The sequence below is a fragment of the Neolamprologus multifasciatus genome, chromosome 13 (genome assembly GCF_963576455.1).
Source record: "Neolamprologus multifasciatus chromosome 13, fNeoMul1.2, whole genome shotgun sequence".
In the NCBI taxonomy this organism is placed as follows: domain Eukaryota; kingdom Metazoa; phylum Chordata; class Actinopteri; order Cichliformes; family Cichlidae; genus Neolamprologus; species Neolamprologus multifasciatus.
In genome coordinates, this window is record NC_140451.1 from 22,400,414 (window position 1) to 22,540,876 (window position 140,463).

Consider the following 140,463-nt stretch of genomic DNA (forward strand, 5'->3'; position numbering starts at 1 on the left):
AAGTGCAAATCAAATCAACAGTGCATAGGGAGAACTGCCTACCTGTGCACACGCTGGAAAAAGGGGGCAGTTATTGACCAATTGATTTGATGTGAAGGAGGGGCATTCTTTTTCCCCACAGTGGAAAAACCTTGACTGTAAGGCTAGCAATCACTCCACTACCTTACCTCCAACTACAAGCACCTCTAATACCCAACTGTGTCCTCAATCTCCCATCCAATGGGCCCAAGTATGCAACTTTTCCGTCAGCACGTTATGTATTTGGCTTTCTATTTCACTTTAATAGGGGAGAAATTGGCAACATATTCTTTTACAGCCCCCTGGCACCATTAGAAAGCCTGCTGTCATTTGGATTATTTATGAAAAACTATTTCATGCTTACTTACATTTGCCGCTTATTTTCCCCCAGTGTGACCTGCAGCAGATTTAGTTCCATTTTGAAAGCCTTAAAGCCAATTCTTTATGTCTGCAGGTCAGCCTTCTCGATTGAGTCGAGATTGAAATACCAGTGTGTAGTGGGAAAGGTATGGCAAGAGGAAACCAATAGTCTTTTATTGTGTAGGGGGCTATAGCAAAGAGAAAAGGAAGGGGGATACTGAAGGAGGTGAAACGATAGAGGGGTAAGAGCGGGGTGGGGGGTGGGGGTGGGGGATTTAGGCTGATATAGAATTGGAGACACCTGCAGAAATAAGAGGCAATGCAATGGCGAAAGCTGAGGAATGAATGCCACACAAACACCAAGCTGCTCTGCTCTGCTCTGGAGCAGCAAAGACAACAAAGACCGGACAAGAACTGAGTCAGCAAACTGAAGAAAGTAAAACCAGAAAAGACATAAAAAGAAAGTGGTCTTAAATCTCTGGGTTTTTATACTTCATCCAAAAACATGTCAAATACCATTCCAAGCACAGTGTTTTACAAGGTCTACAATGATAAACTTTACCGGGGCGTTTTGTTTGTGTTTTTCTCCCCCGTGTTTCTGTAATCTGTACTCATATTCTTGTCTATACAAGAAAATTGGTAATCTTTGTTTTTCAACATATCAAATGAATCAAAATAAACTTCCCCACTAAGGAGCTCGACAGGGCAGGACAAAGCAGTCACACTCTCCTTAGGAGCATGCATCTATACTCATAATCCCATACTGTATGAGATGGGGTCTTTCACTCCCCATTGAGCACAGGCGCGCGCACACACACACACACTTTTGATCTGGGCTTGGCCTGGGCTTTATACAGCGACCTTAATAAACTGCGGTGTGGCTGAGCAGGTTTGTCACTGTCACAGGTAAATTATGTAATTAATGAGGGTGTAGTGGATTGGATAGGAGCTGGGGTGTTAGATTTTAAACACCTCTCCAGCTGACTGCGTTTGGGGAGGCCCAGCTGGACACAGCCAGCAGATCGATACGGGGTCAGGGGTCAGTCAACCCTCCTATTATGGCCAAGGTAGCTCCCATCATCATCTGGCTAACGATGCCTGGAGGAGGTCCAGTGATGGAGTCACTGCAGAGAGCAGCTTTTGGAGCATCAAACTGAGAATGGTTTGGTTTCAACTTCCTGCCTACGAGATTTGTTAGCATTGTTAAAAAACTTCACCATGTTTGGCCAGCTTCATGTTATGTTACTAAGAAGTACTGGTCCAGGATGCTTCTTTCTGGTAGCAGGAATAATTATGTTTGCATAGTGAATGCAGTTTCCTTTATGTTAAATGTGTTATGTGAGAAAATATGAGGGATTTTTTTTATGTGCTTGACACAGAAAAACTACAATATTGGTAAAAAATAAAATAAAATAAAAGACCATACTGTTTGGCATCTATTAAATCATGGGATCCTTGTCTTTCTGAAAATAGTTTACTAATATTTTTTTATTTTATTTCATTTTATTTTATTTTAGATGAATGTTCGAGTTCCCCACTATTAAAGAATTTTGAGAGTTTTTCCATTTCCCATGCTTCACTGTGCCACCAAATTTATCTTTGTGGTTTTTGTGTAATCTTGCTGAAAAACCACACATGAAGCACTGAATATGTACCACCGCCGTGGGGCAAAAGACAGTCCCATCAGCCCATCAGATGGCCTCTGGCTAATGTCAAAAAAGAACAAAGTAAACAGCAGGGGATCATGGGAAACTGGTCAGACTGGTTTAATCAATAATTTTAAGCCTATTGACTGTGCTCATTACGTTACACTTTTTGTAATGATGAATATTGTCAAAGCTAGTGGCTGTAAATCAAAATTAAGTGAACCTCTTACCTCTTATCTTGACATCTTTACTGTTTTTCTAGTTTTAAATTCCATATATATTAAAATTACCCTCAAATTGGATTGATTTCTGAAACAAATAATATTTCCTTTATTTCAAAGTGTTCTGTTGAACTTTGATATTGTCTGTTTAATCTGTTTGGTTTTGTATAGGATGTCAGTTGTTACATAACACACACGAGTGCAACTCCTTCAGTCCTTTTTCTTTGCCTTTAACCCAATGAACAACTTCAAGAAGTAAAGTTTTGTACACTAATTATTTTCAAGTATGTATCAACTATGTATCTTTGTGAGATTTAAGAAATAAAAGCATATCACAGATCTGCCTTCAAACAGCTGAAGCCGATTTTATAATCTAGGATGTCCGCTCCTATTAGAGATGTCCATTTCAAAGCTCTACACAGCAGAGATAAGGAAGCAGCTCTAAGCCAGTCACACCAACATTAAAACTCAGTTGATATTTTAAGTGTCCCTCACCTTTCTGGGATCTTTGGGATTTTTGCCCGAAGGAGTACTGTGGCCAGTTTTGTTCGTGACGTTGATACATTATTAATATTACAGGGGAGCATGGGAAATCGTTTCTGGCCAGATTGCATTTGATCAATATCCTCAAAGGGCAGAAGCCTCATTAATCTAAAACTTCCTTCACATTAGCACAACTGTCCAATTCAGACAACTCTTTACTCAAACTCAATAGCCACTCAGATCCAGGAATACTGGGACCTGCTTTGTTAACAACTTGATATCGATAAATAACAGAGCATTATTCAGTTTTGGGTTTGTTTTTGGTTTTTTGGACAACAGAAATGGGTGGGGAAAAAAATTCTCCTAGATTTATGTATTTATACACTCAGAATTAAAAAGAGGACAATTTTTCTTGTTATGTCTTATTTTTCATTACACTGGGACTTTGTGTTCTACTTAAAAAGATGGAAGGGGGAATTTAATCATATTCTGTGCTACCTTACAATAATAAATTAGTAAGAAGTTGTTTCATAGCATTAAGACATGATAAATGAAACGGGTAAATGGCATGAATATAGTATTTTCAAAGAAAATGTAAAAAATAGCATCAACTTGTAAATTGAGAGGTAAAACTAACAAAAGTGAACATAAATACTAAAAGTCAAACGGAAATCATGTAACTGCCACTTGAAAGAAGAATAATCAAACTACTTTTTTATATCAGATAATCTTTTAAGTAGTTTCTAGAGCGACGTGCAGGATATGCTGCGTGACTTGTTCACTAACTGTCGTTGAGCCTTTGATGACTAATCAGGGCAAACAAGCAATATGAAAACCTTACTATGAGTTATAGGAAACATTAATGTTCAATTTTAAATACAGCAAAATTAATTCATATCCTAATTACTTTAGAAAACAATTAGCAGACTAATTGCTAAAGACATAGGTTAACTGAAGTCTCTTTTTAAGCAGTGTATCACGCATGCTGAGAGTTGACGCTCTGTGTTACCCATAGGTATTTAAGGATGTGCCAGTGGATGCACTATATTATCTTCCTATGGACAGGCTAATCCATTATCAGTCTTCTTGCAGCAAGAGTGAAACGCTCGTATTAGGGCAACTGTGCGTTCAGAGGCATCATTCAGGACAATGAGCTATAGCAAGAGAGTGACAAGTTAGAAAAATGTCCCCACTTTTCAGGCTGTACAAATGACGTTTGGCCACGATAACTCACAACTGGACACTTCATTTCAAGTTGGGAGCTAGCTGGCCAGTCAAAAGCTATTATACCATCTTCTTTATTTGTGGTCCACGGTTTTGGTAGTGGGACCATCAAATAAATACTGCTAAAATGCCACTTCAGTCAAAAATATTGGCCAATTCTTTCTCTTTCGTGACTGGGTCCGGATGACAACCTGTTTCTGATGGTATAAACCTTTAAGAGTGAGGTGGTGGGTATGATGGCATCCATCATACTCAGCAACACCATGAGTTACTGCTGGATACATATGCAAGTGAATGAGACTGACCAATGCTGCCAGTCCCTTGCAGCCTTTCTTTGAGCACAACAGTCAAATGAATTGATTACCAATTTATCATTGGGGGAATTGCTTGCTTAGAGGAATAATCACTCAGCGATAAAGAAGAAATGGCTATGAATACATTTCAAGGATGACAATCTTTGAGGAGTAATAGTATAATCTGTCACTTGTGACAGTCTATTTGATTGTTCTGGATATTTCAGCTCGGTGGAATATTGGACAGAATCACTCCAGTTTGTGAGATTCGGGCTAAGATGTGTGTGAATTTGTCGAGAGGTGCTTTAATGCGGTAATAAGGGAGTCAGAAGAACACGCTTAGACTTCCTAAGGTGGGAGCGGCTTTATCACGCATCGCCTCATAAAGTCCCATCATATCTGGTCGCCACTATTACCAAATGTGTGTTTAGTGTGCTTTTGTGTGCCTGTGTGTGGGTGTGTGAAAGAGAGAACACCAGAATGAGTGAACGGCCTCAATTGTGTCCGCGAGCTGTGGGTGATGACATTAAGACACAAAAGGATCGGCACAAAACGTGAGTTGATCCCAGCTCAAGGCAAAAATACTGTAGGATCACAAAGATTTTTGAGGTTTTGTAAGAAAAATAAGCCCATCCTCCCCACTGAACTGAAACATTTCTCTTTTTGTTCATATTCTCTCCTGCAGCCCAGGCAGCTATGGTCAAACTTGGGTCAATAAAGTGTCTGTCTGTCCATTGAGTTGCCACATCTATCAAAAGATGAAAGTTTGTCTTTAAAGGAGAGATAGAATTCAGTGAGGAGAAAGTGGGACCTTTCTGTGAGGCATGCAGGAAATTAATCAAGGAAATGGGGTTTTTGGTGTGCCTATATCAAATCTAATCTATCCTTTGTCCACATGTAGCTAGCTCCAAGCCTCACCAATCAAGAGCGACACGCTGGTTTTATGAAAAGCCACTTGTTCCCTGCATAATTGGGGGGTCTCACTGCTGAGTTAAATGGGCAGTGGAGGTGGAGGGAGAGGCAGTCTTGTTTGCCCATGTAAAGTGTGATCCAGATAATAGCATTCTCATCAAAGGCGGCAATTACATTCATTACAACAGCGCAAGGCGCGCCTGCAAGGAAATTAAGTGGTGAGAGGAAAGAAAAGCTTAATATATACCTCCTTTATCCTATCCCCCACCTCTTAGTTCTTTTTCAAATGCTCCACGTGGAGCGGGAGACCTCAAGAAAGAAACAGTCTCAGTGGAAGAAGAATAAATCTCGTCAAAGTCCCCCTTCACCTTTCTCCCTCCAAGAGGCTCCCGTCTACCGTTACTATGGCTGCACTTGTCTAGGATTAAAAAGCTTTTCCAGAAGGGTGATCTCTAATGCAGCTCTTACACAAGCCCAACAAATGACACCAAGTCTTAAAAAACTGGTCAAAGCCTTCTCTAAATTAAATTCCAATTTCTTTCAGGAGAGGAAGAGCAAATTAATTGTCCCGTGTGGCATTAAACCACAAACAGCCTGTAAATCAAGCGGTTAAGAGGAGAAGGGAACCTTTTCATCCAGGCCTTTTAAATGTGAATCAGAGCAAGTGGATAACACTGCAGCCTTCTCAAAGGCAGGTGTTATCCCGGCGCTCATTTTACATGTGGCAGACTGTGTATATTCAAACTCACTCATATAAATTAGATTAGTCATGTAAAGGCTTTGAGTTCAAGTCAGACCTTTAGAAAATGTTAAGTATATGAGTGACTGTGATTCAAATAGACCAAAATTTTGATGTAGAATCCATGTGTCTGTTTGTACTATGTTTGACAGTAAGCTTCAACACATCCTTTTACATAGGAAAGTCATATAAAATCACATACCACGTGTAAATGTAAGTCCAAATAAACTCTATTAGAGTAGTACCTGCTGTCAGTCTTATAATACATTGCTCACTGTTGAGCATTTCATTAATGCAAAATTAAGTTTGAACCTTAAGTATTTTTAGACTTAATAAATTACACCTTCAAAGTGAAAGGCCTCATTGGTTCTAACTTTAGGAAATGTTTAGCAGGAAGTACAACACAAGATTATTGCTTCACTAATTGATATGGCAGGAATTAAAAACAAAACTACTGAAACAAATGAGAGCACAGAGAAGTGCGCACTTTGTCTTTTGGTGGCGACAAATCATTGCGGCTGCGTGTAAATTATTCAACAGGATCAGGCCCCAGAGGAAACCTGAGCATAATTAAATTGCAATAAAATAACATTAGTGTGGACAGGCTGTTAGAAGGTGATGTAATTGGCTGCTCCGGTGGTCATGGTTCAACTGATTAGGTCGACTGTCATGTCTTCCGCTGGTCCTGTTCGTGCTGTCCCTGGGACTGGGAGCTGACGCACACTGTAGGGTACTGTACACTGAGCTTCCCTGCCTGTGCACAGCTTTTGAATAAAATGAACTTTGGACTTATGAAGATTACTGTGTTTGCTTTGTATGCTGCGTCACGTGGAGTACTTTTGTTTAAAAACGGCATGCGGTTAAATGAGAATGGAAAGAACTTATTTCACCACTGAGGCATGTGCACCACCTAGTGTCCAAATTGTTAAACTGTATTTACATGTTTCCAGGCAATAGCACATGCAACCAAATGCACATCAAAAACCATTATATTATCGTGTTTAAATACTCTTACTTCTACTTCTACTTAGTGACTCACAGACACACCATACTCCTTATAAAGAATACAGTACTGAGTAACTCATGTTACAAAGGGTTCACCAGCAACAGGTTTACATTACTGCTCCAGTACTAATGGTCTGACAGTAGTTTCAACATGGTAAAAGGATACAGTGGTCTCACTCTACTTTTGTCATTTATTATCTTCTCTTCAGGGGTTCTTCTACAACTTTGACACAAATGGGGGAATGTGATCTTCATTAGGCGCGTACTAGTAAATTATTGATTGTGATGAAACATGAATGAGTCGATAGCTTTTGACAGTATTGCAGTTGCTGTGCCTCATTTGCCTCTTGCACATAACTGCAAGATGTACATGTGAAAATATGCTTTGACATGGATTTGAATGGACAGGCTATCTTTTAACTTTTTTTAGCTTATGGCAAGAGATGGGTGTTTCATATCCATATAAACATGACAGTGTGCTTGAATAACAACTGTACTGGGAAATAACAACACAATTATAGGATTTTTTTTAAAATCCTAAGAATTTTTAAGTAGCTATCAGGATATCTAAAACAAGATTTTATAGTACTGTGCAAAAGCCTTCAGCTACCTCCAGTTTCTTTGTATTTGTCTTCCAAGTTTCCAGACTTGAATGAGTAATACATTTTTTTGTGTGTTTAAGCCACCTAACTGACCTATGAGTCATTCATAAAAATCCATTTACCTCAAGGGATAATACAGTATTGGGTCTTCACATAACAGACAACTTAGTAATGACCCAGTTTTAAATTTTATCTTTAGGTACTTACTACCAGCACAGTGTTAAAAACATATAATTTGTTTCTATTTCTTTAGTTGAATCAATCAAAATGCCAGAGATAACACAGTTTGAAAAGCATAAGGTCATTTCCTGGCATATCTTAACATGGTGTATGTCCTTCAAAACCAAGGGTCTCCAGCCATCTGTAAAGTATGCTAGAGGTTCTGTCATAGTTTGGGGCTGCATTTAAGCCAGTGGTTTGGAGCATCTTCTCAAAATTGATGGAATTATGAATACGGTGGCATCAAATTTTAATCTAGCTTTCAATGCAATTTAGAAAAAGTATGATTGGCAATGGATTAATTTCTTGGCATAACAATGATTCAAAACACGCTGATAGTGCAGTAAAAGCATACACTGAGAAGCAACATTTCCAGTTCACTTAGTTTTTCTAAGTTAAATGACTCAAATAAATTGAGTTGATCAGCTTTTTTGAATAAAAAGCACTGGTAACTTACTTAAATTTAGTACTAATAACAAACTGTTAAAAATTGAGTTCAGTCTACTTAATATTTTTAATTAAACTCAATATTAGATTTTACAGTGTATCTACATAGAAAACACACACACATGCACAAAAGAACACTTTCAGTCATGGTTTGGCCTTCCCAGAGCCTGAACCTCAATATTACTGAAGCAGTGTAGGATGATCTTGATAGAGAATGGAACAAAAGGCAACCAAGCTCCAAAGAAAGACTTTTAATGTCTTTTAAGAAGTCTGGAAAACTATTCCTGGAGACTACTTAAAGAAACTACAAAAGAGCTGGTCTAAGAAAGTTCAAGCTATGGTGAAGAAAGAAGTTAGTCATACCAAATATTGACTTTCAGGATCGTTGGAATTGTACAAACTCTGTTTTTGCCTTATATACTCAAATTCCGTCTATGTTTGCTCTTAATTCAGTAAATTGCTGAACATATTTCACATTTTCTTACAAATTTCTTTTTTTATTCTCAGAGAGCCAGAATCATACTGCCTGCACGTCAGGTCAAACCGTAAGCCGTTTTCTCCTAAAAAAAAAAAAAAAAAGTACAACTAGCTCGAGAAGAAGCTACGGTGGCCTTTTGTATCTGTAACTAACATATCACGCGTTCCTGGGTTTGTTAGAGCTTTATTCGTAGGAACTCTCGTTTTACACTGTAGCTGTGGTAGGAGGGTTTTTGCGGACGGACACAGAGTGAACTTTAACCCCGGTAAAATGGGCTATTGTTTTGATTTAGTAGGCTTCTTTTTCGTGTGAATAATTACTAGTTTGTCGACAGAGGGAAACATTTAATCGCTCCGGTATTATTGAGGATCTAGTTAAGCGTAAATAATGATCAGAAATCCGGGGTAGCTCTTTAACAGAGATGCTTTCTTCAAGATAAGCTAAAGTTAGCTTTTCGGCTAATGTAGCGTAGCGTAGCTTTGGTAACAACATCGCGAAGATGAGGAGCGCCGTGTAGGACGGACGGAGCGGACGTCGGAAAGCGGCGATTTCCTGCTTGTCAATCATATTATCCCAGGGTTATCCTGTTTGTGTGTCTGGATTACCACAAAACAGAATTTTAGATCAAACCCATCGAAACATTTAAGTCGCTGTTTTAGCTTTGAAGAGGTGGGTGTGCTTCTTTTAAAATCCGCTAGCTGATGATGGTCATGCTTTGACTTTTTCCAAATCTGGTTGTTTTCCTGTAATCTTTTACTTAAACAATTTAGAAAAATGTTCCTCCGACCTCGCGTGTCTTCGTCTTTGCTTGTCAGTAACACGTGTCTGAACGTCTTTTTAGTGTTGGACCTTTGCATCACTCGCACATTCTTTCGATGGGGGAGGAAAAACCGGACACGCTGGACTTTGTGAAGGATTTTCAGGAGTATCTGAGCCAGCAGACTCAACATGTCAACATGATATCAGGCTCTGTCAGCGGCGTCAAGGAGGCGGATGAGCTGCCAGCAGGTAACAAGAAGCTGTGTTTGTAACGCTCGATTAATTTTGTGTGCTTTGTGGTGCAGTTTGAATCAGGATGAGTCCATCTCAAATCCCCGTAGGCCGTCTGCTCGACCATCTCAGATATGCCTAGAAACCTTATGGTTCAAGGATTGGACATATACAATTATTGCTGTGAATGTTTAGCTTCATTTATTAAATAGTTTTGAAGATTTTTTTTTATGGCCGACTGACTTGAAATAGCCTGTAAATTTCTCTTACCATAAAAGTGAATCCTGATCTGTAATTTTGAACAGATACATCAAAAATGGTTAAGTATGGCCTTATTAAAATATGGGAAGAAAAGTTCCATACACTTTTTAACAAGAAAATCACAAAGATTAAAAAAATGTTCTTCTAATTCAATTTTTACTTCTAGTTTGCGCAAATATGACAGGTACCACAAAAGATTAAAAAAAAAAAAACAGTAGATGTTACTGTCCATGTAGAACAATTTCCAGATGGTGCAGATGGTGCTGTATAACTGACAAGGTAATTTTGTTGAATTATTTTGATATTATTTTTTTTCAAGACCTACTGCACAAGGAGGAGTCCTTCCATTCAGGTGAAGTTTAAATTATATAAACTCAGCAAGTACCAATGTAAAATCTGTAAAACAACTATGAGGGATTAGTCATTGATTTCAAGTAAGTAATCTTGCAAAACCAAGATGCTGTTGACACTAGAAGTCCAATACAAGACCCTAACCCCCTACCCCAACCCAAACCCTAAAACTACTACAACTGCTACAGGCAAGCAGGGGTCAGGAAGTTATTACTATTTTGTATGTATGTATTTATTTATTTATTTATTTTTGGTCTATGTAAAAAATCCTTTTAATTTTCCTATAAGCAGACTGCAGTCAGAATGGACTGGATCACCCCTCAGTGGACATGTCATTGGAGGACAACTCAGGGATACTGGTAGATGGCTTCGAGAGGACCTATGATGGCAAGCTCAAGTGCCGCTACTGCAACTATGCTACCAGAGGCACAGCACGGCTTATTGAACACATTCGAATTCACACAGGTAAGATTAAAACGGCTAATCTCCAGGAGGTAACACTGATGAGATTTCGGTGCTCAGCTTGTTTTCTTTTGAACAGGAGAGAAACCTCACCGCTGCCACCTCTGCCCATTTGCTTCGGCCTACGAGCGTCACCTGGAGGCCCACATGAGATCGCACACTGGCGAGAAGCCTTACAAGTGTGAGCTGTGCTCATTCCGCTGCAGCGATCGTAGCAACTTGTCACACCATCGCCGGAGACGTCACAAACTCCTGCCAATGAAAGGCGCCCGCTCACTGTCCCATAAGAAGATGCTGAGTGTTTTACAGAAAAAAGCCAGTTCATTGGGCTATGGCCGCAGGCTCCTTATCAATTTCAGCCCCCCTTCTATGGTGGTGCACAAGGCTGACAATGTGAACGACTTCTCCCATGAGTTGCCCCACTTACGTCAGGAAACCTATGATAATCAAAGTCGAGCAGGCGAGGACATTCTCTCCGCAAACCAAAATCACCATCACCATGATATGGTCGTGGATAACCCCCTGAATCAGTTGTCTACTCTGGCAGGCCAGTTGGCCAGTCTCCCCTCAGAGTCCCAGCCCCAGACTCAGCCTTCGATGTCTCCAGGAGCAGAGTCTATCATTGATGAGAAGCCATTCCTCATCCAGCAGCCACACCCTGCCACGGCTCCTGTTGCTGTGACAGCCAATATGGCCCATGCTTCTTCCTCATCCCCAATCCCCCCAGAACCCCGGGCTCCTCCCCACAGTAATTGCAGTCCTGGAGCGGGACCGTGCAGCGAGCACAGTGGGCGCACCAGCACCCCTAGTATCTCCAACAGCCAGCCCAGTACGCCAGCTCCCGGCCTGTCCGCCCCACTTCAGGACCCCCACATGCTGCATCACTGCCAGCACTGTGATATCTACTTCCCTGACAACATCCTCTACACCATTCACATGGGCTGTCATGGCTACGAGAACCCATTCCAGTGCAACATCTGCGGCCACAAGTGCAAGAGCAAGTACGACTTTGCCTGCCACTTTGCACGCGGGCAACACAAGTAATGGATGAATGAGGAAAACTTTAAAAGAACTTTTAATGGACTCCTATGTTTTATTATTTCTATAGTAATATTATTTATTTATCTTTCATTTGGCCTTTATGTAGCCTTGTCTTTGAAAGTTGTACTTAAACAGGAAAATAGCAACATTCAGATGAATTTTGTATAGTTAAAGGTGCCCATTCAAGTGTATTACAAAGGGATGGTCAGTGTTTTTAATAGGTTGAGAATTTATTTGTGACAGCAGTTGCAGTGACATTCACCTACTGTCATTGATCAGGAAAAAGCTTGACTATGTAGTGAAATGTAAGACACTTTATTCAAGGCTACTAAATTTACCATGTTGGTTTCAATCTTCTTTTTCCTTTGGTATAAAAAAGAAAAAGAACTTTGCTCAAAGTGGACCTTCCCCCACAGGCAAACAGATCAGATTTTTTCTACAAGTTAAAACCAGTGACTGCTGAATGAGTAACTTTCAGCTATTTGGCAGTTTCTTGTAGATGATCTTTTAATGTTGCATTTGGGAATGGAACAGGTGAAACACTGCAAGAATGAGGCAACATAGGATTTTGAAATTGATACCCTGGGTGTGTCCTGCAAAAAATCCCAGCTCCCATCCCAGTGACGTTGACCTTAAGGTCAAGGTCAGACGTCAAGTTTCAAAACTTGAAATTGATGCCATAGATGCATCTTATAGGATGAGGGGTAGCACTGACAGCGCCCAGTGTTGTATTCACTGAAATCTCTGTAAACAGTACTGCATAATTTTTGCTTGCTTGCCAAGAGAGTGAAAGAGGGAAGGTCTACTAGAATATCAAATTTGCATTAGCAACATGTCCCTTTCCCAAAATTAGAAAGTTGTAAAAACAGAAACTCCACACAAATAAATTCTCAATACTCCTGGAGCTTTAACCAAGTATTGCTCTAATATTACTAACTCAGGAGTGACACTGTTGGCCTTGAGGTATCTTTAAGCCGCCTTGTAGAAATTATTTCAGTGCTTGGTGCATTTTTACAATTTCTTTGCAGTGCCTGATATAGTCACTTTCTTGAGTAGATAGAAAGGACTGTTACTTTGAAGATGAATAGATTTATTGTTACACTAGCCTCTTCTTATTGTTACCAACAGACCCAGAACCTTAGGAAAAAAAGTTTGGCCATTGTAGTTTTCTATGGTAGCCATGATTTATTTTAGATTTTTTGCCAAAATTCTGCTACATGAATGCTGCTAACTAACGTAAGAATCAGTGCCAGCTGTACTATAAAGATGGCATTGAGAGTAAAATCTGGCCAAACTGTGTATCACTGGTTTTTGGTCAGCCAGCTAAGTTGTCAACCTAGACCATATTTGAAGTTGTGTTGTTTTGAAGTTCCTCCAGAGAGTGCCGTTTCCTGAAATCCATCCTAGTAGCTCCACTTACTTTGTCAGAAGGGTTTTGTGGACCCTTTTAACTGCATCATGTCACTTTCTGACCTTTCGATATTGTATGAAGTCACTTTAATATCCAGTATCTCCATGTTTAGGACAGAATTACAAAGTCTTGTGTTTCATGTGACCACATTCAGAATGGCCACGTAGCACTGGGTTGCCACGTTTTAGCCTCTGTGTTTACACACGCTGAGATTTCCAATTCATCATATTGATCCCAGTGATTTTTCTGAATATTTACTGAGTATTGTATTCTGAATGGTTGGATAGATGTTCAGTGTCGAGCAAAACCGTGCCGCAGTTAAGACTGCTCCTTTAGCGAGATTGTCCCGTGTCTTGGGTACTGTTGTCTGTTGCTTAGCAACATGTGTGAAGAACATAGTTATCTGTTTTTAGGACCACCTTGTTACCTTACTTACCAGTAATGGGGGCATCCAGTAATGACTGCCTTATGTTCTCTCATTGTGTCGTAGGTTTGTAGGTAATCGTGAATGTTTAAGCCTTCTGGCGGTGACATCCCTCTGGGATGGTGAATCATTGTGAGATGGATTAATCTAACTAATTTATAAGTAAAGTGTTTTCTAACTGAGTTGTGGTATGTCTTGTTTTTTTTTGTTTTTTTTGGTTTGTTTTGTTTTCAAGAACAAAAATCAACCACTGTCCTTTTATTACAGGACGATGACAGTTGACATAATGAACAAAAACACATATTGTCTTTTGATGATGCCTTTATTCATGTAATGCAAGAAAAGGAAAAAAAGAAAGGGTGGATAACATTCAGTGTTAGAGTGAAGGCGTGAAGAAGAGGGAGAGAAGTAGAGAAGATTTAAGTTTCTTTCTGCTCATCAGTCGCATCTTCCTTTTTCTCAGGGTCTAGAAATAAAAAAAAAAGTAAGTAATAAGTAATAGTAGGATACTTTGTTCACTTTTTGTTCTTCTAGCACAAGAATTCAAAACAAAGTACAAAGTCGCACTTACCTAAGAGGTGAATGGGACCCACAACCAGAGTTTCACTCTCATGTTCTGACCCCACGTCTCTGGCCACTCGCTTGGTGCATCCGCGGCGGCAGCGGGAGTTGTAGTCGGAGGCTGGACATATTAGGACCTTGCACTGGAGGTACACGTTTTCTGTGGCCCGCAAGAACTGGAAGGCCTTAAATGTGAAACGAGCAAACGGGCTGGTGCCAGTAGTGTAGGCATAGTAGGTGTTATCTATTGGACAACTGAGGATGATAAAGAAAGAGATGTTACTGGAAAATACACGCATTACTGGTTTGTTTTTTGTTTACAAAAAGAGACCATTATTTAGATAAATTGGTGGAACAATTAATTTATTATAAAATAATGTCCTTTTATGAGATCATTGTATCTTTTAAATTGTATCTGTGAAATCCTAATATTTAAAGTAACCATAGCTGGAGTATAAGCTACAGATATCTCAAAAGTATACTAAATTATAGTGCTTATTAAATATTGTACTTTTTTCAGTTATTTTCACTGGGAGTTTTAGCATTTACAACACAAATCCCTTTGTTCTTATTGTGGACAAAAAGCCAGTGTAGTTAGCAAATTAAACTGACCCGTGGAGGGCACTCATTATCTTACCCATTGCGAACCAAGTAGTAGGGTCTTGACTGGAAATCAAAGGCTGATGGTGATGCTACAATGGTGTCAATGAAGAGGACCAGACTGCTGTCACCTCTCCGCATATCAATTTCAATATACAAGTTCTGGTTTAGTGTTACCTCATATGGAAATTGAGTCACCTGAGCGTGAAAGAAAATTATCAGCGTCATATAACGATAGGAGTTTTCTCTCTAGTCAAACCTTTACTGCCCAAACACACCTGATAGTAGAAGCTGCTGGATTGGTAGAAAACCATGCTGGTATTGTATCTGCCTGTGCCCGTTATGGTGGTGTTCTCTAGTTCACGGACCTCGTATAAAATCTGAGATACCGAGTCTTGCTCCATTCGGCAGTTGACGTTTAGCTTAAAGTTAGACTGGCGTGTGATCTCGCCGTAGTTGGAGTTGTAGGCACGAAGACTGTTTGTGTACACAATTTTGCCATTCTCAAACTGTTCAGGGAAGAAGATCAGTTGTTTTGAAAATTATAAAATACTGTTGTTAATGGGGGTTTTTTTTTGTTTGTTTTTAGAAAGTTTTGGGGTTCCTACCTCTCTTGTGTTGCCACAAGTGTTGAGAGGAAAACTGAAGACCACATTGTAATAGGAAATCTGGGGTCTGCAGTGTGGGTCATTCAGGTACAGGCTGTGACCATCATAACCCAAAGAGTTCAAGTAAGACTTCTCAATCACGATGTTCATGTTGTCTGAGGAGCAGTCCACTCGACCTGACAGCATGTTGTTAACAAGATTGGTACAGCAGCTTGAATTTTTTTTTAGGGTTTGTCGGTCCCACATTTTGGTTCTTATTGAATTATTACTCAGCCACTTTTTACAGTATGAAAACTGGTACAGATATGCATGATGTTTTAAAAGAGAAACCCTAACCCTAACCTGTTAGGGTTAGGGTTAGGGTTGGGGGGGGGGGGGGGGGGGGGGTTAGGGTTAATCAAAGAAGCAGAGGCCAAAATAGCCCAACTTTTACTTCCTAATAAGCGTACCTGAGCTTGGTGTCAAAGAGCTCGTGAACTCGGCGTTGAAACCTCGACCAACCATAGAACCGTCAGTCCGGAAGACCACAGTCATATAGTTGGAAGTGGAGAAGAAAGTGCTCAGACTGTTGTTGCAGACTTTGCCCAAAAATGGTGAATAAACATATGGCCCATCATAGATTTCAATGTAGTCGCAGGAACAGCAGTTTTCCAGCCTGTGTTTTTTAAACACAATAAAAGCCATAAATTAGAAATTAGCTTAAAAGTTGAAACATAGATCTAGATTTTTTTTTTTTCAAAAAAAGAAGATCTGCATGTAACTTCTGTCTTCACATGATTGATCCATCTGTGCCTCACATAACAGTGCTGCTCATTTTTCTATTTACTTACTGTAGGAATGTAAATTGCAGGAAGATTCTTTGGTCATATGCAGCTCTTAGTTGCCACATGCAGTAGGCATCGTCATGATAGTAGCTGGGATAGTTAGGGCTAGAGAAGGTGCCAGAGCCAAACAGATTGCCTCCACATGACCCTGTTGAATATTAATAGAATAGCACAAGTGTCACTGCAATGACCAAAACTGCTCCAGACTAATTCTGCACATCGAGGACCCTACCTGTTGGCTCCCTAGTTGAGACTAAGCAGTAGGCTGTTTAAAGGGAGAAATGAAGGTTTTAGATACTTTCTTTTTAAGTAATATTGCAATCAATGTATGTTGAGATTGCTTGACGAGATACCCACAGTAGTAGTCATAACAACAGTTTCCATAGTATTCACATGAGCTTGAGCAGGAACAGCTTCCCATGTAACTGCCACAGTTGTATCGACATGAGGGTTGAGCTGAGGGACACAGAAATCATTACAGTAAGCTTTCTCGCCAGAGGCATTAACAGTTTCTGGTTTTACTCGAGGTCACTGAGGTTTTCGTACCTGTGGTAAAGTCAGGAGACTGGCAGTAATCTAGAAGAAGTGAAGAAAATAATTACAACATTAGATCAACTTACTTACTGTCTGAATTTACTTATTTTATGGGCATCATCGTAAGTTGATTTAAATAATACAGCGAATACAGTGAATTTTATAGCCATGCTGTTGAGCAGGAACTGTGATCAACATTTGCAGCCAGTGACATTCTCGTCTGAGCTTTACTTACAGTAGTAGTCATTGCAGCAATTTCCATAGTATTCACAAGAGCTTGAGCAGGAGCAGTTTCCGATGTTCCAACCACAGTTGTATTGACATGAAGGCTGTTCTGTGGGGAGTAAAAGTGTGGTGGAATAATTGGTATGTTTAATCTTTTTTGTCATTCAGTCTGCTGAGAGATTGTCATACCTGTAACAGGCATGGTAGTGGGCATGTCAGTAGACCATTGGCAGTATGCTACATGACAGAGGAAAGAAAATATTTAGACTTTTTGCCAGTTTAACCTTTTCTTACTTATTTATTGTGCTTGTTTAACAAACTGTTTATTCACATTATGTTAATATGAGCACTAATGAATTTGATGGGCTGAACACTTACAGTAGTAGTCATAACAGCAATTCCCATAGTATTCACAAGAGCTTGAGCAGGAGCAGCTTCCCATGCTCCAGCCACAGTTGTATCGACACGATGGCTGAGCTAGAAAACACATGGGGACATAAGACTACAGGCAAATCATTAAATACCAAACTATTGATTTTTTAAAAATTAAGTAAGGGTTTGCACCTGTAACGTCAGGCCACGTAGTGGTTGATGAGCAGTAATCTATTTGACAGAAAGAAGAAAAGGTTTTCTAAATAAAACATAGTATTTAAATAATTGGGGATTATTGTGGATGTTGGAATTATGTAATTCCCACACTCCCCCAAAAATATAACAAAAAATGTTGCTTTGCAGTCTGATTGGGGCAGCTTTAAAATTACAAACACTAATTTTCCCTCCAGCCTGGAGTGCCATTTATTTATCTGGATTGTTCAGTTTTGGAGACATCCACTGTGCAGATGTCTCCCTTCTCTTATACAGTATATAATGGAACTAAATGGTAATTGTGTTGTGGTGCGTAAAGCACTAAAATATTTTTGAAAACTCAGCAGAAATGTCTCTGTTCAGAAATCAGGACCAGGTTTGTCAAAGAAATATTGTAAAACCTTGTTTTGAGCAGTTTCATGCAGGGACTTTCTTTTCCCCAACATGTCAAAAGGAGCCTGTTGAGGTGATTCTGATCTGGTTTGGATCACTCCTAGTTGCCTATCTTCAGAGGTGTTCTGGGCACGCTGAACTTGGAGGAGACCCCAGGGAATGTGTTGCAAAGATTATATTTCTAATAAGGCCTGGATTCAGGATCCCCCAGGAGGAATTGGAAATTGAGGCTGGGGAGAAGGATGTCTGGAATATCTTGCATTAGCTTGTTGCAACTGCAACCCAAGTTCAGATGAGCAAAAACAAGTAAGCGGTTGGTTGTTGTTGTTGTTGGGGTTTTTTTTGTCTTCTACCAAATTGCAACTACCAAGTATATCATTCTGCAGAAGGAAAAGCAGATCTACCAGGATGCACACACAGACACAAGCAGGTATGGGTCGGTGGATAAAGCTGCTCATAACAAGGTTTGTGCATGCATTGCATAATGAGTCATAATTTCTGAAAAGAGACATTACAGCTGATCTTTTCCCTTTTTTTAAACTATGTTTATTACTTATTTATTTGGCTTTCTTAGCATGACAAGGGAGTTTCATCATATTCAAAACATGACAGACATATCTCCAAAACTGAGCAACCAAAACAATCTAGATGCATACAGTATATCCCACTGAAGGCCAAAGAAAATAGTCTCTTTAAACACAAAGTCCCAATATCATGTGTCATTTTCAGAAAACCATTACACTGGAATCTGACATACTGTTTGGTCCTGCAAGAGATGGCTGCAGATACTATTAACAACGTTGATCTGTAAGACTCGCCACTTACCATAGTAGTCATAGCAACAGTCACCATTGTATTGACAAGAGCTTATGCATGAACAGCTTCCCAGGTGCGTGCCACAGTTGTAACGACATGATGGCTGATCTTGAAAACAGAGAGAGATACAGTATTTAAAAAAAATCTATGAGATGGCTTTTACTGAGCTGCTGCTTTAAAAATGTTTCCCCAAACAGACTTTTATACCTGTGACTGGATCTCCTGTGTTTGGGCAGTAAGCTGAAACAAAGGAGCAAATCATACAGATTAAAACTAAACAGTTTTCCAAACATCTTTGCCCCCTTGTTTTTGAATAAGCGTGATTGTTTAATAGGCTGGGTAAGTGTGAGACTGTTGGAAGTGTGGCAGCACACCTGTAGTGCAAGGAAAAATTATTTTCATTGGAAAGTGTGATCATAGTGAGCAGGGCCTCCTTCTGCTGAGCTTTGAAGGACAGAATACTTACAGTAGTAGTCATGACAACAGTTGCCGTAGTATTCACAAGAGCTAGTACAGGAACAGCTTCCCAGGTGTGAGCCACAGTTGTAAAGACATGAGTACAGATCTGGAAGACAACAGTTAATTTATAGCTTTTAATCTAATTTTTTTTAATAGCATCTTTAATTAATTATTTTAATTTACCTGTTGTTCCTTCTGTTGGACCTGTTACTGATGTGGATGCACAGTGATCTGTGGGATAAAGAGATTCAATTTTAAGATCTAGTTTCTTTTATGTTTGTGTGTATCATAACAGGCATGTTGGGTCAAGAAGAAAGAGAAACATATTCTGATCATGCTGCTTTCAAATATTTGGGTACTGTATTTTCTTATTCGTGAATTATTTATTGTATTTAGTTTCTATACCTCTTTCCACTAATAGTTTTGTTTATTTTTTCTCATTATATCATATGTAAATCTGGGGGATTTTCCAAGAAGTATAACTATAATAAAATGGAAATCAAATAATACAATAATAATAAGGCCCTGAGAAAATGCGTTTTGGTACTTTTCAGCATTGCTTACCTTTGTAGTCGTGACAACAGTCCCCTCTATATACACAGCTTGAAGAGCAAGAGCAATTACCAACCTGGTAACCACAGTTGTAAATACAGGAACCTTCAGCTTCATAAAGGATAGACAAAAACTCCCATTAATAAGATCTTAAGGTTATGATTTTCACTTTTTTCCTTGTTTCTCTTTTCTTTACTGATATTAAAATCTATAAATAAACTGGAGAAATGTTACATGGATGTATAAAGTGATAACAACACAGGTGACTTACACACAATTCCGTAAAATGCACGAAATCCGTTCAAGTTTACACTGCCATCACTCCTGAAGCGCACAGTCAAATAATAACTGGTGGTAAAGAAATTGTCCTTGCTCTTTTCGCCACAAATCTGTCCCAGAAGCCGGCTTTCAGTACTGGGGCCATCATAGACGTAAATATAATCATATCCACACTCAGTGCTGTGATTAAAACAGAACAAGATCACAACTTTGAATTAAAAATCACCATAATACAACCAAAGTACCGAGTGATCATATACATTGTACATACATAAAACATTTGCTTACTTTACGTTTGACAGCTCCAGCCGAATAATCTGACTGCCTGGTCTGATGTACCATATACAGTCGGAATTGGCTGGGTACGGGTTTGGATAGTTGGGGCTGTAAAAACCGCCATTGCTGCCATACAGGTAACCACCACAGTCTGAAGTAACGCAGAATCATTAAAAAAAATAAAAAATCTATTAAATAAATGTTTAAAAGCTAATCAATTAACAATAAGTTTTGTGGACAGTGAGTTTAACATTTTATATGTGTTTGAGTGTATTAAAGTATGAGATTGTAATTGCTACAGCATAAACAGATATTCAGAACTATAATATTATTCATAAACTTTATATGCATGTGTCATATATACAAATTCAAAAGAAATGGGGCCAGAATCATGAGCTAACATATCCTTCTTTTTTTTTTTTTGTAGTAGTAGTATTTGTTTTAGTACATAGAATTTACTTGATGGATGTACTTCACCATCTGCATATGTTGTATCAGCAACGGGTCCATTAAAAAAATGTATGTAGGTCTTGTCTCATTACCTTTAGCAGTAAGTGGCTCTTAGCTGTTTAGCTAGTTGCACTGACACAGGGAAATCTAGCTGTTAGCTGTAGGGTTTCTAAAGCACTTCATAAATGAGACCAGTGTGGAGGAGAACCTGTTTGAGTCAGGTGACAGGTGGTTCACTGGGTCTACTAGCTGGAGTCAGAATCAGCCGATGCTATTAGTGGTTTTTATTCAATAAAATAATCTTTCTCTTCCCAAGTACATCCAACCAGTTTACAACAAAAGAGATTTTTAGCTGGTTCTGTTATTAGTTAGCTATATGAACTAATGTAAGTCAGTTGATTGCAACCAACCAACTCAGGTTCTGTACTGAAAAAGATGTTTTAAAAACTTTAACTTGTAGCACTTATTTCTTAATTCCAGCTACATTGTTACATTTATGTCAGTTTGTGTAAATTAACTGTTTCAGTGTGTAAATTAGCCTTTATACGTTTAGCTTTCATGTCCATTTTAAAAAATCTCTCTAATACTCTGTTTAGTTCATGACTGTTATTTGATGTAAACTGTTGACCACAGCGATTAAATGAACAATATTAAGACAGACAAAGGCAGACAAAGACAGTACCATATATCTTTCCTTTTACCTGAATAACCTGGTGTATTATCCCAATAATCTCCTGAAGTTTCCCAATAATCTGCTGTAGTCCACCAATAACGAGCAGCGTCGCCACGATCTGCACCTGATGGATAATGACATAAAGATAACATCAATTTCAGACTACAAATGCAGCACCGACAAGCCATAAACTTGCAACTGTTGTTGAAAATATCAACTGACAAAATAACAAATTTGCTTGAAAATCCAAAAAGAAAAAAAGCATGATAAGAAACGAATGGAAAGTACCTTGCACCTGATGTGTGATGAGCACACCACAAAGGAACAAGAGAGTCCACATGTTTGTATTCATTCACCTTCCAATTTGTCAGAGGTACTGAGCATTGCAGCTTATATACTCAGCAGCCGACTCAGACACTTTGTTTTAGCACCTACAAAATTACTGATATCACCAAATGTTTAGTGAGATTACCCATTAATCCTTTCCATGAGAACCACACACTTGTTTAATTATAATAAAAGGTGTGCAAATATTTTTCAGTCTAGTTTTAGGATATGTTTTAATGTATTTGCTTAAGATATACATGAGAGTTTCAGGAACTTGATAATAAAGCTGAGTTTTTTTCTAATATCAACTTCAATAACATCAGTGTTTGCTGAATAACTGTTATAAAGGTGCAACTATTTTCAAATTTGGATTCTAGGGAAGGAGCTGAGTAAATCTGGAGGGGTTTTTCACTGACAATTTTAAAATGAATTGAAAAATTAGAATTTTAAACAGGGTTTAATAGATTAAAGTTAAATTGCATTTTTTTTTTTTTTTGGTTCTTTTGCCATCAGAATTATTGTCTAAAGGCAAAGAAAGATGCCCAACAAATTTACTTTACCAAATGGACCATCCCGGCCGTGCCATATTGGTCTATTTGATTCACCTTTGTTGTTATTGTTGTTGTTTTATTTTATTTTCACTTACTACACATGGGACAGACATGACTGGGGGAAACAAAAGGGAGAAAGAAAGAGGTAGGGAAAAAAAACAGCGGGGAAGAGGGCAAAAAACAAAAACTAACAAAACAAACAGACAAAAAATACATATATCAATCACCTGGATCACCTGTTGAGAAAGAAAAAGAGAAAACAAGCAAAAAGAAAGAGAGCAATATAATAAACAACATCATCATGATAATGAATATAACAGTAAATACTAAATATTGAATATTATTGTGCAGCACGTAGGATCGACAGCGCACAGTGTGCTTTGCGGTAGGAGCCAAAAAGGGTACACTTGTATTTAAAAGGTTCCTTCATGTAATGATCTGCTAGAGGGTGTGGGGGGCCATAGCCCTGTCCTCCAGGGCATGAAGCAGGTATGGAGGAGATCCAGGCTCCAGACATCCAGAGAACAAGAGTCCAAGGAAGACCAACGGAGGGGCAACCGTGCCCCTCTCCCGGAAAGAGCTGAGGAGAGTCCCAGATGAGGGGTCACTCAGCAGCCGCGGAGCAGAAGCCATGTGGGGTTGCAGTGACGTGCCCGTGAGCTCCGCCGGCAGCCAGCTGTGCCAGAGTGACCGAGCCCCAGGCCCAGAGGCCGCAGGCACCCCACCCCCCGAAGGGCCCCGAGCGAGCCCCAGGCTCCAGGCCCCGACAAGCAGCCACCAGGATTGAGCCAGTGCGTACCTGGACGCCCATCCCCGGACACCAAGAACCACCAATGCACCAATGACTGAGGGTGTCTGCCACTGGCAGGGGGAGTGGTGGGGGGAGATAGGCCTCCATACAATGGAGGGCCTGAGATGACCCTAGAGAGGTGGCGTCTGATACCTTACATATAGACACAAACAAACAGGCACACACAGATACAAACATCCATTCCCACCCTGATGCTCTCATATGCAAATAGTCAGCACTCACCCAACGTGGACAGACATAAATAGACACTGTACATCACAATCACACTCCCCAAGCGTACTCTATACCCCAGGTCTGGGTACCCTCACCCCTAGAGGGGGAAACTGCACCCAGACCCAGGTGGTGTTACCCTCTTCCCTGGGGTGGAGAGAAGCAGACTGCCCCGACTCCACAGCAGCAGGGAGGCCCCACATTCCAGAGCCTAATCGGACGGCCAACTCCTCCAAAATTCTGCGGCAAGAGCACTGACAGGGACTAGAAAGAGAGCTCAAATTTCTAGCTCACTGGCTTCTTTTCATTGGCTCCATGTTAAATTCAGAATTTAATTTAATAACCTCCCTCTCATATACAAAGTCTTCAATAATCAAGACACATCATATCTTATAATCATATTATCCTCACAGAGCATTTTGCTCCCAGACTGCTGGCTTACTCGTGGATCTAGAGTTTCAGCTTTCAGGCCCCTCGGCTGTGGAACCAGCTTCCAGTTCAGATTCAGGAGGCAGACACCCTCTCTACCATAAGATTAGAGTCCAAACTTTCCTTTACAATAAAGCTTATTGTTAGACCATCCATAGTTATGTCGCAATAGGCCTAGGCTGCCATGATGCACTGAGCATTTCTTCTCTACTCCCTTTTCACTCTCCATGTGTCATTATTTAGCTCTGGCTTTGTCTCCCATAGCGTGTCCTGTCTCTCTTGAGTCTCTTCTCTTTCTCCTCACCCCCAACTGGTTGCAGCAGATGGCTGCACCTCCTAGAGTCTGTTTCTGCCTGTTAGAAAGACGTTTTTTGTTCCTACTGTTGCCAAGTGCTTACTCACAGAGGTTCATCTGATTATTGGGATTTTCTTTCTATTGTTGTAGCTTAAAGCATCTTGAGGCACTATTTAAAAAAATATCTGAATGGAACTGAAAGTTCTTAGATATTTTAAAGGACAATTGCAGAGACTGTGATATTAGAAAAGACATACTGTATTAGTCTGAGATTAGTGACAAATAAAAGAACAGTCCTTCGCACTGTTATAAGCATTACATGAAGTGAAAGGTCAAATAAAATTTCTAATCCCATTAACGCTGTAACAGTGTTTGTTAAAGATAAAAGCAGGAGTGTAAAACACTTGACCTGATGATGGTTCTCTCTGGTGAGAAAATCTAGTGTGCCCTGTCCTGTTGAATCAGGTGTGAGTGTGACGGATTTTCTGTACAGATAATAATTTTAAGATAAAACAATATGATACGCATTGTCTCATAAAGAGCTATTTGAACATTTGAAAAGTGTTTGCTCTTTTCCCAGAACAGGTGGGGTTATTTTATAGTTCTTGTTCCAATGATAACACCCTCAAGACTCATTAAAATCTTACAGAGATGTCCGCAGAGTCTCTCTGTTAACCTGGCTTAGTGAGTGTTATTTTAAAAGTACACTAAAAAGGAAATGTGCATTATATGGAATGAATAATGTGAGACATATGATCCATTATGGTAAAAAGAAAAAGCAAGAAAATCTTAAAAGGGTTAAATGAAACTTGTTTCCTCAATTCCTCTTTGACGTCTAGGTTGAGCAAAAACTCCAAAGAACATACGTAATCAATACAGAACACAATATCCCCCCCCCCCCCCCCCAATACAAATAAATACATGTGCAATATGGTGACTTATCAGTGAATCACCCTGGAAAGGTGGCAAACTGAAACAAGACTGTTTATCCCTCCTTTTCCCAATTCTTTATAGAAGCTGAGCTCTCCTTTTCACCCCATTCAGGATTTTCTTGCACCATTCTCCTCAAGTCATTATATAAAAGGGCACTGAGTGGTCTCCCAAACCTACTCTCAAACCTATTTATCTATATCTCAAGCGCTGTCTGTACAAAGCAGGATGTGAGTCATGACAGGAGAGCCCCTGACTGACTCAATGGTACTTTGGTTAATCAGTAACTAGAGTGGGAGCACACAGCTGGCCGGGTGGGTTAAAGTAAGAGTGCAGAGGAGTCAGGACCTCACTTAGCACCTCATTCACCAGCGACAACAGCAGACCCATCTGGTAAGAGAATTTTTTTTTCTTTATTTCAGTAATTGCTTTTTGATTGTGTGGTAGTTTGAACTGTTAAAGATGAGGAGGGATTTTTTTTTCCAGAGTGCTTTGCTGAATTAAAAACTAAATGTGTTGAAAAGCAAGAATGTTTGAAATTGAAATTAAATTGAAATTTGTTTCTGAGAATTTATATATACAGAAAGAGATTTTATGAAAAATAGATTTTCAAGAAAACTATTCACATATCTGAACCTCATAAGTCGTGAAGTAGCCCATTTTTCACCACCTCTGTAATAGGGTAAGCAGGTACACAACATCGAGTGCACTGGTTTTATTGATCAGGGACCAAGGCCATGTCCTGTGGTACATGTCCTAATAGATGAAAATCTAGTGTTTGCTTACCGCTTCTAAGAGTTCATCAGTCCACACTTATGCATGTTCAAGTCAAAGGATAAAGTCCTATTTTTGCATAAGAGAGCACTTACCAAAGTCACTCTGCTTCACAGCTTTGTAGACTAATCCTTGAAAGAATTAATGAAAATTGTTACTTGACTTTAGAAAACTGTCCAGTAAAATTGGCCCTGTAAATTAAATTATACATTTATGCAGCTGTGAAAGTTTGTTTTGTACTTCTATTGATTCTTTCATTCTATGTGTTTTGGGGTTTTTTTATATAGTTTTTTTTATATATAGAATTGTCATGTAAACACACAAATAAGTTAGTAACAAAATATAAATAAGTTGTTTTATTTATTTTAAGCACACTAAGTTTGTACCTGTCGTTGCAAGATAAAATTTTATAGGATACCAAGTTTCCCATCTTATTTGGGTCAGTGAACATATGCAAATACACACACACACACACGTCTTCATTATCTATGCGACCTCTGTTGCCGAGGGTAATGTCTGCTCTCACTCACTGACCAGCAGGAGAGAAAGCACACAAAGAATTCAATCAATCTCTGACATGCAGGATCTGCGGCCAGTGTTCCTGCCAGCCAATCATATACAAGTTGAAAACCAGATTGAGCCTGATTTGTGATGAAAGCTGTCGAAAAAGTCATGTAACATTCCCAGAAGACGTCAAACTCAGCGCTCTCCTAACCGGGCTGATACAGAAAATGGTCAGTTATACTTGAGGTGATTGAAGTTGAACTAACTAAATATGTCTCCCCCACCAACAGAGACAACCATTTTAGGGTAACGTCCAACCAAAGGTAAAATGCAGAGACTCTGGTCACCTCTTCTGGTCCTCCTACTATACTGCTGCCCCTCAGGAAGTCAAGCCAACCGAGTCTACGTTCACCCCTTCTATCTTTTTGCTGCCGAGAATGTCAGCTGTGAGACCCTGCAGGCCCCCACGGCTAAGCCTCTGGAGACACTTCCTGTGGCTCCCCTTGACAATGAAGTCTTGACACCGGACCACAGGGATCCATCGAAAGTCGATGTACAGAGGCAAAACATCACAGAGAGGAGCGCGGTTTTGGCAGAGCTATTAAATGCTCTGGGCTTGAGGATGTACCAGGCTCTCAGCAGCAAGCAGCACAGCACTAACACACTCTTATCTCCAGTCAACACCTTTGGATCCCTGGTCACCTTCTACCTGGGAGCCTCCAAGAAGACAGCAGGTTCATTCCAGGTATTTATTTACTTTTGTTGTCACGGTTGAAGTAGAACCTGCTGAGCCTAGGCTATCTGTCTGACCATCCATCTGATTATTTGATTATGTCTTGTACTTTCACGCTACAAAGAAGTAAACAGCCTCAATTCATTTCTTTCTATCCAGCTTCTATTAGGCCTGAGTAGGGATACTGATGGAGAGGACTGCGTGTCCTTAATGGATGGACACAAAGTTCTTAAGACCCTGCAGGGCATTAATTCTCTTGTGGACGATGGACCCAAAGATGAAATCACTACCCAGGTTTGGGCCTTCACTCGTCAGGATGCTCAGCTGTCCGAGGACTTTATTCAAGGCACACAGGACTTGTCAGACACGTCGTTTATCCGAGGTGTGGACTTCTCCAAACCTCAGGAAGCAGAGCAGCTGGTCAACAGCTTTGTGGAGATGACGTCAGATAGGAAGGTGAAGGACATCTTCAAAGATCTGAATGCCACCAGTAACCTTCTGTTCATCACCTCCTTCAACTTCCAAGGTCTGTCTCTGTTAAGTTGATTATACAAAGTATGTAGACTAGGATTCACAATTAAAAGTTCAAAAATTAGCTTTGTGCAGCCTTCACCAGCTTGTCAACCCCGGTACATTATGTATGCCACTAATCTATAAATATATAACTTTTTGCAGTTCTATTAATTGTGACTCTAATTATCAGTGACAGCTTTATGTGCATTGATCCAGATGCCAAACTTCACAAATAACAATGCTGATTGTACCATAGAGATATTGGTGGGCCCCAGTCTCAGCCTTTTCATCATGGAGCATTTTCTTTCCTCAGACTTTTGCTTAAATCTCTCACATTAAAAATATCTTTATCGTATATATAGAAAATTCGAATCTGCGTTTGGTTTCGTCTCTTTAGGAAACTGGAAGAAAGCTTTCCAACCAGAGGAAACAACCTTGAAGGAGTTTCATGTGGATCAAACAACTACAGTAATGGCTCCACTGATGACCCACACGGGTCAGTATCACTACTTCAACGATAAGGTAAATCTTTGTATTTAAGAAACAAAGATTAATAACAAGTTGGTGGATTTAGCTTGTTAAAGTCATAGCGATCTGACTCTAATATTTTTGTTCTTTTATTTTGAAGGTGTGGCGATGCACCATTGTGAAGATGTCTCTGAGCAAACGCTCCTACATGTTGTTGGTCTTGCCTCATGAGGGGGTTAAACTCGGTGATGTGGAGTCAAAGCTGCGCACAAACATCATTTCTGACTGGCACCAAAACCTTCAGGAAGGGTGATTATTGAACTTTACTAGTACTAGACTTAGAATAAACTTTGACCTAAACTGTTGTTCTTTTTTTGAACAGAAACGTAGTGCCTATATGCTGTTTTTAACTCAAAAGATCAAAATAAGAGGAAAAAAAAAAAAGCTATGGATTTTTAAGTTCAGGTCCAATACTGTTAAAATTAAAAACAACAAAAAGAACAAAACAAAAAACACACTCATTATAAACTCTGTCTCCCTCTTCCAGTCTCCTGGAGCTGTCACTCCCCAAGTTCTCCATGTCCTCTGTGACCGATTTGCGTGACCTGCTGACTACCATGAATCCTGAAATTGAGGCCAAACTGTTGGGCTCCGAGGCCGAGTTCAGCCAACTCAGCAACACCAAACCCTTCACCATAGATAAGGTTAGCCTGAGTAGTCAGCTTGTCATAATATAAAAATCATTCACCGTATATTTATGAGACATTAATAGACCTTCATGTCTCCTCTTAGGCCATCAACAAAGTGCTGTTTGAGATGTCAGAGGAAGGAGCAGAACCTCAGGACCAGACACAGGAAGAGGGCGTCCCTCTGAAGCTGTCCATTAACAGGCCTTTCTTTTTTTCTGTTATAGAAGGAAATTCTAACTCCATCCTTATGCTGGGCAAGATCATAAATCCTCTGCTCTAATGATATATAGTGCTTTAAGTGAACAAACCCCCCTGACATGAAAAATTTCCCACATACCAGGCCTATTTCTTTACAACGTACTTTATCATCTACAGCTTTCATTTCTGCAGGAAATTTTTCATGCTGCAGACATTGTGTTTAAATCATAGATTTGTTTTCCTTCTGAAATAATTCTCACATACAGTGCATGAGGAATTAAGTATACCCACACGGAATAAGGATCTAACAGTGTTACTGATAGCTTTCCCCCCCTTCACACACTCAGGGGTTATGTGAAACTCATTTGCAGTATTTATGAAAAGATGTTACTTTAAGTTGTTTTCAAGCATAATGTGAAAATCCTAATTAGGTTTTTTTTTGTAAAACTTATTATAGCAGAGTTCTGTACAGTATTTTTTTTCAGCAGAGTACAGGAAGTACAGTAACCACAACTGTGATGCACAGCTAGCATGTTGTATATTGTAACTAAGAGTCTATTTTTGTTGTTATGATTTGGTTTTGCTGAAATAAAGCATCCGTTTCCAAATTTTCACATTTATTCTCATATATTCTGTGCGTAAAACGATTATAGTATTAGGAATAAGCCTCTCGTACCATCACCATACCATGTAACTAAAAGTAATGAACAGGTTGTGGATTTAACAGAAAAGCAGTTACAGAGTGAGAAAATCTACTGAAAATAATCCCAAAAAAAATTTAATGTAGATCTCAGCAAATTTGTAACTAAGATGTTATAAGGCCTGGCTTAAAATAAAGTTACTGTACTAGCAATTATTTATCACCGTTTACACATAATTATATCCGTTAGATAATGAGTGAAAATAATGCACATGTATGTCAGCATTACTGAAGGCTGGCTGTGATTTATAGGGTTTGAATAACTTGCTTCAGCATTCACAAAAACAAATGTTATTCTCCCGTTTAGCTTTCCTGTGCATGTAATAATGTTGCGGTTTATTAAAGGTTCATGGTCCTGCAGCGTTATTGGTAGCACTGAGTATAAGCATGCATGCGGTGAAAACAATGACTCATATACACTCACCGGACACTACATTAGTTACACCAAGCTAGTATGTGGTTGGGCCCCCTTTTTGCTTTCAGAACTGCCTAATTTCTTCATGGCATAGATTCAATAAGGTGCTATTGTGTCAAAATGGACCATGGAAATATTACTCTGAGGAATGTTTCCATTGTCCATACTGGTGCAGATTTGTCTCTGAATTTCTGAACATCCCATTCCACCATTCAAAGATGCTCTGTTAAGACTGAGTGAATGAGATCTGGTGACTGTGGAGGCCATTTGAGTAAAGTGTTTTCATGTTCATGAAACCATTTTCGATTTCATTTTGCAAATGTGAATTTTTCAGCAGAAAATGAGACTCATTAGACCAGAGAATATTTTTCCAGTATACCATTGTCCAGTTTTGGTGAGCCTATGTGAATTTTAGCATCAGTTTTCTGTTCTTAGCTCACGGAAGTGAGACTTCAGGTGGTCACCTCCTTCAAGATTGAACATGCTGTGCATTCAGAGATGCTCGTTTGCTCATCTTGGTTGCAACGAGTGACTATTTGAATTACTCTTGCCTTCCTGTCTGGGAATTCTCCTCTGATCTCTGGGATCATTTTCACCCAGAGACCTGCCACTCACTGGATATTTCCTCTTTTTCGGAACATTTTTTTCTATAAACTCTCAAAATGGCTATGTGGGAAAATCCCAATAGATCAGCAGTTTTTGAAATCACTTTTGTTCTCATTCTCATGCTTGGTTTGAACCTCAGCAGGTTAACTGCATTTTGATTGGCTGATTAGATATTTGCATGAATGAGCAGTTGAACAGGTTTACCTAATAAAGTGGCCATTAAGTATAACTTGCTAATGTGTCTTTGTAATAAAACCACACAAAGTATAACATTCTGTACAAAGTTCTTCATTACCTTTCATGTTAAACATATTATATTATACAACTGTTTTGCACACATGTGACAAATTAACAGACTTCTCTTAGATTAATCCATCACCAAATAATGATCAATGTACTCCCTTTGTAACTTATTTTGAGCTTCTTGCTATGCAACTTTCTGGCCCAGTAAAAGTACAATACAGTAGTTACATAAAATTACATAATCATAGTACCATCCAGTCCCTTTTCTCCATTTTGCCTACACCAGAACTGCTGATGCTCCAGCAGTAGTTTCTATGCTGTGTCAGCCAACAATTTACAGCCTAGTTCCAAAGTTTACATTGAACCAAGTGATTTGGTACACATGTTTGAAAATGATTCCAGTAGTGTTAATTCTTCCCATTATTTTCTCATCACCATCACCTCTTACCAGCCCATAACTGGGACAAGTTTTATCCTCCACAAGTCTCTAGGAAATGTGAAGATGTGAAGTGCTGCATATCAGTGTTTCAGTCATTGCTGAGTCTGTTTTATTGGTTTTGTTCAGCAAGCTCTCTGGCTTCCTTCACAAGATCCATCAGAGTGGAGAACATGGAGATGTCAGTTGACTGAAGACCCATCTTCTGAATCTGAGGCACACAACAGTATAAAGTTATGACATGAGTTTCTAAAAACATATTTTTGTTGACTGATAAATGTGCATTGCTTGTCACATGTTCATATATGTGTCTTCATACTTGGACTACATGTGGTTGTGCACTCATAGAATAGCACCCACCTGTTCCCCCAAGTATTCCACATCTAGTGCCAGCTGAAGACGAATCTTGCCATCATCTGTTAGTCCACCATTTGCTCCTGCTGTTGTAGTCGCGGCTGCACCCTTCCTGGCTTGTTTCAAGCGTTTCAAACTCTCTTCCATCTTTCTGACTGAGCTCAGCACCTCTGAGATGGTCTCATAGTACCTGAACACAACACGAGATGGGAAAGCAGAAACAAATTTAATTCGCTGGCTGAGGTTGGAAACATCTTTATAAAATGTAAACAATCCAGCTTTTAGAAAGAACTATTCTCCCTGTTGCAATAAAGAAACATTGTAACATCATCACAGGCCATATTTCTAAGTCATCAAATCCATTATTGTATCAGGGTTTAGTGGTGGGTATGTGTAATGCTTACTTCTGTGTGCACTCAGACAGTGAAACTCGCAGCCACTCTTGTGCTGTGTGAGGGGTGACCAGCCCTGTCGAATCAGTCAGTAACTGATGTAACGGGCGTAAGGCATTATCCATGTACGCTGATGCACGCACCGGTATATCCTACATGGAGAGGAGGTACAAAGTATGATATTATACTATAAATCAATATACAAGCTTTATATTAAGCATTTTAATACTGTTTTAACCAAATGTAAAAAAATAAATTAATATAAACTGAATTATTTTTCTTGGCCTCCTGTTGTGAACCACTTGCTTTGTTGAGTATTGCAGTGTAAGTTGGTACATAGTTACAAGTATAGTGGATCAAATATCAGACAAAAAACAACCAGTCACAGGTGCAACATGTCTAAAAACCTTTAATTAGAGATATTTAATGGGTTTCTTTTTAATATATTTTAACCAACTCCGATAAGCATTGTTTTGCCTTATATATTGACCGAGTTTACAAAGTGGAACTCATTTTGCAATGATTTGGATCACATTGATTATAAAGACTTGGCAGATATTGTTCTGATATTCACTCTACAATTATGAATCATTAATAATAAAGGAGTCTGCCAACATTGCCACAGAAATGACTGATTAATCAGAATAACAGACTATTTCAGATGTATGTAGTTATGTCCAGCAGCACTGCAGTGATGTGCTGAAAGGCTTGCAGCAAATGACCATGCAAGTTGGTGAATGAATGCAAGAACACACATGTTTAATAGAAAAATAAAGTCAAAGCATTTAAAAGTCCAGTAAATTTCTCTTGCTTTTTTTTTTTTGGATGAAACTGCAATTTACAACAAAATCATAATGAAACTTTATGCTCAGTGACTACACGACGATCAATAAATCAAATCAGCCCCATACTGAAGCATTATTCATTTCAATAAAAGCCTTCTGGGATTTAAATATCAAACATAAAATCTACCCATGGTTGTTAATTCAGCTTAATTTTGAGTTTAATATGTTGTGCATTTCCAAGATAAGATTTTGAACTTTACATATGGTGTTTCCTGCATAAACAACCATTTGAACGCAACAACGGCATCTAAGACATGATATGTGAGAGTGCACCTTAAGAAAACATTGGATAAAGACATTTGTATACATAATTGCAACTTCTCTTACTTTATTAGTTCTGCGGTACAGTCGTGGAACCTCTGAGGCACTCTTCAGGAAACGACAGCTGCGTTCGGTCAGATGCTGGGTCATCCTAGTGTTCAGAGAGGGAATGCTGCTTGACAGGGAAGCCTTGGAGTCTGCTAGAGCATCTGACATAGAGGAGAGCACTTGTTAATGCATATACAGTCAACTTGTGCTAACATCAGGAAGTGGAAAAACCTGAGATTTAAGAAATGATAGGAAAAACCTGAGATTTAAGAAATGATAGGAAATACTGCATAAGAAGTGAACCAAAACTGTAAGTCACCTTCCACAAGAGAAAAGTTTTTGAATCCAATGGCTTCAAACCGCTTTCTGACCATCTCTGACAACTCTGGGATCTAAAGAAAGACAAGCCAATTGTGAGATGAAAAAAAGGAAACTAAAGAAGAAAATCCTTTAAGAAACTGCGCATCAGGCTAAACAGTAACATATTAAATGTAAACAAGTTGGAACTACACAGATAAAAATGTAATTAGTTTGTTTGTGAGCACCTGCTCCTGCAGTTTTTGGATGTCTGCTGCAATGTAAACCAGCTGTTTGGTGGACAGGGAGGCAGGACTCCCACTCTCACTGCCGCCTTCCTCCAGTGATGTTCTGCTAGATGTAGAAGAAGCTGAGCTCGGCAGAGGCCTGGTTGGCTCCTTAGTCACCTCAGAGGGCGGAGACTTAGTCAGCACCTGCACAAGACAACAATCAAGATGAGGAACAGGTTCTAACAACTAGCTTTTAATTTGGCTTCTTTGGCATTTTTTAAAATCTCATAAATAAATAAAATAATCAATAAATAAATAATCACATAAATAATCACTCATATATTTTAAGTTTACCTCATCAAGAAACTTGGCATATCTTGAGTACAGCTGCAGCGTAAGCTTCCAGAAGCGATGTGCCAGAGGTGACAGATAGACATTGTCTGACCAACATCTCCCTAAGCAGGACCACAACACCTCAGATACCTGCAGGTGGTATGCACTGCCAGCTGAACATAAGCAGACACATAGTTACTCGAAGTACTGTATAAGGAACAGATAAAATTCAGATACAATTTTAAAATAAATAAATAAATTCACCTGGTGCTGCCACTAATCCATCACTAATAGTATTCTCTAGACGTCCTGCAATTTCCTTGTATCTGGAAACACAAAATTAGCAACACAGAGAGGGAAGGAAGAAGACAATCAATCTGTTATCAGCTTCTTTCTTGCATCAGCTCTGATGTGTACATGCTCATAGTGTGAAACAACAACACATGTAATGGAAACTTTCAACTTTCCAGAAAAGTTTAACCGTGGTGGTTGTGAAATAAAGACATGAGCCCTAATCTTTCTCTTGACGTGCAATGATGAATGCGTGTGTGTATTTGTGTTGTATGCTTTACAGTGTGTGAGTCTGTGGGGGTGGGAAAAGGTTGACAAACAACTTCTCTATTTTTCCACAGAGATCAATCACCTTTCAGCCAAGGTCCAGCAGCATGTTTATGGACTATGTTTAGTAACTTCCTGACCGTTTGCCAACTTGTATTATCCCCCAAAATTGCTGACAGGTTGCCATTTTAATCCAAACATTTCTCTTAGGTTTTGAAGAAAGACTCAACATTTTTTTCAAAAGTACATGCTGTATGCATCTTTATTTATATAATATCAATATTGTGAGAAAAATGTATAACTAAAAGTTGTGTATGATTTTTATTCTACATTAAAAAAAATGTTACTTCAACCAATTCCCTAAAAAGTTTTTGGATTTTCAGCTTATGGGTAACAAACATACAATATACAAACATACTTAAAGTAACACTGTGAACATGACTAAACAGTTGAGGCCCTTTATGTTTATAAAATGACAAACTTCTTCTGGAAAGAGACACAGTGTTTATGTAATGCACAAAGTGTATTATGGTAATACTCACCGTAACTGAAAGTAGACAGGCAGGTTCCATTTGTTCTGGAAGCTTGTATATGAAGGGTGTATTCTCAGTCTCTTCACACTGGCCTGTGAGCTACACTGACGTTCAAACCTCTGCACAAACTCCATAGTTACACTGTAACGCTAAAAAGATGATAAAACGAAAAGGAAACGCAAGAAAAAATTATACAATCAAACCTTGCATTATGTGACCATACACATGCATACACAGTCTAATTGTGTCACTTCAGCTTTACCTCGTAGAATATGTCGGGGTTTCCAGGGTTAAAGATGTAGGCCAACCTTTCCTCTATGCCTTTGACCATCTCTGGCCAAACAGAGTTCACCAGGAAATCATAACCTGGCACTATGTCAGCTCTGTCACTGAGAATAAAGGGTACATTTAAAATATGCTTTGAAACTTTATTCAGTAGTCACTATTATAGCCACTGACTTACTTTGTGTTCGTAATACTAGTAGAAATTATCATTTTTGTACAAAAATTGAAAGCCACTACTCAGTGAAACTTTTAGAATATATTGTTTTTTGGCTTTACAAAATTGTTCTCCCAAATTTTCAGAATTAGGACAAAAATATCCTATTTGACACAAATCTTAAACTTTAAATTTATCCCAAAATGTCCTTTTATTTGTCCCCAAGCATATGGCCAAGAAATGACATCACTTAACTAAAAAAATAGCTACCAAAAATGGTGTAAAGATAATCACATAACCTGGTTCATATATTAAATGCAGTGACACTGAATGTGCTTTGGATGAATATGCCCGTAACATTAATACCTGGATATGGCTCCTCCAGTCACCTCTCTGAGCAGTCTACAGTGGTGTGGAACAAAATCCAAAAGTCTAGAGTACATCATCTGAAGACCACTTGGACTGGACTTTACCACTTCTTCAACTATCACCTAAAGAAAGAACATGACAGGGGATTATATAAATTTTGTATCTCTTTTTCAGTATTTCATCGAAATATGTCTTCTTAAAAAGTCAGAATTTTCTCTGCCATATTTATTATAAACTAATAATGCTCCCATTCATGTTAGATAACAATATCTAAAACATAGTTCCCCAAAAAGCTGAAGTATGTGTGTCATATTTACCTGGTCCATATATGGTTTGACGAGCACCTGTCCTACCAGGGCCTCAGCATCTCGAGTCTTGTCTACGGTGGCGTAAGTCCTCAAGCAGTGACGTACCATGTCTACATTCGATGTCTGCAAGCCCTCAATCAGCAGACCCTCCAGAGACTGCTGCAGCATAGACGTGATCCCTGCAATACGCTGGCAGAAGACATTCCCACTTGGTGCGGTTTGTTTTGTGCAGGTGTGAACACAGTAGTCATACTCGGGTGCAGAACAAACCCCCCCCCCCCCCCCCCCCCCCAAAAAAAAAAAACCAAAACAAAACACTGAGACACTTTGAAAAGAGTTAGTCTCAGTATGTTCCAAACAAACATAAGGGCAGTTTGTTTTGAGGGTAAATGTGATCTAACCCCGATCCAGACCAACTACTAGGTGTATGCTACAAGTTTGAGCTAAAGAAAGAACAGATAGCCACGCATGCTTTGTATTCTCAATGTGGGAAGTTACTATAGATGTGCAAACCTCTGCACGAGCTAGCAACTAGCTGTGAAATGAATGTAAATTTTCCATTTTCTCACACAACACTTTCTTCCTGTCTTTACTTTTATGCTCCCACCCCAGACACATCTGGCCAATGAGCAGACTGAACTTTTTCACATGAGTTGTAGTGACACATTTGGGTTCACTAGGAGTTCACTTTGATTTTTCTCTGTGGGAACATATCCAAACCACAGAATAAAGCTACATGTTTACAAACTCATCAACTGATTCAGACCAGAGTAAATGAATTATAGGTCCGCAAACACCCTAAGTAATTGGTTCATTAATACTTACAGGTCTGACTTTATCCAGCAGGGGCATGCCCTTGCTCTGTACAGCGTGGAACTGCAGCTGGTTGAACTCTGTTGCAATCCTTTCTAGGATCTGTCCTGCTAACAAGGGGCTGTGAATGAGAGAAAAACCCTCACAATAAAAAAATAATAATAAAAAAAGAGGATCTATCGCAAGATAGCATTATGTCCCTGCAAAGACCAAGCTACAAAACATAACTCCTGATGTGATGCCTGGGATCTGGTTTGAATTTTTCTTAATCATTTCAGATATAATTTAACAATCTACCAAGTAATACACAGATTGACTAGATTAGCATGTCAGCTCTCTACCTGCTGATCTCCAGAGAGCTCGATTCCTTGGAACTCTGTGAGTGAAGGATTTTCTCAATCTTCTCCACTGATCGTACAACCTGAATCAGCCTCATCACACACACCTGATTGATGGTGACAATGAAAGGGAGAACTGAGCTTGCTATGGGCTTAACATAAAATTAATACAAAATACAGTTTGGTCAAAGCATAAAGTCTGACTGTAAAAAGAGGAGCCAAACCTTTTTTTTCTGCAGGTCCTCGTGCTTCGACAGCTGGTTATCTATCGCCTGTATCACCTCACTAACACAGGACCGTAGACTCTGCAACAAATAGCAACCAGAGAAAAGTACTCAGTGGCAGGAAGTAATTACAGTCGGAAGTATATTTATTCAGAAAAGAACGTACCATAACCTCCTCGCGTAACTGTCCTAATGGCACAGAAAGCTGATTGAGTGCTTTGTCCATCCCAACCTAAGATGAAGGAGCAGACGTCAGATTAGGCCCAGGCTTTATTTAAGAATATTAAAACTGTAGGATTTGTTTAACTGTTCAGAAGCATATTAACAGACCAAATACTAGATTCATAACTGTTAATAACAGTAAGTCATAGATTTTTTGCGGAATACATCGCTCTGAAAAAAAGTGGAAAAGATGGAAATTCCTGTTATAATTTCTTGCCACAAGCTGACAATTTATATTCAAACTTTGTCCAAAACAAATTTGTGATTCAGCATGGGAAAAGCCAGCGAAGGACACAAGAGCCCCAGCTGCACTCAAAAATGGCCAAGCAATCATGCAATCAAGAACAACCAATATTTGTAATGTTTATTATTATAATCTTAAACTCTGCAAAGATCTCCCAAAACTATCCAAAAAATAATTCTTACTGAACAGTAATAATTATTTGGGTGCAAAAACTGCAAATAAACAGTGCACTGGCCTCATCTGGTAAACCTCTCAACTATAAGTGGAAAACCCCATGTTTGGCTCTGCCAAAATTTGCCAACAGCAGACTTTTGCGCACTTAGCCTGTGACGATAACGCTGTGTGGACTGTGACTGATCAATGGTGGCTTGAATGCCTGTTGGCATTTTTAAACCACAAATTTGATAATTTATGAACATACTACAAATGAGTATTCATCTTTCTGGATAAGTTCTGCACCACAGAAATTCAAAGGATGGATACAGTTTGACATTTTCCAGTTAAAAATAATCATTAAAAGATACACAAAGACAGACAAATGAAAGATTTGTTTTACAGTTTCATCTCAAAGTTTTGAAGTCTAGTAAGCATGAAAAGTTAAAAACTTGAATGCAAGTTCAATAAGTAAGATCCGTAATCAATCATCTGCCTGCTTTCTTGGGTGTTCAGGCTGATAGCCTATTCCTTACGTCACTTCCATTTTCTCACGCTGTCAAACTCAGTACAGCCATCATTACTTTAATCCAATCATTTTCTTGCCTGCTATCTCCACACCAATCAGTCCCCATTCTATGTGCTTTAAACCTCACTGCTCTTCTATCTTTCTGCCTTTCAGGCAGCCGCCTTCTCCCCATTGCCATCTCACACTGATCACTTAGAGCCCAATCCAAGCCTCCATCTTCATCTTCTCCTCTAGTTAGGGTCCTGTCATAACTTCTTACACTGCTAGGATTTTGTTCTGCTATGATGGGCCAGAGTCTAAACGCCAATTCAATTCTCTTTCTTACTAAATCATTGTTCCCAACGGCCTCTCCTTATTGAAACAGAAAAGTATGAAGTGCTCACATTTTCAAAGTTGAACCAGCAAAGGTTTGCTTGATTAGTTCTACAGATTTGGCCATTTTTCCATCACTTAATTTACAAATTAAATCATTGAGTAGATCTAATAACTGACAACACATACATTCTGTTTATTTACATAAATAAAACAATACCTACCAATAATAATGACTGATTTATTAGCTACCTTTCATCAAGGCAGTTTACAATTATGTTAAATTTTAAATTACACCAAGGAACATCCTCCTGTTGGCTACGGTTTCTAAACTTTACACATTTAAAATTACAGTTACTGCCATTAGATAACATGAATAACAACTGACCAGGTTGGTAGAGAGGTTAACAAAGTCTGCATAGTCCTTGTTGATGAGCTCCACCATGGCTGTTTTCAACAGCTTGTAGTAGAGCTCCAGGTCCTCTCTCAGTTCTTCCAGCTGGACCTGCTTCCGACACTCAGCCACAAACTGGTCAACGTCAAAGTCATCCTGCAGACACAAAGGGAAGAAGGCAGCATGCATTCAACGACACATTAACTCTGGTCACTTTGATAGGTACATCTTGGCCCTCCTTTTGGTTTGAGAACTGCCTTAATTGACTGGTGATAGACTGAACATAGATTCGGAAAGATCGGTGCCTTTCCTGTTCTTGAAATGCCACTCATTTCAAGAACAGGAAAGGCACCGGTGTGTGTGGTGCATTCAGAGATGTTCTTCTGCATAGTTTGGTTGTAACATCTGGTTATTTTAGTTACTTTTACAGCTCTATCCGCCATTCTCCTCTGACATCGACGAGGAATTTTCACCCAGAGATCCGCTGTTCACTGCATATTTTCTCTATTTTTACACCATTCTCTGTGAACCGTATAAGAGGGTCGTGTAGGGAAATGCCACGTTTAAAGCCACTTTGATCACTCTCATCCCTGCTTTTGATGGTCGGTTTGAACTTCAACAAGCCAAGTCTAAACCTCGTCCACATGAGCAAACGCTTTGGATTACTGCCATGTGATTGGCTAATTACATATTTACATTTCTGAGTTAACAAGAATTTGGACAGGTGTACCTAACAAAGTGTCAGGTGAGTGCTCAAACTGCAATCCTCAGGCGTCGACTGTTTCACGCAGAAACGCCTGCATGTTGCCTGTTATTTAAAGTTACTCTGCTGGCTCGGTAAAAACATTCATATCTACTGACTGGTAAACCTTTACTGACACAGGAGCATCAGAATGAACGTCCACTATCGACATTTAGCTAGCCTAATGCTAGCTAGTTTGACAACCTAACGCTTTAACCAGCATTTACACACTCTTACCTTCATAAAAACATCCTTATCGAAGCACAGAGAATCCGGTCCCTTTGGTAGATTCATTTTATAAGTAAAAACACAACTTAAAGCTACAGTCAGAGAAATGACGACCAGCCTTGAGCTAGCTGCAGTCAAGCTTCCGCAAACATGGCAAGCGCACCGACGAAGAAGACCGTGATTAAGATAATACTCCTGCGCCCCCTAGAGGCCCCATGCAATGTGACCACAGTGCATTGAGACCGCAGGGGTCGCTGTTGAATATAACCTAAATATTTTAATATTTAAATAAATAAAATGGTTTGTTATTAATAATTTTGGATTTCAGAGTAGTCACATAAATTTGCTCAAAACTTTTAGGTGCTCAATTTTTTATTTCCAAATGCCATTTTGTTAATTTGCAGTATATATATATATAAAAAAAATTAAAACTAAATCCGCATTCACTGTGACAGTCCTTTCTAACATCAACAGCGTTTCTCTTTTCTTTGCAGTAGATATGAAAAGAAAAATCTATTTTAATCCATATATTGAGGTCTTGTTTAATTAATAATTTGCGATGGCCAAAAGATGTCTGTTTTCGCTAAAAAAAAAAAAAAAAATGCTTCTAAATATCAAAATAAATTAATAAATAATAGTTGTAATTTTATTATATCTATAATCTAATAAAATTATAGATAGAATAGAATTTTAATTTTCCTCATTGTCATTTTCTGCGTCCATCAGTATTATTCTAGCACTGTATTATCGTTAGTCATCATAATCTTCTTTCACCTCAGCTTTAGCAGCTGCCATCAGCCGCACCGCTCCTGTCCGAGTTTGCTTTAGAAAGTGAAATCTTATTGGCTGGCAGTGCAGCGCTACGGCGTCAGGTGATTCAGTGCCAGCCACTACTCTCGCTATTCCTCGGAGTGGATAAATAACTCGCTGGTCTCTCAACCCGGATGCTGAGCCAAAACTATTGATGATTTTGCCCAGTGAGCAGCGCTGTGGGCAGAGCAAGGGGGCGGAAATATTCCAGTACCCTTGAAGCGGACAGCTGCCACCGGATCTACACTCTGCTGACCACCGGGCTCCGCATCCGAGCCGGGACGGCAGGTGGATCATAATTCATACCAAACACAGGGGAGGGTGTGATCGCCACACTGAAGGCAAACACGTCTCCTGCTCCTGCAAGATCGTGACCACTTGCACGCCACTGAGGAGGTAGTGAAAGGGTGAGAAAGAGAGTGGAAGAAAGAGAAAGGGGGGAGGAGAGAGGAGCATCACTACAGAGAGAGAGATGGCGGAGTGCGGGCGGAAGGCGCTGTCTCTCCTGGAAGCGGCCCGCTCCCGGTACGAGAGCCTGCAGATATCCGACGACGTGTTCGGCGAGTCCGGGGACGACAGCAGCGACAATCCCTTCTACAGCACCTCCGGAGACTCCGACTCTGATAACTACATAGCCGAGGTAGGTGAGGAGGATCAGCAGCAGCAGCAACAGCCACCGCAGCAGCAGCACCACCACCACCATCACCACCAGAAACGAGGCGATAAGGAGAGTGGACACAGTGGGGGGACAGGAGGTGGCAGCGCAGCAGGACCCCCCGGCTCCCTATCCCGTAGTCAGGCAGAGGAGGAGGGCTGGACGGAGACTCTGCAGGATGTCACGGTCCCGCCGTACAATGATACATACGGTGAGGCACGATGGATGGGCTATTTTTTGCACTGGTGGGGAGCAAATGCTCACGGCTGTGTAGTGATTGGATAGACACAGACAGGAGTGCAGTCCGTGTTCACATTTTTCAGGTCAGGCAGGCCATTTCTGTTTGTCACAACAGCCACAAAGCAACTACTGCTTTTTTTTTAAACAACTGAATACTGCTCTCGTTTTTATCTCTCTCTCTGTGTATGTGTGCGCTTCTTGCTTGTGTGTAGTGAGGAGAGTAACAGAGAGAAACATGACACATGCATCGTTAATTGCTTTATTAAGTTAATGGCAAAGGCTTAACCTTTGATGCATCACCCCTTGGTGCTGTTGTAGACATGCTGTCTTATGTGTATGTGCTCATGTTTCAGAGCTGTTTCGTTTAGAGAAACGGCATGAAGCCTCTCCTGGCTCCATGCACATGTATTATGTGCATATTTTAGAATTTAAATAAATAAATAAATGGCACATTTTGTTGCATATAAACTCAATGTGCATAACAAGAAATATCTATGCACTTTGTAGAGCCACAACTTAACCTAGCATGCATGCCTTCTGATGCTATGTAGGTGTGTGCGTTCATGCAGAACTAATGCACAAATGCCAGCCTTTGTCCACTGGTACCAACAGCTTAAATGTGAGACACAAGCTCAGAGAATCCTGATTTATTCATTTGGTTATTTTCCTTTTTAACGGCACACTTCTGCAGGTCTGTTTGTGTGTGCGGGCGCAAAGGAGAGACATTTGTGTGCATGAATCGTGACAGTTAAACAGCAGTGAGTGCACCCACACTGCTCCTTCCTCTCTACCACACCATTAAACTGTCAGTCTTAAGAACAGTATTTATTTATTTAGTCGATTATAGATCAGAGAGTGGGGTTTGGGGTTTATAGTGCAGCTCTTTCAGTCAAGCTATGTTTGGATTGGTTCTCCTTGTCCATCTTTCCTGCCTCTGCTGAAGCCAAAACGATTTGTGGGAATGCCATCCTGTTTCCACCGTGACAGGATGCACTGTTGCAGACTTGGAGGGGAATCGGCATATGGCTGTAGTAGATACGGACCAAGCCCCAGTGTGCTGGCACACTACCTAGTAGGAACACACTTATTCAAATGAATAAAAAGCCCTGGCTGTAGATAACCTGCCAAGATGCCACTGCAAAGTAAGTGAACAGCACTCGCTGTTTGCAAAGAATTGTTCCCAAGCTGTTCCAGTGCAGCAAACACCGAAATGTACTACATGATCATTAAAAAAAAAAAACACATATGAACAAATGAGATAAAGCTTTTTAATGTTCTTTTGGAGCTATTTGGTTCAAGAAACAGCCTGTTCCAATAAACAGAATACTAAAAAAAGACACATACACATACTAAATAACATTTATTTCTGGATATTTTTTTTTTTTTTCAGATCCAGCTAACTTTAGTAATTCTGCTCTGGGATAATCTGAGCCTGGATATAAAGTGGTGTCTGTTTTAAGCACCCAAAATAATCTGAACCAAGCTGCACTGAGCTGGGGTACCATAAGAGTGCCACAATTTGTGCTGTGGCACAAATGTTAGAGGACGTTCAGTACTTCTACATCCTGGACTGTCTGACTCTATTTAGCTGTTGTGACTTTGTTGACTTAAGCTAGGGTGGCAGCAGGTGTGTTCGTCTCTGCTTTGTATGGTCTGGTCTGATTTGTTAAAAATGCAGTCAGTGTCTGTTTGCACAAGCCACTGCAACTCTAGGCCCGCCATCCTGTATCAGGGTAGGGATGATTAAAAGCGTGGATGTAGTACTGCCAGAGCGCATAATCACACTTCAGACCTCAAGTAGCCAAGACTGTACTCTGACTTAATCAGCCCGAACAGATAAGAACGACTCCATCCTGAGCAGCATGTCTGCATAAATGTGCGTCTCCACAGATTTTAATGGCACGAATGACGTTTCTGCAAAGTCGGTCAGTGCCCGTCTGTCTGCCTGCCCATTTCTATGTCAGTCAGTGTGTGCTGACACAGGATGTTCATATGTAATATGCTGTCTTCAAATGAGTTTGTGATGGTTGCCCCTGCAATGCGAGGCAGGTGGCAAATGACCAGACCAAAGATTATGAACCGTAGCTTCTAGATTATATAAGCACTTTATCATGATGTTGAAGGGAATTAAAGAACTATTTATTGCTTCACTTTGCTGAAGCTGACTGAAAGATTACTGCTCCTGCCCATATGTCAGTTCATCTGCCTGACTGTGTATTTCTACCTTGTCTGCATGAGATCTCTCAGCCATTTAAAAACACTTAGACAAAGATGCATTTTATTATATTTATACATAATATTCTCTATCAATCACCTAAAGGTAGAATGCTGAAGTAATTGGACTAAACAACACAAATGAAAACATTTTTGCTTAAAGACAGTAGATATTGTTTTATTTGTAAGTCAAAAAAAAAAATTTAATCAATAGTCGCGGTGGTGAGAAATTACACTTAGGTGCTGTCTCTTTAATTTCCACTAAAAACTGAACTCAGAACACATTTAGTTTATGTAAGGGTTGATGCACTTCAAATACACAGTAATCTCTCCTACTAAATCCATGGCTATAAAAGCTCTACGAGACAGATGTTTGTCCTGGGACAATGGAAATACCACAACAGCTGATAATCGTGAGGGATTATACCTGTCTGTGTGTGCACTGTAGGTGGATTTTTCTTTTGAGCAATGTGGGAAATCGATATTTATAGGACTGCCACATAGACTAGCATCAGCTGAAAGAAGAGTTATGTAAATTATTAATCCTGTTTCATCTGATTGATGCGGGCTGGACTGACGATGAGCTGGCAGGGCTACTCAAAGAGGAAGGTTGTGTTTGCTCAGCAGCAGCAGATGAGACAATTCTATTATCCAGGAAAATGACGAGTCCTTCCTCACGCTGTATTTGTACCTCCCTTCTGAGATGAGTCGTGTTAAATCATTTTGCCTCAGTAGATCTTCAGTCTGAACGTCTGATGTTTTTATTCAGGGGTGGACTGAAAGTCGTGTTGAATATTACCTTCAGCTTTCAAGTCTAATTGGATGTGAATGAGTTGATCTTTGAGCTGTGCCCTGGCTACTTCTGTGTCCTGTCTGCAAGCATCAACTGAGTGGGAGTGCTTGTATCCCACTCTGTCTTTTCTACACTTCATGTCTTGTCCTCCTGCACACTTTTAACAGTGTACTATATAGGGTGAAGTCGTGTGTGTTATCGTTAAATCGGCAAAGAAAAGAGCCTTCATTATTTTAGTTGCAGCCAGCTACACAGGGCCTGAGAAGGGAGAGTAAAAGCCTTTTTTTATGTGGTTCTGAGATAATGAGATTGTGCTGTTCAATCGAGCCAAAAGATGTTCTGCTCAAAGTCCAAATTACCTCTCATGGATCCAACAACCTGAGAGTGAACCAAAGCCAGTTAACTGCACTGAGACCAGTTGGCAACTGTGTGGCTTCAAAAGCTACATCCAAAGGCAGACGGACAGAGAGCTTTTTAAATGGGAGATAAATGTTATCTCGTCCTTAACCAGCGAGGGAGAATAATTAGGTCAGGCAGAAAAGTCCTGACTACGCTTCCCTGTTGCTGCCATTAGCACATTTTAGAAAACAGCTCTGATTCTTTGTTGGTTAATTTTAGTTAAATTACCTATTTATCCATTGCCCTTAGCTAGTTTTGCTGCTAATTCATTAATTATGCCATTTCAAACATTTATACCGCAGCTGGTGAACCTTTTTTATTTTTCATATTTGAGCATTTATCTATTGCTTTTAACAATTCTTTGATGTTAATGTTTGTAAATACAGTTATTTTAATTGTGTCAGTGCTTCTTTACTTTAAGCCGACAATTTAAGTTTTCGTTCAGTACTTTAAAGGATGGATCAGTCCCATCTCCATATTTTACAGTTTAAACGTGTCCTTATTTATCTTATGTTGGGCTAACTCTCTTCCGATTGGCAGCACCTGACAAACAGAAGGTTTGAACAGCATGTGTCTAGAGCTGTGTGTTGTGAAGACCATATTAAGGGTATTCCCTGTATTTGACAGTAGCGGGAAAAAACGACTCAAACAGTGTTGTTATTTGAAATTTTGGCCACGTGAGTGTTATTTTGAATGTTTATTCTTTAAGCTGTTAGCCACAGTCACACATAGGCCACAGTCTGGCATGGAGACCAGTTGGCAACTTCTTAGCAACAGTTTCAAAAAAGAAGCTTCTTCCTTGTTAACATAGACTTTCAATAGATTTAAGTAGTACATTTTAAGGACTAAACACTGTACACTGATCACACAAACTTTACAACCACACACAGATGAAGTGAAGCTTCTGTGTTATTCCACAGGTTTAGATACATTCAAATTTCATTATTAAAAGGGAAATCATTCTGTGTAAACAAAACCATCAGTCAAATTAATTGAAATAGTGCAGATGTCTTTTAATGGCTCATGGCTCGCGAACATTAAAGCGTGATTTTGACTTATTGCCTGCCATAACACAAAAGCAACAAGACACTGAAGCCTTCCGCAAGCATAGAAATGCCACACTTTGACTGGCATCACAGTGTGGTGGCTGTCAGGTCATGTAAACTTTCTAACTGCTGCCCTGGGCTTATGACATTCATACCCAAAAGCTGCTGATGCACGAAGTGTACTGCGTTCCTCTGATGTTTTTTTTTTGGGGTGGTGTTTTTTGCTACAATGTAACACCTAAAATTTATTGATGCTTTACGTTACTGTTCTCAAGATTCTTTTGAGATGTCACTGGAGTTTATATAAGCAAGAATGAGCCTGTGTGCATCCCACACAGCTTTGGATATGACAGCTCAACAAAATGATATTTTATTGTGTCAAAAAACCCTTCTACTCAGCAAAGTCAATCAAATTGAAGGCTTCGTACCAAAGTTAAAAAGCTGGGCGTAAGTGACAGTGCTGTGTGTGACTTATCCCATGTGCGATTCTCTTTCTGTCAATCAGCATAATTTCTTTTGTCATAACATTTCACTTTTGTCCTTTTTCCCAACACAGGACCTGCTCAAAAGATGCCGGCCACCGCTACAGCCTTGGACTTTTTCCAGCTCTTTGTCCCGGACAACTGCATCCAAAACATGGTCACTCAGACTAACATGTATGCCAAGAAGTTTCAGGAGCGGTTCGGCTCAGACGAAGGCTGGCGTCCCGTCACGGCCCAGGAAATGAAAGCGTTCCTGGGCTTTGTCACCTCCACCAGTGTGCACCGCTGTGAGTCAGTGCTCAGCATCTGGAGCTCGGGCTTTTTCAGCAACCAAAGCATCGCCTTGAAGATGAGTCAGTCGCGTTTTGAGAAGATCCTCAAGTACTTCCACATTGTGGCTTTCCGGCCATCACAAGGAAGCAACCAGGGCCTTTACAAGATCCAGCCCTTCCTGGACTCGCTGCAGCAGTCCTTCAGCTGCACTTTCAGACCATCACAAACACAGGTGTGTGCGTTGCGACAGGTGGTGTTTTCTTCAAGCCTCTCTTGATATTTTTAGATGCTTTCTTTCAGCTGGCAACGGATTCTTCTTGCCTTTAGGAGCGCCACATTTTAACAGCACAGCTACATTTTATTATGCCTCATGAATTGCGTAGTATAAAAAGAAATGACCAAAGTTCCAGAAGTCATTTACAGGTGATGATGTTGAGGAAATCACTTTTTAGTCATCCACATCCAAAGTTTTGCTGTGTCAGCATGTTTATGTGTTCTAGTGCAATATTAACTTTCTGACCTGGAGCCATAACACATTTACACAGATACAGAATGAGAAGGAAGAGGACAGTAATCAGTAGGTAGGGTATGAGTTGCATGTAGGTGCTAACAATGGTGAGATCAAGGCGTATGCCAAGAGATTGTCTCAGTTATAATTTAATTAGTTTATCTCTTCTCTGACAAAATCATTTGAGCTATTTAGTTTTAGATGTAAAACAAAAGAGAAATTTGTTGAATGACTGTTTTCAATTCAATTTGTATTTATACAGCACCAAATCACAAGGCCAGCCATATAGCTGAGAAAGCTATATGCAGTGCTGCAGTTTCGGTGGAGGATATGTTCAAATATGATAATGGACTGGTTCTTATATAGCACTTTTCTACTCTCACTGAGCACTGAAAGCGCTTTATACAACTCGTGCATTCACACAAGCACTTTATCTAAGGCTTTTTTTAGTGCTTCTATCTAACATTCACTCGCATTCACACTCCGATGTGTATCGGCGAGCAACATGGGGTTAGTATCTTGCCCAAGGCATGTACAGCCACCATTACTGAGGAATGGTGGCTTTCTGTTGAATCAAATTTTTTAACAATGCTTCAAGTATTGCAAACCAGCTCATAGCTCCAGCAATGAGTCTCTGTTTGAAAAGCCATCTACACGATGACTATATATATGGGGACGCACTCTGTTTTACACAGGCTTCCCCTGCAGAGGAATCTTAACTTGTGTATCCGATCCACATTTATGCAACTAGGCCAGTGGAGCGCGAGCCTTGTTTCTCTATTTTGGGTGGGCTGGACTTTTTTTCAACTCCTACTTTACTTTCTTCTCTGGATGAATTCATCACTCTGCATCACTGGAGATTTAAAAGTACCCCAAATAACCAGCCTGCCTAAAATCAAACTGATCTTTTACCACTGTGCCCTTTTCAACTTGATTTTTTTGGTAAAATTTGGACGTGACAGCAAAAAGAGGAAGCTTTTGAATCAGTTTCCTCTTTAGATGTGTTCTTCTTGAGCAAAAAGGCACAGCAGAATTTACCACGACCTTTTTTACGTAAATCTGATGAAAATGTAACATTAAAAATGTGTCTGATTGCTCCCAGAGTTCAAGCAAAAAACAAAGATCTTACATAAGATGCAGTTTACTCTTAAAGTATTTGTTAGTAGAGGCTACGGCATTGCATACAGTTCCTATAAGGGCTTTTCTTTCTTTCATAATAATAGCTAAAATATTGCGACTTAATATTCTCAGTCTTTTGCGCAGAAGGACACTGGGGTCGCTTTCAAAAATAAGTGAACAAGTTGATTTATTTGCTGTTGTCTTTCTACTGTATGAGTGCTACAACGTCATCTTCATTATGAAAGATGATGTCAGTTCTGTGATGGGAGCATTTGGGAACACAGGCACTTAAAAGCAATGCCCTCCTCATATATCATCCACATCTAATTCATCTGTGCAGTTCTACCCTCTAAATAGTTTAAATATCAATATTTTACACTTTATTTCATTGCAGCATAATCGCTGGTTGGGTGAAGTGTGTTTTCATGCTAAAGAGCTCGAAACACTTAGATCTACAAATGACAAAACTGAGCCAGTGAGGTCAGCAAGTGAGTGTCGTTGGCAGTGACGGGGTTTATGTGAATCTAGGCCAGTTTATTTTATCAGTTCATTTTCTGTATTTTCTGCTCCTGATAGTCTCTCAGACTGGACTAGAAAATACAGACAGTCTGAAACTGTAGCTCCACTGGCAAGGAAAAAGCAATCTTCTCAATAAATGACTGCCTTCTGAGAAAGAGGGAAAGAAACAAGTGTAGTTGTTGAAGTCTGAATGGCAGATAATAATGGTTTTAAATGGGCTGTATTTAAGTATTTTATTTTTTAGTTATGTTGCTGCTAGCCTGGTAGCTTGATCCTTTCAGTTCAGTTTTATTTCAGCAGTACCTTCAAGGGGCTGTATATTGCAAGGTAAAAACCCTACAAAATACTCAAGAGAAATTTCCAACAATCAGACGATCCCAGTGGGTGACAGTAGGAAGGAAGAACTCCCTTTTGACAGGAAGAGGCCTCAGCAGAACCAGGCCCTCAACCAGTGGTTAAGAAGACGCCTACAGATTGGCATTGTTGCTGTTGTCGGGCTCCACGCAGTCCTCGAGCTGCCTCTCCAGTAAGTATGGAGTAAGGCCTTCAAGGTGACAGCTGTTGTGAACTGCTGCTGCATGAATAAAATTGAACTAGACTAAATTGAATATAGTGCAACTCCAACAGTGGGGAAACAGTCATTGTTCAGCTCTCCAGGAGAACAAATCAAGAGACCCATTTCATTTCAGGGGGGACTTAGCAATGCAATATTGAAAATAGTCATAGTTTGCATCTAACAGCTAATCATGTAGAGAAGAATTATGGGGGGAAAATGTGCTCTGTTTTTTTTCTCTAATAAACTCTAGCATGTCCCTCGAGATACTCCTAACAGTGATGCGTCACATATTCTATGTCCATTAGGTCTGTGCTGGGGTTAGTTTTGCAGCTGCTCAGATCATGTATGGACTGCTTTATTGCTGCTGTATTGATTTGCAAGTGTAAAATAATTATTCAGAAAGCCATTAGAAGACATCCACTCGAAGACGGTGAACAAATGACTGGTTTTATTTTCTCAGACAAATGATTTCCTTCAAACATATTTTGTTCAAATGTAATCACTTTGGTTTCAGCTGTAATAAGATGAGAGAAGACGTCACTGTGCAGCTGTGCCGCAGCTACAACATGAATTATTTCTTAGGCTGTTGTGGTCTGGGTGACATCATCCATCCGAAGTCTAGATGGCCTCATTTATTTTTAACTTTTATGACTCCGTGATTCCATATTTGACTGGAAAATGACTTGTTGCTAGAGCAGCGCGGAGGTGCTGGTCGCCACTCGGTTAGTCAAATCATGATGGGCTGGGTGGGAAGAAGAGGCAGGGAAAACACCGGAGGAAGGGAGAGCCCTGAGAAATTTAAAATGCAAATATTTGCCGAGTATCAAAACCAATGTGTATCTTTGGATTTATGGCTGTTGGCTTTTAAAATACTTTCTTTGTTTCTCGTTCACCGTTTGGAAATTCCTCTTCAGTATCTGATATGACTCATCCAAGTATTTAGGAAAATAAGGGGGGGAGACTTGCACATTCATCCTAGTATTTAATGACTGTGGGCTTAGGGGAAATAATATAGAACATACAAATAAAAATCAGTTTGTAACAACTGTACATTTTATATCAAACCCAATTCTGACAGCTGTCCAGAATGCAAATATATTCAGCTTATTGTCATAGAAAGCAAAGAAAATCAGTTTTAGTTAAAGACCTTATGAGTAATGAGTATATTTAACTCTTTTTTTGTGTGTGTTAAATTGTGTTTCTAAGGGCACCCTGAATTTTCTTCTTATACGAATGAACACATCTTTTTTTTTTCTGTCTCTCTCTCTCTCTATTTTTGCCACTCCGAGAAAAAGTTAGTCACACCTTATTTATTTGGGGATTTTATTTTTTATATATTTTTTGTCTATTTTCATTTGAATGGAGAATCATCCATGCTAAAAAGAAAACTAAATATAAAAAGGCTTCCACTGTTTGGATGAATCCAGGCACAGAGAAGGAAGTTATAATGCATAAATGTAAAAGGTATGGACAACGTGAAGATGAAACATCAAAATGAAGTGAAAGTGACAAGGCAGAAGTTATTTTTTTTGGGGGGGGGGGGGGGGGTTGCAAACAGAGCTGCACGAGTGAGAACATGTTTCTGCTGACAAAGTGTTTTTGTTTTTTTTAACTATCACGCTCAAACACATACAGGACTTGCGAGAATCTTCAGTTGGCCGCCTTCTCTCTTTAAACTCTTGGTGTGGTATTAAATCATACACAATCTCATTCTTATTTCTCACACAGGAGGCCTCACAAGGGAAAACTAGTTATGTTCATTAGCACCTTTTTGCTTTTGATGAGGCTATGCAATGTATGTATGTAAAAATTCACTCAGACCCGTGTTTCAGGTTCTTCATGAGCCCTTGATAGATGAGGACCCAGTGTTCATCGCCACTTGTACAGAAAGAGAGCTGAGGAAGAGAAAGAAGAGGAAGTTCAGCCTCTGGGTCCGACAGTGCACCTCCACCGGTTTTATCTGTCAGGTATCTGCACACAACACGGAGACACGGAGGTGGGAAACTTCCTTCAGAATCACAGTTGTTTCAGGTGTGATTTGAGAGTGAAAAATTACATTAGAGGAGATGAAAAAGAAATGATTGCACGTCTTTGTCTGCTTTGATTCTATTTTGATTTGCTGCTTTGCAACTTCATGGCAGAAATCTAAAATTTGTTTTATTAAATATGGCATACATAAGTCTCGAGCGTGCCTGAAGTTAAGTAAGAAAGGCTTTCATGAAAATATCAGAGGCTTTGATCTTCGCTAGATTTCAAATCTTATTCTTTTAATGTTGCATCATTTAGCATTCAATCTATTACTTTTCACAGAAAATTATTATATTTTTTTTTTTTACTGGTAAATGTATGTGCAACAAACTGCACGGTTTGAGTTTAAACTGGATCACATGAAAAGCCTTCTGGGTAAAAAATATTGTCTTTTGATGTTGGTTTTCAGTGGAAGCGCTTCTAGCTCAAGCAGGCACATCTCAGCCAGGCAGAGCTGCTCTGACTAACAACCTTGTCCTTACTGCAACCTTCCACTCCTACGCCGGTTGGTTATGTAATTCTCCCATTTAATTGAGACCCTGCATGGAAGGACTAACAGACCTGTCCAACTCTATTATACAGGGGGGAAAACAAGAGAGAACATGCCCCAAAAGATTTTGTTTGTGCAGTTTTTTTTTTTTTTGCTAAACTTGATGCACTTTTTATGCATCAGCCTTCCTCAGCGTTAATCATAGTTTGCATGTTGTGCAGGTCACCCACATTCAGCCACCCACACACATGCAAGCTCACGCAAGCAAACACACAAACATTTGCATTGGTATACTTGACAGGAGACAATGTTTTTAATACCAGTGATACCCAGGTACAGTTTATTAGTTAAAGGCTTCTGCTCCCTCAGTGGAGATGAATGGAACTTCACTTGTGCTCACAGCAATGAAAAACGACATTAAAAATTCAACATCAACACATATTTCCAGAAAGACTGCCCTACTTACTCAGACATAACACTTCTGTTAGAGGAAGAGTTTTATTGGGTGAAACTTGTTTGTTTGTTTGTTTGTTTGTTTTGGTTTATTTGGTCAACAATCACCACAGCTATGTCATCAAGTAAATAGGAACCCCAACCGTTTAAAGTAAAAATAAAGGAGATCAAACACAAATGCAGTATGTATTTTATTTTATCTTAAAAAGAAACAAGAAAGTCTTGTTCCTGCTCAATTTAGAGGTCACCACTGCGGGTCATCTACCCCTTATACCCAACATCCTTCTCTTTCACACCGTCCTCTTTATTTCCTCCTTCACTATATTCATTATTTTTTTCTTTGGTCTTCCTCTTTTCCTCCTGCCTGACAGCTCCATATTCAATATCCCCTGTCCAATACATCCGTTATCCCTCCTCTTCATATGTTCAAACCATCTCAGCCTTGCCTCTCTAACTTCATCTCCAAGCTCCTCGATGCTCTGATATACATACAGTGGGGCAAAAAAGTATTTAGTCAGCCACCGATTGTGCAAGTTCCCCCACTTAAAATGATGACAGAGGTCAGTAATTTGCACCAGAGGTACACTTCAACTGTGAGAGACAGAATGTGAAAAAAAAATCCATGAATTCACATGGTAGGATTTGTAAAGAATTTATTCGTAAATCAGGGTGGAAAATAAGTATTTGGTCACCTCAAACAAGGAAAATCCCTGGCTCTCACAGACCTGTAACGTCTTCTGTAAGAAGCTTTTCTGTCCCCCACTCGTTACCTGTATGAATGGCACCTGTTTGACCTCATCATCTGTATAAAAGACACCTGTCCACAGCCTCAACCAGTCAGACTCCAAACTCCGCCATGGCCAAGACCAAAGAGCTTTCGAAGGACACCAGGAAAAGAATTGTAGACCTGCACCAGACTGGGAAGAGTGAATCTACAATAGGCAAGCAGCTTGGTGTGAAAAAATCAACTGTGGGAGCAATCATCAGAAAATGGAAGACATACAAGACCACTGATAATCTCCCTCGATCTGGGGCTCCACGCAAGATCTCATCCCGTGGGGTCAAAATGATCATGAGAACGGTGAGCAAAGATCCCAGAACCACACGGGGGGACCTGGTGAATGACCTGCAGAGAGCTGGGACCAAAGTAACAAAGGTCACCATCAGTAACACACTACAACGGCAGGGAATCAAATCCTGCAGTGCCAGACGTGTTCCGCTGCTGAAGCCAGTGCATGTCCAGGCCCGTCTGAAGTTTGCCAGAGAGCACATGGATGATACAGCAGAGGATTGGGAGAATGTCATGTAGTCAGATGAAACCAAAGTAGAACTTTTTGGTATAAACTCAACTCGTCGTGTTTGCAGGAAGAAGAATACTGAGTTGCATCCCAAGAACACCATACCTACTGTGAAGCATGGGGGTGGAAACATCATGCTATGGGGCTGTTTTTCTGCCAAGGGGACAGGACGACTGATCCGTGTTAAGGACAGAATGAATGGGGCCAAGTATCGTGAGATTTTGAGCCAAAACCTCCTTCCATCAGTGAGAACTTTGAAGATGAAACGAGGCTGGGTCTTCCAACATGACAATGATCCAAAACACACCGCCCGGGCAACAAAGGAGTGGCTCCGTAAGAAGCATTTGAAAGTCCTGGAGTGGCCTAGCCAGTCTCCAGACCTCAACCCCATAGAAAATCTGTGGCGGGAGTTGAAAGTCCGTGTTGCTCGGCGACAGCCCCAAAACATCACTGCTCTTGAGAAGATCTGCATGGAGGAATGGGCCAAAATACCAGCTACTGTGTGTGCAAACCTGGTAAAGACCTATAGTAAACGTTTGACCTCTGTTATTGCCAACAAAGGTTATGTTACAAAGTATTGAGTTGTATTTTTGTTATTGACCAAATACTTATTTTCCACCCTGATTTACGAATAAATTCTTTACAAATCCTACCATGTGAATTCATGGATTTTTTTTTCACATTCTGTCTCTCACAGTTAAAGTGTACCTCTGGTGCAAATTACTGACCTCTGTCATCATTTTAAGTGGGGGAACTTGCACAATCGGTGGCTGACTAAATACTTTTTTGCCCCACTGTATATTATGGTCACTTAGAATTAAAGGAGCACCTGCAACTCCGGCATCTCCAGTTCAGTTCTTTGTCTCTTTGTCAGTATCCTTCTGTCTCTAAACCATGAATCATAGCAAATGTCACTGCCGTCCTGTAAACCTTTCACACTTGGTGTCACAAATCACTCCTGACACCCAAAATTCAAATTGCCTCACGCTCCTTATAATCTAAGGCTACATCCACACTAATGCGTTTTTTTTCAAAAATGCATCGTTTTCTCTCCGTTTTGGCCTCCCGTCCACACTGAAACTGCGTTTTTTCCCGAAGGAAAACGCATCGTTCTCAAAACGCTCTCGAAAACGCATACATTTGATTTTCGAGACTTTCGAAAACGATGACGCATGTTAGTCATGTGATGCAGTCATGTGACCAATTAAACAAAGATAGCGAAGGGCATTATACAGCAGTTTGGTTTGCTCTCAATTTTGACAGCCCTATTAAAGATTAATAGCAGTTTGTACATGCTCCAGATAGCTTTTCTTCAAATTCTTTAACTCTCACTTGCTTTTGCAACTTTGTGCTTTTGTGTTACTGGCAGCAACAACTCCGCCTCATTGTTAGTCCATTTAAAAAAACTTGTTGCTTTTCTTTTGACATTTTGCCGTGACGTTTCAAAGAGCCGGAAAGTAAATAAACGGCAGACAGAAATGAGGCAGGCCGAATCTTCTTGCCTTTCACGCATGCGCAGTACTGGAACTTCAAGCGTTTTCGGCTGTTTCAGGTGCAACTGTGAAAACGACTGAAAACGCCTGTGTGGACACGGAGCGTTTTCAGACAAAAACACCATTTCAAATCTATCTGGGCTGGTGTGGACATAGCCTAAGTTTGAGAACCTCCATCACTTGATTTTGTTAGAGAAAAAATGCTGCAATGGAAAAAATCGACAAAATATCAGAACAACTTTCAAGGGCTGGATGTTCATGAGTACAGCTGTTTAAGGAGAGAAAAGCAAGATGACTAAAGAATGTAAACACATGATCTGGAGTAGGATCAAACGACCTATTGAAGAAAACTCAGCTGCATAATTCACACTTTCAATAGAGGGGAAAAATATACAGAAGCAGAAAGAACAACATAAAGACTCATGAGAGAGACAAGACAAGATTGGACCAATACTTGTGCAACTTCAGAAACAGAATGCACAGAGATTAGCAGTAGAGCATGCCAACATTTTTCTGCCCATGCACAAATTGAACCAGACTTTTTGGACAGTTGGGTTGTAAGAACAAGAAGACAATAATACAACTTTGAGAGTCAGACACTTTTTATGATGAGAACAACATTTGGCATACAACTGTGTACACCAAAGGGTAAGTGTTTCCTTCTTTAGCCTGGAAGTAGGCCAGAATAGCATTAGTGGAGTGAGGAGTATCCTACACAGAATGTTAACTTCCCTTCTTTTTTTTCTTTTTCATTTAGTTAAATTGCTTTACATAAAATAAAATAATCAAACCGTTCATTATTTTTCTTGTAATCTGACCATTTTAAACAAGTTGTGTGCAAGAAGCATCACAGAGTCTGTCATTTAAAGCCGTATTCCATTATCCCATCCATTTAACAAATAAGCATTAGCATTCACGGTGACTGCAGCCGTTTGGCAGTCACTCAGTGTTCACCAGTCCTCTGTACACTGACGTGTGTCTCCATTGAATTCTGTGTCTAAATGAATTGCGTCGAGGGAGAGGGGGAAAAAAATCAGAGAAATAAAATGAGTTAATGGAGCGAATCAATGAGATTCCATTAGCCAGTGTACCACACAGGGATACACAAAACACACACGCACAAACGCATGGACAGGCCACTTAGTTTAATAGCTATGGGTCTTGCGTAGATGCCGGCTAATCAGGCTAATGCCAATCAGCTCCCAAACGATAGTAGAAAGTTCAAAAGGCACACAGAGCCATCTATGGGTGTACATTTCTGTTTGTTCAGTCTTGATAATAGCTTTCTTCGGGCCCTAAGGACTGTATCATGTTCCCGGAATCATATCTACAAATGCTTCATGTATGTTAAACTAGGAGGCAAAGCTCAGCTTGCATTGATCTATAGTTTGTACAAAAGTCTTGAGCCGCCCCTCGTTTCTTTATATTTTCAGAGGAAATTGGGAAGTATTGAAACGTGATTTATTGAAACGTGTGCAAATATACAAGTAAATACAATATAGTTCTTCTAATTTCTTTAAGTGGTCATCAGGAATAGTTCTCCAGGCTCCTTGAAGGACATTCAAAGCACGTCTTTGGATGTTGGCTGCCTTTTATTACGTTCTCTTTTAAGATGACACTGCTTCAGTTATGTTGAGGTCCGGGATCTGGGGAGGCCAGTTAATGACTGATAATGTTTCATTGTGTTTTTCAATCTAGGTGTGCATTTACTGCATTGACAGTGTGTTTGATCTCATTAACGTGCCAAAAAATGAAGCTGTTGCTATTCAGATGGTATATGGTCAGTCAAAATGAGAAAGCATTTTTCTCTTTTCATAATTCCTTCAATTCCTCCTTAGAAACAAATATGGAAGACGTACCAGTATATTAAATAAATGAGTGGTGGCTCAACATGTCTCAATAACTACTGCTCAGATTTGAAGTACTCATGTAAGTATTCATGGCTTGAAGTGGGTGATCATGAAAATAAATCCAGAAACTGAGATATTTAAGGAAATTTTGATCCACAAAAATTCAAATTTTCTGCCAATTATTTTATGGTTCAGGCTTTAAAGGGGTAATTCTCATCTTGGAAAAACAAGCCTCCTTTCTCAAATCTCCACTGTAGAGTCAGGTGTGACAGTAGCTTGACTCACAGATCAAACCAAACAAATGTTATTTCATGCCACTGGCATTGCCTTTAGTGTTGTACTTATACCCCTGATATTTCATGCTGGAGTCTCCATCTTAATGTAACCCGATGTTTTATGAGTCCAAATACATTTTTATTTCAGTTCCATGGTATTTTCTCCCTCAGGATACACTTTAATTCAAAGTCTCTACTGCAATTAAACCAAAATCATCAAAATGCTTTTTTCCACCACACAATTTTGTAAATTGAACATTACAGTTTCTCTAGGGTTTAGACAGCAGCCTCTGTAAGCTAGAAAAGTAAAAATGTTTGCATCCACACGTCCTGATTTGATCCCCCCCTCTTCTGCAGATCGCAGTCCATCTGAAAGACGGCCAGGGTACAGATGGTCTGGCCACCTTGAAGAACAAACCTCAGCTCCACAGCCTTGTGGCTAAGCAGCTCTGCCAGAACATTTCCGGAAAAAATGCCATCATCTTCACTGGGCCATCCATCACGAGCCTCAGCCTCTTCACAGAATTCAGCAAACAAGGTATGCAAAGAAGTTTCTGCAGCAGATTATGTCTGCTGCTTGTTCTTTGCTTGGTCTTGTTCTTTTCCCTTCCATAATTGTTACTTTATTGTACACTTTGTAATCTATCTCCATCTCTCCATACCTCCCCTTTTTGCATTTTAAAAAATGTGGTTATTCATTTTTAATGATGGTGTGATTATACCATCCCCAGGCGAAACAGCGCGCACAGGACAGCAGTATTATCTATTCTATTCTAAGATAAAACTACAAAGCCAGACAGTATGCATGTCGAATAATTTATTTTTTCATCTCTTATCCGTATACTGAGGGTGAACTTGCTAAATTACACAGATGCCTTTGTTACTCTCCCCAACAGTGCTTTCGCCAAACTTGTCAGTCCCCCAAATTATGTATTTTTTTAAAGCTAACTAGCATTTAAGCTAACTAATCTGAGTTAAAAGAACACATGTTTTCCTTTGAGTGTGTAACATTAAAACTCCAAGAATCCACGCACACCCTCGTCATCCTGTTGGGCAGGTGCTGAGTCCAAAAAAAAATGTGACAGAGAAGAAGAAATAACAGTTTACACACTGAAGAACTCCAGATTCCTTATTTATTGCATCTAGTGACGTTGGTCATCAGACCATCATCTGATTAAGAGCAGGTGTGCTCGAAACATCACTAGATGTCAACTCAAATAGTTGCTGGTTGTATTTGTTAGATAAAAACAAGTTTGGTGAGCAACTTTGCGGTTAAATTGCTGTCTAGCAGCAACTGCGTCCAGCCAGGTTCAGCCTGGACTTTGAATGTAAACAACTAATGAGTTTGTGTGAATTTCTGTGTAGGTAGATATGCACCATATTTGTGATTTTTGGCAATTTGACACAGTTGATCCCTGTATTATCATAAAAAGATTGCATGTATTTGCCAACTTGATGCAATTCTGTGACAAATCAATAGCAGACTGAAGCAGACACAGCAAAGTCTCTTTGAAAGTGGCAAATGACTACGAGTGGCCAAGTTTGATAGTACCAGTCTCCAACTGGTTTTCCTAATGTGAGTGTAGCATTAAAAAATTGAACGAATTGTCATGACTGTTAGGATGGATGTTTTTTTACTAGTGCTTGACATCGATCCTTACAGGTCTGCAATGCAATGGTGTTTATTGCCTTTTGACTTGCATAGTAAATCATGAAAGATTAAGCGCTTTGCCTTGTTGGAGCTTGAAAAATCAATAGACAGGTAAAGTAGACACTTTACCGGACACTTCATTCAAACACCTGACAATGAAAATCTGAATCAAAAGTGTTTGAGTCACTCTCAGTATGTTTTATTCATAATCTGTGGCAGTTCATCAGCGGGAGTCATAAAACCGATGCTTTTGTTTTGGAGATATTGGGATTTAAATGTTTTAATGCTGTCAATCCAGCTGTGATACTCTGATATTTGTGCTCATTATACATTTTTATTTTAATATGAAAATATACATTTACTTTGTTTGCTTCTTTTACATTAATACTGAAAGTGGGATAATGTGAACATGCTATAAAAGCTAAACACAATCAATGCAAGCAGAGAATAAACATTCAGCTCAACAGCTCCTCCTTCATTTGTACATTTTTTTTTTTTTTTTTTGTATTTTTGCTGAAGAATAATTGGCAATTTTAAACTCAACCAAGCGAGGCTTCATTATGTCAAGAAAATGAAGACTGCAGATATAATCATCATTTTCTTTTTCTAATTAGTTGAATCAGCCCAAAAAACCCAGTTCTGAGCCTGTGAATGCATCGTCTGACATCTTTCCTTCAAATTTATCTTGCTGGATTAATTAGCTGAGGTAATTACTCCATATTACTCCGCAGTACTTACTGTGGACATGCGTGCATGTACTACACAGATAGAAATCAGTTTGCAAATGGAGACCAAATCAGCGGCAGTCAGCCAGATGATTGTTTTGTGTCTGCTGGATGGAAGAAAAAAAGAGAACGTTTCAGGAAAGAAAGGGATACACAAAAATCACTGCAACTAACAATCACTCCTGACTTTAATTGTTGACTCATTTTTTTCCTTAAAGAATCACTCAATAATTTAGTGTAGTATGATAAAATGGCTAATGCCCATAGCAGTTTCCCAAAAGCCCTAGCTGACAGATTTGATTAGTCCAATCAAGACTGCAAAAAAGCATTCATTTCATACAACAGAAGTCTTTTGAGAAACTGTCTATTAGAACAATTCTCTGCTCAGAAGCCAATTTGTCGGATAATTGTGTCCAAAATGCATCAAAAGACAAGAATATCACAAGCACAATGAAGAGGTCCAGTAAAAATAAATTGAGGTGGCACGAAGCAGATAGCTGCCAGCTGTGCCTGCAGCAACATGTCATCCCAAGGTGGTTTGCCCTTAATTATGAGTCATTTTAAGCCTTAGTACAATATATACGGGTGGGTTATACAAAAATTCACCTCCAGACGTTGGCTATGAATGGGGGAAATTATCCATAGAGAATGCAAACATGTTTATTTCTACTGCAACATTGTCCATTTTTATCATGACAGTATATTCTCCTTGTCGAAAACCAAAAAGAGCATTCAAACTGCAAGTTCTCCAGGAGTCAGAAAGCAGGTGGAACTGCCATTAGTGACCTTTGCAGTTTGGAAAACAACCCTTCCTCAAATAACCATGGAAACAGCTCAAAAGTGGAGAAATGATGACTGCAAGATTCCCTAAGCTGTTTTGCGGAAAAGCTCTGGCACCTGTATTGTGGGAGATAACCTTAGAGCAACCCTAATTTACAGGTTCTTAGTAATCAAATGTCCAGGAAAGGACCGTTTCAAAGACTTTGCATACTTATTGTGGAAGGATGATCGCACCTACACCTTTAAGACCACCCATGAGTACTATTTCCAGATGGTTGGACAGATGGGGGGGGGGGGGGGGTCACTGGTATGAAATGGTGTGATTATCTTTGTCAGGTGTAAACGGGACTGTTGCCTGGAGCACATCTGCTTCAACCCTGAAGACTGGGAGAACATAAAATCCAAACTTGAATGCATTTCGTCCCTGCCTTGTACAGCCCAGTTATAGGAAAAAGATAATGAATCATATCTACTGCATTTTCAAATTAAAATGTATTTGTTTTCTGCAGCACAGTTCTGCAAATGTTTCTAGGTTAACACCTCGTTAATAGTTGATGGCGTGGTTTTACCCTCAAGTGGCCACTTTAGGAACTGCAGTTTTTGCTATTTGTCACGATCATCCTATTTGTCTCTCTGTCCCTCTCCAGATATCTATTGCTGTGGTTTGCTTAGCACCAGGAAGAGCGACTGTACAGGCTTACCGCAAAGCATGCTGGTCTGTGGCTCCACACCTGCTCAGCGTGGCCAGTCTCGCATAATGATGAAAGGCAGCATGTCGCTGATCAGCTGGTACAACAAAGGACACTTTAGGTTCCTTGCCAATGCCTATTCCCCAACAAAAAAAGGTAAGAAGATCATTTCCCAAAGCATTTCCCCACTACAGGAAACTTCGTTTTTCCTAGAATTAAATAAAAGGAGCTTACTATTAGAAATGATTAATATTTCAGTGCACAAAATCCATTAATTTTAGTAGAAAAACACAAAAGCAAAGACTTTCGGTTGTCGTTATTAAGAATTAGGAGTTTTGGGGGGGAAACTTTGGCTAACTGTACTGTCATTTGTGGATGCAAGTCACCATCTAGAGAAACTGGCACATTATTAAGCATTTATGTCACGGAGAATCAGTGCGAGCTTCTAATCCCTGATAATCCATTTCCAGGAGGCGCCAAAAATCATGATATTCCCTTCCTCTTATAGCATAATCCACTCTTCATTATCCAGTTTTGTTAGGTTTTAACTCTAAATGAAGGTTGCAGTTTGCGTCTGTGCTCTTTGAGTGTTGCAGTGAAGCAGGAAAAGTCAGGCTGTTATCATCCGGCATTGATTTTCCTTTCCCCTCTGCGTGTATATGTGGGTGACTGTTTTTCACTTTGTGCTTATAGTACTTAATTGATGGATTTTACTTTTGTACTGCCAATAATTATACGGTAATTAGTTTAAATGGGTCTAGTTTTTGCCTCTCACTGTGTTTGCGTCAGGGCTGATCATTAAGAGGAAAAGTGGGGAGATCCCGTGTCCTTTGGCTGTTGAGGCCTTTGCGGCACACCTCAGCTACATCTGCAAATACGACGACAAGTATAGCAAGTATGTGCGCCATTTTACACAACATTACTTGTTACCAAGAATATTTTACACCACAGTGGATTTTAAATCAAACAATCAAGATGTTTTCAAACTTTCAGCTTTAATTCAGGGGCTTTGACTGACAGACTGAAATTATTTCAAATGTGGTGATTGTTTTTATTATTTGGATAAAAATCCTTTGCAGTCAATGACTGCCTGACGTCTACATCCCAGGGATTTCATCAAAGGCTGAGTTTCTTGCCATGAGATGCTCTGCCAGGCTTTAACTGCAGCCACCTTCAGGTCTTTCTACCTTCACTTTTGAATTTAATAAGTAAAAAGCGTGCTCTATTGGATTGAGATCAGGTAACTGACTTGGCCATTGAAGAATATCCTTCTTCTCTGCTTTGATAAACTCTTGGGTTGCGCTTGCAGTATGCTCTTGGCCATTATTCCTTTTCACTGTGAAGCACTGTCCAATCAATTTTTCACCATTTGTCTGAATTTGAATCTGATCTCATCTCACTAGTGACCTGGTTTCACTGGCAGCCATACACGACCCTACATCCACTATATTTGACAGATGAGGTTGGATCATGAGCTGTTCTGTCTTGCTCAATACTTTTCTCTCGGTTTAATTTGTCCAAATATATTTTTTCAGAGCTTTGCAAACTTTAGATCTTTTCCTGTATAGTCTTATTTGGCCTTCTTGTTCTTGATTGTAACCAGTGGTTTGCACCTTGTTGTGAACACTGTGTTTTCATTCATTAAGTTATCTGTTGATTGTAGACTTTTACAATGATACATCCACCTTCTCAAGAGTGTTCTTGACTTGGTTAGATGTTGTGAAGTTGTTGTTTTTTTTCCACTACGGAAATAATTCTATGTGTCCTTTTTTATTTTTCTTCTGTGGTCTTTTTTGGTGTTACTGAGCTATCCATGTCATTTCTTCTTTTTAAACCTGCTGATTTGGCCCTTGTTTGCACTGAAATTGCTTTGGATCTCATATTTTTAAAAAAACGACGTGCAAGTTCAACACTTGGAAGAAATGTGTTCACCCGTTCATAAAACTATATCTGTCAATCGTCCAATTAATTTTAAGCCTCTAAAAAATGGAGGACTATGTATGACTGTAATTCCTGTATAAAAAAAAAAAAAAAAAAGAAAAAGTTAACATTAATTAATTAAAGCTAAAAGTCTGCACTTCGAGCACATCTTGATTGTTTGATTTAAAAACCCAGAGACAAAATTGAAAAAATGTGTTGGGCCTATATGTTTTTGGACAATAACTATAGATAGTCAAACGTAACCATATTATTTACATCTTTGCAAAGAGATTCAGCAGTAACCGGCTCATTTCTCCGCACAGGTACTTCATCTTCCACAAGCCTAACAAGACATGGCAGCAGGTGTTCTGGTTGAGCATCAGTATTGCCATCAACAACGCATACATCCTATACAAGATGTCTGACGCCTACACAGTCAAACGCTACAGTCGAGCGCAGTTTGGAGAGAGACTGGTCAGAGAGCTGCTTGATCTAGACGACTGCTCCCCCACGCAGTGAGAAAGAGAAGGAGGAGGTTGATGAAGACAGAAGGAGCTCACAACAAAAACACTTAACACAACCCCCCACACACATACATTCACGCTCAACCTTACAGACTTTGCAGTCTGTGTCTATGTGATAATACTGAAGCAGTGCCAAGCCTATTTCTCTCTTCCTATAGTGGTTTTTGTGGCTCTGTAAATATTAATTAACACACAACTGCATACTACACAATAATCGTGAGCCATGAGACTCGACTGCAATCATTAACCCCGCAGATTTACTAAGGATTTGTCAACAGGAGCTTTTTCCCAAGCAGAGCTGAATGATGGAACAGGAAAAGCAAGAAGATTTCACTCCTAAATGATGTCAGCTTCAAGTTTTAACGAGTTAAATTATTTATACAAGCCTGAATGAAACTTCTGCACAAAGTGTCCAAACCCCATAACCGTCAGGCTGAAAGGCTACATGTAGCTCAATATTTACACTCTGCAAAAAACACCTGTAACAAAGTCTTAGTAAACCAGGAATAAGGTGTGTTCACACGCTGCATGCGATAAGAATCTCGATTGTGATGTTTACTTGTTCGGTGTGAAAATGATTTCTGCTCCAGGTGAGTTTTGAAAATTTGTACGTGTGTATTTAGTAAGTGGAAACTGCCGTTTGTGTGTGCGACATTGAGCCAGAGGATGTAAATGTATGGCTTTTGTGACCCAGATGTGTTGTGTTGCTGCATATTGTACCTATGAGAGAAAGACTGTCAGTCGCTATAAAGCCACACCCAGCAGTGTGCCACAGCTCCACAGCCTCCCAGAAAAGACCAAAAAAAGTCTTTAAAAAGTTCCTGCTTCCAGTTTTTTTTAATTGTAATAAGTAATATGAAATAAACGGCAATAAAGTTAAAGCTAGGAAAACATTCCTAGGTTTCGTTTTGTTTATCAAAGAGTTTGCTTCTTGAACTCAGGTTAACTGTGTGTGTAGGTGTTGATTTTATTTGACCACAGAAATTAACAACTCCACAACTGTTACCAAATGTTACCCAATCTTGATTGGTACACATATATATATGTGACCTATACAAAGGAAGCAATTAATAGACTAGTTAATAAACAGGCATTCAGGGTCTTTAACAACAACTCTAACAACAAATGCTGTCACATCTGCGTCCCGTTTTTGTACCAAGAACACTTTTTTTGGCAGGAAAGTCGTCATAATCATGTGATTCATTACACTTTAGTGTACTTAGCTTTGCAAGGAAGAACATGTTCAAATCTCCTCGATTAAATGAGCCAGTGTTGCTAGGCAATGAGTATAATCTTGGCCAATGGACAGGGATTTGGGTAACATTCCTTGGCAGCGTTTAGGCCCAGAAAGTAAAAACGAAATCACTGGTGGCTTATAAAACGTCTTAACAAAACAAATGTTTGAACAAATTATATATTATTATATTTTCTCAGTTGTTTTTGGCACATTTCACCAAACATTATTTCTCAGCACATTTTTGAAAAATGCACGTCCCAAAATTTTACTCTGTCAGTGAATGACTCTCTGTCCTCACAAATCCCACAACGGTAAACCGAGCTGCTGAAAATGAATTTTTCATCAGAATGACCGACTAGACGTGTGTTCCTAATCTTTGTCATTTCCAAAAGGTTTTTCCCAACATGTTTTCACTGACTGAAAATTTACATAGCACAATACAGACCAAAAAAATGCCCCCTTTGCAGGTTTTGCCTGTTTCTAACAACCTGCTGTCACACTGTAGCTCTATAAATGTGTTTTATAGCACTCTTACACCTGAATTACACCTTTATGCTAACCTGATCGTGTATCCCATTGGTTGATCTGAGAGGAATGTGTTAAACCAAACACCATGAAGCTTCTTACTTTGGAGCAGAAAACTAAATATAAAGAAAGCTGACCTGCCTCGAACAAAAAGACACATACAATTAATAACTGTTAAAAATTCTAGACAATAGTGATTAGTCATCAGGCTAAATGTGCTAAACGATTTGCAGTACGCCACCAGTTCACAACATCCCACGCTAAAGAGTTTAGACACGACAGAAAGAAACTTTCTTAAAGCCCCTGAAAACTTTGTTTCAAACTTTTTTTTTTCCTAAAGACCAGAAAGCAAAAGTGAGGGAAATACAGTCTACATTCAATACAAAGTAACAGTGAAGATGCCGTTTGATTTGTACAACAGATTGTACTTACAAGAGCTTAATTCACATATTCTCAAACTTTAATTAAAGGCATACACGCCATTACGAAAGACTAACAAGTAAAGTTCAAGCGCCACTTTGATGCTGTTATATGGGTTCATTTGCAAACAAAGAATCATTCTGTTGTGGACAAATAACCAAAATTTGTAAAGGATTTTATGTTGTTTCAATATGTTCAACTGTCAATCAGTAAATGAGCCAGCCAACCCCCCCCCCCCCCCCCCCCCCCCCAGGCTATAACACTGCTGTCTGTAGCTTTAACAAGGTCAACACTTTATTGTTGTGCTGAACCGTGTTATGAAGACTGTAAGTGAAAGGTGTCGACGCGTGCTTGCCCCATCAGCATGGTTCAAAGTGTGTATTCATATACTGGTATGATGACTGTCTTTATGCTGGTAAAGCAAAGTTGCTGAGCGAATTGATCCCACCCCCGTCACACTCTTGCACTTTGAGGAGAGCTATAAAGTCAGCAACACACATATTAAATAATCATTTTAGTTTTGATTTCAAATTGAAAAAATAAACGATTCTCTGCTCTCACAGATGAATTTTGTAAATATTAGTAGATACAGAAATAGATTGTATTAAAAGAAAATACACCAATGATATATGAATGAAATTTAATGACTGTAACCAAAACAGAGAATTCTACTTCCACTGTAGATTTAGAGAAAGTGCAGTACTGTACGTCTGTGTATATTTTGTTTACAAATTACTGTGAGTGTATGTCCATAATCACACTCTTACTGACACTCGAGATTGTGATTTCTTATTAATCTTTTTCACTAATCCAAAGCATTGTTGTCACCGTTACTCTTGCCTGTGTGTGTGAGAAAAAGCCACTGAATGTTGTAGCATTGTTCACCCCGAAGTAACACTCTGAATCTTAGCCGGCTCTTCTGTTGTGTCTTTGATTACAATATTTGATATCCACAGATTTGTTGTGTAGTTTGCCATTCACTTGAAGTGTATCATAATGTCGACGTGAAATACAGACGTAGACATTGTAGAAGCAGTCTGCCACCGTGCGGCAACACTCTCCGAGCTGAAACAATGAAAGTAAATTGGACCATTAGATGGGTTTTGTTTTAATAACACAAATTGTGCATTTTGCATAATTTACACAGGAAATGCAAAGCAACTCTTGCCACTGATGAGCACTTGTGTTTCATAGAGGGGTTTTTTTCTATTATGCAAGGGTAAGGACAGAATTTTTCATTTTAACTCTTTAGGGAATGAAGAATTAATTTCTATACAGATTAATTAAAAATCTCCGTTTCCATTTTATGCACATTTTTAAAACGATAAGATTCAATCATTTGAGGTTTGACTGGAGCTCTTAATTGTGTCAGCCTGCTCCTATTTAAATAATCAATTACTGCAGAGATGTTAATGCTAAAAAAAAAAGTCCAGCTCTCTATCATTATCCCTGTGCAGTAACTATCTAAGTGATTGTTATGGGTCACTGTGTATCAACACTACATCTATTAGTGTGAGTTTCTGAACACGTTTCAAGACCATTAATAGATGGACAAGAGATAGACTTTTTTCTAATATATTCAACTTATCCAGTTCACGGTTGCAGCGTGGAGTCTGTCTCAGATGTCAGAGGGTAAAAAATGAGGTATATCCTGAGCAGGTTACCAGTCTATTGCAAGGTGTTAATTTTATCTGTTAATAAATAATAATAAAACATCCCAGTCATTGTCAATAGATTGCTATTTTGGAGAAAAACGTATGGCTAAGCCCCTTAAAGCTGGAAATCTTGACATCTGATTGGCATTTAAAGCCTTAAAAAACTACAAACTGCAAACATGTGAGTGTTTTGTGTCTTTTTACTTTTGAATTAAGTCTGATATCTTCCATTAATGCTCATACATCTAGACATAATATGTAGACGTGAGAAAACAAGATGTTAATGATAAAGAAGGGAATATTGTGGAGCCATTAGGTCAGAAATATTTGCCTTTCATTTGGATTCGTCAGGAAGAAAAAATGTTGTCCAAACGTTAACTGCGTGTAAATTATTACAAAAAGATAACGTGAAATTAGTCAGACTCATTTCATGTGTGTTTGTGCGTTATGTACCGGTTTATCATCTCCACACAGTGTCTCACAGATGTCTGTCGCTATCTGTGAGACGGATGTAATACTGAAGCGTTTTGATGAGCGATAGCTTTGGACATGTTAAAGATTTCAAGTGACTGACCTCAGGGCTTCATGACTAATTGCTGTACTATATATTCACTCACACAAATAGCATATATACAGTACTTCTATACCCTTATCAGGTGCTTTCAAACCACTGTAGATTTATTGCTCTAATCAGGAGCTTTTTTGCAAGAGTTGTACCGCTATTATTTCCAGATAAAATGTCAGAAATAACAATATTACTAAGCACCAAATTGTGGTGAAAATGTTCCGCTTCCCATGATTCTGGATTGAAATGGTGGCTGCAGGATGTGGCATTAGCGATTACTGTGGGCTAAGTGTTATCTAGCTTCACAGAAGTGCCAGAAGGATGTGTGTATGTGCATGTAATGTTAAAGCTGGCTGTGTTTGAAAAAAAAAAATGTAATAACCGGTGTATGCTGGACCAAATAACTTTCTAAAATGTGTGTGGTGATGAGCTGTACAACGTTGTCGTGTAAATGTGTTTTCATTAAAACACCACTCATAAGTGCCACATTAAAGAGTTGGAGAGGCTTATTATTCGTCAGGTAACTGTAAATCACAAGGAATGCTGAGACTTTGTGTCAAATGTGCGTCAGAGCCTGACTTGTATCTCATTTTTCCACAGAGTTTCACTTGGATCTAATGCAATCCATTTATGAAGAAATTTCAAATCAGAAGTCATTCTCACTGCGCTTAATGCAATTCTCAAATCAGTAACGCATTAGCCTTTCTCATTGTTTTTATACATACTGCTATGGTTTCTGTGCATGCTTCACTGCTAAAGATATTTGTTATTGTGTTGTTGCACTTTTCACTTGTATCTCACAACTCATCAAGAGCATTGAATTAGTGTTTTCAATCAAATCAGCACAAGGTGGTGAAAACATTCCTTAAGAGATTTGGTCTACTGGGATTTTCTTGGACAACCATCTGTAGGCTTTACGGTGAACGGTCTGAAAAGGAGAAAATAAATCCAGTTTTCTTGGTGAAAATACCTTTTTGATGTCAGAGGAGAACGACAAGACTACTTTGAGCTGAGGCAACAGTAACTCAGTCAGCCGCTCGTTATAAATGAGGTATGCAGAAGAGCATCTGTGAACACACAACACACTGGCCCTTGATGTAGATGGGCAGCAGCAGAGGACTACACCAGGGGCCGCTCCTGTCACCTACCGACAGGAAACTGAGGCTACATTTCGCACTGACTCAACAAACTGCACAACAGAAGATTGGAAAAACATTACACTACAGTGGCCTCCAGTCACCAGAGTTCAGTCCAGTAGAGCACCTTAGGAATGTGAATAAATGGGAAATTTGGGTAACAAAAACTGCAGCAACTATGGGATGCTATTTTGTCAATAAGGAACTAATTATCTGAGGAATGTTTCTAGCACCTCCCTGCACCACTGAAGAAAAAGGGGATCTAACCTTGTAATACCCAGGATACTGTAATAATGTAATAACATATACATATACACACACACACACGTAACACCTGTTTTGATGAGTTGTGAGATTCAAATGAGAAGTGTGTCAACACAATAACAAATATCTTTAATGCTAAAGCAGAAACCACAACAGCATGCACAAAAAACACTGTGATAATGCTAACATGAGAACTGCATTAAGACTAGAGAGCATGACGTTTGCAATGTGAGAACTGCAAGCTACACAGCCAGCTCACTACACTTTGTTTTTGGTTTTGATGGGATGCATATTCATGCCATTTCTCACTTTGTCTGATCTCCTGTTTGTAAAATACAGACTCACCCATGCATTGCTCCCTTTGTCGCTTTGTGGATTTACTCAGCTCCTACTGTTCCTGCCAAGGACTCGTTCACATACACACTGTCAGCCTCACCGTGAGTATCTTTCTTTCAGTTTGAAAAGCTGCCAAAGCTTCAAGCAGCCAAAAGAACAAAACAAATTATGTGCAACACTTAGCAGCATTTCACCTGTTTATTGTTCTGCCTCATCGTATCCGCATAAATATAAATACCCCCATTTAATCCACATGTCATCTTCATTTTTGCTTTATTTAAATCTTGTACAGAACAGTGGACACTGAATATATATTAGCTGACTATATCTGAGCAGAGTCACATTAAAGGAATTATACATTCAAGTGCATTATGACTGTTTTGAGAGAATTGTATCCATACCCATTTGTCATGTACCTCATTATGTCTATTTGTTTCAGTCTTTGTGTCGACTGGATTAGTGTTCCTCCAACTAACAGTTATGATTTTCTTGGCAATCAGTTTTATTATACAGAGTACAGACCCCTACTATTTTGCTGAGGAAGAACTCCAAGTGCAAACACTATAGGATCCACAGGAATAACATTCAACATTTCTTCAATCTCTTCTTTTATATCCTGCCAATACCTCTGGAGCACTGTTCCACAAGACATGCTAAAAGATCACCTATGAGTCGGCAGTTTCTCCAAAACAAGGGCGATGGAGAAGCTTTACAAAATGTTCAGATTTTTTAAAAAAACACACATTTTGATCCTTCAATCAAATTCCTTCCATATATTACTACTAATGAGTTTGTGATTATTCATGCATGTGTCCTCAGAGACCAAATTTAATTAAACTCCCCACTATTTTTTTTTTAGAGTGTTTTCTGCAATCTTATTTACCAGCATCCTCTATATGTGTGAGAATATGGTTCTTAGCAGATATTTTCCAGTTCCAGTAATAAAACATTGTTCAATACCCACTGCTCTCTTCAGCCTTGGGATATAGTGCCTTAGCTGTAGGTAGCAAAAGAAAGTAATTTGGGGAAAGTGCAAATTGGTTTTGTAATTGAACAAATTATTTTATTCCCCTACTGTCAAAGAACTGGTTTATTATACTATTATGCTTCCTTTAGAGTGCCACTATTTGAATCCAATTATCCCACAATGATGGTAGGAGATCTATACTACGAGCAGTAGGCATCACTGGTAATAAACATATCTATTATTCCAAAGTTTTAATTCAAGAAGGGCTGGGCTGAAAGCTCCACACAAAATATGTAATAAATGTTTGTGGTTTGGCAAACGTGTCCTGTCAGGAGACTTGTTTTTATGGAAGGTATGTCATGGGAACTGTTTTACATAATTGCATACAACATGGGAATAACTGATGGGTCTCATATGTCATACAAATGGTTTCGTATCTGCTGTGATTTAGTAGTATTTAGTTATTGAAATGAAACGCCATGACAATTTAATAAGATTTTGAAAGAAGAGCCATGGTAAAGAGATAGGATTACTTAAAGGCAAACTGTGATAATCTCATCCGGTCTTACTCAGTCATGTAAAAAATGAAATATCCCTGTTTTCCCTACAAAAATAATGATTTTGAAACACAATAAATTCACCTTCAGCCCTCAGGCTTTCAAAAACATTTGAGCAGACTCAGACTCATTCCTGCTTTTCTCTGCAGATTAGGTGACAAAACCTGACACGAATTCTCCCATAAAGTACTCAGAGGAGGTTTGCAGTGTGGTAAAGCCCCCACAGCAACATTTCACATATTAAGTGCTAATTGGATTGACAAGGCGAAAGTGAAGAAACTGGAAGGGAAGAGTGTGTGGAAAAACTGCCCCTGCACCAGATTTAAATGCAAGACTTCCATTCCTACATCAATCTGAGGCACTTTTAAGAGTTTGGCCATGATGTCAATAAAAAATAATTTTGTTTGTGCAGAGCATGACATGAAGAATACGAAAGCAAAGGTTTGATGTCTGAAAAGAGGTTTGAGTGCACTGCAGTTCCACAATACCAGCAAATAAACGGCACTCAGTGTGACAAAAGAGCAGCTACATCAATCAAAAAGAAACTAAATTCAATTCAATTTTATATTCTGTTTTATGCATTTAGCACCAATTCACAACAACAGATGACACAAAGTGCTTTAGAATTGCAAGGTTAAAGAGCCTAAAAGTAGTTGAGGGATGAGAGGAACGAGAAGGGGACCAAACATTCACTATAGGAGAGTGGACAAGAAGTGCTCAGTGTATCATGGGTTGCCCCCCTGCACCCTGAGCCTATAAGTAGCATAACAAACACAGGGTTCAGGGTCACCTGATTCATCCCTACTTATAAGCTCAAAGGGGGCTGATTACTTAAGATTTTGGGACCCAGTGAAGAGAAGCTTGCATGGGAGAAATATGATCTGTCTTTCTAATTGCTGTTGGTACTCTAATTGCAGCTATTTTTGGATCAACTGAAAGCTTTTCAGGGAGTCTTGAGAATAGCCTGATAATAAATAATTGCAATATTTCAGCATTAACATAATACATGGTTGGATTAGCTGTGGCTCAGGTGGTAGAGCAGGTGTACCAGCCTGAAGGTTGGGGGATTGATCCCTGACTTTTGGGATGTCAGAGTATGCTTGAGCAAAGTACTGAAACCTCAGTTGGCTGCATTGTCACCGTCGGAGTTTGAATGTGAGTGTAAATGTCTTCATCTGAGTAGAAAAGTACTATGTAAGTACCAGTTTATTTACCATTTTTACTTAATGTGCACATTGAAGGGTATATCCTTGTCAAAAATGTTTTCTCACAGTGTTACTGAAGGTGAGGGCAATGCCATCGAGAGTACATCACATTTATAGCATTTTTAGGACCAAATACAATAACCTCAGTGTTGCTGGAATTAAGGAGAGGAAAATAGGACATGCCTGACAAGCAGCATTAATATTATAGACACTGTGGTTTGAATTGCAAGACATTTTATAATAGAAGCTTTTCTTTTCTTTTAACAAGATATAAACGTAAAGTTTATGAATTTTACTTTTCAAACTTTTCAAAGTTGCCAGAAAATAATGATCCTTGTAAATATATATTCGTCTTCATCTTTTCACATCTTTACTGTAATCTGCACCACAAAGGATTGAAAGACAACCTCGCAGAGGTGGAAGAGGGCCCCTTTTTACCCCACAGCAAGAGGAAGCAATTTGTGCAATGATGATTGCAAAGAATGCAATAAAGTTGAAAGAAATCCAAAGCGCTGTCATAGAGGATAACGGTGTATTTGGCAATATTGGATCTGCGTCAATTGCAACAATTGACAGAGTGTTCCAGAGAAAATGTGCATGAAACAATTGTACAAAGTGCCATTTGAACGGTACAGTGAAAGAGTGGAGGAGATCCATCACCAGTATGTACAGGTAAAACATGTCTTCTATGTATACTTTAATGTTCAGCACTGTAAACTGTTTTACTTTGTGTAGTTTTATGCAGTAGACTAGCAATTCTGTATATATATTCACAGAACATACAGAATGCATTATGTTACACATATCTCTCTCTCTCTCTCTCTCTCTCTCTCTCTCTCTCTCTCTCTCTCTCTCTGTCTAAAGCAGGGGTAGGCAACTCCAGGCCTCGAGTGCCGGTATCCTGCAGGTTTTAGATGTGTCTATGATCCATCACAGCTGATTTAAAGGGCTAAATGACTCCTCAGCATTTCTGAAGTTCTCCAGAGGCCTGGTATTGAACTAATCATTTGATTCAGGTGTGTTAACCCAGGGTGCGATCTAAAACCTGCAGGACACTGGCACTCGAGGCCTGGAGTTGCCTACCCCTGCTCTAAAGCATGTACTGGAGCTGGAAGCCAGGGAACCACTGCACACGTTCATATACGTTGATGAGGCGGGTTTCAATCTTGCCAAAGGCAGAAGGCGTGGAAGAAATGGCATTGGACAGAGAGCAACCACTGATGTCCCAGACAATGGCATTCTCACACATATTCCCCTTCTTGGTCCATACAATATACAACGGCTCCTGACGTTTTTAGACACCCCTCTCATTCTCAGGGAGAGAATGAGAGGGGTGGAGGCCAACTCAACAAGTATGTTGTTGTGTGGGATAATGTCCGTTTTCACCGCTCACATCTGGTCAGACATTGGTTTGCAGCACACGACAGAATGCTGGTTGAATATCTCCCTCCCTACTTCCCGTTCCTTAATCCAATAGAGGAGTTTTTTCTCTGCCTGGAGGTGGAAGGTTTATGACCGGCATTCACATGTGCAAATGGCCCCGCTAGCAGCCATGGATGCAGCATGTGACGACATCACAGCAGAGTCATGCAGAGGGTGGATTCGCCACTCCAGGAGATACTTTCCTTACTGCATTGCAAGGGATGTAGATGAAAATATGTGGCAAGACAGACAGGAACGTCTGGATGTGCCAGAATGATTTACGTATATTCAGTTACAATATGTACTGTTATATTGTTCACATTTGTGCACAACTCTACCAAAAGAGTGTTTCTTATGTGTATTCTAAATAAGTGGCTGTAGGGTATTTTTCTTTTACACAATGTTGTAGAATTACAAACAGCCTACACAGTAAAAATATGAAACATACGTATTCAGTGTCTTGTACTCCCTTACTTCCCTAACTACAGGTATGTCCAACTTTACTGTAGATTTTACTGTAAATGGCTGTACAAAAAGTGTATAGTGCTGTCTTGAGCATTTTCAGGTAGTGTCGAGTTCTGACCTTTTTTTTTTTGCATTGGGAAACACTGTAAACTGTAATAATGAAAACATGACAAAGCCATTTGACTATCTTGTTCATAAAGATGGTGTCAAGATTTCTCATTTTGATGACACTGGCAGTTTCATTGACATGAATACTTGCTTTTGAGGACTGGATTATCGATTTTGAGCGAGTGACCTGCTTTTGCAGGTTATCCACTAGGTTTTGCAGTTTGCACCAATTGTTTTGAGAAATACTCTAACTGCTGTGCAAATGTTAATAGTGATGAGTGAGAAAAGCACCAAAGCGACTGAGAAAAACGGGAACAACAAAATATATAAATGACGGTGTGATGTGAGACAAATCCAGTAGAGGGCAGCAGATCTCAATTTCCATAGCGACTCTCACCATCGGCCTATTGATCAGCACTGAAGGTAAATGCATTATAACTGGACTGAGAACCAAAGTGAGACTATATAATTGAATTATTTTTGCGCCTTATTGATGACATGCTCAATAACAGACTGTCTGGCTGACCTCCTGAAGCTGGAGGTAACTTAACCTTCAGGAAGAAACAGTTTGGCAAAAATAGTGTAATGTTTTCTCATCTGCTGAGATCAAGAAGTTTTCAAGAAAAATATTATTTCTACCCCTTACTGTGAGTATGAGTGTGTATGAGGGGAAACAGAGAGAGAGAAAGTGGAAATAACATACAGTTTGGTGGAGAATGAATCAGGCATGACTTTCTCCCATGCCTGAAGGAATGAATCATAATACAGACTGAGAAGCCTGTGGGGAAGCAGTTACACAATAGGGAGATCAATTGAGTTGAGCGCTGAGCAGCAGCTTGTCTCTGGGGTTCACACAACCGCGAACAGCTCCCAGGGGTGGACAAACATAGGAGAGAGCTGTGAAGACGCAAACAGATAAAGGGTCACACAATGGGGAAAAATAGCAGCAATGCCTGCTAAATCTTTATCGCCATACTGTTAGCAGAATTTAGAGTTTGCTTAAAGTCTATAATTCTTTTCCAGAAAACAGTCGGTAATAATGTCTCTTATTAACAATGGCAATAAATAGCAGTGGAAGTCTTTTATTACAGTAAACGTACCAAAACCATAATTTAGAAGACCTGGATATAAATTAAAGTGCTGAATTCATGTTTTAGTTACTATAGATTACAAAATACATCAATAAAACTAAAAGTACACATTCTCACTATTCAGAATCACACATTTGGAACTGTGTCTGTTTATCGTGTGTTAGTTTGTTCTAAATTACTCAAATCTAAGACTAGAGTCAACACTGACATTAAAATTGAAGATATATTTTTTTGCCATTGTTTGTGTGTACTTCTTTTTTTAATCTTTTTCAAAGCTCCTTGAGTTTAAAGCTAATCTTGTAGATTTTACTGTTCTCCGTGTAGCACTACAGTTATTTTCAGTTTTCTTATCCGTGTTATTGTTTGCATTCTCACAATTACTCTGATTATTCCTGTGTATAAAATATCCCAGAGTATCTACATTACTGTGCAAAAGTCGTGACACAGCCTTCATTTCAATTTTTTATTTTGCAAGGAAAATTGGAACGAAAAATACTGAAACATCTGCAAGCATATATGAACAAACAGTATATAAGGCCAAAACTCACTTTTTACAATTCTAACGTGAAAGTTAAAACTTTGACCTCCTTTGTTCTTCAATACAGCCTAAAATCTCTTGGACAAGCTTTCTTGTAATTTCTTTAGGAAGTCTTCAGGAATAGTTCTTAAAGGGACAATCAAAGCTTTTTGTTGGATGCTGGCTGACTTTTGTTTCATTCTATGTCAAGATGATCTCACACTGCTTCAGTAGTGTGGTGGTCCAGGCTCTGGGGAGACCAATCCATGACTCATACTGTGCATGCTTTTCTGCCCATATATGCTCCAACTGCATCCGCGTGTTTGGGATCATTGACGTGCTAAAAAATGAAGCAACTACCAACAGATGTTTTCCACATGATATTGCATCATTAAATAAAATGTGACAGTATTTTTCTGTGTTCATGATTCCATCATTTGTGACAAGATCCCCAGCACCACTGGCTGAAATGCGCCAAGCCACAGCCATACTGACTGTTGCACCTCTCTCATGACCTCCCAGTGACCCTTCAATGGCTTAACCCTAATATTATGTCATATTAATAACAAGAATCTGCAGATTAACCTGTCACTAAAGCTTTAAGATAAATGATGTGGTCTAAATATGCACAATGTTTGCTTTCAAAAAATAGATAACAACAGAGAACCATCTCAAGATGGTCCTTAACACCACTTGAGTGCATGTAATTAGGGTATAGGTGTCATTTTAAATGTTTCTACAGCAAATGTTATAATGTAAATATGAATTATTGGCAGTGATGTCTGGAAAAAATCCCAAAAGAATATTTACTTTGATTTGTAAAGCACAGTTTATGTATAAACACGTGCTTTTCGTATTTAATGTGTATACAAATGGAAGGCAGGCAGATCAATTCAAATATCATTATTTGATATTTGATAATGATAATGATTGATCTCATATGATATGCTGATCTCCCCCATACAAGCAGTCTTTATAGGTTAGTCTATTTAAGTATTGGTAATGCTGGCCCTGTATTTACCTGGTATCAGATCAAAACAAAATTTCCACAATACTAATAAAAATGTTCTACTAATTTTCATTAAGAAATAAGTGATATATTAATATAAAGGTTGGTATTTTCCAACTACCAAGGTATTAGAAATGAAACTAGGCTCTGTATCCAGAATCAAAATTCCAGCTAACTTGTAAAGAACACTTTTAGTGTCTTATGAGACCAGCTCGTGGCCTCAGTAAAGCTCATCTGTTTAACCTGCACAAAGACAGGAGAAAAATATAACTAAAAAAAAAACTATAAAAATCAGATAAAATATAAAAAAAGAGGAAAAACACAACACTTCAGGATTAAAAATTTGTTTTAAATGTGTTTTAAATGTTAAATGTTTTGTAGTCTCTTGTGTCCTTGCATAAATATCACCTATAAGTACATCTCTTCCTACACTACAGTGTAAACAGACCTATGGTTTTCAGAGATGTTGTTAAACATTACACAACTAAAATATAAAAGCAGGCACACAATAGAGTTTCACAAGAGAATGCTCTACCAAGTATATAACCTCTGTCTCCACAATGTCTGCAGTCTCCACCCACCCTGTGTGTGCAAAGTTATGACATTCTCAATCCACCCTCTTTTAATCAAGCTCTTAACCCTGCACACACTCACCCACACCTTTAATGTATGTCATTATGTTGTAATCAGTGCTCTAATGGTTATATTTATGGTTTTCAATTCATATCCTGCCTCGTGAGGTCACCTTCACGTCATGAGGCATCACCTGTCGATGGACGCACCATCGTAGTGCAGCTATTTTTGGATAGAGTAACTGCACGCAGAGACACTGTCATCAGAAAGCTTTTTGTTTTTCTTTTGGTCGGTTGGTTATATAGTTATTTGTCAAAGAAAGAAGCTGATTCTGGGTGATACACAATGATTAACCACACTCTTTTTATACTCCAGCTGCTGCCCTATTGCAACACTCTTACATGTGCCTGGAAGAGAACTGTTTGGTAAATGTCATGGTCTTATTTTGACATGAAAAATGATTTTGCACACACAGCCTTTGGGTTTCAAGGAGCCTGGGTAGATAAGGCTGCTGGTGGACTTTTGACACAGGCAGGGATGATGCGAATTAGGAGTACTTCATAATATTGTGTTCTTCTTTGCACAAAGGTGTGGAGAAACTCTCTGCAAGCTGCATGTATTCTTTTTCCAGAAGGGTGGAGGAGTGTGTGAAAGGGGATCTAACACTTATCTGCCATATTTCCTTGTGGTTGCTCCTTCATGAATCACTACTCACTTTGTGAGTTAAGTTTCTACATAACTAGGATAGATAGATAGATAGATAGATAGATAGATAGATAGATAGATAGATAGATAGATAGATAGATAGATAGATAGATAGATAGATAGATAGATAGATAGATAGATAGATAGATAGATAGATAGATAGATAGATAGATAGATAGATAGATAGATAGATAGATAGATAGATAGATAGATAGATAGATAGATAGAATTCAGACCAACTCTTTTCTCATGGAAACAATGGCTCCCAGCTGTATGTCTCCGAGCTGAGGGAGCCTCTTTTCTCCCACTCAGGTCACAGCTAAACAACAGGACAGGGTCAGGACCATACAGATTAACTGTTACCATTATAATGTTTGTAGTACTCAAGGGTGGAATCATGACCAGCAGTTATGAATACCAGTTTTCATAGAAAATAGTTTAAATGACGCACAGCTGCCAAAGAAGAAAGAAGGGAGAAGGGGGGGTTGAGAGGTAGGGGATGTGTGATTCTATGTGTGTGTGTGCCTGAGCCATGTGTTCAGTGACTGTGTGTAGGTGTTTGGGGATATTTTGGCAGCAGCAGGGGGATTCAGGCATGATAGAGGCCTTCATCGTATAATAGGATAATGTTTTATCTCATCGGAAGACAGGGGGAGGAAAGAGGGGTAATGAGAAGCAGTGGAAGGGGTTGATTATTTTCATACAGCAGATGTCATGGTTGTCCTCCTACGAAACTTTATAACCTGCCTGATGCATCCATTGCTCACGTGCACAAACACACACATTAAGAATATGTGCACGGGGCAGTATCTAGTCAGACAAGTTAGGACAAGTTCTAGGAACATCTTTTCATTATGTAACATCTATTCACACAGAATTATGTGCTTATCCTTTAGATACAAGAGTCTGCATGTTTGTGTGCGTGTGAGTGTACTTGCTGCCAGTTAGAGAGTTCTTCCCATAGCTTTCTTCCTTTTTAATGGAAACCAGTAAAAAATAGCTTGTTTAACTGTCTTTTTAAACCACACAATTACCAGTGTATATCAATACAACATCTTACTGGTTGAATGACCTCAGTGGTATACTGGACACTGCCTCCCACTGCAAATACACCTCCAGGTCAGAGCTAAATATAAGCTAAAATTAAAAGTATGAGGTTGGTGTGATGGGAATTTATTCGTTTCAGACCTCTTCGTCTATTCACTGGACAAACGTTTTCCTAACATTTCTGGTCATACTGGACTCCCACACTAGCTGTCAAACCAACACAAGATTACTCACAGATTTTAGTCAGTTTGTGACATGTAATATGTCAGTGCTCCATCTATCCATCCATTTTTTGCCACTTATCCAATTCAGGGTCGGGGAGGCTGGAACGGCTGCCATGGGGTGAGAAGCAGGAAACACCCTGGACAGTCTGCCAGTCTGCCGCAGGGCTAACACAGAGAGACATATAATCATTTGCACTATCATTTACACCTATGGGCAATTTAGATTTAGCAGTTAATCTAACACCACCCCACCTAACACCTTACAAAAAGACAAATATGGAAAATATTTTAGTTATGAAAGAAATAATGTGTAATCTTAATTTTGATCATAATTATTGAACATGTGTGGTTTCAGTAAGGTTACCAGACTGCTTTTTATACAGGCTTAAGTATTCTATGTCATAGATAAATGAATGAACAAGTGATAATTATTATGAAAATGACTTCATTGGAGTATCAGTACAGTTTCATCTGCATACATGTTCAGCAGCAGGCACTATTTTCAGACAGCTTATCCCAGAGTTTATTTAAGCATATAAATGACAGAACCTCCTACAGGTGATGATGTTTCTGTTTCTCATAAACATTCTTGTTGAATGTACCCAAACGTCACATGATTTCTCAGGCTTAACATGATGACATATTTTCTTTTCAATTCGGTGATTTATGCATTTGCAGTAATGCATGACTGAAAAGAGGTTAAACTTTGAATCATAGACCATAAACCAGAGTAACAAGTTAAGTAAACTGAAAAGCAACTCAGGTATGTTGTTTTCTGTTTAATGCAATCAATTTTGTTAGTCAGTGAACAAATCAATCACTTTACTTTATATATCAACTTTCATGTCGGTTAGTGCAGTTTAAAGAGTTTCAAAGATGACTGACAAACTTAAAATAACACAAACAAGGAGTAAACAAAAAAAAACCCCAAATAAATTAAAGTCTACAAAGTTTCTTTAATATAAAAAATGATTGTAATCATAAATATACATTGTTTACTACATATTACATCTTTCAATAAAGTGATATATCACATAAGCGTAGAATTGATGGATTAAAAATACACAGAAGCTTGCGCCTGATTGTGGAAGTTGCCATGTTGCCTCACCGGGCATTACCGTTCTGTGTAATCACATTTTATGCATATAGCTAGAGACTGGTCACATATGTAGTACACTAAAGGTGGAGGAGCAGGCATTCATGTGCAATGGGGGTACATTTTAATTCATGCCTGCACCTTCAGAATCAAGATACGAAGAGTCATACCTCATCTGAAGAGTCCCTTCACTAAAGAAGCCTAAACGCAAAAGAAAGAGACAAGACCATCCTATTAAATAGCCATCCTCTTCCTCCTCACCTTAAGCCTCATCTCCTGAACTGAGGTCAAGGCTTTAAAAATGTTTATTTATTCCAATTATTGCCGCGATTACTTATTATTAGCAGATTAGATATGGAACCCTCCCATCCTCAGATAGCTGACAACAAGCCAGTTAATAAACAACAACAGGTAGTTAATAGCTAATGTTGGGCTCAGTGCTCTAAAAATCACACTCTGATAAACATTTTGACTTCATTCTCACACTGTATGGAAGTTTATTTTTGCTAACAATGTGCCATGAACTTCAAAGAAAGTTTCACTAACACCAGGTAACAGCAGCTAACAGAGCCTAACAGCTCACAGAGGCTAACAGCAGCTAACAGAGGCAAACAGCTCACAGAGGGTAAGCAGCTAACAGAGTCTAACAGCTCACAGAGGTTAACAGCAGCTAACAGAGCCTAACAGTTCACAGAGGCTAACAACTCACAGAGCCTAACTGCTCACAGAGGCTAACAGCAGCTAACAGAGGCTAACACCATCTTACAGCAGGAAACAATAATGCTTACAGATGGAAAACCTCACGTATCATCAACAACTCAGCTCAGTATCAGTAAGTACATTTCACTAATTCAGTGATTTTTATTAGATGCCCTGGAGGTAAAAATGTATAAAACCACAAAATATATGCACATATGTGTTTATTTATTTTCTTATTTATGCCAAATAAATTGAAAAATGTAAATTATCCAACTGTGTTAAAACTACACAAATGTAGTAGAAACATACCAGCTCGCTGGGGCTGCTATGGGGTATACTCTAGATATTAATGTTTTTGATTTCTCTTGTCTGACTAAAGCATGTTTGTTCCACAGCAGCCACCACACCTGGGACTTTGCATTTGAATGTAGGGAATAAGAAAAAAAGAATTAGGTTGACTGCAAACTGCAATCTACTGACATTTTTTTTTTTAAACAGATGAAATTATGTTAAACAAAAAAATTAAATAAAAAAAATAAGTTGAGGTTGAAAATAGAGGCATGGTATTGTAAAAAAAAAAAGAAGAAGAAGAAGAAGAAGAAGAAGAATTAAATATGCTATAAAATATGTCATACCAATGGCTCTCAGAATTGTCATACTTTTACACTTTCTAAAAAAAATACATTTATTTAATTATAAACCCTTTCAAATGTTTTTTTTATTTTATTTCTGTGTATGTTTTATATGAAAATGCATTGGATGATTTCAACATTTATTTTATTTTCTTCTCTTTATTTATTTATTTTTTAATCCCTCCTAGAAATTACCTTGGTTTTCTTACTGGTAGGGCTTTGCTTGTAAATAATCTCCTTTGCACCCTTCCTGAGCGTATGTTTCAACTAAAACCAGAAGATATGAATGTTAGGTTGTCTCCTGCTTCACTGGGAGGTCACATTTTGCAATGAGTTTGCCTACCAAAGATGAGTGTTTGCCATTCAAAACAAAAGACTCAACAATGGTACTTGGTATCCTGTTTGGGGGTTTTTTGCGATGACAAGACCTCAGAGTTCCCCAACTGATTCCTCTCAAACAGAATAAATCAGTTCCTCAAACAGAAACAGTAACAACAAAAGCACAAAACATTCTTAAGCCACAGGTTCAAGTCATTGTCTACTGTACACTCATATGAAAGGCCACTGACCAACTGCTGCGTATCATTTCCCTCACGCCCTTCCATTTATGGATATTTGAAGCTTTACACGTGTAATTACACGTTTCTGATTAGTCACATGCAAAGCTGAAGTTGGTATTGTGTTTCGCAGCCACTCGTGTCAAAAAGTTTGAGATGAGTTTGGCTTTATACCAGACTTACTAACTGGTAACACAATGCAGTGTGCACAGAAGTGGAGATTAATATGTTAAACAATGACATTTTTTATTTATGAGGGGTAGGATTTTTTTTTAACTCACTGTTGTGATTGGGAATAATACATTTTCAAGAAGGCATGCAAGAAAATATTGTTTTAAAATAGAAATACATCATAGCTGTTTTGTTTTGATCAGTTTCACAACAAGAAGGGACATATAAGATACTTTAAAGAATGTTGACTGTGTGGTATTTTTACAAAATGCTGTAATCCAGTTATTTTAGTCTGTCTGTTGATTGTTTCCATTATAAGAAGAGCCAAAAACAACAAAGTGAAACACATTTACTTCTATTTGTGTCATGTATTCCTTTTGTTTGAGTGAAGAGTTCACACAAACACCTCAAAAGTGTCAAGAAAATTACATTAATTACATTTACCGAATTTCCCAGAGGAACCCACCTGAGGGATTAATAAAGTTTTATCTAATCTTTTATCTAATCTAATTTAATGAAGCGTAGGAGCGTTACAGTGTAGAAAAACTGGGCATTTCAAATTACAATACAGTAAAATGACAAAAGTATTAAAATATTAGAATCAAGATAAAGGTTAAAGTAGCAATTTTAAAATCTATTTTATATATATTGTATTTTGTTTTATTTTTCATTCTTCACAGTAACTAGGTAAACTCAAAGTAGTAGGATCACTACATAATATTTCTATATAATAAAGCAGCAACTGAAAATACTCAGGTAAAGTGCAGCAAAGCTATATTTAAGTACTGCACTTGTGTAAATGTCGTTAGGTACATTCCACCTCTGCAGCTGACTGACATGTTGGACTGAACCGTGAGGTTCCAGTTATACGAGTAAGACTGTACAAGTAACCAAATGGTGACCACATGTGCTCATCACCTCTAATCTGAACCTATAAAGTGATAAAGATTGCGAGAAAACGTGGAGAAACGATTAGCTGTTTGGTCAGCGAGGCCTTCAGTCCAACCCAACAGCCTAGGAGTTTTCAGTAAGTAAACAGCTATGATTAAGAGCACGTATGTGGATGATATATAACCTGTGGAGTGTTTCTTTAAAAAAAAAAAAAACATGATAAGAACCACTCAGAGTCACACCTCAAATGTGAAGGGAAAAGGTTTTTGTTGTATCCCCACTTAAAGTGTGACTCTGAGTGGGCCCTGAGTGTTCAGTAGGTGGAAAGATATTTGTCTGATATGCAGGGAAACGTCACAGGTTTAAACTCTGAGCTCATTTTACATTCAGTGGAAGCATGAGAATATAGTTATCTAACCTGAGATGACTCGTAGCTGTTGCAACAGATTTCTGACCATCAATTATTACTAGAAAATGCTCCTTCAACAGGAACTATGACTGTTATTTGGGTTTACAATGTCATGTTTTTCTCATTTGTCATTTGTCAAGTCATGTTGAAACTCCTTGACAACCGATTGTTTGAAACACTGCTATGTTTCAGTGAGGCGGTGACAAAAGCGTGAACTTGAAAAATGAAGTCAATAAAAGACAAAATAACACAACACTTCAACCTTCAGAACAGCGGCTAAAACTCATAATAGTATTTTTGTGGTCCACTTATTTCATTCTCAGAATGTAAGGTCACTAAATTTCAACAACTATGTGTGTATTTCAGTCATGCTACTGTTTGCCAATCTCTTGTATCTGTTGTTTGATTGTTGAAGGGTTAGAAATTCATTGTTGATCATCAGCCATCCAACGGGATAATGAGCTCCCTCAAAATCAGTCAAAATCAGTCAATATGACTTTCACTGCATTTTCCAGTCCAAAGCTTTTTTTAATTTCATATTTTAGGGTTGCTATTTTCTCTTAATCAATCAGTAGTTCTGGTGTCAGTCCTAGCAATGACACCATTTGCTTTCAGTTGTGAGTAGCAGTTTGTGAATTTTTCATCCATGCTTGTCACCCAGTTGTGGCTATTTTATGTTTTTTTTAAACTAGCGACGCAATTGTCACTCAGCATTAGAAGAAACTGAATCCCTGAAACTCCCTCAAGATATGTGAAAGGTTGCAACACAGAGGTCCAGTCCTTTCTCATTTGCTATAATGTGTTTCCAGAGAGTACTGTCTGAAAAAATAACAATGAGAACATTTAGTCCAAAAATGTCTGAAGCCTCAGATAAGGTTCATATCTTCGCTGTGAATTTTGTCCTCCCCCATATTGAAAATTTCTTCACTCTTCATTGCCTTGCTGTGACTGTATGTGCTTTAAGCCCATGACTCAAACGTGAATTTCTGTGCAGCTGAATGATCACTGCATTATATGCAAGATTGGGAATCAGATTTAGACACAAAGGCCCTCTCAAAATTTAGGTAAAAATATAAGAGCCACTTTTGAGGCCTTGTCCTGTTGGTATATTTCAACCATAAGTGCTGTTTGCTTATCAAGATCATACAAAAACTACCAAAACCAAAAATTCAGGGGAACGGCCAGAGAAAACGCCATTTTCCCCAGTTAATAATTCGTCTTTAGTTGAGGCCAATCTTGGCTTAACTTAAATGCTAAAGCTATAATAGTGACACAGAGATAAACACTGATTACCGAAACGTGTCACACAAAGTGTCATCTAAACTACCAGGAGCAATTTGGGTCTTGACTCAGGATGCACCTGTAGATTGAGGAGTGTTCTGGTACTTTTGGAATTTCTTTGGCCTACAGTGCTCGGCTGCACGGCCCACGAAGTCCCCCGTGGCGGTTGTCATATAGAGAACCATCTATCAGCAGGCATGATGAGGCTCTGGTATCCGATTTCAGCCTTCTAATATTTTCTAACTGCTGAGCGGTTCACCTCAGGCAACATTTTTAAAAATGAACGTAACGTCGTAATATGAAAACCTCCTCAATTTCTGATATTATCTTTAACTTTGTGTCAGCGTGTCAGTTGTTGCGGTATCTCTTCAATCTTTGATAACAACGTGTTCTATTCTGAGAATATTGGGAAGGGTTGATTTTGGAGGGAGCTGCATATGTGTGTGTGTGTGTGTGCGTAGATGTTTGTGTCTAGCTGGGCTCCCCGTGGTCATTCTATTGGTCTTCTGGGTGGGTGGTCTGTTCCAAGAGAGGAGTACTGGAAACATTATACCAGCGTACACACACGCACACTTTTACACATGCACAAAGGGAAACTGGGAATCACACCAACGCAGCACAGCAGAGGGTGGAGCCGGCAGGAGTCTTCTTCCAGATGTGTGATATTAATTTAGTTGATCCAAAACATGAACCGGTAGCTCCCACTCAGTCATCACCGTTTAGCATGTGTGTGTGTGTGTGCTGCTGCTGCTGGTGTCGCAGCACTCGACCTAATTTTTTAATATTTTCAGACCCATAAAACACCTGTAAGTTTTTATTGGGATAAAGTCTATTAATTTGAACCGTAAGTAAGAGATAGAAATCAAGACTGACTCAAATTCATGAGTTACAGGTGGAGGAAACTACAGAGCAGAGCAGGCTAGAGAGAGAAGAGGTACATGATTAAAAAAGGGGGAAAGATTAGGAGTGGAGCAGGTTATGAGAACAGCCTCCACTCTGACCTGTGGAGCAGCGCCCCTGGACTTTCATACAATACATTCCACTGGGGAGGAGAGGGGGATACGGTGCGTGGAAAGACAAAGAGACAGAAAATGAAATTAAATAGGAAGAGCGGAGGAGGAGAAGGAGACAAGATGTAGGAGGACGGAAGTGGTTGATTGGGTTCCCCCAGAGATTCTTTTGTTTAGATTGTTCTGCATTTCACTTCTTTCACTCTCTCCCCTCCACCTCCCACTTTTTGACATCTGAGGTAGATTACAACAGAGACCCTGGGTCACATTTATGACTTAAACCAAGAACATATGGTGTGTATGCGTGTTTGAACATCCATTTCAGTACAGTGGGATTCCCCTACGGTCCTTGAGTGGTGGTCAGATTTATTTTCTTGTCCATTGTCTCTTGCTGGGATATCAAAGGACTATTGTTTGTTGATCAGCAAGGGTTCCTCAGGTTACCTGCAGGTCCTGGACAAAAGTGCTTTGCCTTTCTTCCACATCTTCCCTTCTTATCTCCTTCTATTTTTACTTTTTAAGTATGCTGGCCCTACCGCAGAAAAGCCAAGAAACAAAGGATCAGCACTTCTACAGAAATGTTGTTAAGATTATAAAAGATTAAGCGTGGTTATGTCTTGTTTGGTCAGGCATGTTTATTGTCCCACAGGTACCTGACTTTCTATTTGTACTGCAACGGATTTGATTTTATACGAAGCTCACAGACAGATTACCAACTCCACCACTGCAGCATGTTGTTAGCAAGAAGAAAGAAGAAATATTCCCATTAACGTCAGCACAACAAGCACATCTGTAAAAGTGTCAGTTGACTTTATTAGCATCAGCTTCACTCAGTTGAAGAAAAACAACTTTTGTCTTTGGAACGTTTAACCATGGAAGAAAAAAAAAGCATCTATAAAATAAGTTGCTGGAAGGACAATATATAAAACAATGGCATCAAAATAGGTTTGACAAGAAGAAAAAAACAAAGAAAAAAGGCTCAAATATTTTTGGATGCGGGGCATTTTTCCTCTGTTTGCCCTGTTGTTTACAAAAAATAACAAAAGAGGAAAACGAACAAAAAAATTGTATTTACAGTGCATATATTTACATTAAGGCATTTTTGCTGGGGAAAAAAAGACGGTTGATCAGATACAACCCCTGCTTCTACACAATCAAATAAATAGTCAGATTTACCATTATACATTACAGTGCTATATTATCGATATGCTACCTGCAGTGAATGAACAAATACAGTTATAAGTGCAGGTTAAATCTCCCCATCAAATGGACATTCAGGCGTACATTAAAGGATAGGTTCACACTTTTTTTGTTATGCTTTTTTTTGTTTTAAACAATACTCCATATCCATATGTACATTAAAAGAGTTGGTGATTGACGAGACCCCTTTGGGGAGCGATTTCAATGCAAGCAATTGGGCAAATTCAATAGTCTGTGGGAGGGAAAAAAAACTCATCTTCAACTTTAGAAGCTGAACCAAAGTTTCAACAAGTTAATAATACATTTTAAAAAACAAAAAAACAAAGTGAACCCGTCCTTTAACAAAACGTGTCCATGAGTAGTTAGAGCCAAGATAGCTCCGTAGAGCCAGAGCATCCCAGGATGTCCACGAAGTGGCCAGATCTGTGCTGTTACATTACCACAAGGGTGGCTACCTTATATTTCAAGAGATTTACCTTTTTCAAAGCTAAACCTAAAGATTTAACAGATTTAGTTTTTCCTTTTCTTAAAAAGCACCATGTTTTTAAAACGATTGACTACACTCATCACAGCTCTGCTACTAGAGAACAAAAACACATAAATGAGAGAAAGAGGCACTTAATAAGGTGTTGGCGATGTGTTGGACATGATGCTTTGGTTAAAACAATTAACAGAAGTAAAACGCTGGGTGAGACTGATCTACACTAATAGCATGCTGCATTTTGAAGACACTTCAGTGCACATTCAAGTTTGTGCATCAAATACTGTCGATTCTGTATTAACTGTCTTAGAACACGTCTATGGGTTCTGCTTACATTTCTCTGGTTGGAAATCCATCAAAAGACGACCTGAATAATTCATCATCTAATTGCTGCTCTTTAGCATCCATCCACCTCCCTCTGTTTCTCAATCGTCTTCCAATCTCCTCTCTCTAAAATCAAAAATTTCTCCCTCTCGGTCTTTCTCTCCATCTCCATCTCCACCCCCACACTCTCACTTTTTCCCTGCTCTCTCTTCCCTCTCTCCAGAGTACAAATGCCTTCAATTTTTAATATCTGAACAGCAATGATTTGTGTGGTGCACACAGAGATGTAGTCCAGTAGTGATAATGATCGTTCCAGTGGTGAATGAGATACTTGGGCCAAAAAGGCTGAGGCTTAGATTACCAATTCTAGTGCAAATCTAAGGATTTGGTAAAGAATACAAACCTGGACATTCCAGTTCTAGAGAGAAACTAACAAATCAATGAGTAAACAAAGATTTGGCTTGACTAGTTTTGCGAACAAAAGCTTCTCTTTTATAAAAGAAAATTAAGCCAGTTCTATGTTACAATAAAGACAAAAAAGATGCTGTTTTAATTCATTCCAGTCACACCCCATCTCATCTTTTCATTTGCCCAAACACATCTATAATATGTGTATCTGGTGGTTAAGGGACCAGAAGATCATCTGGCCACCATCTTCCTACTTTAAAACCTCCAAATTGTTCCACTTGGCGTTAAGAGCAACCTGTTTGTTAGGCTATTGAAGTGTTTTAGCCCACGACAGCAGCACCAGAAAGAGCTGTGATGTCATTGAAAGTCACTCTGCATCAGGCAGCTCGTGTAGCTGCGGGACACGGAGTGAATGCTTTATGTTTTGTCAAGATGCTTGTATGTTTGAGCATGTGTGCAAAACGTTGCTAGTTCTGGTGTCTCTTCATGTGCAGGGCAAGGTGATCCGATCGGGAGAAGGAGCGTGAGCAGACGCCACACTGGAAGGGTTTGGCGCCCGTGTGTTTCCTGTAGTGACGCGTCAGCTCATCCGAACGAGCAAAACGCCAGTCGCAGCTGTCCCACGTACACCTGTACGGCTTCTCGCCTGCAGGACAGGAGAAAGAGTTGGAGTGAGTGCAAACCGCCGTGCCGTCTGGTGATCTATTCTGAGCTATCGCTTGATCACATGATACGAACCAGAGCAGGACTGTCAATATTCAGGTACTAAGAACAACAATTATTGTGACACAAGCCAATTCTCTGACTAAAGTGATTCATACAGTTGGGTGGAGGAACTGGGAAAACTGGCTTCACCGAAAACGCCAGTTGTCTAACTAGATATACAGTCAAAACACTGTCACTCAAAAGCATTCATCAAGCACTCACACGCCAATGCAGCAACCAGTGCTTCACAATTTTCCCACAGTGCCTGGTCTGTATTGTCAACTTTTCCCTCCAGGTATTTTCTTTAATGACTGCAGCACGTATGTCTTTCTGTCAGTCATTCCAGCAAAATTCACCTGCAGCTTCAGGCACTTTCTGAAAAACCAGTCTGCTCTGCTCGTTGTCCCTCTGGGAGAGTTTTGTCGTAGGCCCACAAGTTGACCAGTGTATACTCAGGTCTACTAAATGTAAAGAGGTTTAGCACTTGCTAAATATTTAGTATGCAAGTATAATTCATTTTTCTGCAACTTAAATTCAACCTGACAAACCTACAGTAACTACAGCACATGCAAAAGACCAGAACACAAAACACTTAGAATTATAACTTGTACATGTTGACGCATCTACTGCTTCTTTGTACTTAGCGTGCGTCTGATAACAGTGGATGCTTAAGAAATATGAAAGGATTGGAAGGAACTTGATTTTTGCTTAGCTAGATTCCTCCCTTTTCCTTCTTTTTGTACCCTTTCATCCAGATTTTGAAGGTTAGGTGGAATAGCATCTCATTTCAGCAAACACATTTTTTGGCTTTTTAAGATTCATGAATATGAGCCACTGTGGTGCAAAATCAAATGGAATAAATCAAGCTGTGTGGTTGTTTTCCTTCTTCCACATTGCCTTTAACCTCTATTTACATATCAAAAACAGAGTCCAGAATCAGTGTCCCCATTACTCTAAATACCCCCCATTCCATTATAACGAGAAAACAGTGAAAATTTTTTGATCCTTCTCTGTGGCTTATTCAGGCCACCAAGGCTGAAGTTAATAATAATAATAATAATAATGATGATAGTGGAAAAAAAACAACTATTTGAGAATCATTTTTCAAAGCTCTTTGCACTATAAACATAATCCCATTAACTTCCATTAAACTGAAGTGGCAGCATAAATCACAGAGATGGCTTGTTTTATAATCTGGACAAATAAAAACAGAACTATTTCCGCATGATAAACGCCGCTGGGGACACCCAAGATTTTTTTTTTTTCCCCTTTTGTTATTTAGGTGACCAACTCTTCAAACAAGCACATCAAGCTCTGCAGCATTGCTTTAAAAAAAAGAAAAACCCAGAGTAAACCTGTTAGAACCACAGTGTCACCAAACTTAAAGACACACACCTTAAACCGAACACAAGGAAGAGAGACCATGAGAAGGCGCTGTTTAAGGGGAAAAAAAAAAATCAGAAATGATTTCCAATACAGAAAGAGGATATTTCTCACAATACACCCACCCACACATGCACACACACAGACACACTAACAATCAGGGTAATGGATGTTGATGGAGATTAGAGTGGGAACTCCCAGTGGGACCCAAACGCATTAGGAATCATCTCATAGAGATTACTGACAGGTGTGTGTGGAAGTGTCCGTGTGTGGGTGTGCACGTGTGTGTACGAGTACATAAGTGTGCATTCGAGCAGCTGAATAAGAGACGGAGAACGAGTTATAGACAAAGATAGGAGTAAAGGAGGAGGGCAGGGTTGAAGATGAAAGTATGAGAGCACAAAAACAGAGGAGAACAGGATTGGATAGGGGAAAAAAAGGGGGGGGGGAGAGAAAATAACTAAGCATGGCCGACAGAGGCATAAAGAACATGTAGTTGCTGCTAGATAACATTTACGTGTCAAGTTCTCATCTTGTGGTCTGTAATAAGTGCAATCACCACAATCAGCCTGCAGCATGAGTGACGCCAGATATAATTGTCGCGTCATGTTCCTGATACCAAAATGCAAAGCACGCGCACGCGCACCCGCAACGATGTTCCGAACAAGTAGTTTAGATCCATAATTAGGACACATTCTGGCTTTTGTGTGTGTATCCAGATGAGCGAGGAATGTGTAGATATCAACAGAAGCTTTGTTTTGTTAGCTGGAGTGAGGTGGGGCCCAACACCTAAGCATTTGTTTATTGACTTTGCTTGTCCAAATCCAAGCTCAAATCTAAACGTGACAGGAAGAAAGGGAGTAAAATGAAATGCAGAGAGAACGGAATCAAAGTGGAAAAGTGCTTTAAAGCATTTGAACAATTCCTGAACGGGCGATGGGATTTAAAAAAAAAAAAACATGGCACCACACGTTTAGCACTGACCACATAGTCTGAGAGTCATCCCCTGGCAGAAGTGTGTCACTTCCACCTGTTTTGATGGAATAGTATATTGGGCAGAGGATGGGGAATGGGCTAGGATACATTTACACACACATGCCAAGAACACAACACTCTGCCTAGCAACATAGTGCCAGTGCAGATACTGAAATACGAGTCCTGTGGGCAGCGTCATTTTTTTTTTGATGGGTCTCTTTTTAAAAAGCTGCATTAATTAGAGGAATCTCTTACCAGTGTGAGTCCTGAGGTGTGCTTTCAAATGGGACGACTTGGTGTAGACCTTCTTGCAGCCTGACGACAGACATGGAGATAAACACAAACAGACAGCTTAATCCAAGTAATTCACACGTGGCAAATATGCATTTACCCAATAAACTGAGCTGTGGAATTCAAAAAATCCAAACTAATGAAGAACAGAAGCCGTTTTGGAATCAAATATAGTAAAGTGTGTTTCGTAGAGCCTCTGCTCTATCTCATCTGCTGCTTTCCAAAATGAACAAAACGGGCTCTGTTAAAAGCAGCCCTCATAGCCTCATTTGGTATTAAAAGGCATTTGATTACAAGCCTCGAATCACCAACAATGCTACCTGAAAACCTCTGTTTTCTCCTTCTGCGCACGCTACAGTTTGCTTCTACAATGTCAGAAAGGTCATTAAGGATTTTGAACGATTTAGAAAGATATTCGTCAGATATCTTATGACTTTAAGTTAGGAAACGATAGAATTTCGTGTATTGCTATGATTAAACCGTGAGCAGCTGCAACAGTGTGACTAATATACGTACACTTGGATGAAGTGTGGCTCTGTGAATATGATGGATCTGCTTCATCTGGCTTTTTAAGAAGTAAGACGTGTGCTAACGTGCTGCGGTAGGCTCTGCTTAAGCCTATTTTACATGCCGCCACAGGCTAGCTGACATTACATGTCCTACAAGTAGCTACATATCATACAGTCTGTATGTGTGTGTGTGTGTGTGTGTGTGTGTGTGTGTGTGTGCCAGCTAAAGAAAATAAATACTTTAATCTCAGCATGCAATCTCAAGTGTAACAGTATGAAGATATGTGTGTGGGAAAAAAGATCAAATGATTCAAGGAGAACATCTTTTTAATTAACACAGCCCCTGCATACAAAAACGTGCACTCTCTCTCACACACACACACACACACACACACACACACACACACAAAAACAGGTTCATTCCACAATCATACCAGTGATTACTTTAAAGCCACCACACTGTTTAAGAGCTCATAGCTGAAAGTGCCACAGTCATTTGAGGTGTGCTAATATATGCAAAGCAGTGTTTGAACCAGATAGTTTACTGAAAGGTAGTAACAGTCTGGCTGGCAGTACAGAGTGTACTCTGCCTTCACGACCCAAAGGCATAGGCAAATCATTCAAAACATGAACAGAAACATTCACTACAATGCAGTGATAAAATAAACACACAACGGTGATTACATTCACAGTGCACATTCAGTGGTGTGTGTGTGTGTGTCATTCTTCTAACCTGGGTAATCACAGTGGTGGATCCGTCGTTTCTCTAAGTCGGGGTTGTTCCTTCGGTTGTAGCGGACAGCCACCGCGTTCTGTGCTGGATTTGGGGTTGGTGTTGTCGAGTGGGCTTGAGGAAGGACTGTGGCTGGGCCTGGGACTGGTGTGGGGCCTGTAGGGTGGGGCAGAGCTAAGCCACCTGGTCCCGGGCCAGGTCCAAGTCCGGGTGTGCTACCTGCAAGCTTGGAGGCGATGGTGGCAGCATACGACGGAGGAGGTGACATGTTGTGGAGCAGCTCCTTCTGCCTGTCAGGGCTGCCGGGCTCTGAGTTTGGCGGAGAGGGTGGCAGGTAGGGCACCTGCTGCTGGAGGAATTGGGGATGTGCCTGAGAATGAGGATGTGTGTATACCCCACCACCTAGACAGCGGTAGGCAGGCTTGACAGTTTGCTCTTGTTGAGAAGCAGAAGTAGCTACTGGCAAATCATGAAAAGGTGTATGCATCGTGGTAGTGTGTTGGATCGGTTGCTGCTGCTGCTGCTGATGGTGATGATGATGCTGAGCCTCCATGCCATTGCTATGGCGATGATCCAAGCCAGAGTTTAGGAGCTGAAACAGCGAGCCGCTGTTGTCATGGTGGTGGTGGAGAGCGTGCTGCTCAAACTGTGGTGACATTTCCTGTTTGACATACACTTCTGGCAGTGAATCGCCACCGCGGCTGCCTCCCAGCTGATTGAAAACACTGGTGAATTCTGGTAACCCAGTTAATGTCATGTTTGTGGCGGAGTTTTCCATGGCCATACTGCCAGGGCCGTGGCCGGATGTGCTGCAGCTACTTGTGGGCGTAGTGCCGGGGCAGTGGGGCTGCAGGTTAGAGGAAAAACACGAGGAGGGAGATTCTGTTTTAATGTGAGTGAGACTCGGGTGGTTCTGGTGTTGAGGGGACCGCACCTGCTGGCACAAGCCCATCCTCAGGTAGCCGACGTCAGGGAGATAAAGATTCATGTTGAGGGTATAGGGAGCCCCAGCGTCAGTGAAGAACTGATCCACTGCTGACGAGCTGTCTCTGAGTGACTTCTGCTGGTTGTCTGCATGGTTTGGAAGTGGAAGAGGCTGAGGGGAGAGATACCTGTCCATCTCACACTTTGCCTGAGGATTAAAAGGGAAAACACACATTAAAAAGAAAAATTTAAGAAAAAAAAACAAAACAAAAAAAAAACAAGCAGTTAACATAAAAAGAAACTTTTTGGTGAATGAAAAGTACCACAGCCTGACTTCACTAAGTCCTTCTCAGTGCTTCTATTCTGAATCACTATTATGAGAAGACAAAAGGTTTGATAGGACAGTCACTGCTAAAGCATTTATCAAGTAGTCATCAAAAGGCAGTTGCCACATTCCCTCGCCGCCTGCAAGGCTGAACTCAGAAACCTGACGGTGGTGAGGCCCACATTTGAGGATTAAATGATGTTATGTCAATAAAGAACCTGATCTAACGCCTCTTATTTGAACATGTGCAGCTATTACAAGCCTAACAGAGCAGCCAATCGCCGGTCAAACTGCACACCACAGGTGATCAACTTGGCATAAAAAATGCTTCATTCGTACTGCTCTTTTTGGTCCATCTCCTGTGGCTCTGGGGGATCTAATCGGTATAAAAGTTAAAGAAGCAGAGCACCAGAGGATGAAACAGTAACATGAAAGGGAATGGGGAAACACCCATGTCTCCCTGCAGCAGCAGCAGCAGCAGAAACAGCAGCAGCAGTAGTAGTCTGGGGATGGGCTGCTATTTGAGGGTCCTGATCCTACCAGCTGTTATAGATCTCCCTGCTATGTTGCACAAGTTTCTTTCTAACTGGGGACAGAGTTGCCGGGACGTTTCTGTCCGAAGCTGGAGTCAGTTGCTGTCAGCGTGGTATGATGGTGAGAAGGGACGCCAAGGAGAGACCAACAACTGGTGACCAACTGGCTGGCTGGCATAGAAAACATGCGGTGAATGCGTTTTGCAGGCGGAGGTGCTCGACTACGCGTCCAGCTGGTCGCTTATTACCGAAAATAGAGCTGAATAAAGTGACGGTTACGATCGCGCAGAGGGGGACGACTGAAATTTAGACTCAAATAAATAAACAAATAAACAAGCAAACAGAAAAACAAGCTGGATTTAAAGCCAGACTGCCACGCCCATTCAGTGAAATGCATCACTAATGTGTAAAGTCGGTTTGATTTCCAACCGGTTTACCTGTGCGTAATCATTTTGTCCAGCCTTGTCTGCTTCGGTGATCTTGCAATCCAAGCCGAACAACGCCGAGTCCTCCAAGGGGAACCCAGCGGGCAGACTCGCCTTCTGCAGAGGGTAGAAGGGATCCTCCTGCACGCCGCCGCTCATCGTGAGTGTTGCGGCCATAAAGCTCCGACGCAGCGCCGCAAAAACGATCGCTTGCCGTGTGTTATTATGCAAAGAGGAGGATGCTACAGCGTACCGAGAAAGGAGTGGAGCCGACGAGGTGTAGTGCGTGCGTTAGAGTAATTAATGTGTGCCTGTCGGCTACATCTCCTTCCACTTGTTTCATCCCTCTGCTCCGGCCCACAGACAGTTTTCTATCTGGCGTTCGCAGGGCGGAGCGGCCCCAGTGTAAATACAGACCGCGCACCGCCCACCAAACCTTTAAAAACGCTTTGATCATTCATTCACCGGCCACCGCCCTACGTTTGCCATCCATACACACCGACAACAGCGCCGTAAAAAAGTCCACGAGACCGGTCAAACCGCATTAAAGTGGTGAAAGTTAAACTCATCGCAGCCACGTTAACCAACAGAGTTTTTGTAAAGTGTTTTGAGATGATAAAAACAGATAAAACGTGGAAAGGCACCGCGAAATTGGTCAAATAGTGGGTATGATACACATGACTGCATATGACACACGCGTGTTACTTAATATAGTTACAGCAGGTACAGGTGTGGTTACAGGTGTGGACTCTTGTCTAATGCGTTGTCAATCTATAAACTGTTTCGATGTTGCATTAATGGTTAGTCTAGTAAGGAATCAAGGAAACTGTTGGACAGAGCAGAAGAATAAAGTGGAATTCGATGGAAATACTTGAAAGTATTTTAAAACTGTACTTGAGTAAAATGAGACCTTCTGTTACAGGAAATATATGTGTTGTCATCAAACTTATTAAAATATTGTGGGTTTATTTGACTCCTATAACCCATCAAATTAGTAAATTACCAAACAGTCACAATAATAGAACCTGAGACCCGCCAAAAGTATTTGGAGAGCAATATTATTATTATTATTTCACCTGTAATCCAGAGGACTGAACGCAAAAAAATATATGAGCCATCTTTATCTACCCAAGTGTAATTGGACAAATTAGAGGAATAATTATAGAGTATAATGTTCAGTTGCAGTACTTTGTTAAGAAACCTTTACCAAAACAATGACAGTCTGAAATCCATGGATTTAACCAAATGCAGTAAAGCAAATGCTTCACTGCAGCTGCCATCAATTATGGTTTGCTCTTGAGTCTTTCTGCCTTTCGCCTTCAAAACTTGATGCTCAATCAGGGTGAGATTAGAAGACTTACACGGCCACTACTGAATATCCCATTTCTTTACTCTTTATTCAGAATCACCTGGGCCTTGTGCAACATGCTTTGGCTCCCTCAACATCTGTGCTGTGTAGCAGCTTCCAATCAACAGCTGCATTTAGCTGAATATGAGCAAAAACCATACACTTCACGATTAATCCAGCTGTTTCTGTTGCATTATCAATGATCACTACTACCTTAGTGAACTGAGAAGCTATGCCTACCCATGCCATCACTCGTCTCCACTGTGTTTTGAGGATAATGTATTCGCCGGGTTAACATCCAGTCCAAACCTTCTCCTTTCATTCTTTCCCCACCCTACCTCACACCCATCAAGGTTAGTCTCAAGTTCATCTGGCTGACATTTTCTCTTCCAAAGCTGATTTTCTGATATTTTCTTAGTTGTATTGTAGCCTTTCTACTCTTGAGGCTTATGAAACCTTTTCCACAGATCTACTACTACTTCTTATGGGAGTTTTAACATCACATGTAGGATAACAAAACTCCTGAAAAGGGACAAACCAGTTTCGCATTAGCCGCCCGCCCAAATTTAATATGACACCGATAAGAACATGGTCAGAAATAATAAAGCTATGTCTACTATGTCTCTATTTAAGGAACCTCAGCTTGTGCAAATCAAAGGCTAAGGTTCCTGCAGTGTTGTTTGTAGCGAGCAGCATCTGCAAACTTGGAAAAGATGAGAAAATAATGATAGACAGACCTAATAAAACAGACCACTGCCAAAAAAGAGGAATTTTTGGGCCTTCAGTTAGCTTGGAATGTGTACCCTGTGGAAGGTAATATCTCTGGACCAGCACACAGATAATTTATCCCATGAACAATATTTAACAAAGGATGAGAAAAACAAAACGCTTAGACAGTTCAAACTGTTTGTGCCTTTGTATTTGAAAAGCAATCAAGCAATGAAATGAACTGTAACTTACAAAAGTCTAGACAAAACCTAAAAGTTAAAAACAAAACAAAAGTCCTGAGCTCCAGTCATGACACAAACGGTCACTTGGATTTCTGCTTCTGCTTTTGGTACCAATCGGGAACTTCTTTATTTGTCTGTAAATGAAAATAAGAGAAAGAAATAATATGAAAAGTGAAAGAGATTTGTTAATATACTCTCATCTATTTGACTTTCTCATGACTCATGGCTACATACTAAAACATATCCTCAGTTAGCCAACTTCACTAAAAAACGTCTATTTCACTAAATGATTTTTAAAAAAAACTATTCATCCTTTCATTTCTATTGCTTTGTCCTAACATGTGTCTAAGCACGTTCACATAGTGTGACTCATAAAAAGGGTGGTGCTACAACAGTCACTTACAAACACAGTGGGTTTGGGTTTGTTTGGTGATTCTTCTTCTGCTGTCCTGTTGATACGTTTGGACTGCTGTTTTTTCCCCAATCCAGAAGTCCTGATACCAGTTTTATCTGTTTCCAACAGGTTTAGAGCGTCTGCCTGTCTGGACCGCATGCTGATCAGGACCTGCTTCATCATGGCCAACTCCTGGAAAACCGCACAGTTCATAAAAGAAAAAAGAGGAAACAAGAGTAAAACAATAAATGAAGGAGTGTATGAGAAATTACTGGGAGTGTAGAGTCCAAAAGGCCACAGATTTCAACTATATAATCGTTTGATTTAACAAAAAAAAAAAAAATGTAATTCTTCTCTTTTATCTTTATTAATTTTTGTGAAACATTTGCTTTCAAGAATTCAGGTCGAAGAAACAAAACACAGTCCAGCGATGGGACGACTTGCACTAAGGGTCTGCAGGGATGGCAGCAGCGGCAACAGCAGCAGGGCAGAGAGGGGGACTCTCGGCCATTTCACGGTTCTATTTATCACCTCTGAGGACATGAGCCCTGGCATCTCGCACACACGCACGAGCACACACGCACACACTAGAGCACACACACACGCTAGTGGCATCCCAAATAGCCAAGCTGAGGAACAGCTGTCTATGACAGGGCACATACTTCATACAGCAAACGGCCTGCTTGGGAACATACTCCTGCGTGTACGCGCACGCGTGCTTACGATCATTAAGACGCTGCACTAAATTCTCCGGTGTGAAGATCAACATTAAATTAATCAACAGCTATTACTTATAATTGATTAATACCGTTAAATTTCAGACAAAAATACCAAACGTTTTGTTTTTAGGTTAAAAAAAAATGTGTGAATTATCTGATTAAATTATAATTAGGTTTGTGTTCATTTATTTATTTATTTAAAGAAGACTTGAGCTCTAGGATATTATAAAGGAAAATTCCTAAATATTTACTAAAGACTGTTGGTACCATAATTAAAGAGAGATATTAAATCTTTATATGTGTTGTTCCACTGAAGCATGGGTTAACAGGTACGGTACCCACCTGGAGCAAGATACACTCAGACAATACAGTGGATGTCGCAGCTAACACAGCTGCAAAACCTCATCACCGAAAACTAGATCTGCAATCATTAGTCATTAAATTCATGCAAACTGGGAAGTACTATAACAAAAAATAAATGTAATCTGTTTAGTTTTTAAAATCATACATTGCCAAAAAATAAATAAATAAAAAACTCTGAGGTTTAAATCATGAGCTTGTAGGAGAAAGAAAAAAAGAAATTGTGTCTCATCCCTGCAGCGGATGATGTAATCAAATTACAGCCTGCTTTACAATCTGGTTTAGCTACAAGTAAACTCTTGTGATTTGAGCTCAGAATTGCCAGATTTCTGTCTGCACTTCAGAAGAAAACAACATGCTGAGCTGGAAGAGGTGACTCCTGTTTGAGGGTTTTACTGTTTACGTCAGTTGTGTGATGAAGTTGATTCAACACTTTGAAACCAAGAAACCAACCAACCAGTTTCTTTTCTTTCTTCCTTCTAGGTTTCTCACTTTTCATTTTGTGACCTTACTTTCAGAGAATACTCTGGCTTTTTTATGTTTACAGTGATGTGTTATTGAAATATCACTGCAGCTTATAATTAAGCCCCCTGGAGTCTATTTGTGTGGGGTTTGAAAAACAAGCTCCAACAAAAACTCCATACAACCACTGATAATATAAATAGCAATGTAGCTTTTCGAATAAATGTACTACCCACTCAGTTTACAAATATTTTATATCTTGATATCATCAGAAAGCATTCAGAAAACTGATTGCTAACAATCACATAAACACTAAACAAAACACAACCAGTAACCAACACTGTCCCTTTGTGTACCTCTTGATGGTTGAGAAGACGCTCCAGATCAGCGGCCATGTTGTTTTTCACCTGTTCCAGAGCGGTCCGCTCTTTCCTCAGAGAACTGAGGTCATATTCAAACACAGACAGAGAGATCAGATCTCTAGTTAATACAAAAAGTACACTTAATATTTATTCAGTAAGTATATGTAGTAAAATATTAACATGTCTTGAACAAAAATATTTAAAGACTGCAGAAACGGTAATATTAATGTCCTTCATGAAGCATATTTAGTGTGTTTTAGTTTTTGTTTTTTTTATTGCTCTTTAGCGTCAGGTGGATGGGACACACGGGATCAGATGTGAAGGTGTGGTATGCATCGTAATTTGAATATTCATTCATTTGTGTATGCAAAAATAAACAAAAAGCCTGCCACTTGGCCTAAAAAGCCAGAATGTTCTCAGCACTAAGAATACAAACAGGCTAGATAAGATTATCAATGGGCAACAAATTCAAAACACACAAGCGATGACTTTGAAAAGTATTTCTATCTCACTACAGTGCAGTTCAAACGTTCTTTCCCGAGGCTCCGAGACATACAAGCAGAGGCTTGTAATGGAGGTGGTTTAAGGCAAATCACCATGCAAATCTTCAAATAACAGATAGCGTCCCTACTGTTGGCAAGATTTAAACGTCTCATAAGCAGAGATAAGCCAATTTCAGGTAGGAGAATTTGGAATATCAGCAAACTGTTAATACTACTAAAAAAAACCTGCACACATTCATACAGATAAAAGCAACAGGACTTCAGTGCATCATGTAAAATTCTCCTGAGCTGTGCACCTGCAGCCAAACAGGTTAACCTTGCAGACCCACAGAGAAAACTTAAATGTTTCCGACAGGGAAAGTCTGACAGCATTTTTCTTAACCTTTTTTTTTTAACCCTTCTTGTTCCTGCACCTGGTGAGCGCTCCGTGGTAGCGCACAGCAAGAGAAAACCTGCAGTCTGTCAATTTGCATTTTTGACAGGCTAAAATAGAGAGGGCACAACAGCAATTTAGGTCATTGCCAGGAACCTGTAAATGCACGCATGTGGGGACTTACATGCACGCATGCAGGTTTGCACAGACGTAATGGGCTAGGTGTGAAAGTGACAAAAGATGAGACTGGGAGATAATGATAAGGAAGAGATAAACCAAGGGTGGGGAGATATAGGCTCCCTATTGTATCAAGTGATTTCCAAGATACAAACTTTAATCAAACAAATTAGCAAAGGACGCTTTCCAAGAAGGAGAGAAGGCTGAACAACCTTCAGTTGAAAAGGTCGTGAATGACTGTTTGTTTTTTTTAATGTAGTATGCAGCATGTATACCTGACATCGCCCTCAAGTGAGGTGACACGCTCCTTCAGTATGCTGATCTGTGCATCCTTTTGTCTCACCGTCTCAATCAAGTAACTATAAGGTTGCTGCGTCTGCTGTAACAGCTGGTTGGTGGCCAACAACTGTGGAAAAAACAAAGTATGTGTTAACCTGAGTAGTTAGAGAGCAATTACTTCACCTATGTAATGTTTCGTTTGACTTGTGTAAATTTTTCATGGGTCTGTCAAACTGTTATCTCTGGCATTTTTTCAAAGATTCAAATAAAGAAATGAGAAAAATGTGTTTTTCACAACACACAGCTAGTAACAAAGTGCTCAAAGATGCACTTTAAAACAGGTTCTTTGCAAAGTTGCTATGTGTAGACACAACACTACCTCATTCCTTAAGTTAGTAGCCGTTATTATGCTTGAATGATTCATAGGTCAGTGTTAAGTGGCTTAAACAAAAACATTCCCCTGGAAATGGTCAGGTACGATGACTTGATGGAAAAAGAGTGAAAAAGCAGCCAATTTCCACAAAAATGAGAAAAGAAAATTTAAAAGACCTTCAGAAAACTAGTAGTGAAAATCAATTTATAAAAAAACCCAAAAGATATTACAAGAACGTCTGACAGCTTAGAAGCAAAATATAAAGAAATCAGCGGTGGCTCAGTACATTGCACAGTAATTGATAAACTAATGTCACACCAGTTAAGTAATTCTCTTTAGAAACTGGTTTTAGTTGATATTATAAAATAATATCAACTAAAACATTGGCAAATATTTCTGAATGATGCAAGATCTACAGTCATGGCATCTCTGATCTCATCAGGAGAAACTTGCATAAAAGTGAGTTTTTATGAAGGCATATCTAAACTTCAAGCTTTTTATGAAAAAAACAAAAACATATCCATCAGTTGGTATTGTTCTTAAAATCTGCTGAACACTAGATAAAGTATGGGTGTTAAACATTAAACGGCTTTTACAACTGGCCGATAGTGAGTAGAACTGGGTGGAGGCTAAGGACAATCGTTAGTTAGTCAGGGCATTTGTGTGGGTGGTTTAGCAGTTAACACCCTGAGCCTTTCTAGTGAAAAGGAAGTATAATTTTTTCTTCTTCTTTTCTTGTATACTCAGTGAATCATAAGTTATTCCAGATGAATGCCAGTTGATCACAGCTGACAGTTGAATGGTTGGCTTATTTAAATCCTGCCCATTCTGGCTTGCACAACCTCTCCTCTCATTGAGTTTATAATAATGAGTGAGGAGAAAGAAGAAGAAAAGAAAGGAAAACACAAGCACATTTGGCTGACAGAGCTATCAGGCTTATAATTACAAATCTTTCTGGATAAAATTTCGCATTAGTGCACGAGTGGCAGACACGTGACTTTACATACACATTTGTATACAGAGAGAATTCACACACCCAAACTTTAAGCTTCAATGTTGCACACTCATACACAGTCTGCCAAACGCAACAAAAGCTCAATGGCTGTCATGGTTTTTGGCAATACTTTCCCACTGTATCAACAACGTTTGACAGGTATTATGACTAACTTCACATTCTTCTCATACAAAGTCTGCAATGCATGCTGTTTGTTTTTAAACAACCTGCCATTTTCATCATTTGACTTCAAACGTGGAATCTGACAGTTTCATTGTTAAATGTTGACAGAAGATTCAGAAAAAAAGCAGGGGACCATCACAATGTGTCCCCAAGTGGGTTGGATGATACTCACTACTGTGCAAAAGTTTGGACCTGAGGATTATATGAAAGAAATAATACCACAAATAAAGTCTTACACAACTACGCAGTAGTTAAGAAGAAAATAAAAATAAAAATCCTCCTAAGCTCACTTGTGCATAATTTTTAAAGACATCTGGCACGTCTTCCAGGAAAACTCGCCACGCCACTTCTGAGGACTTAACCTGTGGCAGGTGCTTCTTTCTCTTTACGCAAATTCAGCGCCGTTGAGATCAGGATTCACCGTTATGGATATATTTGTGGTCACTGTCATGCTTACCCTTGTGAAGTACCTAAAACTTTGGCTTAGTACTGCACACACGCACACTCTGCTAAAATCATTTTTTCCATTCTTCAAGATGTGACCTAATGTCACAGCTCCAATGGCAGCCTTTCAGAGAGAAGTGATTATACCACAGTCGTGACAATGTGAGGAGGTAAATAGAGATGAGAGAGGAGCCATCAAGGTTGGGCTTTGTAATGACTTTCTTTTGTTACAAGGGGAAAATAAGAGGGAATACGTAAATCCTTGTGACTTTGACAGAAGAAGTGGAATAAATTTAAGCAGAGTTGCTGTAGGAGTTTTGTCAAGGCAGGAAAACAAGTGTTTGCAGGTACTGACTTGAAATGCTTTCAAGTTTGTTTTTCTTAGAAATTAACAAGTACCACTCTCATAGTAATGACGTTCTCCAGGGAATTTGACTGTTGATTGTTTCAGGTGTTTACCTCTTCGGATATCTGCCCCGTCTGCGACTTGTGACTTTCCAACTCTCTCCTCAGTGATGTATTCTGCCTCTCGAGCTGCAGTACCCTGCGGGCCAAGTGAACGCTGCATAACAGCCACATAAAGTTATGGGAATTTCAATCAACAAGATTACACTAGTGTGTATTTACACAATGCATCTTCTAGAGTCTGCTGCTAGGCAATGAGATTAATTTAGCCTTTTGGCTGCACATGCTGGAGATAAAAATCAAATAAAAGACTTTAAGTGGAAACATGCCCAGATGTTCTAGCTTGGTATTTCTAAGGAATTACTGTTAAACAACTGTTTAGTTCACAAAGCAAAAGACACTGTGTAGATGACCGCCAAAGAAGAAAGCCGCAAAGATGCACGATATGTGTCACATTTAAAGTATACACAGCAAATTGATTACCATTATTGCAACATAAAGGGCAAAATTCAAAATCAAATACAAAGGAAAAGAATATATGACAATATAAATGATGCATTTCTTTAAACACTCAAAATATGTTTTGCAAATCTTATGCAGGATGCAAAACCTTAAAAGACCAACATTTTTGTTGCATCCTTTGCTTGAAATGCAGTGAAGTGCTTCATGTACTATACCTCTGTTTTAGTCTTCTTTTGGCCGTTGTAGGAACATTTGCCCCATAGCCATATGAGAACAAAACCCTCTCTGCCTCTTCTTCATTCTCAACTGGCAAGAGATAATGGTACAACTGGAATTAGAGTATGTCTGCGGGGCTGTTAAGATAAACAGGTACAAACATGTGGTTTGTTTTCTTTTCCTGCTAAGCTCAGGCATTTAAAAAGATCAAAAGATAAAACTGTATTAAGATTTTTTTGCCATCTTTCTATGTCAATCTCCCATCTTACCCAAATAAGATTATTATGTAATTTGTATTACACACATTTTCCAATGTTAGGTTCCAGTTGAGTGTATTTGTTTGATTTTGTCTGTCTGATTTCACAGATATGTGTTTAAAGTAGCTGTTTCCACAGAGCTAATGCTATACTCTTACTTTCGGCGGCTTGCATGGTGACCTGGTCCAGCTCTTGCTCGAGCTTTTCATACGTTTCCAGGCGAGACGCCTGCTCAGCGTTCTGAGTCTGCAGCTCTGCTACCCGCCTCTCTGAGGAAGTTTGTAGCCTGTAAAACTCCTGAGTGAGGAGCTTAGCAGCAGGAGGAGAGACAGAGACACAGACAATAATGTTCAAAACTATTGTTCTTAGTTGCACTTTAACACCTTTGTTTCCAAATTATGTCCGCAGAGTTATAGTTTATCAAGATCAGCTTTTTCCAAAATGATAAAAGTTATCTCACTTCAGTTATGTTTTGCTGTAAAATGAGGTTGTCAAACATGCCAACACTATCAGTAAATCCTGTCATAAACCTGCCGCGTATGACCTGTGTAACTGCCACAAGAGTTGACTCGAGTCCCCATGAGTCGTGCTTACTGAGAGAGAGTCATTCGCACTGATGGCAACATTGCCATGTCAAGCTATCCCAGTGTGGGATTTGATGGAGGCGATTTAATATAAATTCTAATTTCAGCATTAACACTCATGATATGAGCCCTCTTGCTTCTAGAATTCCCAGAGTATTTAAAATAATTTAATATAACATTGATATTTGGTCTCTCTGCATAGCTACAAAAATCCCCATGCAAAATATCCCAATACTTTTTATTGATTTATTTATTTTTCCCCACCACCCCAAACTAACATAATAGCAAAAAACCTTTCGCTATATAAAGATAAAATGATTAATAAATGTTAAGGTAACCCTGGACACACACAAGGCTTTGAAATCTTTTGATACTGCCAAGTTTATAGAGACTGAAAGAAAATGTAAAATGCTATGCCTCAGCCTTCTAGTCGAGACACCTATAGTATAAATTTGAGGCGATTTTCCAAAAGGTTGACCTGTGATCTTGACCCTGAGTTCAAGTTCATTGAGATGAGAAGTCACCTCGTTTCTAAGTTAACTTGAGTGTCTAAACCGCCGCCCAGCCAGCAAGGTTACGACAATACCCCATCAAACTTTTACAGCTGAGGGGTAAGAATTTCCTGAATTGGATGAGTGCTTTTTTGCTTCTCGCCTATGCTGTTTTACCAAACTCAGTTTGATGCTCATACTACCACACAGACAGTTTGCTGCGCAATCGAGCCCATATTTTACTTGTAGGTTTCATATATGGTTGCAGGCAGAAATTCATCGTAACAACAGGCTTGTAGGGAACAAGTACATTTACATATTTGACACACTTACATGTTTCAGACTATGAAACAAATTTTATGATAATGAAAATTTTAAACTGATTTTTCCCATTTGATTTAATCAACGGTGAACTACAGCATTACACGGACTTTTAATCAGAATGAATGTTCCACCATCGTAATCAAATGATGGATAATGGAGTAATATCTTGAGACGTAGGGTATATTTTTGTTCCCATTACATAAATGATTACATAAACTTTGTTTTTGGATTAACTTATTAGAAATTGTTTCCTTTTACCATTTTTCCTTTTCTACATTTACTCGAAAAATAGATCAGGAGAAAAGAAAGATCAGACAGAGACAAAAAGCAAGCCTTGCAATCACAGCGTTAATTTAAAAAATATATATATATATTAAGCATTTTTCTCCTTTTATGAACACGTGATGTGATGAGAGGTGCATCCAGACATCAAGGACTAATTGCACTTAGTGTATTTCTTTCATAAGTACGCTTGATTCATTGGACACAAATAAAAATGAAGCCACTGGAGCGATTTATGAAGACGGATAGCCGTGTTAATTTTTAAGTACTATGGACGGACTTGATTTTAGGCTTCAGTTGCGCATATTCGGTTGTAATAATAACATCGTATGTTTGTGGGCAACGTTTCTCCCATCTGTGCCAAACAGATCATTTTTGACTGACTGATAATTAGGAGTAGACTAGAAGCACCAACTTTATTATCAAAGAAGTGTTCAAGGTGACAATCAGACTGAGGTAATCTTGAATTAAATAAGAAGACTAAGAGAATTTTTAAGTTGTGTGCTACTCTCTGTAATGAATGCTCCACAGACCTCAGCAGGATGCACTAATTACTAATTACTAATACGAATAACTTCAAACAACCTGTAACATTAACTCAAGCAGAAAGTAAAACAAACACACTAGTAATCGGGTATCCCATCATTTTATGTCTGAGTACCTCTAGTTTCTTCTGCTGTTTCTCACACTCCAGCTGACACTGAGCTAGGGCTTTAGCCGTCTCATCCTTGACCATATTAGCACGCTCAGCTTCAAAAGAGTGCAGCTTGGCCTGGTTGGATAGTTCTGCCACCCGGCTGTCTGTACCCAGCTGGAGCTGACGGAACCTAGAGTAAGAAAAGATGGAGATAAAGTCACACACCTCACTAGATATTAAAGATAATTTTTGTATTTTCTTTTTTAAATGTTACAACATGTTTTGGTACAAAGAGACTATGTGGACTAGATAATAAAGGAGCACAGTGTGCTTCTCACACAAAAGGTAAACTCAACTGTAGGCTGGTGGTTGAGCTCAGGCATGCCCGGTGGTTTTAAACAAATGCTGCAACTTCTTCCACAACAGGGACTCAATTACATTTTGCGGTAAATGTCTTAAAAGCATGCTCCTTTGGAAACTGGCAAAGAAGCTGTCAGTTGGTATACTTTAATTCCCCATTGTACACTACTGTGAAATGAAGTTCAATTTGCGCCTACACCGATACACAAAGTCATTAAGCAGGAAGTTTGCGTGTTACAGTGCACCATTTCTTCAGTTGTGCTTGCAGCAGTTTTTGATTTTGTTCCATCTACAGTGATTAAGTTGGCACCAGTAAAAGGTTTTTCCATTTAACCTAACCAATTAGACAAGAACAAAGGGACCGAAAGTGCCCTGCAGTTAATGTCGGATATAGAATATAAAGACAGAGGTGATTTTATTTTTATTTTGATCCAATTTTCTATGCATGTAAATGCAAAGACAAAACAAACTGGTTGGTTATTTTAATCTTTCCAGTCATTTATCAGGCTGAAACAGCAAATGGATCCTGATGAATCGAGCAGCATGTGTAAGACTGTTAGATGAGTAAGAAAAATAACTTGAAGATATCACTTCCCGCTCGAGAGAAATTATAAACTCAATTTTTTCGTGACTAATTAAAAAAGGGCAACAATTTTTCTGCAGCCTTTAAAGTACAACACGAGCAGACAACAGTTTCAAGCTCACTTCTCCTCCCTAGGCAGTGTTCGAGCATGCACACACAGACCCCATCAAGTCGTGGAGGTTGGTTGGATAATATTAATAACTCTCGATTACAGCTGACCTGATAAGATTTCATCATCCATAGTGCGCAGGCCTGAGCTATGTGCTCACAGTGATAGACGTGTACACATGGTGGATATTTTATGCCTTCTTTTATTCATTGTGGCCGCAATATGGAAGCAAAGAAGTAAAAGTTTCTTCGGAAAACAATGCTACCCTTCCGGAAGGCTGTCATTAGCTGCGTTTATTCTTGTGCTTTTAAATGGCAAATTTATGACAGTGACAAATAAGAGTACGTGACACTCAAGTCTGTCAGGAAGGTGAAAACGGAAAAAACTGTGCTCAACACTTTGCCTTTGTTTCGGACAATTGGATCGCTATGGTTCAAGCTGGCCCTTTAGGCTTAAATTAACTGACGCCATTTCAGGCTTCTCACCCTCATTCTTTGCCCCAAAAATAGGGGCATGCGTGGGGTTAGGGGTTAAGGGCTTGAGGCTAGCATCTGTCATTGCTGGCTTGCGATGTGATGTAGAGAGGGAATGTGATCGCTGTAGAGAGAGTCCAAGGGAGAGTGAAGTGACTTTGTGCATATGTGTGTGTGTGTGTGTATGGAAAGACTAACAGCTGGTGGTTTGAATGTAGAGAAATGCATGGCATGTAGTAGTAACCCAGGACTGGGACACTACTACTGCCGCTGCTGCTGCTGCTGTGTAAGTGGCTCTGTTTGTGTGTTGCAGAGACACTTAAAGTGAAAAAATAAAGATTTATGACATGAGAAATTAGAATTCTTGATGGTGCAGAAAGAAATTTCTCCACGTAAATAATTGTTACTTTTAAAATGTGGTTTCAAAGGGAGTCTTGAGAAATCAGGTGCAAAGACACATACCATGTGACTAATGACACAAGTATGTACACAGCAGAAATAAGGCACAACACACTAGGACGACTGAAATGCTACCTCCAATAAAAAAGAAATCTTACACCTTAAGTATTTATGTGCTGGCGTGTTCATCAGGGCTCACAATATTTCTATAGCAATTTTCATGCAATTTTTAAAACTTCTTACAAGGCTATGGCCCAGAGGCACCTTTCCAGGCTATACCGAGATGGCCTCTGTGGCCTGGAGCACAGATAGAGACTAGCTGGTCAGACACTAATCACTCAGAAGGAGGGTGGAAAAGGAAAAAAATACTAGAAAAACAACTTCATTTTTTAAAAAACCTACAAAATCTGAAAAAACTCACATAGTTTTAACATTAAAAGGCAACAAAACTTGATTACTAAACTCACTTTCTCTTAATAGCAATTTCAAAATCTCATCTTATTTCCTCAGCAAATATCGTCAGTGCCATCAATTAATCGGTGCCTCATTTTGCTTTTTACCTGTGCTGTTTCAGCTCTTACAGGCCAAGACACTGGCTGCTTAGGACCTCTTTTTATAAAGTAAACTGACTTCTGAGCAACCTTTTGATCTCTCTGCTACAGCAAAGCCTTCAAGTGATCTTTAGTAAGAGATGGTAAACCACAGCCACCAAAGTCCTGCCGCGCCCACAACATTTGCTAATGACAGGCGGCCAGTGGCTCGCATGTCAGCGTCAAAGCAAGTACAAGCTCACAGCTTTAAAAGAAACAGAAGAAACACGGTGAGAACTTAATCTTTAAAAAAAGCACAGCAATCAAGCTGGCTTTATTAATCAAACTACGGTAGTTTGGCTTCATTGGCTAGTCTTCTACACACAAACACACGCAAACACAAACACAAAATACAATGAATTATGCGAATGGGTTCCAAATATTTCATGGTTAACAACGACAACAAAGAGTCGTTCCAGATGCCCTCAGTTACCCTCAGGTGGAGTTTCTTAAGTTGCCAACGTTGGAAGCTGTTAACTAACCACGACGCTACCTGTCACATTAACGAATCTTCCTCATACAGCTGGAAACAAAAACAGATTTTAATAGTCTAAAGTATGTAATCATGTGACCAAGCACTTTTTTCCAACTTTCATGTGTGGTATTTTCAATTGTAACTAAGAATTTGTACTCATTATATCGCTGCTTGCACGGATAAAAATTTTGATATTTATTCTAAAACTACCAGTTTATGTTATTTAAAACCTCCCATTTTGAACCGCATTAAAAATCGAGTTTATACAAAAAAAATAAAAGAAGTTACCCCTATCATGCATTTAACAAGGTGCATAGACAGTCCCATTTTCCCACTTACTTTTTTTTAGCACTCTCTCTCTCTTTGTTTTTTTAATCAAATTAAGACTGAGAGAATTTTATTAATAATCAATAAAATAACTTTCACTTATCTTCTTGGCTAGAAATTACCTAAAGGGAGACTTCTGACTTCTGTGCATCACATGGAGTGACAGAAAAAAGAAAAAAAAAAAAAACATGTCAGTGTTGCGCTTTAAGCATGTGACAGATGATAAAACTCACTGCTCCAGCAGTTGGTCATATCTGGACTGGGCGTCTCTCTCAGCAGCCACTGCTCGGTCTCTCTCCAGCACCGCGCCGTCTCTGGCCTCGCGCAAGTTCCTGATCAAACACACACACACAGTTGAAAGATACTCATCCCTGTGGAAAGCAATGATTTTAATCATTCGAAGACATGCAGCTATTTTCTTAGTTTTTGAGGTACTGTTACATTGTAACATTGTAACAGCTCTTTTTTAAATATCTGTGTAGGCACAAGTAAATACAGTAACAGACAAATGTTATGTTATTTTACTGACCTTTTTTTGAACATGTAAATATAAAGAAAAGAAACAACGAGTTGACACGAATAAGTATATAATCACACAACTTATATGCTCAAAAAGGATCAGGGTGAAGTTTACTGCGAAATTTGCTTTACTCTATGTTAGATAAGTGATGAAAAATAAAAAGACCAAGTGTAGTGGGTGCACAATTGTTCTACTTTTTGCTGTTCTCTAATTCACCACAAGTAGCTCTACACATTTTAACAATGCAAATTTTTATGTTTGATGTCCTTCTTGTTTCTCCTCCTCCTCCCGGGGATCTTTTGCTTTTTAGGTGAATTTGTAAACCACAACATCATTGAGTCACCAGTCTCTTTCCCCTGCAATGCTTCAATTTGTAATTATAAACCACTCACTGACTCTTAATGAGTAATGAATGATGTTTGACTTTACTTGGTTTAAACAGCACCCCTGATATTCACAGTTTTCAGCAGTTATACTAAAAGACGCTGATACCTGTTTTCCCTCTCATACATCTCCCTGGAGGTTCTCTGCAGGTTGCCTATCTCCTGACTTGTTTTCAGCCTGATGTTCTCCAACTCCTCTCTTAATTTGCTCTCATATTCTGACTTGTAGTGGTCTCTGTAAAGAAAAGAAGATTTAAAAAAAAGTTTTTTTAAATGAACAGAGCATTATACGCAGAAGCTTTCTTCATGTGGGTGAGGTCATAAAAACTGAGATCAGAATACAGCTGGCAGATACTACGTATCATCATCTAATTTTTATTGACTATTATGATACTTGCACAGCTTACTTCTTCCATATCAAAGCACTAGAATAGTGGCTTCTTATGAGAAGCATAAAAGAACAAAAACAGCAAAGCCGAACCTGGATGCTACATATTTTTCATAGGCGTCTTCCCTGGCTTTTTTAGTGTCTTCTAATTGTACCTGGTCAAAAAAACGAGAAAGAAAAGTGAAAGCAAACCACACGGGGACTTCTTGTGTTACTATAAGCATTTTGCAGATGAACTGTCTGAACCTGCAATCTCTCCAGGCGGTCTTCTTCATGTGCACAGCGAACACTGAGTTCCACGTTCTGCCTGTGCAGGTACTCCTTGTCCTTCTGCAGGAGTGTCACTGATTGTTGCAATGTTGCCACCTGGAGGACACAAAGGAAGAATACATAAAAAAAAACAAAAAAAACAACTATTAACACAGAACCATGAAAGAAAGATTTAGAGGGTATTACGAGGAAAAAATCTGTGTGATGCACCTCTTTGCTGAGTGTGTCCCTTTCTCTGGTCACTGCGGCGTGAGACAAGTCTACGGCCTCGTATCTCCTCTTTAACTCCTTCAGCTCTGCTTCAAAGTTGTCGCGCTCTCTATAAAACACAACATCAGGGGTGGACACAAATTTAAACTTACAAGTTCAAAATTTAAATATAAAGGTAAGTTTAAATTCATCATCTCCTATTTCTTGTTTCTGAGGGGAAAAAATGGTTTGGAGCTTGCTGTTTCCAGTTTTAGATAATATCATAGTGAAATGCTGCTCTTTAAAACATTACATAATATTAAAGTAATTAAAATGATAGCAAACAAAAACTGACGGCTGGTTTTCCTTTTTTAAATAAAACAAAGGCTCCTGGCATCCTACTTTTCCACCACATTTATTACAAACATGCTGTTACGCCAGACGGTCCATTAAGCGTTTCAACGCCAGTATCAAATGTTACAATGTACTGGTTTTCAAAGGATCTGAGTCACAGTAGTCAAATTTATAATGTGTTTTTTCATTACTGTTATAGAAGAAAAAGCAGCGGGCTGCTCTTAAATCTACAATACAGTTCTGCATTTTTTCCCCATGTACTGTTTAAAAATTGTGTTTCTGGGACAAGGACAGAGCCTAAAATATGTACTGTGGCCTTCATAGGAAATATAGAAAGCTCATAAGCTGACCTCTGATTAGCAAATGTCACATAAGCAAACACACCGTTTGATGTTTGGGTAGTTCTCTCTGCGGTAGTCGCCATCTTGGATCTGCTGTTTGGTGTCAGCCAGTTCTAAGGTCAATCTCTGGCTCCTCATCTCCAGCTCTGTACGCAACCGCCGCTCTTCCTCGTAGCTCTTTGAGGACACATGCACAGAAAAGACAATACTGATAATACAAGAAGCACCTCATCTACTACTATTATTATTACTATTAGTATTATCATCATCATTATTAGCATTATTATTATTAGATGCAATAAGACACATTCCTGCATTCAGCACGAGGTGATGCGCAATTTTACAGCCAGACGTCTCCAAATCACAAACCGAAACCTTGCCAAGAAAATAAGGCATCCGAAAGAAATACTAGGAATTCTGCTACTAGTATTCCTTGGACACTGGAAGGAATAATAATGAAAAACTGAAAGATTAGGATTTCAGGAAAAATCCAGTCCAGGCACTCAATGTAGGAGCAACTGATAAAAAGGCCTTAGTTTTTAGTGAGCTAGAGGAATTAGAATATGTACAGTAGCATGTATTGGCTTGTGTGTTCTTCAGGGTGCAGGATGTCTACATTTAATAAAAAAAAAAAAGTAAAAAAAAAAAAAAGTAAAATCACCTGTCACACAGCAATGTTTAGATGCCCTGCGGCATTTTTATCTTAAAGCATCTCTTGCCAAGAAGAGAATTAGAACAGGATATTTTCCACAGTTTTCCCATTCTCAGATGTTCCGAACACAAGGAAATAGTCTGCTTTTAAGACATCCACACTACTGTTAGTACTCTGTGTGGGTAATACAAGCATGCTGTTTGGATAGTGCACATGTGGAAGCACACATGATATCCACTCAGTAATGCAGTACAGAAATATTACCTGTGCTATTTACAATCTGTAACAAAGCAACAGCATGCCAACTTTTTACTATGGAACCGTCAAGTTAAATACCAGTTAAATACCAGTCGGACCATGTCTGGTCCGACTGTGTCAGACATTTGCGTTCTCACATTCACCTCCTTAGGGTGAAAACTGCTTAGCCAACATCCCTCCAGCATCCCGAGTCTGAATTCATGACATTTTTTTGGCATATTATAACCCTGCTGTCAGCATGACACAACATTTTCTCATCATTGTGTCATGCATGCCTACGGGGTGTCTGGTAGTTGTATTGACTGTACTGTTTTTGTTTAACTCACACCAATATCATTCTCAACACTGCAGTTTTTAACATGGCCACTGAAAAGTCGCTATGATCGACGCTTTTAGCACATTTTGACCATCTGCGATCTTTGTTTTTACATTTCCTAAACAAGTGACTCAAAGTCTGAGTGTTTCAAGTATGTTTCTTTAAACATAACAAAAGAAAATAAAGACAAAAAAGAACAAGTGTTTGATATGCTACGCAAACAATTATGTGAACACTTTGCACAAGTGCTGCTAGGTTGGGTTTGTGTGTTTTACCTCAATCAGTGTCTTCATCTTGGTTCTGTGCATATCCAGCTCTTCTGTCACACTGCTGTTCTTCAGACTAAGCTCAACCAGCTGGGCCCGCAGAGGAGTCACTACCTCATAGAAACGCATCTAGGGCACAAAGAAAACATCACCTTGTTTCTTGATTTCTTTATATGCTGTCCTTTCTAATGACCAGTAGAAGACCACCTCATACTCACAGCTACATATTCCTGTATAGATATTTTGTCCTCAGGAAGACCACGAAGCTCCTGGTATCTGTCCTGGGAGAGGTCCAGATCCCTGAGAGACCTCCTCAGTTCTCCAGCCTTCTCACACAGCTGTCGGTTAGTCTCCTCAAGCTGCTGCTGCCTGAGCAGGATGGCCTCCATCTCCTGCTTACGCAGAGCCTGCTGCTTCCTGGTGATGACAGCCTTTTTTAACAAAGTTGACATTTGACCTCAGCAGCTAAATGATGGGACGGAGGGTATATGTAGTTTTATTAGGTAAAAATTACATTACAATGCACTATAGAAGCTCTGCTTATGCATGTTAAAGCACACATAATTGTGTACTTTAACATACATAACACGCATATCCTCTTTCACTGCATCCATCAATCTTCTAAGCAGTTTGTATACAAAGTTAGAAAGGCAAGGTTGACATGGTTTGGACACGTGCAGTGCACAGATAACTGATATATCTGATATAATTGTCCGATATATCAATTATCAACCACTGGACATACTGTATCAATTATCCACGCACTGCACGTGTCAAAACCATGTCAACTTTGCCTTGTTGGAAATACTGCTCAATAGCCTGAGCTGTATATGCATTTCTTGTTCCCAAACATGACTCTGATGCTACAAAGGGCACAGGGCAGACACAACATCCTTGTGTGATGTAATACAATGAGATATGGGGGCAAGGACCACGTCTATAAGAGTGCTGCTTTATATGCACACATAAAGACTTCAATTTAAGTGTTTATGTCTCGGAAAATATAACTAGTCGTGAAACCCCTGCTTTGGTTGTGTCCTTTCTCACCTGTTCTCCTCCTGAGTAAGTTTCAGCTGGTTATCCAGTCTTAGGACCAACACTTGTTTCTGATGCAGGGCGTCATTCAGCCTCTCCTCCAACTCCTCAATCTGAAACACCAGATATTTTATTATAGACGCTTGAATTCAATCACAAAACTATTACTGCAACAATGATGCTGCAGTACAAGGTCGTTTTTCTCCTAACCAGGGGAAAAGTTACACCCAGATGTCTACAGAAACACTGTCCCCATTTCCCACCCCAAGTCTACCTTTGACATATGATCGGCCTTCATGTTGTCTATGATGAGATTCTTCTGAGATAGCTCGATTTTAAGCAGCTGGATGTTGTGCAGCAGCTCCTTCCTTTCGATCAGCTGGCGGGTCACCTTCTGAGAGCCGTTCCGCTGCTCGTCGGACGAGGAGACATCCTCGGTGGTGGGCACGGTAGTCTCCAAGCTGATGTCCTCAGACTCTAGGTCCAAAGAGCTGGAGACGTTGGCTGCAGTCGGCTTGAGATGCTGCTTCTTCGGTGGCATTTTGTATCGTTTTGAATCCTGATTCTGACTCCTCGGTAACTCTCTGGCTAAACCGCTAAACACTGGCAAGCAGCGTTAAACAAAGAGGACATGAACTTCATGCTGAATTGCAGTGACACCCCGGACTCAAAAAGGGAAGCCACAGAATTGTTTTTGTTTTCAAGGGTCCCGCTCTGAGCTGCCTGCTAGCCGCCACCGGCTCGACTTCTATGTGGGTTCAGTTACAGCGCCCTCTGTAGTAATAACCGTGAAGTGCAATCGCCACATAGTTCTCTGTACGTGATAACGATACACCGTCGTGCAGTACTTCCTCCTAACACGGGGTCGCTATAATAATGACAACGACAAATAATTCAACTGCTTCCTCTAAGAATTTGTTTTCAACAAACAATTAGATGGCCAACCAAAACTAACTTCTAACATGTATAATATTTTACACAATGCTGAAAAATACTTTTGTGTTTTTCGACATAACATGCTTTTTATTCGACATGATTTCTAAATGCAGAAGATTATAAATGGGAATATACATGATCAAAAACGCGTAAAGTTAGACGCAGCGTTTTTCTCAAAACCTTTGGAAAGTTTTGTCGGGCCAAAGAGGTAGTTTACACATGGGGAGCTGAAGGCTTGCCATCAGTTGGTAGCAGAAAACATCTGAATTTTATCTGTTTTCGGTTTTTTGATCGTCATTATGTTGAAATCTAAAACCTTCGTTAAGAAGACCCGGTCGGGTGGGGTGATGAAGGTAGTGCGTGAGCATTATCTGAGGGATGATATTTGGTGCGGGAGTGAAGTTTGCACTGAATGCAAACAGGAGTCCACGGTGCTGCAGAAAGACGCGTGTATGGAGAGCAGTCTCTGCTCCTATCCACATTATCTGGTCCCTGACACCAATGTGGTGCTTCATCAGGTAGTAAAAAGTGACATCAGATTTCTTCAAACAATTGAATATGGTATTCTAAACGTGTAAGCTTTGACTTATCTTCCCTAGGCACATAGTACAAGTTTGTGACTCAAGTACTGTGATGATGCCCTTAAAAGCACAGTATACTATACAACAGTATACTATACAAGAAGCACGAATCGTGTCTGTGCTCGAGGTAGTAGATAGTAGAAGATGCGAGTGACCAGAATGGACAGGATTATAAATGAGTACATCAGTAGGACAGTTCAGGTTAAGCAGTTTGCATACAAAGTTAGAGAGGCGACGCTGAGGCTACCGAGTTGCTAGGCAGCAACAAAAGAGAATATGCCAGAGAAGTTTCATGGATTGAATTAAGGAAGACTTGCAAAGGATGTAACAGACAGTTTTAGGATAGGGTGAGATGATCTGCTTTGGGGGCCCCTAAAGGGAGTAGTCACAAGAAGAAGAAGAAGACACAAAAAGCACAAACTGGGGCCATTAAACTTATGTTATTGACAAATAACACACTTTTTCTGGCCAATGTCAATATTTTCCTTTTTACACACCTATATATCTTTTTCAAAAGTGACCTAACAGAGAGATCAGCAGATATAGTAACACTTACAGATTCAATACAAATTTAATAAAAGTTGGGTTTTTTTGTTTTTACTGACTTGAGTAGTGATCAGTAGTGACTGTTTGCCTATTATTCAAGAAAAAAGACTGACCATATTCAGAAAGTGTTTTTTGGCCAGTTCTTATTAACCATTTGGAACAAATATCTGACATCAATTTAGGTGAAAGAGATTCCTTTTAAGCATTGCACCTGATTCCCTAACACTTTGTGTACACTTTGTCCTGCAGATCGATATACTGGAAGATCCTGTGATTTGCAATGTGATTATCCTTCAAACTGTACTGCAGGAGGTGCGCCACCGCAGTGCACCCGTCTACAAACGCCTGAAGGACGTTATACACGAGAAAGAAAAACGCTTCTACACTTTTACCAATGAACACCACAGGTAGAGAAACCCTGTTGGCATTTTTAACATCATAATAACATCCAAATTTCACAGTATTGTCAAAAATAAACACACACAAAAGTAATAAGTAGAAAGATCTTTTTTTTCTCCATGGTATCAGATCACTTTAAAAAGGCATGAAACAGTATTTTACTTTGAAGCTCGATACCTTATTTTATCCATCCTTATAATGCCCGCTCTTCCAGAGAAACATTCATTGAACGTGAACCAGGGGAGAGTGCCAATGACCGAAATGACCGGGCAATTCGTGTAGCAGTCAAATGGTACAGCCAGCACCTGAAGACATTTGAGTCTGACACAGATGGTCTCAAGGTGGTCCTCCTCACCAATGATCAAGGGAACAAGCAGAAAGCACAGGACAACGGCCTGCTGGTGTACAAATGTAATGTATCACATTTTCAGCAAGAAAAGACCTTCTAACTATGTTCTTTTAAATTTAATCTAATTTTAAATGACATCAGCTTTAACAGTTTGTAATAAGAATACTTTTTAAAAAATTTTATAGGTGAAGAATATGTCAAGAGTCTGATAGCAAACCCTGAGCTTGTGGATCGCCTGGCCTTGTCCAGTGATGACAAGGTAAGCTAAAATTGTTACATACAAAAGTCAGGTGTCTGTACCTGAACTTGAATTTTTTTTCTCCTGTTTACATATCTCATTTTCTTTTTAACCTAACCTCTTTTTTTTGGCATTCTTCTCTGTCTCTCCTCCATCAGAATGAAATTACTAGCAGTAAAGTGTTATTTCCAGAGCACCTTCCCCTGTCCAGAATCCAAACAGGAATTAAAAGTAGCTCCTTCCTCCAAGGCACCTTTAGGGCCAGCAGAGACAACTATTTGGAGGCAACTGTGTTTGTCCAGGGAGAGGGAGAAGACAGCACAGAGGTGTGTGTGTGTGTGTGTGTGTGTGTTTGTGTGCATGTACATCTGTCTGTGAATATATAGTTCTGTTGATCATGTCGTGCAGTCTAAGTTTGTCATTTTCTGTGCAAATAATCGAATTTTCAAAAAAGTGAAAGCATGCTGAAAGCTCTCTACGGTCCTTTTATTTGTTCACAGGTTCTCATCCAGGGTCTTCAGAACCTCAACAGAGCAGTGCATCAGGATGTGGTTGCTGTGCAGCTTTTGCCGCGAAGTGAGTGGGTGGCACCGTCCTCAGTTGTCCTTCAGGATGAAGGCACCGCAAAGGATGATGAGGATGCTGAAGAAGAGGAGGGGAAAGTAAGTTTTATGGAAGAAGATGGTATTAGATAAATCTGTATATTTGCGTATAGTTGAGTTGTTTACTTTTTTTATTTCTTATAATTTAGTTGGAATATAATTTAAAATAAGTATTGGTGTAGATGTTTGAATGCATTAAGGTGTCTTAGAGTGTTATTAATAATCTCCTTGTTGTTTGAGCAGTTGAGAACAGCTGCAGCAGAGGCAGCGAGGAAGCCCACTGGCAAGGTGGTGGGGATCATAAAAAGGAACTGGAGGCCATTCTGTGGCATGTTGAATGTTTCCCAAATCAAAGAGGTACGTTAAAGCTGCTCAATAATATATGGAACATTCCTCAAAATTGATATGCGTCTTTGACGTAAATTAATACAACTTAATAGTTACAGATAGTTTTGTGCTTCCTCTTATTGTCAGCACTGACAATCCCTATTCTTTTCCTGTTCTTTCAGTCCACTCGGCATCTTTTCACCCCAGCAGAGCGCCGTATCCCACGCATCCGCATTGAAACGCGGCAGGCATCCACACTGTCAGGCCAGAGGATCATGGTGGCCATTGATGGCTGGCCCAAAGACTCCAGATATCCAAATGTGAGTTGGAATCTCTTCAGACTGTCAAATAATTGGAACCTGCATATCTACTTACCATTTCTATGTTAAGTTTAATATAAAAAATTAGCACAACATTTACAGGAAAATATAAAATTCAAGGAATACCAATTTGTCCATGGAAACATTCTATTTTATTATTGTTATTTTTGTTATTTAGGGTCATTTTGTACGCAGTTTGGGAGGTGCGGGGGAGAAGGACACAGAAGAGGAGGTGCTGCTACTGGAGCATGATGTCCCTCATCAGGCTTTCTCCCAGGCAGTACTCAGTTTCCTCCCTAAGATGCCGTGGGCCATCACACCAGAGGTAACATTTCTTTCCTTAAGATAAATGGAGCACAGGTATATTATTGTTTAAGTCATCAGTTGGTCCATCAGCCTATAATTTGACAGCATGCACATATACAATTGTGTATAAATGAATGTAAATGTATGTGGTGCAGGACATGATGAAAAGGGAGGACCTGAGGCCTCTGACAGTTTGCAGCGTGGACCCTCCAGGGTGCACAGATATAGATGATGCTCTGCACTGTAGAGAGCTGGAAAATGGAAACCTCGAGGTACAAATACACTATTAGTAAAAGTACTTGTGTCTGTAAAGCTGTACATGCGAGTCTTTTGATGTACTATCCATGTTCGTTTGCAACAGGTGGGCGTCCACATTGCTGATGTCAGCCACTTCATCAGACCTGGCAACGCTCTAGACAAAGAGGCAGCCAACCGTGGCACCACAGTGTACTTGTGTGGCAAAGTAAGAAAATCCACCTCGCATGTTCGCATTCTTCATTGATGCGTTTTAAACCACGATATCAACAGCAGTACCACAGTGTAAGGGCCTTTTCACATAAGAGAAAAAGGAAGCACTCTGCTGACAAAAAGGTTAAGTGTTTGCAGAAAAAGAGAACACTCACATAGTGCTGTAAACTTAAAACAAAGTCTTGAATTTTATCTTAAATTTTATTTATAAATTTTATCTAAAAGTGGGCTCAACTCAAAGTAGTTTAAAATCATCAAATGACACAGCCAATGGCTTTGTTGACATTTAGAGGTTTTCGTGAATGGCTTAAGAGTTTAAATTGATATCAGCTTCTGCTGATACACAATAGAAAAGCAAGTGAGCCAGGCTGATATTAACAATATTTTCACAGAATATACAGGTGTTCCTGTCCAAATTAAATTTCTGCCTTATGAGTTAATTAGTCAGGTGAAACAATTTAGGACTGGAGTTAAACTCTTTTACTTTGGGAGGAAGTAGAAGTGAAATATGCTTTCTCTGTATCACCTTAACCTCTTCGATCTCAATGTTTTGTCACAAAAGTCAGCTAATGCGATGCAGAGTTTTATCAGTCCAGGAGAAATCTTAGAGTGCGTTGATCTCAAAGGGACTGGGCTGGCTTTTGTCAGTATTTTATAACATTTAGTAGCACAATTGGAACTTCTCACAGAACATGCCATAATACATCACCTTTTTCATCCATAAAATCCAGCCCAAATCCCTGCAGACCTCCATTCATCCATTCCATGTGCACAGATTTTGTTTTTACCAAATCGAATGTAGCTCCTGCTCCCTGTCACTCTGCATTTTTGGTCTATTTTTATTGGTCACATAAATATGTGTCACACCGAATGTACGTAATACCGTGCTGATTTCAAAGTTTGATTGTGCGATTGCTCGCCGGTCTTCGTGCTTGCATTGCACTGTGCTGCGTTTTCCTCAACACTGCAGGAAACTGTGAAAACAAGCTTATTAGGGCTCTTTTCACTTAGAAATGGCTCTAATAGTAGAAGCAAATGAGCAAATTTCTTCTTATTTGTATTTTATTGAAATCATCTGATTATGTTTGATTTTATATCTCACAGAGGATAGACATGGTTCCTGAACTGCTCAGCTCCAATCTTTGTTCTCTGCGGTCCAATGTGGACAGGTAATGACACAAACACATACACGCAGCCTTTTCCCATTAAATGAATAAAATGAATGTACTTAGACTGTTTGTCTCTAATTCTGGTTCTTTTATTTGCTTTCACCAGACTCGCCTTTTCGTGTATCTGGGAAATAAACCACAAGGCTGAAATTCTAAAGACTCGATTCACAAAAAGTGTTATTAACTCCAAGGTATCGTGCCAACACACACGGACAGTTAGCATTTTGTTTTTTAAATTTATACCTTTTTTTTAATGTTAGCATTTTGTGTTAGATTTTATGCAAGAATTTTATTTCTGTATAAGGTTTATTATTACTATTATTGATGATTTTCTTTGTTTTGGTTCAGGCATCTTTGACCTATGCTGAGGCCCAGATGAGGATTGATGACACCAACAAGAATGACGATATAACAAAAAGCCTACGGGGTCTGAACAAACTAGCTAAAATCCTCAAGAGGCAGAGGATAGAGAAAGGGTAAAGACCAAAGTGAAAGAATAGTAAAAAACAAAGGCAAAAAGCTGGATATTTAGACTTGTTGTAATTCACATGAATCTCATTTTGATATCATTTAGGGCACTGACACTGTCCTCTTTAGAGGTCCGTTTTCACATGGACAGTGAAACCCACGACCCCATTGATCTTCAGACCAAAGAACTCATGTAGGTAACTTTGAAAAGGAGCACACTGCAGGATCCATTTCTCTGCAGAAGCCTCTTTTTGTCTTCATATTTTTCAGCGTATGAGTCATGCTGTGTTTTTAATGAGTGTAAATAAAATCATCTCCTGTTCATTAGGGAGACAAACTCAATGGTTGAAGAGTTCATGTTGCTGGCCAATATTTCAGTTGCTCAGAAGATTTACGATGAATTCCCAGAGTGCGCTCTGCTGAGGAAACACCCAGCACCACCTCCGTCTAACTATGACATCCTAATCAAAGCTGCAAAGTCTAAGGTGAGCAAAGGAAAACAGTCGTGTGAGTTCTTGCTATGAAAGAAGAACATTGTGTCAGTAAAGCAGCTTTAATTCAAGATCCTGACTAAGAGCATTTTTAATTTTAAATAGTTTTGTGGGTTTCTCTCACATTGGAAAGCAACTGCATAAGTCTCTGCTTCTAGTTGGGAATCACAGCAGTACATTAAGTAGAAAAACTAGTAAATATGGTTACGTTTTTAATAGGAAAAATATTTTAAGGTGTCAACATTTTTGTTTCCAACTCCCATCAGGAGGTCGAGGTCCACACAGATTCAGCAAAGGCACTGGCTGACTCGCTTGATGCAGCCAAAGTGGATGGATTCCCATACTTTAACACGCTGCTGCGCATCCTGGCCACTCGCTGCATGATGCAAGCCGTCTATTTTTGTTCTGGCATGGACAGCGATTTCCATCATTATGGTCTCGCCTCGCCCATTTATACGCACTTCACGTCCCCTATCAGGAGGTATGAAAACAGATGTTCTACACATCTTGGCAAAATATGTGTACGTCAGGCTTTTCTAACAAAGAGATGTTCACAATTGATTGTGGATCAGTTGTTAATATACTCTTTTGTCATCTGGTTTCATGGTTTTTATCTTGTGCTCAGGTACGCTGATATCATCGTGCACCGACTGCTGGCAGTGGCTATAGGTGCAGACACCACCTACCCAGATTTAATGGACAAGCATAAACAGTCAGCTCTCTGTAATAACCTCAACTACAGACACAAAATGTCTCAGTATGCACAGCGGGCTTCTGTGGCCTTCCACACACAGGTAAACGCATATCAGCATCTGAACTGTGTGAACTGGCTGTCTTTGCTTCATATTAAAACCCCTTTTTTTTCCTGCAGTTGTTCTTCAAGAGCCGAGGAATACTTAATGAAGAAGGGTTCGTTCTGTTTGTGAGGAAGAACGCAATCATCGTACTCATCCCAAAGTTTGGCTTGGAGGGAACGGTGTTCTTTGACTCAAAAGACAAGGTTTCCCCAAACATTGTGTTTGAGGAAGAGGTATAAAGACCTTTCTCTTTTTAAATTTAAAAGCAGTCAGCTATGCATAGAAAGTCAGTAAGGTTTAACATGGTTTTTGTTTTTTTGCACGTGTGTAGGGTCCCACTCTGTCTGTGGAACAGCACAAGTTCCACATATTCGACAAGGTGAAGGTCACCATCAGCCTAGATGACTCCAATATTCAGCACCAGAAGATCCGCATGGCTTTGATTGAACCAGTGGTAAGAAAGACCAAAACTGAACTTTTAACAGTTAAAAGTATTCAGAAGAAATTGAATACTATTAAGATACAGATTTCAGTCAACCATGGTAAGAAAATGTGCTCATTTTTTCCCTAGAAATAAAAGTTTGTTTTATTTTAGATCCCTGGTGTGAGTGTCCCAGCCCCGGATACCAAAAGACCAGCCAAGAAACAAAAATTGGACCGCTGACACAGGAAGGAGCTCTCAGTTTTCACCTAAACCACATGATGTTCCAGCTTGGACTATTTGATGTAATGATAAAGTTCAGTTGTTATATTTTGCTTTAAAAAAAAAAAAAAATCTCTTTTCTAATGAGTAAAATTTTGCTCTTTTATATGATTTAAAACATTTGTTGGAAGAGTAAGCTGTCTTACATATTAAAGGCATTTTAATGACAGTCATTAAAATTATTTTTTAATTGTTTCTGATGTACAAAACTTCTCAGAATTATTTTCAAACATGATTTGAATGGAGTCATAAGCCAAAATATTGGAAGATTTCACCATTTATTTATTTAAATATTAGAAGTTTACAGTTTTGTTTCACTTTTATTCCTTGGGTTGATTTAAATTATTAGCAAATAAACACCCTGTGCACACAACGTGTCCTGAAGCCAGTCAAAAAAACCAAACTCGAACACAACTTAATGTGATAATAATCCAGAAACTGAATTTAACTATTAGAAACAGAGCAAAGAAATGGCTCAGTCAGCTTTTAATTCATTAGTGACATTATTCAGTGCATCAGACTGTGATATAAAACAACTCAGTATCAAAACAACATGATAAAAAAAGTTTTATAAAAATCATAAATACAGCTCAGATCTGATGTCGCCAGAAAGTCAACATATATCCAACACCAAATTAAAAGAAAACAAACCTCCCCAAACAACAACAAAAATGGTGCTAGGATCAATACAGCTTTCAGGAAGGTTATCGTTGTGCAAGTTGAATGCAGACTTGATAGTTTTATGCGGGTTTCAAAAGTACACCTATCTGTGGATTAGACTTCCCTTTGATAACCTGTGATTAAAGAAACTGCTTCCAGTCAGGCAACTTGTGAAACCCCATGGTTGTATTCATACCTCATTTAACACAATTCAGTCTAACCAAACATATTTACCATAAATCCTTTAGATATAGTGTAAACCTTGTTGTATTTGATTGCAACATATTAATCACATGCTTTCACTAGAAGAAGAATCCCTTTCAATCCATCTATCAGTTGGCTCAGTGGTGAGGAAAAAACACCTGAAAGAGAAGAAACTTAGTTTTCATGAAAGAAGAAGAAAGTAAGGATATACAATGTACACACTAGAGCACACTTCAGGGTTTTCTGTTACACTAACATGTGGTCAATGTTTAAAGTGTCTAATCTTAAGTTTTTCTTAGTGAAGAGTTGCTTAGATTTTACTAAACAATGGATGAAAGAAGCAATATTTTCTTCTTTAAAAAGCATTATAAAACGTAATGCTGATAATAACTAATGGTTTTAGGAACAATTCGATCTAAAAAGGCACAAACTCATATATCCACATTCTTGTGATTGTGTGTAAAATCAGTACCTTTACTTTAGTGTGTCGAGTGACTTGGAAGGCATCTTCTGCCATGTTTGAGCTGAAGAACTCTTTGCTGTCACAGTCTTTGTTGGTGCCATCAATAAGACTGACTGCTGAGGTAGTGTTATAACCGCTGTCCACCTGAACACATGCAAAAAGCAGTCAATCAGAAATATTCTGTTACCCAAAACATCAATACGAAATTATCCTTGCTGGGGTTAAGCTCTTTTTACAAACCTGCATGCTAGAATCGTAGCGTATGCTGCTTCCCTCTGCCAGGAGAGACACAAACATGTGAGAGTTTTCTGTTGCTGATGCATTAACCATGCGAGAGCTGGTCAGCTGCTCGGAAGGCCCCACACCTTCGTCCTCCTCATAGTCGAGCCTCGGTTCAATTTCTGTCTCTTTGCCTTCCTCCATTTTCACAGGTTCCATTGGGTCCACCCTCTCAGTGTTGGTGGGGTGAGAGTCTTGTGTCAGGGGTGATGATGACTCTAATTCCATAGAGGGGAAAGAAGAGCGAGTGGCAGAGGGGAGGTGTTCTTCAGCCACCTCATTGTCTGGGAGCTTAGGGTTGAGGATTGGTGAGATGAGGGGAGGGGAAGCCCAGCAGCGGCCTCTAGGTCTGGGCCTGGGTCGAGAAATGCGCTGGGGTTCATTGTGGCAATGGAGCTGGTGTGGGGAGCAGCTACGAATGGGAGAGCAACCCTCAACAAATGGACTCTCACTGCAGGAAGCGACTATGTCCAGGGGGGCACCACGTGGGGTCAAACAGCTCGGCTGGTTCCTCTCAGCTAAAGAAAGAACACAGTAACAATTACTCGTCTTTTTACCAACATTTTGTCTTCTCAGTCACATATTCTTTATTGGATCATAACATTCCTGAAGCACAACCCCATTCAGAAGATAACGAAGACACATCTGCCTCGATTACCAGTTGTTAATTCAATGTAAAGACCAAATTACAGGTGTTCTTCTTGCTGCAATGCAACTTATTCTGCATTTTATAATATCACCAACTAAACACATGGAGGCACCACCACCATACTCAAAGGATTATGTATTATAGAGGAAGATTTAAAACTACTAGCTGGATGAAAACTGTTGTCATAATAAAAAAATATATATATATTTATATATTTTAAATACAAAACCGTGTCAGTGTGGATGTAGCCTTAGCCAATATTTCTCCAATTTTGATTTGTTTGGATATTAAAGTTTTAGTTACAAAGTGTAACTAGTGTTTTAGTTACAACTGTGTACCTGAGCCAACAGGTGTGCGTTCTGCATGTGCAACAATAGGAGAAATTGTGGGGGAGATGAGGCCAGCAGGAGAGGACCTATCACGGAGGAGAGGACTGTCAATGCTGCCAAGGCTACAATCCCGGAAGCGTCCATGCTGGATGGGACTCGAAGAGAACTGACCCTAAAATTGCAATAGAAATTTTATTTATATAGCACATTTCATTACGTGTAAACTGCTTAACAAAGAAGATAAAAAACCTGTGTAGGCTCACAATCCTTTAAGGCAGCAAAAACACAAAAAACAAATCAACAGCAACTATTTAGTGTAAGCCTGGGTGAAGGCTAACAGCGTAAATGTTCATTTTCCTGTTATTAAAATTATTCGTTGAGCAAAATATAATCTCTAGATGCATTTTTTCTCTTGAATTTTATGCTTAAATTAAATAGTTTGGGTAACGGTTGTGTATATGAAATCTCTACACTCCTCTACTCACCGTAGAAGGTGTCGGAGCTGACACACCACAGGCCGAAGGGGAGGAAAAGATAGCCGATACAGCTTCTCCCTCAGAACCTTCAATGCAGTCTCCTCTCTTGGGAGATTGCTTTTCCTGACCGGCATTGCCTCTCTCTGGACTTGGAGGGCTCGAGCTGTCTGAGCCACTATAACTATTTTGGCCATCAAGGAATAGTTTTCGTCGCAAGGAGGAACTGCTCAGACTCTCCTGCACTGGATCACACACCTCTTCATAACGGTAATATTCCCCTGTGAGGAAAAACAAAAAACAGAAACAGTAACTTGACAGCAGATTGTTTGATTTTCTTTTTCTCACTATGATCCTGTTGGTGTTTAGTCAAGGTTTACCTAGAACTTTCTCCAAATCAAAAGCCAAAGGCAATGTAAGGGTTGTCTGACATCCAACTGTAGATCAAAACACACAAAGTTATGTATATATATATATATATAAAAAAGTAGGTAAAAGAAAAAAAAAGTCAAAACAGGTTTAAAAAAAAAAAAAAAGTAACTGACCTGAAATTTTTTCTGGCTCCACTGCAATCATTGCAGACATTGAACCTTCAACATTAAAAATAAAAGCTTTTACAAAACCAGAGTTTAACAGAAATCTATGGATAAAAACAAAATAAATACAAATACAAAACCTACAAGAATTAAGAAGTAACATAAACGATAAGATAACTTACTATTCTTAGAAATCTGAGGGACTTTACGGGTCTCTGGTGCCGCCCAGGGGGAAGGGACAATTATTCCTTTGGTGAAAAACTTTATTGGAGACAGGATAATGACATCAGTACAAAGGGAATGTATAAAGTTTGGGTACACTAAATTCTGTATCATTAGTAAAGATGAGATTTGGTTACCTGCTCAATAGCATTCTGACGTTTTTCCTCAATGTCCGAATCCGTCCTAAAAGAAAGACCACTCACTTTGATAGAGTCTTTAATAAGCTCCTCAGGTTTAATACATAGAGGAGGTATTAAAATCACAAAATAAAACAATGCAGATCTTCCTCAAAGAATTTCACATTTGTCACAGTGTCAGCCTTATTACATCACTTACCTTGTCTGACTGAGGTAAAAAGATTGCCGCTGAATTTCCTCTGGGTCTATGTGCACTGGTAGGAGACTGGCCATTTCATCAATAGACCAGTTAAACTTAGGTGGAGTCTGGGTAAATTAAACAAGTCTAAAATTATTAAGAGACTACATCCACTCATGAGTAAATGAGTTGAGTAGATGATATGAAGTAAATTTAAAACTTACAGCTTTACAAGGTAGGGACTTAAATACAGATGGACTTGGCACCAGCGGTTCGCGAAGATGGTGATAATCGTTTGGACTTTCAAAGGGGTTTCTAATGGAGGGCCTGCCTGGAGTCTCTGGAGTGATCTGGATCTCAGCATGGTCCCCCATTTTAGCTGACAAGAAATATCCAAGTCGGGATGACGATAAATGACAATCCAAACACAAAAAGACACTAAAATTATTTCGTTGTAAAGAGATTTTGTTTTGTTTTGTTTTGTTCTACCTCTAGTACGTTGGCTACATTACTTCCTCTGTTTCTATAGCGTTAACAAACCTTCGAAGGAAGCAGCTTTTAAAAAGAGGATTTAGCTTCACACATTTCACTTCACCCCTAAGTTATTTATACATTTACGCAAGAACTAGATAATGTTTGCCTTACAACTGTTGGTACTTACAATTGTGAATGAGCCGGAACTCTAACAGCAATATACATTGAAAAGCCAGCAGCAAACAATCAGCAGAGAGACCAGTTCAAACGTTTTTTAATTTCGCCCACAAGGCAGGCTAGCCAATAGAATCATCGCAGGAAGTTCGCGTAACCAATGAAGAATTTCGTGTCGTCACTTCCTTCAGCACACTTTCGCGAGTAGCGGCAATGAGCGCTGTCAGCTAGCTAGGATCTTATATTGACCTTTACCTGATTGTGCTAGCCTGGTTTTTGCCGATTTAATCTAAATGTATAAGAAACGCCTGAAATCTGGCTGATTTTTTTTGCGTTGTGTCTCTAAATCTTAATTTGTCAGCCACTTGCTAGCAAGCGTTGGCTAGCTATAATCATCCATCACTATGGCCAGTGCAGCAAACGCAAACCTAAACGCAGTACGGGAGACGATGGACGGTAAATATGTAATTTCTGCGTGTAGTGTTTTGTGTATTTGTGTAGTAGTTGTAAATTCATCTTAAAATATATATAGTACGTTTTAGCATGTGTGTCATAGCTGTGTCTGTTTTTACCTCCTCCCCCAACAGTGTTGCTGGAGATCTCCAGGTTGCTCAACACTGGCTTGGATATGGAGTCTCTATCCATATGCGTGAGACTGTGTGAGCAGGGAATCAACCCAGAAGCTCTTTCTGCAGTCATCAAAGAACTGCGGAAAGCTTCTGAGTCCCTCAAGGTACAGACACAGCCTCCCTAAAAGCTAATCAGCTCACATTGTATATACATGTAAATAATTTACTGAGCCAACAAGGAAATTATTGTTAAAGCGGCAGAAGGATAAAAATGGTATAATCTATAGCATTATTAAAGGTACCACAGGCTTATACTTGATTCCTTGTTAGGAAAGGTAGTGCAACATGAATCCAGTCTGGGTCCTTTCTGTATGACGTTTTGCATATTGTCTCCAGGTACTCGCGGTCCCCCCACAGTCCAAAGACATGCATGGGGTTAGGTTAATTTTGATTCCAATTTGAACACAGGTCTGTCTGCATTAATTTTGCATTCTTTATGAATGCAAGTGGCATTAAAAAGAACATGTACACTATAAATGTTAGAAATCGCAGGAAGAAGGTTTGATACAGAAATATCTCTGCCATCTTGTTTCACCTTTTTTCACCACTTATATAAAGGAGAATTGTAGAGTTTTATAGAGAACAGTAGGAATGCTTTCTTTTATGGATGCAGAGTCAGCCCTCTGTAGTTTGGAATGGAGTGAGTTAGATGGGTTGTCCATAATGGTAAGCAGTTTGTTCAGTGACCTCCTGTCCCTCACTGATTTAAATGACTCCAGATTCCAGCCAATGATGGTTCCAAACTTGTGGATTAGTTTGTTGATCCTGCTGGCATCTCTGGCACTGATGCTGCCTCCCACTGCTAACTGAATCTGAGCTTAGAAAGTCCGGTCTGCTCTTACCCTTCTTGTACATAGCATCACTATTTATCCTCCAGACCAGTCTTTCATTCAAGTGAACACTCAAGTACCTGTCCACCGTTTTACCATCCTTACCTATAACGTTAATGGGCTAAGGTGCTTTTTTTTTTTTTTTTTTTTAATTTCCTCTAAAAGTCAAACATCATCTCTTTTTGACATTGAGGAAGAGGTGATTTCTGCGAGACCATTTGTTTGAAATATGTTAAATATGTTTGAAACTGTGTTTAGGAAAATACTTTACATTTAACAGGTTTTTTTTGTGCAACTTGAACAATTTTCACATTTTTTTTATAATATCTTAAAGATGGGATATGCATGAAACTGTTAAAAGCACATCTAACCCCACTTCAGTGAATAAACCAGTGGTATGTCTCACAGTGGCAGTCACTTGTCTGTGGAATCGGTCCAAGTAGTTAAATTCTTTGGAATTGTTAGCCTGCCTGCCTATCAGATTTGCTTATCAGTTCTCATGGCGCTGGAGGAGGAAAATAGTGACACAGTCTACAGCATGGATATAAACAATACTTTAGTTTTAAAAGCCAGTGCGATGCGAGTCTTTCCGGACTTATTCAGATGTTTAATTGATGTCAATACTAAAGCGAACACCAGCAATGGCAGTGTGACAGGCTGAAAGGTGAACTGCCTGCAGCAGCTGTGTGTGTGAAGATAACATCTGAAATTTAAGAATGTTTATAAAGATGCGGCCTGGTGTAGGGTGACAAAACCTCTTTTTGCATACCAGTTTTACTGAGATATGCCAACACAAAGTAAGCAAAACACCTGATTTTAAAGCATTATGGGCATATTATTAGATTTGCAGATATAAGAATCAATATAACTAAATCTTAAACACAGATTTCCAACAAAGATTATTTTGCTCATTGAAAGAGGCTTAACATGTCATCCAGAAAATAAACTGTGGTCATTTAATGCATATCAGGATATGAAGTACCAGATTCACAGAAGGGGTTTTTATATAAAGTTCTCTCCTAACCTGCGGCCCCTTTCAGATATGCTCTGCTGCATCTATAATCTGTTGGCTTCCTGTCTAAAAGACCACCACAGTCAACTTGCAAAAAAAGTAATTACTATAAGTGAGCCTTTGTAACCTTTTTTTTTATTCATATCGTTCAACAGAAGTCTTACTGCATGCAGTTGCCTTAACAAATAGAAAATGCCATAAACAGTCATAGCACATGCAAAAAGCATTTTGTCCCATTCACTTATTTCTAATTTTCGGCGTTTCTTGTGTATGTTGCATTTTCTCTATTCCCCAATTCCAAAGAGAGATCTCTTTTTCTCTCAAGCTGTGTATGAAAGGATACATACAGCTTTCTTAGAATTACCATCCAATACTCAACATCTCTCACACACACACACACACACACACACACACACACTCACTAAAATAAAAAGCATGACGCGCAAATGTGGTCAGTGCTCAAGCCCACAAGCAAACAAATCTTTGGTATTGATGATAAATATTCTACATGTGTCCTTCAGTGTCATGAGGCTACTGTGAGTATGAAGCTGGGAGGAACATTGATCTAAAAGCGACCTACTGTACACTTACCGGCCACTTTATTAGGTACAACTGCTCAAGTCCTCAATACAGCAGACATCTTAACCCATCACATGTGAGCGTCTTGATGTATTTAAGCAGACATGTAGAGATGGTCAAAACAACCTGCTGAACCTGAAACCAATTATCAGAAAGGTGATTCTGTTGACTTTGAGCACAGGATAGTTGTTGTTGCCAGACAGGCTGGTCTGAGTATTTTAGAAACTGCTGATCTACTGGGATTTTCCTGCCATGAATCCCCAGACTGCTTTGAGCTGATAGGAAGGCAACAGCAACTAAAAATAACCACTTGTTGCAACAAATGTATGTAGAAGAGCATCTTTGAACATACAATGTGCTGAACATTGAAGCAGATTGCCCACAGCAGCAGAATACCACACTGGGTGGCATTCTTGTCAGCTAAGAACAGGAAACTGAGGCTACTGTTTGCCAAGGCCCTGCCTTTTATCAAGAATTCAGGACGCTGGTGGTGATGTAATCGGGTTGGATGTTTTCTTGGCACTCTTTGGGCCCCTTAGTGGAAACCGGACAGTATTGTTAATGAGCTTATCCATCCCTTTAATGACCAAAGTGTGTTATCTTCATTTAACAGAGCTCAAATAATCCAAAACTGGTTATTTCACTGTATTCAGATGGCACCCAGATTTACCAGATCCCAGTAGAGCATCATAGATGTGCAGCTGACAAATCCACAGCAACTGTGTGATGCTGTGATGTTAGTATGGACCGAAATCTCTATCTGTGCCATGAAGAGTTATTGCTGTGCTGAAGGCAAAAGGTGGTCCATCCCGGTTCTAGCAAGGTGTGAGTGTATGTCAGAATGACAGACAGTACAGACTGAGAGGTTTAGTTCTGGTTGGTCTGTTAATTTTGTTGATTTCGCTTACAGTTTTCTGTCTGTGCTAAATTTAAAAAAAACAAAACAAAACTCTTTGGTTCTCATCGCAGAGACTGAAAAACCACATCAAAGGTAATGTGTGATATTAATTTTGAGGTAGCCTTTGTGTTTTCCTCATCTTTTCCCACCCATTCATTTTTTGTTCGGCAAAGATGTCATATGCCTTTTACTGGTAAAAATATGAGTCATGATGATGACTAACTAGCATTTTATTGATTTTCTCTTTCAGGCTTCCGAGAACTGTACAAACTGAAGATAAAAACAGATCACTTAAGTTTTTGGACCTTTTAATGGGATCGTGCCTCCTACCTGCAAGTGTACATACATGGGATCGCCAGCCAATCAGATTTGTCTCCGTTTTGGCACCGTGTGTCTAATTGGTGACTAATGTGCTTCTCTTTTGTGTTTTTAATGTAGTCTTCTCCTGAAATGAGCTCATACTCAACCATTCTGTCTCAAATATAGACATACTCCATGTGTTTCCTGTTACTTCAGGCTATAATTGACTTCCAGCCTTAATTTGAGTGCAGACTCGATTTATGATCATTAATTTGTTTTTGTTTTTTAAGATCTATAATATATTGTGAATTGTTTTAGTTTTGCTTTTCTGTTTTTTCTCAACTTTTGCCATATTTTATTTACATGTAGCAGATGAAGTGTAAATTAAAGTGTTACAGTGAGCGGCCACCAGGTGGTGTTGTCTTTCTTATTACAGTCAGAGGTCTTTATCGCTGTTGGGAAGCTTGCACAGTTGTAATTTATTCCACCAAGTTTTTCCTACTGACTCACCATTTCTGTGATTTAATCAGGTACTTTTTAAAATCAAATTTTTCATTTTATTTCTTTATTTTTGTTTTATGTTGAGCCAGTTTTCCAAATCCATCCTGATGAATTCTTAGTTACACCCCTTCACCTTTTATTGGGAGGTTATCTTTGTGCAGGATTTTACAAAGGAAATTATTTTTCCTGTCAGACTGGGTGAAAAGGAAAAGATACTGGCAGAACATTGCACAGTGTAATACAAAAACAGACCATGCAGGACGCACTTCAAAAACGAAGACTTGAACAAGGGTCATTCTTTACAGCAGGATGCAGTGTTGCTCTGAAATCTTTCCTCCTTTACGTCTGTGCTCTATTCTCAAAAATCATTGGAGAATACTGCAAACTTGCTTCCCCCCCCCTTCCCCCCCCCCCCCCAAAAAAAAGAAAACACATCTTTGATCAACAAGGAATAAAACTCCTAAATCACGTACAAGCACACAGCATTGTTTTGTTTTTGTCCTGTCTTTAAAATAGATCTTTTCATCTTCGAGACGAGAGAAAATGCTGAGAGCACAGAACATTCCTCCACAGGCCATCTATAGGCTAGAGGAGACCTCTTATTCACACAGGCTTTTATCAGTAGCTTGTCTGTGTCCCCTTATGTGTGAGTTTAGGTGTTCATGCAGTGCTGTAGATGTCTACAAATGAGTAGCCCCTAAGCCATCTGACAGTAACACCTCACCGCTCACAGGCACGCCACAGAGAAAGCCAGCGATTGAGCAGGAGAGCATGTGTGTGTGTGTAAGCATTTCTGTCTTCTGCTTTGTCTCGCCATCTTGACTGACAGGCTCCGAGTCTAAATCTCTGTACTGCTGCTTTGATCTCCTAACACAGTATCTCTCTGTTCTTCTTTACCAACACCGTGTTTAACCAAGAATGAGAGACATACAGACTCGATACGGTGGCTCTGCTTGATAGTCCGTAAGCCAAAACAACCCCAGGTCTCGGTGGGGGGTGAGCCACAGGAGATGCTGATGAAGGAAGACCAAAACCTGGAATCTTTTTCTTTTACAAAAGGAAAATTGTTATGCACGGCTTGATTGGCTACTATGGGCATGGGATTCGGGATGTATTGCCCTCTGTTTGATGTGTTTGAAGGTTTCTCCTCATCCTAGCAACTACTTTGATCTCTGTTAAACAAAATATTCCCAAATCCCACAGTCCTAACAGAGATTAGCGTCCATATATGCATGAACATCTAAGAGGTGTTCAACTAGGGCACTGGTCAGGTCACATGACTGTATCAACTTAAGAGGCGAGCGGGTCCTCACGTAAAAACTTCTAAAGGTGTTTATATTTGTATGTCTGATAATTATCCAGGGCGAGGATTATTTTCTTTCTGATAAATGAGGCCAGTCTCATTTAAAAGTGAAAGATCTATGTGCAGCAATTACAGTTCAGGTGTGTGCAGTGGATATTAGGAAAATAATTAGACTGGACTGATTAGAAGGTCCCTAAGTAAAGGGAGAGATGGTCTGTTGATGTTTTTCCAAACCTAAATTACAGCAATATTGGCGTATGAAAACAACTACAGTGGAGAAACTAATTTAAAGCAGAGTTTAAACAAAAGTCAAAAATCTCTGTGTGTTCAGGTCACTAATTACCTTCAGCAATAAATAGGCTGAGGTGAGGCGTTCCCTACAGAGACGTGGCTTTGTTTGTCCATGAAGGCTAGAATTCTTGGTTTAAAAGAAAACATCATTTTTGACAAGTTATTAAAATTGCGTGGTTGGGTAAGAATTGAATTTTTCTTTAATTGACTTATAAAAGAAGAGACAAAGTTCACTATTTGAAATATTCTATGTCTAACAAATGTTTTACCACCACTAAGATACTTGCATTTGCACAATCCACACAGTGATGGGAAGTAATAGAGAAGTATTCAAAGTCCTTTTTTTCAGTCATTTAATATGCGACTTTATACTTCTGCTACAATATTTCAAGGATTAGGTTTAAAACCCATAATATCCACATAGCTTGCATTAAAATGTGTGTTACATGAACGCATAAGCAACTGGAATCCACTTAACGCACAGTAATTTTGGCCCCTTTTTTCTGTATGTGAATATTTTTAGGTTTCAAGTTAATTTTGCTAGTAAGTATTATCTTCTGCTGTGCAGTGGCCACTGTGGTCTCTAGTACAGGATAATGGCACTTTAATTTTTGAAAAATTCTCTCGAGACTATTGCTTTAATGCCATCAACTTGTTTTAGAGCAAGTGGCATGGGACCATAAGCAGAAAGCAACAGTACTTTTTTTTTTTTTTTTTTTTTTTTAACACGGTGGTGGGTTTGGTTATTGTTTTAAAAATGTTTATCCATTCCATCTCACAGCTATCACAAACTATTGATCATAACAGTACAGATTGTGCAGTAGTACATTAGCCTCAATAGCAGCACTCCAGTATTGTTTGAAGTAATATTTGTAGAGCAGATCCTTTACTGGTAATTGGTGTACCTACTTAAGTAAGGATAACTTAAGCAGGAAATTAAAACGGTTCTTCTAACACTGATTAAAAAAAATGTCATTACTAAGCAGTGGAGCATATCCTGGAGGTCTGTATTCTGTATTGAAATGATTGATTGATTAACATTTCTGTAACGGTCTGAGCCTGTTTGGCCCTCATCCTTCTGCAAGGTGAAGCTCCACTGACTGTATTTGCCCCAAGAGGAGTTCTGTGACCTTGTTAGTGATTTCGCCAATGCTCCACCGCTGATTAAATACTGGGCACATTTTTAAACCTTAAGATTATACTATTTAGGTTCCAATTCAATTACATAGCAAGGAAATTGGATCATAAACTCTTTAAAGGATCGTTAACAATCATTAGACAAGATAATAGCATGGCAATCAAAATATGTTTAAAAAAAAAAAGCAAAAAACTTCCAAAGTCTTTTAGTGACTTTGTTGTTTTTGGACATTTTCCAAGATGATTAATTTGGAAATGATTGATTTACAGTTGTAATTAGCTGTGCTCTGCATAGATGCATAATAATCGTATATCTCCCTGCTTGTTTTAAAGTATTAATTGGTTTCATTAACAAAAGCAGTTAATTGAATAACAATTAACAAAGTTGATGATGGTATCGGCAGCGCATGCAAACTCCCTTGTGTTTTCCCTGTGATGATAATGAAACCACCTTTTTATCAGATTGAAATTTTGTGTGTTGGACTATGTAATGACTAATATGATATTGAGCTTATTAGTTTATTCGAGTGACTCACTGAGGCGTTAAGCTGGTACTGAACACTTTGTGTTTAACAGGTAGGCACCATATGCTGCCTTAATCAGACGTTGGAATCACATTTGGTTGTTAAATTGTCTTCTAATAAAAGCAGGTAGTAAAACAACTTGTGCTAATTCAATTTCATGAGAGTTTTTCTGGAGTGAACAGCTGTTTCTGTTTGCTGGATTGCTTTAACAATCTCCCTCTCCTCTTTCTTATTTGTAAGGTTTAACTCCAACAGCTTGTTTGTTCTTCAACTTTTCTTGTAGAAAATAGAGATGGAGGGTGGACGAGCTGTCCACTCTCCTTAAAAGAAGACAATGGCAGGCATATTGTAGTGACAGCTTGCATTGTGTGTGCGCTTGTGTGTGTGTAAGAGAGAGGGAGAGAAAGGAGAAGGGAGATGGAGAGTATGCGTGTGTGTGTGTGTGTATATTAGAAAAACAGAAAAATTTAGAGAATGTGTGCACACGCGTGTGTGTGTGTTTGCATGTGTGTTACAGTGACAGCTTGTATTCTGCGTGATTAATGATGTGCTGTGTGACTTGATAAGTGCTTCGGAGGACCAACGCTTGTTTCAATTAGACCTTGTGAAGGTCGCGACGCCGCGCCGGCCTCTCATTATCATATCCATAATCAATCCACATTATCATAGGGGAATGTGGAATGGATGTGTGATATCTTGGTCATGCACACGCACACGCTCACAGGCACCTAATGACATACCAAAACACAATAACATACTCTCTCACTCACAAGAGCACACGCACACTCTTCACTCCAAGTTGATTTGAATCATGACAGTGGCTGTCGGAACGGATTGTCTGTTCAGATTAAGTGTATGTTTCTGAGAATTAAGCAGCATTGATGGTGGTGGCATTTCAGATCCCCACTGCAGACACAAATGCCAAAACATCATTCTGTCATTACCCCCCTCCTTCTCTTTCACACAAGCACATATATGACCACACACACACACACACTTAACTAGGACCCTGGGGCATTTTTAATAGAGGCGAAGTGATTCGTATGTTTTTACTCCTCTAATGAGAACAGATTGAGTGGTATTTACACTTCATCGGCTGATCTAACCACCTACACATTTCCCTCATGCTTCTGCTGCTCACTGGCCAAAACAGACATGTGGAAAGGACCAGAGCTTGGCTTTCAAACAGCGACACAACATGAACATTATCTTTGTCTCTTTGGCTCATGGTGGCAGCGTGGCAAGATAAATATGAACTGTTAAAAGAAGAAAACTGCAGCCAGAATTGGGATCTTAAAGGAAGCTGCGTGTATTTGATTCAGGCAATAAAACGGCAAGGAAAAAGCATCTTAAACCGGATTTAAATCTCTGGCGAGCTCATTGTTCTGGCGGGGGCAACTCACTGGGGATATGACTGTTATTTCCTAGGAAATCTTTAATATAATCAATAAGTCCGCCGAACATAACAAACATTTAAACAAACTAATAAGGATTATATAATGCAATAAAAATAAAGTGAGGGAAATGTTGGAGGTTAAAACTTAAATTATAATACTACTGGTGCAATTAGAGGTCCTGAAGAAGATATTAAACATTAATTAACTCAGTAGGCTAATATTCAGTGAAGGGAGAATCTTCCCAGGCGGTCAAGATAGATAGGCTGAGGAAGAGGAACTTAAAGCACTTCAAAGACTAAGGATACCACTGATTTGGCATTTCACTGCTATGATATTGTCAGATTTACAATTAAAAAATGTGGGTAAGTAGTTTATTCCATGCATTTTATTCTAGTGAGTTTAAAAACTATGCTGCTCGCATAACCCAAAAAGATAATTACGTTGGAGAATCAGGTGTGTTGTGCTCATAATGGATAATTTAGACTTCAAAATAAATGAGGACACGCTGTACTTCTCAAGATCTGTGAGCAAGCTTTGATTAACGTTAGAGTGAAGTATGAATTAGTTTTCCTGTGTGTGCCACACTGTGTTTTTATACTTGAGTGACTTGAGTATTGGGCTACTTCATTGTTTTCTTTTCAGGGGAGTTTAAGCACAATAGCTGCCGTATGAATTAAACCCATGACCTTCCTGTTGCGAGACAAAGTCACTTCCCACCAGTTCATCCTGCAGTGGTATTCTCTGGTAAAATGAAAAATGTAATTAAACTGTAACCTAGCGGTGCAGTATATAGGTGCGAAGCTTTCCTCTAGGCTGGCATATTACTCATCAGGTCCTTGTTTATACCGTTGTGCAAAGTTGACTGAGTTCATCATAGATCAGCGAATCTATAAGCCTATCAGATGATGGCTAAAAACATGCAAAGCCCTGCCCTGGGAGGTTAGAACCGAACATTTTACTACCTATTAAACACTTAAAGGTGGGAATTTACAACATGAATCAGCTCTTCTCAACACTAATGGCTTTATCGGTGTATTTTCCACAGATGGAGAAAGAGAGTCGTGACATTTCTTTTTGCCAAGGAAAAGGCCATACTCAGCAGGAGTTATCAAAGGCAAAAAGTAAAAAGTTCGAGTTAGCTATCTCTCTCTCTCTTTCTCTCTCTCTCTCTCTCCCCCTGGAGATACTCATGTTAAGCATAATTAAGCAGATTTGATTAGCATCAAGCCTGGCTTCCTCTCTTGACTTTTAATGAATGTAAATCTACCATCTACATCCTAAAGATTAATTTCTGCCAATTAAAAAACACAAGAGGGCTTATTCGAGAGAGGTGGGGGGGTTGGGAGGGAAAGAAGTGTTAAAGTCCTTTGAGTTGGAGTACAGTCAGAGTTTTATCCTCTTCCCCCTTGTCTTATGGTGAGATGGTCTCTGGAGATCTGTGTCTCTCTCTCCCTCTCGAAGAGATCATTATCAACACAATGTTCCGTGAAAGCCACTTTGAAAGGACTGCAAGCTCC

The 140,463-nt window shown here is 39.4% G+C and overlaps 10 protein-coding genes across 13 annotated transcripts; 5 read left to right on the plus strand and 5 right to left on the minus strand.

The window, feature by feature from the left end:
• The first annotated feature begins 8,780 nt into the window (after nt 1-8,780).
• ikzf5 (IKAROS family zinc finger 5) lies at nt 8,781-13,769 on the plus strand. 3 transcript variants are annotated; one of them, XM_085182491.1, is made up of 4 exons: nt 8,781-8,912; nt 9,489-9,655; nt 10,538-10,714; nt 10,791-13,769. In XM_085182491.1, the coding sequence occupies exons 2-4, from the start codon at nt 9,523-9,525 to the stop codon at nt 11,753-11,755; spliced, it is 1,275 nt and encodes a 424-aa protein (XP_085038617.1). In that variant the 5' UTR covers nt 8,781-8,912; nt 9,489-9,522; the 3' UTR covers nt 11,756-13,769. The 3 variants fall into 3 exon arrangements, with proteins under 3 accessions (XP_085038617.1, XP_085038616.1, XP_085038618.1); XM_085182490.1 differs by having other exon boundaries at nt 8,784-9,316; XM_085182492.1 differs by having other exon boundaries at nt 8,788-9,316; nt 10,541-10,714.
• A 121-nt stretch (nt 13,770-13,890) lies between these two features.
• LOC146505555 (scavenger receptor cysteine-rich domain-containing protein DMBT1-like) lies at nt 13,891-21,889 on the minus strand. The gene is made up of 23 exons (XM_085182486.1): nt 21,711-21,889; nt 21,451-21,546; nt 20,312-20,450; nt 20,016-20,203; nt 19,757-19,855; nt 19,376-19,423; nt 19,200-19,298; nt 18,941-18,973; nt 18,743-18,841; nt 17,504-17,542; nt 17,318-17,416; nt 17,129-17,176; nt 16,950-17,048; nt 16,727-16,756; nt 16,538-16,636; nt 16,413-16,445; nt 16,187-16,328; nt 15,806-16,011; nt 15,357-15,532; nt 15,027-15,257; nt 14,786-14,946; nt 14,159-14,403; nt 13,891-14,053 (listed from the first exon to the last, which is right to left on the minus strand). Exons 1-23 carry the CDS (start codon nt 21,772-21,774, stop codon nt 14,007-14,009), a joined length of 2,520 nt encoding a protein of 839 aa, XP_085038612.1. The 5' UTR covers nt 21,775-21,889; the 3' UTR covers nt 13,891-14,006.
• Nucleotides 21,890-25,233: 3,344 nt separating this feature from the next.
• On the plus strand, nt 25,234-29,468 carry agt (angiotensinogen). The gene is made up of 7 exons (XM_085182489.1): nt 25,234-25,368; nt 26,544-26,998; nt 27,146-27,512; nt 27,897-28,021; nt 28,128-28,276; nt 28,515-28,671; nt 28,760-29,468. The coding sequence occupies exons 2-7, from the start codon at nt 26,582-26,584 to the stop codon at nt 28,934-28,936; spliced, it is 1,392 nt and encodes a 463-aa protein (XP_085038615.1). The 5' UTR covers nt 25,234-25,368; nt 26,544-26,581; the 3' UTR covers nt 28,937-29,468.
• Nucleotides 29,252-40,707, minus strand: cog2 (component of oligomeric golgi complex 2). The gene is made up of 18 exons (XM_085182487.1): nt 40,430-40,707; nt 39,445-39,606; nt 37,763-37,828; nt 37,597-37,677; nt 37,376-37,479; nt 37,047-37,155; nt 36,231-36,410; nt 35,911-36,035; nt 35,368-35,494; nt 35,115-35,254; nt 34,279-34,340; nt 34,036-34,187; nt 33,700-33,885; nt 33,474-33,546; nt 33,173-33,315; nt 32,013-32,152; nt 31,615-31,798; nt 29,252-31,465 (listed from the first exon to the last, which is right to left on the minus strand). The coding sequence occupies exons 1-18, from the start codon at nt 40,484-40,486 to the stop codon at nt 31,367-31,369; spliced, it is 2,190 nt and encodes a 729-aa protein (XP_085038613.1). The 5' UTR covers nt 40,487-40,707; the 3' UTR covers nt 29,252-31,366.
• Nucleotides 40,708-41,272: 565 nt separating this feature from the next.
• pgbd5 (piggyBac transposable element derived 5) lies at nt 41,273-70,524 on the plus strand. The gene is made up of 7 exons (XM_085182488.1): nt 41,273-42,096; nt 47,134-47,564; nt 51,867-52,001; nt 58,279-58,459; nt 61,725-61,922; nt 62,556-62,661; nt 64,010-70,524. Exons 1-7 carry the CDS (start codon nt 41,703-41,705, stop codon nt 64,203-64,205), a joined length of 1,641 nt encoding a protein of 546 aa, XP_085038614.1. The 5' UTR covers nt 41,273-41,702; the 3' UTR covers nt 64,206-70,524.
• Nucleotides 70,525-84,488: 13,964 nt separating this feature from the next.
• klf5a (Kruppel like factor 5a) lies at nt 84,489-97,170 on the minus strand. Its single transcript, XM_085183025.1, has 4 exons — nt 96,213-97,170; nt 93,994-95,125; nt 92,716-92,775; nt 84,489-90,043 (listed from the first exon to the last, which is right to left on the minus strand). The coding sequence occupies exons 1-4, from the start codon at nt 96,375-96,377 to the stop codon at nt 89,865-89,867; spliced, it is 1,536 nt and encodes a 511-aa protein (XP_085039151.1). The 5' UTR covers nt 96,378-97,170; the 3' UTR covers nt 84,489-89,864.
• A 185-nt stretch (nt 97,171-97,355) lies between these two features.
• pibf1 (progesterone immunomodulatory binding factor 1) lies at nt 97,356-116,924 on the minus strand. Its single transcript, XM_085183017.1, has 18 exons — nt 116,342-116,924; nt 116,080-116,180; nt 115,251-115,449; nt 115,042-115,161; nt 113,584-113,717; nt 112,867-112,975; nt 112,633-112,752; nt 112,480-112,541; nt 112,108-112,233; nt 111,329-111,427; nt 107,804-107,969; nt 105,620-105,770; nt 105,204-105,294; nt 104,581-104,683; nt 102,124-102,254; nt 100,790-100,874; nt 98,902-99,084; nt 97,356-98,632 (listed from the first exon to the last, which is right to left on the minus strand). The coding sequence occupies exons 1-18, from the start codon at nt 116,606-116,608 to the stop codon at nt 98,579-98,581; spliced, it is 2,301 nt and encodes a 766-aa protein (XP_085039143.1). The 5' UTR covers nt 116,609-116,924; the 3' UTR covers nt 97,356-98,578.
• A 76-nt stretch (nt 116,925-117,000) lies between these two features.
• On the plus strand, nt 117,001-124,928 carry dis3 (DIS3 exosome endoribonuclease and 3'-5' exoribonuclease). Its single transcript, XM_085183016.1, has 21 exons — nt 117,001-117,521; nt 118,380-118,537; nt 118,744-118,940; nt 119,064-119,137; nt 119,275-119,442; nt 119,617-119,778; nt 119,962-120,075; nt 120,228-120,365; nt 120,544-120,690; nt 120,827-120,943; nt 121,033-121,134; nt 122,244-122,308; nt 122,415-122,499; nt 122,657-122,784; nt 122,883-122,969; nt 123,105-123,261; nt 123,534-123,748; nt 123,893-124,061; nt 124,139-124,297; nt 124,396-124,518; nt 124,660-124,928. The coding sequence occupies exons 1-21, from the start codon at nt 117,303-117,305 to the stop codon at nt 124,726-124,728; spliced, it is 2,853 nt and encodes a 950-aa protein (XP_085039142.1). The 5' UTR covers nt 117,001-117,302; the 3' UTR covers nt 124,729-124,928.
• A 667-nt stretch (nt 124,929-125,595) lies between these two features.
• Nucleotides 125,596-129,676, minus strand: bora (bora aurora kinase A activator). Of its 2 annotated transcripts, none has more exons than XM_085183023.1 (12): nt 129,559-129,676; nt 129,122-129,276; nt 128,919-129,025; nt 128,720-128,765; nt 128,543-128,621; nt 128,370-128,414; nt 128,205-128,261; nt 127,837-128,105; nt 127,361-127,523; nt 126,335-126,891; nt 126,104-126,238; nt 125,596-125,789 (listed from the first exon to the last, which is right to left on the minus strand). In XM_085183023.1, the coding sequence occupies exons 2-12, from the start codon at nt 129,269-129,271 to the stop codon at nt 125,769-125,771; spliced, it is 1,629 nt and encodes a 542-aa protein (XP_085039149.1). In that variant the 5' UTR covers nt 129,272-129,276; nt 129,559-129,676; the 3' UTR covers nt 125,596-125,768. The 2 variants fall into 2 exon arrangements, with proteins under 2 accessions (XP_085039149.1, XP_085039150.1); XM_085183024.1 differs by lacking the exon at nt 129,559-129,676 and adding an exon at nt 129,387-129,519.
• Nucleotides 129,677-129,737: 61 nt separating this feature from the next.
• Nucleotides 129,738-134,695, plus strand: mzt1 (mitotic spindle organizing protein 1). Its single transcript, XM_085183037.1, has 3 exons — nt 129,738-130,001; nt 130,133-130,278; nt 133,744-134,695. Exons 1-3 carry the CDS (start codon nt 129,950-129,952, stop codon nt 133,765-133,767), a joined length of 222 nt encoding a protein of 73 aa, XP_085039163.1. The 5' UTR covers nt 129,738-129,949; the 3' UTR covers nt 133,768-134,695.
• The last annotated feature ends 5,768 nt before the right edge of the window (nt 134,696-140,463 follow it).

Excerpts from the sequence above, each read along its gene's own strand:
- dis3 (XM_085183016.1), top strand. The coding sequence starts at position 117,303 with ATGTTGAAATCTAAAACCTTCGTTAAGAAGACCCGGTCGGGTGGGGTG. Across the intron at positions 119,138-119,274 it reads CCTTGTCCAGTGATGACAAG|AATGAAATTACTAGCAGTAA; the intron begins GTAAGCTAAAAT and ends CTCCTCCATCAG. Across the intron at positions 122,500-122,656 it reads AAAGTGTTATTAACTCCAAG|GCATCTTTGACCTATGCTGA; the intron begins GTATCGTGCCAA and ends GTTTTGGTTCAG.
- LOC146505555 (XM_085182486.1), bottom strand. The coding sequence starts at position 21,774 with ATGAATACAAACATGTGGACTCTCTTGTTCCTTTGTGGTGTGCTCATC. Across the intron at positions 17,417-17,503 it reads TACGTGGCCTGACGTTACAG|CTCAGCCATCGTGTCGATAC; the intron begins GTGCAAACCCTT and ends TGTGTTTTCTAG. Across the intron at positions 16,329-16,412 it reads CTCAACTAGGGAGCCAACAG|GGTCATGTGGAGGCAATCTG; the intron begins GTAGGGTCCTCG and ends AATATTCAACAG.
- bora (XM_085183023.1), bottom strand. The coding sequence starts at position 129,271 with ATGGGGGACCATGCTGAGATCCAGATCACTCCAGAGACTCCAGGCAGG. Across the intron at positions 129,026-129,121 it reads AGTCCCTACCTTGTAAAGCT|ACTCCACCTAAGTTTAACTG; the intron begins GTAAGTTTTAAA and ends TAATTTACCCAG. Across the intron at positions 128,415-128,542 it reads CCCTCAGATTTCTAAGAATA|GTTCAATGTCTGCAATGATT; the intron begins GTAAGTTATCTT and ends TTAATGTTGAAG.
- mzt1 (XM_085183037.1), top strand. The coding sequence starts at position 129,950 with ATGGCCAGTGCAGCAAACGCAAACCTAAACGCAGTACGGGAGACGATG. Across the intron at positions 130,002-130,132 it reads AGTACGGGAGACGATGGACG|TGTTGCTGGAGATCTCCAGG; the intron begins GTAAATATGTAA and ends CTCCCCCAACAG. Across the intron at positions 130,279-133,743 it reads AAGCTTCTGAGTCCCTCAAG|GCTTCCGAGAACTGTACAAA; the intron begins GTACAGACACAG and ends TTTCTCTTTCAG.
- agt (XM_085182489.1), top strand. The coding sequence starts at position 26,582 with ATGCAGAGACTCTGGTCACCTCTTCTGGTCCTCCTACTATACTGCTGC. Across the intron at positions 28,022-28,127 it reads ATCACTACTTCAACGATAAG|GTGTGGCGATGCACCATTGT; the intron begins GTAAATCTTTGT and ends TTTATTTTGAAG. Across the intron at positions 28,672-28,759 it reads AACCCTTCACCATAGATAAG|GCCATCAACAAAGTGCTGTT; the intron begins GTTAGCCTGAGT and ends GTCTCCTCTTAG.
- ikzf5 (XM_085182491.1), top strand. The coding sequence starts at position 9,523 with ATGGGGGAGGAAAAACCGGACACGCTGGACTTTGTGAAGGATTTTCAG. Across the intron at positions 9,656-10,537 it reads GGCGGATGAGCTGCCAGCAG|CAGACTGCAGTCAGAATGGA; the intron begins GTAACAAGAAGC and ends TTTTCCTATAAG. Across the intron at positions 10,715-10,790 it reads ACACATTCGAATTCACACAG|GAGAGAAACCTCACCGCTGC; the intron begins GTAAGATTAAAA and ends TCTTTTGAACAG.
- klf5a (XM_085183025.1), bottom strand. The coding sequence starts at position 96,377 with ATGGCCGCAACACTCACGATGAGCGGCGGCGTGCAGGAGGATCCCTTC. Across the intron at positions 95,126-96,212 it reads GACAAAATGATTACGCACAG|GCAAAGTGTGAGATGGACAG; the intron begins GTAAACCGGTTG and ends TTTAATCCTCAG. Across the intron at positions 90,044-92,715 it reads ACACCTCAGGACTCACACTG|GCGAGAAGCCGTACAGGTGT; the intron begins GTAAGAGATTCC and ends CCTGTCCTGCAG.
- pgbd5 (XM_085182488.1), top strand. The coding sequence starts at position 41,703 with ATGGCGGAGTGCGGGCGGAAGGCGCTGTCTCTCCTGGAAGCGGCCCGC. Across the intron at positions 58,460-61,724 it reads CACAGAATTCAGCAAACAAG|ATATCTATTGCTGTGGTTTG; the intron begins GTATGCAAAGAA and ends GTCCCTCTCCAG. Across the intron at positions 61,923-62,555 it reads CTATTCCCCAACAAAAAAAG|GGCTGATCATTAAGAGGAAA; the intron begins GTAAGAAGATCA and ends TGTTTGCGTCAG.
- cog2 (XM_085182487.1), bottom strand. The coding sequence starts at position 40,486 with ATGAATCTACCAAAGGGACCGGATTCTCTGTGCTTCGATAAGGATGTT. Across the intron at positions 33,886-34,035 it reads ATGCCAAGTTTCTTGATGAG|GTGCTGACTAAGTCTCCGCC; the intron begins GTAAACTTAAAA and ends TGTCTTGTGCAG. Across the intron at positions 33,316-33,473 it reads AAACTTTTCTCTTGTGGAAG|ATGCTCTAGCAGACTCCAAG; the intron begins GTGACTTACAGT and ends CCTCTATGTCAG.
- pibf1 (XM_085183017.1), bottom strand. The coding sequence starts at position 116,608 with ATGCCACCGAAGAAGCAGCATCTCAAGCCGACTGCAGCCAACGTCTCC. Across the intron at positions 112,976-113,583 it reads AACTACCCAAACATCAAACG|AGAGCGCGACAACTTTGAAG; the intron begins GTGTGTTTGCTT and ends TGTGTTTTATAG. Across the intron at positions 111,428-112,107 it reads ATGTATGAGAGGGAAAACAG|GAACTTGCGCGAGGCCAGAG; the intron begins GTATCAGCGTCT and ends GTGTTTGATCAG.